This window comes from Hyla sarda, chromosome 8 (genome assembly GCF_029499605.1).
Source record: "Hyla sarda isolate aHylSar1 chromosome 8, aHylSar1.hap1, whole genome shotgun sequence".
NCBI lineage: Eukaryota > Metazoa > Chordata > Amphibia > Anura > Hylidae > Hyla > Hyla sarda.
In genome coordinates this window covers 3,200,600-3,344,778 of record NC_079196.1, presented here as the reverse complement: position 1 = coordinate 3,344,778, position 144,179 = coordinate 3,200,600, and the positions used below count along the sequence as shown (strand labels likewise).

Here is a 144,179-nt window from a genome sequence, read left to right as displayed (position 1 = left end):
GATTCTCCTCGCTTCCTCCTCCAGCACATTTTCCTCCAGGGCCTCAGCAGTTTCAGGACTAACCTCTGGAGCAGGGTCAGAAGCTACCCCTGCCACATGGGAACTCTCCAGTTCCCTGCTCCTTCTGCGATTAGCCTCCCGCCTCAGCTTGGCGGGACTTTTCCTCTTCACTGACCCTGTTGCACCTTCACCCGCACTCGTGCCCTCCCCAGCTGAGGCAACATTACTGCTCTCCCCAGCCAAGGTGACAGTTGCCCGGGCAAAAGCGCTAGGACAACGGCTGAAAGGGTGTCCTAAGACACCACACAGATGACACCGGATCTGCCTACAGGATGCGGCAAGATGACCTACCCCACCGCACAGTGCACAGACCTGCACGGTACAAGCTGCGCTAAAGTGGGTGGGGCTGCCACATCTGTGACAGACCTTGGGCTGCCCCTGGTAGAAAACTTGGATTCTGTCTCTCCCAAGAAAAGCAGCTGATGGTATGTGGGCAACAGTGCTCCCCGAACGCTTCAGTTTGACGGAAAACGTCCAGGCCCCAGACCAGATCCCATGTTCGTCATAGTTCTTTTTTGGCATGTCCGTCACATCCCCATATCGGCTGAGCCAGGTCATGATGTCATAGCAAGATAGTGACTCGTTACGTGTCAATACGGTCACTTTCTTGGCCAGATTCTGACGGGATATCGCCTTTACGGCGAAATCCCGCCAGCCGGGCTCACTCTTCACCACCTCATAGTTCGACCAGAAGAGTTCCAAACCCTCCGGCCGAACGAAGCTGATGTCAAATTCGGAAGTACCGTAGGGGTGGATCAGGGCAAAGATGTCACTTGCCCTGAATTCCATCCGGAGGAGGAGCTCAACCACCTTACCCCGAGGCGGACATGCATCTTCGCCCCTCCACACTAAACGGACCACATTCCTACGGCCACTTTCCTGCCCGGATGTCGGGAGGGACCAGACCACCTCCCCGTTTTGTTCTCGGAAGGCGCCTAAGCCGTGTCTTTCTATCCAAAAAGACAGGTCAACCTCACCCCTCCCCTCTACATGGATTGACCTGTCTCCCCTACGTAGAGCCTCCAGGAGGCGCTGTTGCAAGTGACCCCCAGAGCCAGATGGAGATGGGGATCCCCCTGATCCCCCGGCAGTGACTCTGGCATAGCTTCTGGGAGAAGCAGCCACTACCGGGGGGGCAGTCGAACCAGGACCTGACCCAGATCCCAAACCAGGACCCTTGTTCTTAGCTGAGGTGTCAGTCAAACCTCTCTCTGGCATTCCACTACCACTCCTCACCTGCATTCCACTTGCACCCCTCTCTTGCACTCCACTTACACCCCTCTCTTGCACTCCACTTGTACCCCTCTCTTGCACTCCACTTGTACCCCTCTCTTGCACTCCACTTGTACCCCTCTCTTGCACTCCACTTGCACCCCTCTCTTGCACTCCACTTGCACCCCTCTCTTGCACTCCACTTGCACCCCTCTCTTGCACTCCACTTGCACCCCTCTCTTGCACTCCACTTGCACCCCTCTCTTGCACTCCACTTGCACCCCTCTCTTGCACTCCCCTTGCACCCCTCTCTTGCACCCCACTTGCACACCCCTCATCCACACTGCTACTACAACTCCTACCATGCGCACTACCATAACTCACACTCTGGACACTACCATTTTTCCACACATTTTTGCTCTCACTTTCACTCTTGCCTACACTCTGTATATTACAGGCTGGGCTGGCTGGGTCTATTGCATTATGTATAAGGGTCGCCGGTTTCAGGACTAAGGTTGCATTTCCAGTCTTCTGGGGTGCAGACACAGGCTCCGCCTCTGATATGGATGGCACCGCCCCCTCACACGAAGTCATGGATTTTGGCAGGAGCTGTTCCTCCGGACGCACTCCTGCCCCGCCTACTGCAGCTGACGTGCAGGGAACCTCCCCCTTTACAGGTGAGTGCCCCGCAGCGCCAGAAACGGTACCAACCGCACATAGGGGACCGCCCCCTGAACCACCAAGGTCTGGTGCCCGGACACTCCCCCCCCTCACAGGGGAGTGCCCTGCAGCGCCAGGACTTGTACCGCTCACTTCAACCCGGGGACCGCCCCCTGAACGGGAGAAACTGCCGCCATTTTCTGGTGCCTGGACACCCTCCCCCCTCACAGGAGGGTGCCCTTTATTTTCTATAGCACCCGCGGACATTTTGGGTGCACTACTGTATCCCCCATGCTGGCCCCGCTCCACTACAGAAACGGGGTCTGGCAGATTGGGGGACCCAGCACCCTGAACTGACTTCTCAGCCAGCCCAGACTGCTGGAGGGGAGAAAACACAAACTTTATCTGCCCTTCAGTTTTTTTCCTCTTCTTGCCCTTTTTTTTATTCCTCCTCTTCTCCTCTGGGCCCAGATCTTCTCCAAAAGAAAAATTTTCCAGACGGGTGGGGGACTCCTGCATTACAATCGCCCGCAGGAGACCCCCATCCGCCAAGCCGCTGCCTTCACCACAGTCACTGCCATCACCGTCCTCGCTGGAGGGAGGTAAGGCCACCTGAGCTGCCATTATGTAGTCCTCACTCAGGGTAAGTGGGGGGTCAGGGGCAACATTGGTGGCACCAACAGAACCCATGTCCATATCCCCCCCACTCACATTGCCCTCCTCACCTCCATCACCTTCCTCCATCTCCTCCTCCTCGCTCTGGCAGTCATCATGCAGTTTTTCTGAACCTCTGGAGGCACGCATGTTGGAGAACCTTTCCTTATTGATCAGCTTCTCACCGAGGAATCCAGCTCCAGCCACAATGTCCGACCTCAGCTGCACCAGATCCTCCACCTCTTTCTTTAACGATCTCACCTTTGCAGTGAATGCTGCTCTCTTGGTCTTGGCTGCTGTATCTGCCTGGTAAGACACAAGCTTCAGCTCTTCCCTCAGGCCTCTGAGCTGTTTGCCGAGTTGCTCATATTCTGCCATCTTAGCCTGGATTCTGGATCCGAAGGTAGCCAGGGATTCTCTGGGCCCCTTTACTCCCCATTGCTGGGGTTCAGAGGAACCAGACACTGTAGCCTTTCCTGCACTCCTTTGCCTGGAGACACTTTTGCTGGAAGCTTTGCAGCTTCCAGCAGGGGATGGGGGAGGGGGGGGATGTTGTGGGTCCTCGCTGAACGCCTCACCCCATCCTGGCTACTGGCCGTCGCATGCTCCCTCACACTCCCAGCCGGCCATAAACGGGGAGTGGACGATGGAATTCTGGGGTCCATAGCAGGAAAAACCTACCCAGGCGCCTGCCACACACCTGGGTAGGGGCGGATGAAAACGCTGCTTCACTGGAAGTCTCTGGAAGTCACAGGAGCTCAGACACATCCAACCTCTCTCCAGAGCTGTACTCACTATTCTGCTAGTGAGGTCACTGTGTACATACATTACATTACTTATCCTGTACTGATCCTGAGTTATATCCTGTATTATACTCCAGAGCTGTACTCACTATTCTGCTGGTGAGGTCACTGTGTACATACATTACATTACTTATCCTGTACTGATCCTGAGTTATATCCTGTATTATACTCCAGAGCTGTACTCACTATTCTGCTGGTGAGGTCACTGTGTACATACATTACATTACTTATCCTGTACTGATCCTGAGTTATATCCTGTATTATACTCCAGAGCTGTACTCACTATTCTGCTGGTGAGGTCACTGTGTACATACATTACATTACTTATCCTGTACTGATCCTGAGTTATATCCTGTATTATACTCCAGAGCTGTACTCACTATTCTGCTGGGGAGGTCACTGTGAACATACATTACATTACTTATCCTGTACTGATCCTGAGTTATATTGTCACGATGCCGGCTGGCAGGTAGTGGATCCTCTGTGCCAGAGAGGGATGGCGAGGACCGCGCTAGTGGACCGGTTCTAAGCCACTACAGGTTTTCACCAGAGCCCGCCGCAAAGCGGGATGGTCTTGCTGCGGCGGTAGTGACCAGGTCGTATCCACTAGCAACGGCTCACCTCTCTGACTGCTGAAGATAGGCGAGGTACAAGGGAGTAGGCAGAAGCAAAGTCGGACGTAGCAGAAGGTCGGGGGCAGGCGGCAAGGTTCGTAGTCAGGGGAGATAGCAGAAGTTCTGGTACACAGGCTTTAAACACACAAAACGCTTTCACTAGGCACAAGGGCAACAAGATCCGGCAAGGGAGTGCAAGGGAGGAGACCAGATATAGCCAGGGAGCAGGTGGGAGCCAATTAAGCTAATTGGGCCAGGCACCAATCATTGGTGCACTGGCCCTTTAAGTCTCAGGGAGCTGGCGCGCGCGCGCCCTAGAGAGCGGAGCCGCGCGCGCCAGCACATGACAGCAGGGGACGGGAACGGGTAAGTGACCTGGGATGCGATTCGCGAGCGGGCGCGTCCCGCTGTGCGAATCGCATCCCCAACGGCCATGACAGAGCAGCGCTCCCGGTCAGCGGGACCGACCGGGGAGCTGCAGGGAGAAAGACGCCGTGAGCGCTCCGGGGAGGAGCGGGGGCCCGGAGCGCTAGGCGTAACATATATCCTGTATTATACCCCAGAGCTGTACTCACTATTCTGCTGGTGAGATCACTGTGTACATACATTACATTACTTATCCTGTACTGATCCTGAGTTATATCCTGTAACTCTTTTTATTATAAAAATGCAAAACAAATCAGATACAAAACATTAAACAAAAACAAGCTTAACCAGCTATAACAAACATAACATAAATAAAATTGCAAAAACAAATTCTGCCTAACCGGCCAGCCCAAATTTACTAAAATACACTTTAACTTTTTTCACATACCAAAAAACTAAATATCACACTCAAACACGCATTCCAAAAAGAACATAAAAATAGCCCAACTTGGCTTATAAAAATATATAAAACATAAAATAAGCACGACTTGGCTATAAAACAAAAGAAAAGGAACATAAAGGTAGCACAACTTGGCTGTAACTCAAAAATGACCCTTACCCAGGGGAAAAAAAAAATAAATAAATAAAAAAAAAATAAAAAAAAAAATTTCAGCACAACTTGCTAATAAATAACACTCTGCCTCACAGCCAGAGATCCACCGGTGAAAGAAGGGCAGGGAAAAGCAGCGCGGAGACGCGGCCGGAGAGAGGGCCCAAAGAGCCCAGCCCCACGCACCGCCCCCGCACGGCCGCAAGGCCCGCGAAGCACGCCCAGCACGGCAAGGAGCCGAGGACGGCCAGAGAGGACCCGCGCGCGGCCCAGAAACCGGCGAGAGCCGGACCCAAAAAGAGCAAGCCACAACCAAAGAAAAGGACAACACCGCCGAAAAGCGAGACCGCGAAGCCGGAAGCGAGGAGAACAGAGACACCGGAGGGGAGCAGCCCCCCCAAGGAGGAAAAAATAAAATATAAAATTTTATACACAAACATGTATACATGCATATACGCAAGCATACACATACATACATATATATATATATACATACACATGTATATACACATAAACGCACACATATACATACACATAAACACATATGACACTACTTAACTACTGGCCCGACTGCACTATACACTATATAATATAAAACAATATAAATACAAAGCCCAATATATACAAAACACAATACAAAACTTACTGAAAATACACAAAAATATACTACAGAAAACAACGGAAAACACCTACACTAAAACTGTCCCCTCACCCACACCACCCCTCCTGTACATGGGTCAGAGTCCATACCGTCCATACAGTTCACAAAGTCCAGTCCTTAACTGACCCATGTCAGGACCCCAAAACACCACAAAACCACCACCCACAAATACACCCTCCCCACCTAACACTCCTCCCAACCAACTTATATACAAACTTATACATTCTGAACCACCACCCCCTTTAGGCCCAAGTTTGGTTGCCTGTAAGCCCTTCATACCATGTCAACTGAAAACAAAACAAAAAGCTAATGTGCACATGCATCAGCCCACCACCAGGGAGAAGGATGGCAGACCTGATACATAAATCATTTTATACTCTTTCCCTAACTCCCCCTACAATTCTCCCTAATTCTATCCCTACAATAAATCTGACCCTACCCTCACCCTATCTCTACCCCTATAACACTGCCCCTAACCAAAAATAAAAGGTACTCTACCGATTCACTGACATCTTACAGTTTCTGTAAGGGTCGGGCGAGCGTTACTTCCCGAAATCCCTCTCAAAAACCAAAGATGCGTGCCTATCGTACTGACACCTCATCAGCAAGGACTTCACTCTGGAGATATCCTCTCGGCTACCTCCAGTCGAGACGAGAAGCTCGAGTTTCCTCCTCAGACCCTGATACAGGCGATACCTGTTCAGGGACCTGAGGCTCGAGAGCTGGCGGAAGAACCCCGCAACCCTCTTCTTGAATATCTCCCACCACTCTGACTTACTACTACAAAGGCCCAGTAAAGGTACCTGGCTCTGAAGAAAATCCTCAAAGGACTGTCTTATCTCCGCTTCCTCCAGGAGGGACGAATTCAGCTTCCAATAACCTTTACCCATCCGGGGGGTCTCTGAAACATTCAAGGAAAACAAAATCATACAGTGATCGGAGAATTCCACCTCAATCACGGACACTGCGGAAGAGACGGCCTCCTCCTTTAAATAAAACCTGTCTATCCTAGACCTGCAGCTACCTCGATGATAGGTGAAACCCGCATGGCCTGAGGGGCTCCGGATGTGGGCGTCCTCTAGGCGAGCTTCCCTAACTATGCTATTGAGGGCTGTACTATCATAAGCCAACCGACCATTGGAGCCTTTCCTATCTTGGGACCTCGTGACAGTATTGAAGTCCCCTCCAAAGATCACTTGCTGACTTGTAAAAAGGAAGGATTTAATCCGCATAAAGAGATCTTTGCGGCCCCACTTGGTTTGTGGGGCGTAGATGTTAATGAGCCGGAGCTCTTGCCCCTTCATGAGGACATCTAAGATCAGGCACCTCCCCATTTCCAACTCGATAACCCGTCTGCATTCAACAGGAGCAGTAAAAAGGACCGCCACCCCACTATACGGCTCAGCCGCAAGAGACCAGTGGGAGGGGCCGCGCCTCCACTCTCTCCTGGCTTTTACCAGGGAGGCTAGATCTGACAACCTGGTCTCTTGCAGATACAAAATGTCGGCTTCAACTCGGCCGAGAAAATCAAAGGCTGCAAATCTAGCCGTATCTGACTTTATGCTGGCACAGTTAATGGATGCCAGCGTCAATGGGGTGAGTGCCGCCATCCTGAGTGATCGAGTTGGATGGCCTATACCCTTTACCTCTTACCCTTCTTCTTCCCCCCTTCGCCATCAGAAGAAGACCCCCTTTCCTTCTTTTTAGACCTCTTTAGTGATGCTGACATATCCATCCCATGATCCTCATCTCCTGACCCAGGGGCCACCTGTCCTCCCAAGGAAGTTACCTCAGAAGGAACAGGCTCAGCACCTCCCGGAGGTTCCTCCGCCTCTGAACAAAGACTCTCAGCCTCCCCCTCCAAAGAAAGGGAAGAGTCCTTGCCAAGGGCCCGATACCTATTGGATAGTACGATCAGAGGGGGGTTGGTCAGGCTTTTCCCAGGCACTTGGCCTGCAACACAGGAGGAGGAAGATGATGCCCTGAGTACCCTCTGGCCCTGCCTCCTTCTGCCGCACTTTTGTTTTTCCTTTTGCCCTTTCCCATCTTCCTCATCCAAACTTTCATATTGAGAGGAACTTGAGGAAATGGCCCTATTTGCCTCCTCTTTACGAAGTTTCCTTATCTCTTCATCTAACTCGGCGTCCCCAAGAGCCTCAGCTGTCTTCTCTGAGCCAGCGTCGGGAGCAGGATCCCGGACTACACCTTCTACCAGGGAACTTTCAAGATCCCTGCTCCTTCTGCGCCTCTCCTCCCTCCTAAGCTTAGAGGGGCTCTTGTTCTTAACTTTCTTCACTGGCTCTAGTGCCCCTTCTCCTCCGCTGGTCCCCACCCCAGATGAGGCAACCTCACTGCTCTCCCCATCCCGGGTGGTCACAGCATTGGAGAATGAGCGGGGACACCGGCTAAATGGGTGACCAAGGTCACCACACAGGTTACAGCGAATCCGGCCACAGGTGGCAGCCAGATGACCCTCCGCACCGCACAATGCGCACATCTGCTTAGTGCAGTTTGCGCTAAAGTGTGTGGGATCACCACACTTGTGGCACAGCTTCGGCTGTCCCTGGTAAAAGACTTGGATCCTATCGCGGCCGAGAAAGGCAGCTGATGGAATGTGTGCGACAGTGTTACCTGAACGGCGGAGGCGGACGTAAAATGTCCAGGCTTCAGACCAAATGCCATGTTCATCCAGATTTTTCTTGGGGACGTCCGTCACCTCCCCATACCTGCTCAGCCAGGTCATGATGTCATAGCAAGAAAGAGACTCGTTACGTGTCAGAACGGTCACTTTCTTGACAAAACTCTGGCGGGATACCGCCTTCACAGCGAAATCCTGCCAGACAGGTTCGTCCTTCACCAGTGCGTGATTAGACCAAAAGAGCTCAAGCCCTTCTGGCTTCACAAAATTGATGTCGAACTCAGAGGTACCGAAGGGGTGGATCAGAGCAAAGATGTCATTAGCCCTTAATCCCATCTGGAAAAGAAGCTCCACAACTTTTGCCCTAGAAGGGCATGCATCACCGCCTCTCCATACCAGACGGGCCACATTCCTCCGACCACGCTCCTGCCCGCTTGTTGGAAGGGACCAGACCACCTCCCCATTATGCTCTCGGAATGCCCCAAGTCCATGTCTTTCTATCCAAAAAGACAAGTCGACCTCCCGGTCCTCTACCTGGAGCGTTCTATCCCCTCTCCTTAAAGCCTCCAGGAGGCGCTGTTGCAAGTTACCTTCCCATGGATTAAGAGATGAGGATGCCCTTGGACCCCCAGCAGCGACATTAGCATATCTCCTTATTGGAGCAGTCGCTACCGGGGGGGCAGCCAGACCGACACCACTCCCCCCAGAAACAACAGTATTATACATAACACTTGTGCCTCTCCTCTCCTGCCTAGCTGCACTGGACTGGCCGTGATGTAATCTTGCTGGCTTTATGATGCTGGGCTTTACACTTGCATCATTGGCTTCATTGGGCACACTCAACCTTGCAGCAGTCTTCCCTTTAGGAATATCGGAAGAAGCTGCTTTGTCGCATACTTTGCCATCGGCCTCCGCCAATACCTCGGCTTCAATTTCTTTAACTGCTACTAACATTGCATGGGTTGTATCATGTCCATGTTCCTGTGGTACCAGTCCTCCACCGCCAGCTCCACCCACAGCAGCCCCACCACAGCGCCACAACTCAAAAGAGCCAGACACCACTGACTCGGCCGCCGAGAATGGCGCTCCGGTTCCAGACACCTGGACACTCCCCCCTTTGCCTGCAGAGGAGTGCCCCGCAGTGGCAGACCTGTTCTGGGAGCTGCCTCTCCCTTGTCTTTATAATTGCCCGGCCGCCCGAGCTCCATACCAACCTCTGCCACCTGGACACTCCCCCCCTCACCTGCAGAGGAGTGCCCCGCAACGCCAATATCCCCTAACTGGGGACATGCTACCTTGTCCGCAACACTGTCCGGCCCCTTGGCCGTATCTTTGCAGGTGCTGGCCCCGCTACTATGACAAGCGAGGTCAGCGCTTTCCCCCATCTTTACTGTATTATCCCCGGTGTTCTGGCCCCGCTCCACATTTGCAGAAGGGGGGACAGGCAGATTACCAGGGTCTGCACCCTGAACTGACAAAAGGAACATAAATCAAGCTTACTTGCTCAGATGTTTTTTTCTGTCTTTTCTTCTTCTTTTTTATTATTTGTTCCTCTCCAAGGTCGTCGCCAAAACTAAAATTATCCAAATGCATGGGGCACTCCATCTTTACAATTTGTGCCAGCAGGGCGCCACCACAACCTTCCTCCTCCTCGCCAGCACTCTCGCCGATGAAGGTGGTAATGCCACTTGTCCTGCAGGTAGACTTGCTTGGGACATGTTTACACCCTGCATTGGCTGCGGCTTGGCTTCCACAGCTATCCCACTTGCCAGCACCTTAGCCTCTTCAGCCTCCATTTCTTGGACCTCATCCTCACTACTGCTCTCATCTGCTGAACAATCACCCCCAATCTCCTCTTCTTTTACTGGGGATTTCATCCTGGAGGAGCGATCCTCATTAAGAAGTTTCTCCCTAAATAAATCGCTCCCCTCCAGGACAGCCATTCTCCTCAGCTCAGTCTTCTCCAGCTCCAGCCTCAAGGACTTAACCCTTGCAGAGTACTCTGGTTTCCTCCGCTTGGTAGTTGTGCTCACCTGATACTTGGCAAACTTTAGCTCCTCTCTCAGCTCCCTCAGCTTCTTCCCAAGGAGTTCGTACTCACCAATCTTGGCAGCAAGTCTGGAGCTGTATGTCGCCATAGACTCCTTGGGTCTTCTCTAGCCCCACTGCTCCACAACCTGGCTCTTGGAGGAGCTCTTCTGTGCTGCAGAGACCTTCTTTAAACCTGTTTTGCTTGCAGGCTTTTCTTCCTGGCTGAGAGCCTTGCAGCTCCCAACCATTGCTGGAGGGACAGAATCCACATCGCTGCGGACCCTGCCAGATCTTCTAACCCCTCCAGCCGGGGCACTGGCTGGTAGCTTTCCCTCTACACCCCTCGCCAGCCTGGACCGAGGAGTGGAGGTCAGGGGATTCATGCTGATGGCTCCCCCAGGAATCTGCCACCTTCCTGGGAAAGCAGGTGGAAAAATCAGCCTCTCTCCTCTGGAAGTCTGGAGTCTCAGGAGCTCAGCAACAGACACACCTAGCGACCACACCCTCCAGAGCTGTACTCACTATTCTGCTGGTGAGATCACTGTGTACATACATTACATTACTTATCCTGTACTGATCCTGAGTTATATCCTGTATTATACCCCAGAGCTGTACTCACTATTCTACTGGTGAGGTCACTGTGTACATACATTACATTACTTATACTGTACTGATCCTGAGTTATATCCTGTATTATACTCCAGAGCTGTACTCACTATTCTGCTGGTGAGGTCACTGTGTACATACATTACATATCCTGTACTGATCCTGAGTTATATCCTGTATTATACTCCAGAGCTGCACTCACTATTCTGCTGGTGAGGTCACTGTGTATATACATTACATTACTTATCCTGTACTGATCCTGAGTTATATCCTGTAACTCTTTTTATTATAAAAATGCAAAACAAATCTGATACAAAACATTAAACAAAAACAAGCTTAACCAGCTATAACAAACATAACATAAATAAAATTGCAAAAACAAATTCTGCCTAACCGGCCAGCCCAAATTTACTAAAATACACTTTTACTTTTTCCCCATACCAAAATAACACACACAAACACGCATTCATTTTCTTTTAAAAAAAACATTTAAAAAAAAAAGAGCCCAACTTGGCTTATAAAAAAAAAATAAAAAATAAATAAATAAATAAATATATAAACATAAAATTCAGCACAACTTGGCTATAAAAACAAACCATATGAAAAGGAACATAAAAGTAGCACAACTTGGCTATAACATAAAAATTACCCTTACCACGGGGGGGAAGAAAAAAAAAATTTAATATATAAATAAATTGCTCAGCACAACTTGCGAAAAAACTATGCTCTGCCTCCCAGCCAGAGATCCACCGGTGAAAGAAGGGCAAGGAAAAGCAGCACGGAGACGCGGCCGGAGAGAGGGCCCAAAGAGCCCAGTCCCACGCACTGCCCCCGCACAGCCGCAAGGCCCGCGAAGCACGCCCAGCACGGCAAGGAGCCGAGGACGGCCAGAGAGGATCCGCACGCAACCCAGAAACCGGCGAGAGCCGGACCCAAAAAGAGCAAGCCAGAACTGAAGAAAAGGACAACACCGCCGAAAAGCGAAACCGCGATGCCGGAGGCGAGGAGAGCAAAGACACCGGAGGGGAGCAGCTCCCCGAAGGAGGGAAAAAATAAAAAATAAAAAATACAAAAAACACAAACATGTGTACATGCATATACACAATCAAACACACACACATATATATATATATATACATATATATACACATATGACACCGCTTTTCTTTTTCATTTTTACTGGCCCGACTGCCACTATACACTATATAATATAAAACAATATAAATACAAAACATAATATATACAAAACACAATATATACAAAATCACAGAAAATGTACAAAAATATAGTAAATACACTACAAAAAACAACAGAAAAACACCTACACTAAAACTGTCCCCTCACCCACACCACCCCTCCTGTACATGGGTCAGAGTCCATACCGTCCATACAGTTCTCAAAGTCCAGTCCTTAACTGACCCATGTCAGGTCCCCAAAACACCACAGAACCACCACCCACAAATACACCCTCCCCACCTAACACTCCTCCCAACCAACTTATATACAAACTTATACATTCTGAACCACCACCCCCTTTAGGCCCAAGTTTGGTTGCCTGTAAGCCCTTCATACCATGTCAACTGAAAACAAAACAAAAAGCTAATGTGCACATGCATCAGCCCACCACCAGGGAGAAGGATGGCAGACCTGATACATAAATCATTTTATACTCTTTCCCTAACTCCCCCTACAATTCTCCCTAATTCTATCCCTACAATAAATCTGACCCTACCCTCACCCTATCTCTACCCCTAAAACACTGCCCCTAACCAAAAATAAAAGGTACTCTACCCAAAAGGTTTAGTACTTAGGGCACATGAAATGAGAAACCTCTCCACAGGAGAGAAGCCCTACTGGTACCAAGACTGCCATACTCCAAAGACCTGATCTTCCCGAGGTCACCGGTGATGTTCTTACAGACCTCCACCTCGGAGAGGATTTTCTGTTGGGTCGACACTAAGCACCGTGCATTCCACGTGTAGTACCTAACCACTAAACTGACTAAAAATAAAGTGCCCCGATCTCGGCCACTCAGGTTCCTGAATGCCCCATAAGCCCACTCCGGATAGGCAAGGCCGGCAAGTTGACTCCAGCCGATGGAAGCGCCCACCCTGTTGTAGACCCCTATGTTAAAGGGACAATGAAGCAGGAAGTGGTCCATGCTTTCCAGCGTGTCCCCGCACTCTTCTCGGGGACATCCCCGGTCATCAGAGTTCCTGTACTTCAGGTTGTCCTTTACACATAGCTTCCCCTGAAAGCAGTGCCAGGCCAAGTCCCAAAACTTCTGGGGGATCCTTTTCATGTTTAAAAGATACAACCCCACCCTCAGATCCCGACCTGGGCAGTCCCTGAGCGCCAGAGGCTTCTGGAAGTGGGTCAACAGAACCCGTTTGTCAAGGAACTGCCTTGACTGGGTCCTGATCTCCCACACTCCCAGACCCCACCAACGTATCGCCTTCAGAGTCGGGGTAGCGTAAGCCGGAAGATATCCATGGGGCGTACGGAGGTCCTTCACTTGCCCTCCTGTCTCCCATTCCTGGAAGAAAGGCCGAAACCACTCCCTGCAGGAGAATACCCACGGAGGAGCCCTCTCTGACCAAAGGTTTGAGATGTTGGCTTTCAAGAAGGTGTTCGTAAAGAACACCACGGGGTTTACCATAGATAAACCCCCTAGTCTCCTCGTGCGGTACGTAACCTCCCTCTTGACTAGGTTCAACCTGTTCCCCCATAACAGTTGGAAAAACAGGCTGTAGACCCTAGTGTAGTAAGCCTCTGGCAAGATACATACGCTGCCCAGATAGATAAACAAGGGGAGCAGGTACGATTTGATCAGGTGTACCCTTTCCCTGAGGGTCATAGACCAACCCTCAACCCTTCCACTGGTTCACCCTCTGAGTGGCATCCTGGAGCCTACCGTCCCAGTTTTTGGTGGGATAATCATCCTGGCCAAATGTGATGCCCAGAATTTTTGCTGACTCTTGAAGCCCTGGAAGGGTGTCCGGGAGATCAAACGTGGGAACCCCCCCTCCCAGCCAGAGACTTTCACACTTATCCCGGTTGATCTTGGACCCGGATGCCTCCGAGTAGCGGTCCACCTCTGACATCACCACATCGACCTCCTCCTGTGAGGAGACAAAAATAGTGACATCATCAGCGTACGCCACCACTCTCTGGGCGACATCCGGCTCCGCCAGAGTCAACCCGACTCCCGCCAACGGCCCACAATCTACCCTCCGAACGAAGGGATCGATTGCGAACACGTATAACAGCGGGCTCAAAGGACAACCCTGACGGACTCCGGACCCCACCTCAAAAGAGCGGCCAGACCAATCGTTCACCAGCGGGAAACTCTCTGCCCCTGCATATCAGGTGACAAGCCAATTCACAAAAGTACTCGGTAAGCCATATCTCAGGAGGACGGACCAGAGGTACTCGTGGTTCACCCGATCAAATGCTTTGGCCTGATCCAAGGACAGCATGTACCCCTTCCAGAGACCCGCACTACTCCGCTCCACTGCCTCCCTGACACTGAGGACAGCACTTAAGGTGCTTCGGCCTGGAACAGAGCAGTGCTGGGCCCCCGAAAGGAGCCGGGGAGCAAACTTCACCAACCGATTAAACAGTATCTTGGCCAGAAGCTTCCTGTCCGTATTGAGAAGAGCTATGGGCCTCCAATTCTCAATCCGGCTAGGATCTTTACCCTTTGACAGAAGAATCAGGGCTGACCTCCTCATTGACTTCGGCAGAGTGCCCGAGGAGAGACACTCATTGAATACCTCAGTCAAGAGGGGAGCTAAAGACTCCTTAAAGGTCCTGTACCACTCGGATGTTAAGCCATCCGGACCTGGCGACTTCTTGGGGGCGAGCCCCTCGATCGCCAGTCTCACTTCCTCTTCCCTGATTTCTTCTGCCAAAACATCAAGAGAGGGGTCTACCCCTGGCTCAGGAATAGTTTCAGCCAGGAAAGCCGACATCCCGTCTCGATCTAGATCCTTCCTTCCCAAGAGGTGCGAGTAGAAGGATCTGACGACCTCCAGGATCCCCGATCTGGACCGATTCAGAGATCCTGTACTATCGATCAGTCCTGAAATGACTTTACTACTCACTGACATCTTACAGTTTCTGTAAGGGTCGGGCGAGCGGTACCTCCCGTAATCCCTCTCAAAAACCAAAGATGCGTGCCTATCGTACTGACACCTCATCAGCAAGGATTTCACTCTGGAGATATCCTCCCGGCTACCTCCAGTTGAGACAAGGAGCTCGAGTTTCCTCCTCAGACCCTGATACAGGCGATACCTGTTCAGGGACCTGAGGCTCGAGAGCTGGCGGAAGAACCCCGCAACCCGCTTCTTGAATATCTCCCACCACTCTGACTTACTACTACAAAGGCCCAGTAAAGGTACCTGACTCTGAAGAAAATTCTCAAAGGACTGTCTTATCTCCGCTTCCTCCAGGAGGGACAAATTCAGCTTCCAATAACCTTTACCCATCCGGGGGGTCTCTGAAACATTCAAGGAAAACAAAATCATACAGTGATCGGAGAACTCCACCTCAACCACGGACACTGCGGAAGAGACGGCTTCCTCCTTTAAATAAAACCTGTCTATCCTAGACCTGCAGCTACCTCGATGATAGGTGAAACCCACGTGGCCTGAGGGGCTCCGGATGTGGGCGTCCTCTAGGCGAGCTTCCCTAACTATATTATTGAGGGCCACACTATCGTAAGCCAGCGGACCATTGGAACCTCTCCTATCTTGGGACCTCGTGACATTATTGAAGTCCCCTCCAAAAATCACTTGCCGGCTAGTAAAAAGGAAGGGCTTGATCCTCATAAAGAGATCTTTGCGGCCCCACTTGGTTTGTGGGGCGTAGATGTTAATGAGCCGGAGCTCTTGCCCCTTCATGAGGACATCTAAGATCAGGCACCTCCCCATTTCTAACTCAATAACCCGCCGGCTGTCACGATGCCGGCTGGCAGGAGGTGGATCCTCTGTGCCAGAGAGGGATTGGCGTGGACCGTGCTAGTGGACCGGTTCTAAGTCACTACTGGTATTCACCAGAGCCCGCTGCAAAGCGGGATGGTCTTGCTGCGGCGGTAGTGACCAGGTCGTATCCACTAGCAACGGCTCAACCTCTCTGACTGCTGAAGTTAGGCGCGGTACAAGGGAGTAGACAGAAGCAAGGTCGGACGTAGCAGAAGGTCGGGGCAGGCAGCAAGGATCGTAGTCAGGGGCAACGGCAGGAGGTCTGGAACACAGGCTAGGAACACACAAGGGAACGCTTTCACTGGCACAATGGCAACGAGATCCGGCGAGGGCGTGCAGGGGAAGTGAGGTATACATAGGGAGTGCACAGGTGAACACACTGATTAGAACCACTGCGCCAATCAGCGGCGCAGTGGCCCTTTAAATCGCAGAGACCCGGCGCGCGCGCGCCCTAGGGAGCGGGGCCGCGCGCGCCGGGACAGGACCGACGGAGAGCGAGTCAGGTACGGGAGCCGGGGTGCGCATCACGAGCGGGCGCCACCCGCATCGCGAATCGCATCCCGGCTGGAGGCGGTATCGCAGCGCACCCGGTCAGTGGATCTGACCGGGGCGCTGCGGGAGCGAGAGTGTAGCGAGCGCTCCGGGGAGGAGCGGGAACCCGGAGCGCTCGGCGTAACAGTACCCCCCCCCTTGGGTCTCCCCCTCTTCTTGGAGCCTGAGAACCTGAGGACCAGATTTTTATCTAGGATATTGTCCTCAGGTTCCCAGGATCTCTCTTCAGGACCACAGCCCTCCCAGTCAACCAAAAAGAAGGTTTTTCCTCTGACCTTTTTGGAGGCCAGTATCTCCTTTACGGGAAAGATGTCTGAAGAACCGGAGACAGGAGTGGGAGAGATAAGTTTAGGAGAGAAACGGTTGATGATGAGTGGTTTAAGAAGAGAAACGTGAAAGGCATTAGGAATACGAAGAGAAGGAGGGAGAAGAAGTTTATAAGAGACAGGATTAATCTGGCACAAAATTTTGAAAGGACCAAGATAGCGTGGTCCCAATTTGTAGCTGGGAACACGGAAGCGGACATATTTAGCGGAGAGCCATACCTTGTCTCCGGGAGAAAAAATGGGGGGAGCTCTTCTTTTCTTATCAGCAAACTTCTTCATGCGTGATGAAGCCTGTAAGAGAGAATTTTGGGTCTCTTTCCATATGGTGGAAAGATCACGAGATATTTCATCCACAGCGGGTACACCAGAGGGCAAGGGAGTAGGGAGGGGGGGAAGAGGGTGACGGCCGTACACCACGAAAAATGGGGATTTGGAAGAAGATTCAGAAACTCTGAAGTTATACGAGAATTCGGCCCATGGTAGAAGATCTGCCCAGTCATCCTGGCGGGAGGAAACAAAATGCCGTAAATAATCACCCAGGACCTGGTTAATTCTTTCTACTTGCCCATTGGATTGAGGATGATAAGCAGAAGAAAAGTTTAATTTAATCTTGAGTTGTTTACAGAGAGCCCTCCAGAATTTAGACACGAATTGGACGCCTCTATCCGAGACGATCTGCGTGGGCAACCCGTGAAGACGAAAAATGTGTACAAAAAATTGTTTTGCCAACTGAGGCGCAGAAGGAAGACCAGGAAGAGGGATGAAATGTGCCATCTTGGAGAATCGATCAACGACCACCCAAACAACAGTGTTGCCACGGGATGAGGGTAAGTCTGTAATAAAGTCCATACCAATCAGAGACCAAGGCTGTTCGGGAACAGGCAGAGGATGAAGAAGACCAGCGGGCTTCTGGCGAGGAGTCTTATCCCGGGCACAGACAGTGCAGGCTCGCACAAAATCCACAACATCCGTCTCCAGAGTCGGCCACCAATAGAAACGAGAGATGAGTTGCACGGATTTCTTGATGCCCGCATGACCTGCGAGATGGGAGGAGTGACCCCATTTGAGGATTCCGAGGCGTTGGCGTGGGGAGACGAAGGTCTTCCCTGGAGGAGTTTGCCTGATGGAGGCTGGAGAAGTGGAGATCAGGCAGTCAGGAGGAATGATGTGTTGCGGAGAGAGCTCTACTTCCGAGGCATCCGAGGAACGAGAGAGAGCATCGGCCCTAATGTTCTTATCGGCAGGCCGAAAGTGAATTTCAAAATTAAATCGGGCAAAGAACAGAGACCACCTGGCCTGGCGAGGATTCAGCCGTTGGGCAGACTGGAGATAGGAGAGGTTCTTGTGATCGGTGTAAATAATAACTGGAAATCTTGATCCCTCCAGCAGATGCCTCCATTCCTCAAGTGCTAATTTAATGGCTAGTAGCTCTCGATCCCCGATGGAGTAGTTCCTCTCCGCCGGAGAGAAGGTCTTAGAAAAAAAAACACAAGTAACAGCATGCCCGGAAGAATTTTTTTGTACAAGGACCGCTCCAGCTCCTACTGAGGAGACATCAACCTCCAATAGGAAGGGTTTAGATGGGTCAGGTCTGGAGAGCACGGGAGCTGAAGAAAAGGCAGACTTGAGCTGTTTAAAGGCGTCTTCCGCTTGAGGAGGCCATGACTTAGGATTGGCATTGTTTTTGGTTAAAGCCACGATAGGAGCCACAATGGTGGAAAAATGTGGAATAAATTGTCTGTAATAATTGGCGAACCCCAAAAAACGTTGGATAGCACGGAGTCCGGAGGGGCGTGGCCAATCTAAGACGGCAGAGAGTTTGTCTGGATCCATTTGTAGTCCCTGGCCAGAGACCAAGTATCCTAGGAAAGGAAGAGATTGACATTCAAACAGACATTTCTCCATTTTGGCATAAAGTTGATTGTCACGAAGTCTCTGAAGAACCATGCGGACATGCTGGCGGTGTTCTTCTAGGTTGGCAGAAAAAATCAGGATATCGTCCAGATACACAACAACACAGGAATATAAGAGATCACGAAAAATTTCATTAACAAAGTCTTGGAAGACGGCAGGGGCGTTGCACAGGCCAAAGGGCATGACCAGATACTCAAAGTGTCCATCTCTAGTGTTAAATGCCGTTTTCCATTCATCCCCCTCTCTGATGCGGATGAGATTATAAGCACCTCTTAAGTCCAGTTTGGTAAAGATGTGGGCACCTTGGAGGCGATCAAAGAGTTCAGAGATGAGAGGTAGAGGGTAGCGGTTCTTTACCGTGATTTTATTAAGACCGCGGTAGTCAATGCAAGGACGTAGGGAGCCATTTTTTTTGGACACAAAGAAAAATCCGGCTCCGGCAGGAGAGGAGGATTTGCGGATAAAGCCCTTTTTTTAAATTTTCCTGGATGTACTCAGACATAGCATGAGTCTCTGGGGCAGAGAGAGGATAAATTCTGCCCCGGGGTGGAGTAGTGCCCGGGAGGAGGTCAATAGGACAGTCATAAGGCCTGTGAGGAGGTAGAGTCTCAGCTTGTTTTTTGCAAAAAACATCCGCAAAGTCCATATAGGCCTTAGGGAGACCGGTTACAGGGGGAACCACAGGGTCACGGCAAGGAGTACTGGTAACCGGTTTAAGGCAGTCCTTGAAACAAGAGGGACCCCAACTCTTGATCTCCCCTGTGGACCAATCCAGGGTTGGGGAATGGTGTTGAAGCCAGGGTAGTCCAAGGAGAATTTCGGAAGTGCAATTGGAGAGGACCAAAAACTCAATTTTTTCGTGGTGAGGTCCGATGCACATCAGGAGGGGTTCCGTGCGGTAACGCACGGCACAGTCCAATCTTTCATTGTTAACGCAATTGATGTAGAGAGGTCTGGCGAGACTGGTCACTGGGATGTTGAACCTGTTGATGAGAGAGGCCAAAATAAAGTTTCCTGCAGATCCGGAGTCCAAGAAGGCCTTAGTGGAGAAGGAGAAGGTAGAGGCAGATATCCGCATAGGCACAGTAAGACGTGGAGAAGCAGAGTTGACATCAAGGACTGTTTCACCTTTGTGCGGAGTCAGCGTACGTCTTTCCAGGCGGGGAGGACGGATAGGACAATCCTTCAGGAAGTGTTCGGTACCGGCACAGTACAGGCAGAGATTCTCCATGCGGCGTCGTGTCCTCTCTTGAGGTGTCAGGCGAGACCGGTCAACTTGCATAGCCTCCACGGCGGAAGGCACAGGAACGGATTGCAGAGGACCAGAGGAGAGAGGAGCCGGGGAGAAAAAACGCCTCGTGCGAACAAAGTCCATATCCTGGCGGAGCTCCTGACGCCTTTCGGAAAAACGCATGTCAATGCGAGTGGCTAGATGAATGAGTTCATGTAGGTTAGCAGGAATTTCTCGTGCGGCCAGAACATCTTTAATGTTGCTGGATAGGCCTTTTTTAAAGGTCGCGCAGAGGGCCTCATTATTCCAGGAAAGTTCTGAAGCAAGAGTACGGAATTGCACGGCGCACTCGCCAACGGAAGAATTACCCTGGACCAGGTTCAGCAGGGCAGTCTCAGCAGAAGAGGCTCGGGCAGGTTCCTCAAAGACACTTCGAATTTCCGAGAAGAAGGAGTGTACAGAGGCAGTGACGGGGTCATTGCGGTCCCAGAGCGGTGTGGCCCATGACAGAGCTTTTCCAGACAGAAGGCTGACTACGAAAGCCACCTTAGACCTTTCAGTAGGAAACTGGTCCGACATCATCTCCAAGTGCAGGGAACATTGTGAAAGAAAGCCACGGCAAAACTTAGAGTCCCCATCAAATTTATCCGGCAAGGATAGTCGTAGGCCTGAGGCGGCCACTCGCTGCGGAGGAGGTGCAGGAGCTGGCGGAGGAGATGATTGCTGAAGCTGTGGTAGTAGCTGCTGTAGCATCACGGTCAGTTGAGACAGCTGGTGGCCTTGTTGCGCTATCTGTTGTGACTGCTGGGCGACCACCGTGGTGAGGTCGGCGACAACTGGCAGAGGAACTTCAGCGGGATCCATGGCCGGATCTACTGTCACGATGCCGGCTGGCAGGAGGTGGATCCTCTGTACCAGAGAGGAATTGGCGTGGACCGTGCTAGTGGACCGGTTCTAAGTCACTACTGGTATTCACCAGAGCCCGCCGCAAAGCGGGATGGTCTTGCTGCGGCGGTAGTGACCAGGTCGTATCCACTAGCAACGGCTCAACCTCTCTGACTGCTGAAGATAGGCGCGGTACAAGGGAGTAGACAGAAGCAAGGTCGGACGTAGCAGAAGGTCGGGGCAGGCAGCAAGGATCGTAGTCAGGGGCAACGGCAGGAGGTCTGGAACACAGGCTAGGAACACACAAGGAAACGCTTTCACTGGCACAATGGCAACAAGATCCGGCGAGGGAGTGCAGGGGAAGTGAGGTATACATAGGGAGTGCACAGGTGAACACACTGATTAGAACCACTGCGCCAATCAGCGGCGCAGTGGCCCTTTAAATCGCAGAGACCCGGCGCGCGAATCGCATCCCGGCTGGAGGCGGTATCGCAGCGCACCCGGTCAGTGGATCTGACCGGGGCGCTGCGGGAGCGAGAGTGTAGCGAGCGCTCCGGGGAGGAGCGGGAACCCGGAGCGCTCGGCGTAACACCGGCATTCAACCGGAGCGGTAAAAAGGACCGCCACCCCACTATACGGCTCAGCCGCAAGAGACCAGTGGGAGGGCTCGCGCCTCCACTCTCTTCTGGCTTTAACCAGAGAGGTTAGATCTAACAACCTGGTCTCCTGTAAAAGGAAAATGTTGGCTTCAACGCGGCCGAGAAAATCAAAGGCTGCGAATCTAGCCGTATCAGACTTTATGCTGGCACAGTTAATGGATGCCAGCGTCAATGGGGTGAGTGCCGCCATCATGGGTGATTGAGTTAGATGGCCTCACCTTTATTTTTTCTTACCCTTCTTCTTCATCCCCTCATCCCCAGAAGAAGAAGAAAGGGCAGGACCGCTTTTGCCTCTTTTTTTGGACTCACTCTGGTCCATATGGTCCCCGTCTCCGTCTGACCCCGGTCTAGCCCTGCCCTCCGAGGAAGGTGCCTCAACAGGACAGGGCCCAGTTCCCCCCAGAGGCTCTTTCTCTCTGGGCCCCTCGCCCTCACCTTCCCCCTCCAAGGAGGGGGAGGAGATGTTATCAAGGACGAGGTACCGGTTTGACAGGTCAACCAGAGGGGGGGCAGTCAGACTTCCGCTTGGGACCCGGCCCGCAGTAAGAGGGCTTGGACCTCTTCTTTCTCCCTTTCCTTTTGCCCTTGTCTTTCTTTTTGGCCTTCTCTACACTGTCACGATGCCGGCTGGCAGGTAGTGGATCCTCTGTGCCGGAGAGGGATTGGCGTGGACCGTGCTAGTGGATCGGTTCTAAGTCACTACTGGTTTTCACCAGAGCCCGCCGCAAAGCGGGATGGTCTTGCTGCGGCGGTAGTGACCAGGTCGTATCCACTAGCAACGGATCACCTCTCTGGCTGCTGAAGATAGGCGCGGTACAAGGGAGTAGACAGAAGCAAGGTCGGACGTAGCAGAAGGTCGGGGCAGGCAGCAAGGATCGTAGTCAGGGGCAACGGCAGGAGGTCTGGAACACAGGCTAGGAACACACAAGGAAACGCTTTCACTGGCACAATGGCAACAAGATCCGGCAAGGAAGTGCAAGGGAAGTGAGGTGATATAGGGAAGTGCACAGGTGATCAGACTAATTGGAACCACTGCGCCAATCAGCGGCGCAGTGGCCCTTTAAATCGCAAAGACCCGGCGCGCGCGCGCCCTAAGGAGCGGGGCCGCGCGCGCCGGGACAGGACCGACGGAGAGCGAGTCAGGTACGGGAGCCGGGGTGCGCATCGCGAGCGGGCGCTACCCGCATCGCGAATCGCATCCCGGCTGGAGGTAGTATCGCAGCGCCCCGGGTCAGTGGATCTGACCGGAGCGCTGCAGTGAGGAGAGTGTAGCGAGCGCTCCGGGGAGGAGCGGGGACCCGGAGCGCTCGGCGTAACATACACTCTCCTCATCCACACTTTCATAGTGAGAGGAATCGGAAGAGTCGGCCATATTGCCTTCCTCTTCGCCCAGTCTCCTGATCTCCTCATCCAGCACGTCCTCCTCCAGGGCTTCAGTAATTTCAGGGCCAGCTTCAGGAGCAGGGGCCGGAGCTACCCCCGTCACTTGGGCACTCTCCAGCTCCCTACTCCTCCTCCGATTTTCCTCCCGCCTTAGTTTGGCGGGGCCCTTCCTCCTCACTAGCCCTGGTGCACCCCCATCCCTGCTCGTACCCTCTCCAGCCGAGGCAACTTCACAGCTCTCCCCAGCCGGAGCGGCCGCCGCACGGGCGAAGGCGCTAGGACAACGGCTAAAAGGGTGCCCGAGGACACCACACAGATGGCAGCGGATCTGCCTACAGGATGCGGCCAGATGACCCACCCCACCACACAAAGCACAGACCTGTACAGTACAGGCTGCGCTAAAATGGGTGGGGCTACCGCACCTGTGACAGACCTTAGGCTGCCCCTGGTAGAAGACCTGGATCCTGTCACGTCCAAGGAAGGCGGCTGACGGAATGTGGGCAACCGTACTCCCTGAACGCCTGAGTTTGACGGAAAACGTCCAGGCTCCGGACCAGATCCCGTGCTCATCAAAGTTTTTCTTGGGCATGTCCGTCACATCCCCATACCGACCGAGCCAGGTCATGATGTCATAACAAGAAAGTGACTCGTTACGGGTCAAAACGGTCACCTTCTTGACTGAGTTCTGACGGGAAATTGCCTTTACAGCAAAATCCCACCAGCCGGGCTCGTTCTTCGCCACCTCGTAGTTTGACCAGAAGAGTTCGAGACCCTCTGGCCGAACGAAACTGACATCAAACTCGGATGTACCGTAGGGGTGGATCAGGGCAAAGATGTCACTCGCCCTGAATTACATCTGGAGGAGGAGCTCAACCACTTTAGAGCGAGGTGGGCACGCATCCTCACCCCTCCAAATCAGACATACCACATTCCTGCGGTTATTGTACTGCCCGGTTGTCGGGAGGGACCAGACCACCTCCCCATTCTGCTCTCGGAAAGCCCCCAAACCGTGCCTCTCTATCCAGAAAGACAGGTCGACCTCACCCCTTCCCTCTACCTGGATCGACCCGTCTCCCCTACGCAGAGCTTCCAGGAGGCGCTGTTGCAAGTAACCCTCGGGGACGGACGGAGACGGGGACCCCCCTGGTCCCCCGGCAGCGACATTAGCATAGCTCCTAGGAGCAGTCACTGCCGGGGGGCAGCCGGGCCAGACCCAGAACCACCATTCACACCACCACACACATCATCCTTTTTTCCATCCATACCAGACTTCCCATTCGTACCACTACTCCCACCAACATTCACTCCACTGACACTCCTCTCATCCACAACACTACTACACTCAGCATTCCCACATCCTGCACTCATACCCTGCGTAACTGACTTTGGGCTGGCTGGGAGTTGTAGTATGGCTGGTTTAACCAAAGTCTTTTTCTCTGGCTTGGCTGCTGCTGGGGTCAATGCTGATGGCGATGGCTCCTCCTCCTTACTAGGCAATGACGCCTCCTGAATCTGGGGCTGCCCCCTCGAGCGCACCCCAGCACACGGCGCCATTGCCGGACACTGATCCCGGCACCGGGACACTCCCCCCCCCTCACAGGGGAGTGCCCCGCAGTGCCCGCAGAACACACTGTACTCGGGGGACCGCCCCTCGAGCACACAGACACAACGCTCTCTGGCGCCCGGACACTCCCCCCCTCACAGGGGAGTGCCCCGTGGCGCCAGTAGTGCCCACAGTACTCAGGGAACCGCCACCCGAGCACACGGCAGCGTAGCTTGCCTCTGGCACTTGGACACGCCCCCTGCCACCCTGGGGCGGTCCTGCAGTGCCAGAGCTGCCCTGCATGAGCCCATCCTGCCCTTCCCTACCGACAGGATGGGTGGGCTTCACAACTATAGCGCCCTTAGCCTTTCCTGACGCCTTACTGTACTCCCCATGCTGGCCCCGCTCCACCACAGGAACGGGGTCTGGCAGTTTGGGGGAGCCCGCAGCCTGAACCAGCTTTGCAGCTGGCCCAGACTGCTGGAAAGGGACAAACACATATTGTACTGTCTCCTTCGTCTTACGCTTCTTGGACCTGTCACGATGCCGGCTGGCAGGAGGTGGATCCTCTGTGCCAGAGAGGGATTGGCGTGGACCGTGCTAGTGGACCGGTTCTAAGTCACTACTGGTGTTCACCAGAGCCCGCCGCAAAGCGGGATGGTCTTGCTGCGGCGGTAGTGACCAGGTCGTATCCACTAGCAACGGCTCAACCTCTCTGACTGCTGAAGATAGGCGCGGTACAAGGGAGTAGACAAAGCAAGGTCGGACGTAGCAGAAGGTCGGGGCAGGCAGCAAGAATCGTAGTCAATAAGGAATAGCAGGAGGTCAAATACACAGTATGGAGAAACACAGTAACGCTTTCACTAGGCTCTAAGGCAACAAGATCCGGCAGGGGAGTGCAGGGACAGAGAACAGATATAGTCTGGGAGCAGGTGGAAGCCAATTAAGCTAATTGGGCCAGGCACCAATCATTGGTGCACTGGCCCTTTAAGTCTCAGGGAGCTGGCGCGCGCGCGCCCTAGTGAGCGGAGCCGCGCGCGCCAGCACACGACAGCAGGGGACCGGGACGGGTAAGTGACCTGGGATGCGATTCGCGAGCGGGCGCGTCCCGCTGTGCGAATCGCATCCCCGACGGCCATGACAGTGCAGCGCTCCCAGTCAGCGGGACCGACCGGGGCGCTGCGGAGAGAGAGACGCCGTAAGCGCTCCGGGGAGGAGCGGGGACCCGGAGCGCTAGGCGTAACAGTACCCCCCCCTTAGGTCTCCCCTTCTCTTTGTCCGGTAACTGCCTCCCCTGGGATGAGGACACCGGGAAAGAATGGAGGGTTTCCTCAACGGCAGGCAGTACAGCAGGAGTGGGAATGGGGAGGGAGGGCAGAGGGCGAGGCCTGGCACGGGGCAGTGTGACACCAGGACGGGGGCCATGGGGAGGCACCGAGGCTTGCCTGACTGGACTGGGAGGGGGGGAGAGGCACTTCTTATGGCAGGCAGAGTCCATAAAGACCTCAGGGAGACCGGTTACAGGGGGAACCACAGGGTCACGGCAGGGAGTACTGGGAACCGGTTTAAGGCAGTCCTTGAAACAAGAGGAACCCCAGCTCTTGATCTCCCCCGTGGACCAATCCAGGGTTGGGGAATGGTGTTGAAGCCAGGGTAGTCCAAGGAGAATTTCGGAAGTGCAATTGGAGAGGACCAAAAACTCAATTTTTTCGTGATGAGGTCCGATGCACATTAGGAGGGGCTCCGTGCGGTAACGCACGGTGCAATCCAACCTGACTCCGTTGACCGCGGAAATGTAGAGTGGCTTGACGAGACGGGTCACCGGGATGCGGAATTTTTTCACCAAGGAATCCAGAATGAAATTCCCAGAGGCACCGGAGTCCAAGCAGGCCACGGCTGAGAGGGAGGAGTTGACTGCAGGAGAAATCCGTACGGGCACCGTGAGACGTGGAGAAGCCGACTTAGCATCAAGAGACGCCACACCCACGAGAGCTGGGTGCGAGCGTGCGTTTCCCAGACGTGGAGGACGGATAGGGCAGTCCACCAAGAAATGTTCAGTACTGGCACAGTACAGACAAAGATTTTCTTCCCTACGGCGATTCCTCTCTTCCTGGGTCAGGCGAGACCGATCCACTTGCATGGCCTCCTCGGCGGGAGGCCTAAGCGTAGATTGCAACGGAGACTGTGGGAGAGGTACCCAGAGATCTAAGTCTTTTTCCTGGCGGAGCTCTTGATGTCTCTCAGAAAAACGCATGTCAATGCGAGTGGCAAGATGAATGAGTTCATGTAGATTAGCAGGTATTTCTCGTGCGGCCAGAACATCTTTAATGTTGCTGGATAGGCCTTTTTTAAAGGTCGCGCAGAGGGCCTCATTATTCCAGGATAGTTCAGAAGCAAGAGTACGGAATTGTATGGCGTACTCGCCAACGGAAGAATTACCCTGGACCAGGTTCAGCAGGGCAGTCTCAGCAGAAGAGGCTCGAGCAGGTTCCTCAAAGACACTACGAATTTCCGAGAAGAAGGAGTGTACAGAGGCAGTGACGGGGTCATTGCGGTCCCAGAGCGGTGTGGCCCAAGACAGAGCTTTCCCAGACAGAAGGCTGACTACGAAAGCCACCTTAGACCTTTCAGTAGGAAACTGGTCCGACATCATCTCCAAGTGCAGGGAACATTGTGAAAGAAAGCCACGGCAAAACTTAGAGTCCCCATTAAATTTGTCCGGCAGGGACAAGCGGAGGCTAGGAGTGGCCACTCGCTGCGGAAGAGGTGCAGGAGCTGGCGGAGGAGATGGTTGTTGCTGCTGTAGCTGAGACTGAAATTGCTGTAGCTGTGACTGAAGCTGCTGTAGCTGCGACTGGAGTTGCTGTATCATGGTGGTCAAGTACGACAGCTGGTGATCTTGTTGGGCGATCTGTCGGGCTTGCTGGGCGACCAGTGTAGTGAGGTCGGCGACAACTGGCAGAGGAACTTCAGCGGGATCCATGGCCGGATCTACTGTCACGATGCCGGCTGGCAGGAGGTGGATCCTCTGTGCCAGAGAGGGATTGGCGTGGACCGTGCTAGTGGACCGGTTCTAAGTCACTACTGGTGTTCACCAGAGCCCGCCGCAAAGCGGGATGGTCTTGCTGCGGCGGTAGTGACCAGGTCGTATCCACTAGCAACGGCTCAACCTCTCTGACTGCTGAAGATAGGCGCGGTACAAGGGAGTAGACAAAGCAAGGTCGGACGTAGCAGAAGGTCGGGGCAGGCAGCAAGAATCGTAGTCAATAAGGAATAGCAGGAGGTCAAATACACAGTATGGAGAAACACAGTAACGCTTTCACTAGGCTCTAAGGCAACAAGATCCGGCAGGGGAGTGCAGGGACAGAGAACAGATATAGTCTGGGAGCAGGTGGAAGCCAATTAAGCTAATTGGGCCAGGCACCAATCATTGGTGCACTGGCCCTTTAAGTCTCAGGGAGCTGGCGCGCGCGCGCCCTAGAGAGCGGAGCCGCGCGCGCCAGCACACGACAGCAGGGGACCGGGACGGATAAGTGACCTGGGATGCGATTCGCGAGCGGGCGCGTCCCGCTGTGCGAATCGCATCCCCGACGGCCATGACAGTGCAGCGCTCCCGGTCAGCGGGACCGACCGGGGCGCTGCGGAGAGAGAGACGCCGTAAGCGCTCCGGGGAGGAGCGGGGACTCGGAGCGCTAGGCGTAACAGGACCTCTGCTGGACCACCACATCCTCACATTCCTCGTCCCCAAAAGTGAAATTCTGGAGGTGGGCTGGGGATTCCTGCATCACAATTGCCCTCAGCAGACCCCCAGCCTCACCCTCCATGTCATCCTCCTCACTCTCTTGGTGGTAGTGCCACTTGTCCAGCCTCAATGTAGCTGTCCTGGGTCTGGGTTTCACATGGAGCAGCTAAAACATTAACACTTTCCTCCAACTTCTTTTCTTCCTCCTTTACCTCCTCACCACCAGCCTCACTATCTTTGCCGCCACTACTCTCCCCATCATCCACCTCCAATTACCTGGGGATTTCATGGCGGCAAACCGATCGCTGTTGATCAGCTTCTCCTTGAAGAGACCGCTCCCCTCCAGTATCTCCGCTCTCCTCGCCTCCAGCTTCACAATCTCGCCTTTCAGCGATGTTATCCTTCTCTTCAGTTCTGGCTTGCTCTTTCTGGATCCGGTGCTCATCAGATTCTGGGCCGCACGCAGATCCTCTCTGGCCATCCTCAGCTCCTTGCCGCGTTGCTCATACTCCGCAAACCTTGCGGCCATGCGGGAGCAATACGTGGAACTGGACTCTCCGGGCCCACTCTCCGACCACATCTCCACACTGCTTTTCCGTGCCCCTCTTCCACCTGTGGATCTCTGGCTGGCATCCGTTGCCTGGGAAGCAGAGCCTGCATTTCTGCAGACTCTGCCAGATCTTCTCCCGGCCGGAACAATGGCTGTTGAAGTTTTCACTCCACTCCCCGCCAGCATAGAACGGGAAGTGGAGCCATGAGGCTCCATTGCAGGAGGCTCTTCCCCAGGAATCTGCCACCTCCCTGGGAAAGCAGGTGGAAAAAATCAGCCTCTCTCCTCTGGAAGTCTGGAGTCTCAGTAGCTCAGCAACACACAGACACACCTAGTGACCACACCCTCCAGAGCTGTACTCAATATTCTGCTGGTGGGGTCATTGTGTATATACATTACATTACTTATCCTGTACTGATCCTGAGTTATATCCTGTATTATACTCCAGAGATGTACTCACTATTCTGCTGGTGAGGTCACTATGTACATACATTACATTACTTATCCTGTACTGATCCTGAGTTATATCCTGTATTATACTCCAGAGCTGCACTCACTATTCTGCTGGTGAGGTCACTGTGTACATACATTACATTACTTATCCTGTACTGATCCTGAGTTATATCCTGTATTATACTCCAGAGCTGCACTCACTATTCTGCTGGTGAGGTCACTATATACATACATTACATTACTTATCCTGTACTGATCCTGAGTTATATCCTGTATTATACCCCAGAGCTGTACTCACTATTCTGCTGGTGAGGTCACTGTGTATATACATTACATTACTTATCCTGTACTGATCCTGAGTTATATATCAGACAGGAGGCTCGTATCTTGCATTAAATCTTTCTTTTTTAATGCTCATAGCAGAATATTTTAAAACCATACAAAACTCAAATTCCAAAGAAAAAACTTTAGAACTACATCTCCCAGCAGCCCTTGTGTCTCTCTTCACCCCTCCTAGCCCGACTGGCTCATATATAAAGGGCTGTCTGGGACATCTCCTCCTCTTTCTTTCTGCTCATGGCAGTCAGTTAAGTGATAAGTATTACTGGATTTGTATATCTTTATGTTTCTTTCCTCATTGATTCTGTGTATTGCTTCTTCTGTACTGATTTACTCAGTACTACTCCTCGTTTCTCATTCCTCTTATATGTTTTTTATATATGTCTTTTACTCTTACTAACCTTTATTTCTTGCTGCGTCCCGACCGCGATTGCAGTTTAGATCGCGGTCCCCGACGCGACTCTTGGGCCGTTTTTTTAGCTTAACATGCAGATAGTCAGCGCTTCCACCCTATCTCTCTTTTCACTTACCAGCGCCATTTTCCTCCCTTTTCGCGCCTTCATCTTCCTCCGCTATCTCCGCGTGCTGTCGGCAGGGTGGGGAGGAGGCGTGCCCTCCTCCAACCACTGACCTATCGCTGCGCTGTACGCTCAGTTCCCGTCCTATCACGAGACTCTCGGCCGAGTTCTCATGATATTTCGGCTCTGAGCGTTAATACTTCTCCGCTCCTCCTCCCACCACGTCAGTCGGGTGCGAACGGCGAGTGTGAGCAGGTCAGGAGCATACACGGCCCTTCATTACTATATAGATATCAGCGCACACTGTAAGGGTTCTTTCCCTGGCATTGATAACTATTATACCTACCTTTTATACTCAGTGCTCTAAGCTTAGACTTATTAGCTTCACTAAATCTCAAAACATTGGTATGGCTGGAGAAAGCTCTCAGTCTTTGATTGTGGGGGATTTATTAACCCCTGACACCCCACAATTCCTCTTTGCCTCGCAGATACAGGATCTCATAAATAAGTCAGTGCAAGCCGCCCTGACCTCTGCATCTACTCAAATGTTGCCTACCACATCGGCAGACATTCCTAAGCCAAGCAAGGCTCTGCGTAAACGCAAGCACGTCACCGTGCCTTTCGACTCCCCGGCAGGGGAAGTACAATTTATGCTTCCGACAGGTCCCTCCACAGACTGTCAACCCGCACCATTAACAGTTCAGAATGACTCCCGAGCCTCGGGGAGTATTCTAACAAGAGGCATAAATCCGCCAAGCGGACTAAACCTGACTCTTATAATACATCAGATGAGTCAGCTGAGGACTCTGAAGAATCGGAGGACGCAGACTCCGAGTCAGACGTTGATGCGGGCATTATGGCGGACGTTAATGTCGCCGAGCCGGAGGTATCAGGAGAAGCCATCCTAGATACGTTGGGGCAACCCTTCTTTAATCCGGACGACATATCCCACCCCCGATCAGGGGACTGGGCCCCCTTGCCCCAGGTGGCTACTTATATAGAGTTCTGGACCCGGCGGGCATTGGACCGGGTAAACAGAAATAAGCTAAGGTCAGAATGCCCTCGCCCCTTTATAGCCAAGAAGGTGGCCGAGACGCCTGAAGTAGACCCCATACTTATGAAATATCTATCCAGAGCTGGGAAATACTCAAAGAAAGGGATAGAGAGATCCTTTAAGACTATACAAGATAGGATCTTAGATCTGCTTGGCCCCCTAACAAAGATCCTCAATTTGTCTGAACAAGCCGCTTCCTCTAGTGACCCCGTAGATTTAACCCAGCTCCAGGGATGGGCACAACGTGCCATTTGCCTACTAGGTACGGCCAATACTACGTGTTCAATAGAGCGTAGAAGGTCTATTTTAATGAAACTGGAACCCCAGCTCTCTCACCTAGCCGATAACGAACCTGGCCCCTCGGCTGAGGGTTTACTTTTCGGTGACGACCTTTTAAAGGACGTTAATAAGTTTGTTGACTTATTCAAAGGCCTGGATAAAGCCCAGTCCTCATTAAAGAAAACCAATGGGGGCAAGGTTTTTAACAAGGCCGGCAGAGGACGCGGCCGATCTGCCGGCCGAGGCAATTTCTACAGGCCCTATGCCAGACCTGCCGCTCCACCTTACGTTCCACCACAACCACAGTACTCCATTCCGGTGGTACAACCCGCCCCCTTCTTTCCGCCCCGGGGAAGACCATGGAGAAGCCGAGGAGGTAGAGGATACCCCCGTGCTAGACCGTCTACTGGTGAGTACAACTCCCCCACACATTCCCCACACACTGGTGGGGGGCAGATTGAGGTATTTTTCCCACGTCTGGTCCATGATTACTGCAGACGTCTGGGTACTGAATACAGTAGCGGGTTATCAAATAGAATTTCAATCTCTACCGGACATGGAGTTCGTCCCTCCACCTATCCAGTTCTCGGATCTCAACAGATCCCTGATAGACGGAGAACTCCAAGAACTTGTACACAAACAAGCGGTTCTAGAGGTCGATCCCTTGACCACGGGGTTCCTAAGCAACCTTTTCTTGGTAAGGAAGAAAGGTGGAGGTTATCGCCCCGTAATAAACCTGAGAAATCTAAATCAACATGTGACGTACCGTCACTTCAAGATGGAAGGCATCCATCTTTTACGCGACCTCCTTTGCCCCGGAGATTGGCTAGTCAAGGTAGATCTCAAGGATGCTTACCTTACCGTGCCAATGCCTCACGCTTCCCAACCTTTCTTAAGGTTTCACTGGGGGAACCGTCTGTGGCAATTCACGTGCCTTCCATTCGGTCTGTCGTCAGCCCCCTGGTGTTTCACAAAGTTGATGAAACCCGTGGTAGCCACTCTCAGGAGCAGAGGAGTACGTCTGATAATTTATCTAGACGATTTACTCATCATGTCCCATTCCAGAGAATTAGCCAGTCTCCACTGTCATTGGACAATCTCCCTGTTGGAAGAACTTGGTTTTCTTATAAACCACGAAAAATCCGTTCTATCTCCAGCTCAGGAGATGGAGTTTTTAGGGTTTCTGGTGGACACCAGAAGAGCAGTTCTATGTTTGCCCAAAGCCAAACTAGCCCTGATCCGCTAAGAAATCAGGGCTGTATTACGCAAGGGTCGGGTTTCCTTGAGGGTGATCGCTCGCATAGTCGGCTTATTGTCGGCATCCATTCAAGCGATCTTTCCGGCCCCGCTCCATTATCGGGCACTCCAACGACTCAAGACCTTGCACCTCCGGCGAGGTTTGCGTTATTGTTGCGTGCTGTTACGCATGGACAATGTAGCGGCGGTTCAATATATCAACCGCCTTGGAGGTTCGAGGTCCAGAGTACTAGCGGACATAGCTTCCGACTTCTGGCATTTCTGTCTGTCCCACGACCTTGTCCCTATAGCGGAATATATCCCGGGGACATCCAACTCCGTGGCAGACTGGAACTCCCGGTATCTGGCAGACTCCAGCGATTGGAAACTAGATCGGTCGATATTCCTGGCTCTGCGAGATCTTTGGGGTCCGCTACATACGGACCTTTTTGCTTCTCGCCTCAACCACCAGTTACCACGGTTCTACAGTTGGAGGCCCGACCCGGAAGCGTCTGCAGTAGACGCTTTCTGCCAACGTTGGCCGGAGGGGACACACTATGCGTTCCCTCCCTTCCAACTGCTCACGAGGGTCCTCTGTCAGATATTGATTCAGAGGGCGACGGTAGTGTTGGTCACCCCGTGGTGGCCGACTCAGCCATGGTTCCCTCGACTTCTGGGGATGACGATAGACTTTCCCAGGCTGTTACCAGCCCTGGACCACATATTGACGAATCCGAGCAAGGGTCTTCATCCCCTAGAACTGGAGGGCAACCTGCCTCTCCTTGCTTGGTTGGTTTCGGGGTGCCGGAATCAGGTAATGACCTTTCAAGGTCAGCTAGAGATCTCCTCGCCCTGGCCTGGGCCCCGGGGACTAGATCGGCATATCGATCTGCCTGGGGACTCTGGGTTCGTTGGTGTGTTCAACGGGAAATTAATCCCGTTCAAGCACCTGTACAGATAGTGGTTAATTATTTAGCTGAATCTTTCGATTCGGGTAAATCGTATAGCTCAATAAATGTTTATAGATCTGCTATTTCTGCTTATCACTCTCCGGTTGACTCTTTGCCGGTGGGCAAGCATCCTTTAGTCTGCAGGCTTCTGCGTGGAATAAAATTTAAACGTCCTCCTCGACCTAAATATAGTTCTACGTGGGATGTTTCCCGTGTTTTGGATATGTTCTCCTCTTGGGAAGACAACAATGATCTTTCCCTGAAGGTTCTCTCTGTGAAGTTGACTGTCCTCTTATGTCTGGTCTCTATAAAGAGGGTATCTGATGTTAGAGCTTTGGATATCACTCGACGACAGTTCTCGCCGGGTGGTGTTCAGTTTTCCGTGGTGCGCAGGACTTAGACAGGTCTTCAGTCCGTATTCTATCCATACTTTCCAGCGCATCCCAAACTTTGTGTGGTTCGTTGCCTCCAGGCATATGAGTCTAGGACAGCACCTCTTCGTTCTTCTAACCCAAATCAATTGCTTATTTCTTATGTTCAACCACACCTCCCGGTCACTTTAGCCACTTTAGCCCGGTGGGTGCGGTTAGCTATGGAAATGGCAGGGATTGACGTATCCCTGTTTGGCGCCCATTCTTCCAGAGGGGCTATGGCTACTAAAGTAGTAGTGTCCGGTGGTTCTCTGTCGGATCTTCTCATGGCTGCTGATTGGTCGTCTCGGACGACGTTCCGGCAATTTTATTTCCGTCCAGAGGAACATGTCTCTATGTCAGTCTTGTAGTATATTTATATCTATCATTGTTTTCAGCTTTGAACTTGCAAGATACGAGCCTCCTGTCTGATATATAAATCTAGATTTTCCTAGCTTGTGACGGAAAATATTAGTTATATGAAGACAGGAGGCGAGTATCTTCCCTCCCGACCCACCCTATCACGGTATTTGTTGTTTTCTTTTTTCCAGGTTATTGAAGTGGACTACGTTCATCTGCTCTATGGAGGCTGACATAATCCGGTTCTCTTGTTCATGAGATTTGTTCCTGTTTGCTCAGGTTCCTGCGGTCCTGTTGACCATGTGTGCAGACGACCACAAGTCGGATTTGTTCCTGTACTTCACGATGACACCCGCCGTGCTGACAACTGCATAAAGAAAGAGGAGGAGTGGTTCCAGACAGCCCTTTATATATGAGCCAGTCGGGCTAGGAGGGGTGAAGAGAGACACAAGGGCTGCTGGGAGATGTAGTTCTAAAGTTTTTTCTTTGGAATTTGAGTTTTGTATGGTTTTAAAAAATTTTCTGCTATGAGCATTAAAAAGAAAGATTTAATGCAAGATACGAGCCTCCTGTCTTCATATAACTAATATTTTCCGTCACAAGCTAGGAAAATCTAGATTTATATCCTGTATTATACTCCAGAGCTGCACTCACTATTCTGCTGGTGAGGTCACTATATACATACATTACATTACTTATCCTGTACTGATCCTGAGTTATATCCTGTATTATACTCCAGAGCTGTACTCACTATTCTGCTGGTGAGGTCACTGTGTACATACATTACATTACTTATCCTGTACTGATCCTGAGTTATATCCTGTATTATACTCCAGAGCTGCACTCACTATTCTGCTGGTGAGGTCACTGTGTACATACATTACATTACTTATCCTGTACTGATCCTGAGTTATATATCAGACAGGAGGCTCATATCTTGCATTAATCTTTCTTTTATTAATGCCCATAGCAGAATTTTATTAAAATAATGTATTTAATATAACTTTTTGAAAAAACTACAACTCCCAGCAGCCCTTATGCCTTCCTCCTCCCATCTCCTGTTGACTGGTGCTATAAATGAGGCTGCCGGAAGATCCACCTCCTCTTTCTTTCTGCTCATGGCAGACAGATAAGTACCCTGAATGTATATGTTTTCTATAAGTTTCTGACTATTCAAAATCATCTCTTTTTCTGTTTCTTATATATTCTTTCCTATCTATCATTATTATTCTCTCAGTTATTCCTCTTTTATATATTTTTCCTTTTATATATCTGTCATATTCTATCCGTCTGTCCCTTAGGGATTTTGCCGGTGGCCGGTGAGTTCCGGCTTACCTCTGTGAGGGCGAGACACGGAATTCTTTTCCGTCTATCTCCCCTTCCTCCCACCCTCTCTTTTGGCTTACCGGCGCCATTTTGAGCTTCTTCGCGCGCTTCTCCTCCCTCCTTCCCGCCACTGATCTTCTTGTTCGCCGGAAAGGAGGGGAGGAGGGCGTTCCTCTTCTAACGCGCATCTTCTGACGCGCTCTGCTAGCACCACTCCACCAATCACAGCGCTCCCTGCTGAGTTCTCGTGAGATTTCGCCTGGGACCGCTGTGACTAGTTGCCGCCTCCTCTCCCCGTCGCCAGTGTGGTGCGAGCGGCGAGAGGAACGGCAGCAATTTGTGGTGGTCAGCGTTTCTGTCAATTACCATCTCCCCAGGTAGTTTCACAGTCCGGTCACAGAATACTGACAGGATCCTGTTAGGTGCTAACCTTTAGCCTGCAATTAATTGTACTATTGACAACTAGGCTGTTTCCAATCATAACCAGCTTATAATATATACCTATTCAATAGCTTGTGGAGCTCATAGTGAGGTCCACTACAGATTCACTTGAATATCTTAGTGCTACTTGATAGCCTACATTAGATATGGCTGGTGATAACAACAAACATACTGCCCCTATCATGGCTGGTACTGAGGAGCATATTGAGTTAGACGCCTCCCAGTTAATGACGGCTACTCAGATACAAGACCTCATAAATAGGTCTGTCCAAGCTGCACTAGCCTCAACTATACATCCCTCTATTAAACCCTCAGTCTCTGGAGAGAAACCTAATAGGGGTTGTCACGATGCCGGCTGGCAGGTAGTGGATCCTCTGTGCCAGAGAGGGATTGGCGTGGACCGTGCTAGTGGATCGGTTCTAAGTCACTACTGGTTTTCACCAGAGCCCGCCGCAAAGCGGGATGGCCTTGCTGCGGCGGTAGTGACCAGGTCGTATCCACTAGCAACGGCTCAACCTCTCTGACTGCTGAAGATAGGCGCGGTACAAGGGAGTAGACAGAAGCAAGGTCGGACGTAGCAGAAGGTCGGGGCAGGCAGCAAGAATCGTAGTCAGGGGCAACGGCAGGAGGTCTGGAACACAGGCTAGGAACACACAAGGAAACGCTTTCACTGGCACAATGGCAACAAGATCCGGCGAGGGAGTGAAGGGGAAGTGAGGTATAAATAGGGAGTGCACAGGTGAACACACTAATTGGAACCACTGCGCCAATCAGCGGCGCAGTGGCCCTTTAAATCGCAGAGACCCGGCGCGCGCGCGCCCTAGGGAGCGGGGCCGCGCGCGCCGGGACAGGACAGACGGAGAGCGAGTCAGGTACGGGAGCCGGGATGCGCATCGCGAGCGGGCGCTACCCGCATCGCGAATCGCATCCCGGCTGGAGACGGTATCGCAGCGCACCGGGTCAGTGGAGCTGCCCGGAGCGCTGCGGTAGCGAGAGAGAAGCGAGCGCTCCGGGGAGGAGCGGGGACCCGGAGCGCTCGGCGTAACAGGGGTAAAGCGCTTTCCAAGCGCAAACATATTAATGAACAACTCGACTCCCCGGCAGGGGAAGAAAATAATATGTCCAGGACAGGACCCACTCCGGCCTGTCAAACCCCACATCCTGAATACGACCGACCCTTGGGCCTCAAGGAGACCATTACAAAGAGGCATAAGTCCAATAAAAGGACAAAACCAGACTCGTACGACACATCGGAGGATGAGTCGTCGGAGGTCTCTGAGGTGGCCGAGGCCACGGACTCCGACTCTGACAAGGAGGATGCGGGGTTCTTAGCGGAAAACTCTGACGCCAATCTCGACATGCCTTCCGAGACGGTACTGGATACACTCGGACAACCGTTCTTTAGTCCGGAGGCTATCACTCATCCCCGGTCAGGGGATTGGGCCCCATTACCGCAAGTTGCGGACTATGTAGAGTTTTGGAACAGAAAAGCACTGGATCGGTCCAATCGCAACAAACTGCAATCAGAGTGCCCCAGACCATACGTGGCCAAGAAAGTGGCACAAACACCGGAAATAGATCCGGTCCTGATGAAATATTTAACCCGCTCCGGCAAGTACTCCAAAAAAGGAATTGAACGTTCGTTCAAGGTGATACAGGATCAGATCTTAGACCTCCTGGGCCCGCTTACTAACATTTTAAACCTGTCGGAACAGGCAGCCTCTACCTCCCAGCCGGTGGATTTAGTGCAGCTAAGAGGGTGGGCCCAGCGTGCTATATGCATGCTCGGCAGCGCCAACACAACTTGTTCTATTGAACGCAGAAGGTCCATATTAATGAAATTGGAACCTCAATTGTCGCACCTTGCTGAGAATGAGCCGGGTCCTTCTGCTGAAGGCCTTCTCTTCGGCGAGGATTTGATCAAGAATATAAATAAATTTGTGTTCTTATTTACTAGCCTTGATAAGGCTCAGAATTCACTGAAAAAATCGGGTTCTAACCCTAAGGTTTTTGGCAAGGCCGGCAGAGGGAGAGGGCGCTCTGCCGGCCGCACTGCCTACTTCAGGCCCTACGCTAGACCAAATCCACAGCCGTACGCTCCTGCTCAGCAGTCATACACCTTGCCGGTGGCACAACCTGCCCCCTTTTTTCCACCACGTGGACGCCCCTGGAGGGGACGTGGAGGCCGAGGTTTCCCCAGATCCCGTCCGTCAGCCGGTGAGTATACATCCTCTTACAGTATCACAAACACTTGTGGGGGGCAGACTGAAGTATTTTATCCACGTCTGATCCATGATTACGGCAGACGCTTGGATCATCAATACTGTAAAGGGTTACCAGATAGATTTTCAGTCCCTTCCAGTACTGAACGTCAGGCCACATCCCATTCATTTCTCGTCCCAAAACATGACACTCATAGACACCGAGCTTCAGAGACTGGTAACAAAAAATGCAGTACAGGAGGTGGACCCCCTCTCCCCCGGGTTTATCAGCAATTTATTCCTTGTCAAGAAAAAGGATGGCGGCTATCGCCCTGTGATCAACCTAAGAGACCTGAATCAACACGTGACTTACCGTCACTTCAAGATGGAGGGTATCCACCTGTTGCGCGACCTCTTATGGCCGGGCGACTGGTTAGTGAAGGTCGACTTGAAGGACGCGTATCTCACCGTCCCCATGCACCCATCCTCCCAACCTTTCCTAAGGTTTCTGTGGAGAGACCGAATGTGGCAGTTCACCTGCCTGCCATTCGGGTTATCATCGGCCCCTTGGTGTTTCACAAAGTTACTCAAGCCGGTAGTAGCGACTCTCAGGAGCAGAGGGGTGCGACTAATTATTTATCTGGACGACTTACTGATCATGGCAAGTTCCAGAGCACAAGTCTTGTTGCACAGTCAGTGGACTGTGGGGTTGTTGGAGGAACTAGGGTTCCTGATCAACGACAAAAAGTCCGTTCTGATTCCTTCACGATCGATGGAATTTCTAGGTTTCCTGGTGGATACCGAACAAACAGTACTACGTCTACCCAATGCCAAACTAGCCCTGATTCTCAAAGAAATCAGGGCTGTGTTGCGCAAAGGTCAGGTGTCGTTACGGATGATTGCTCTAATAGTCGGCCTGTTGGCGGCTTCCATTCAAGCGATCTTTCCGGCCCCGCTCCATTATCGGGCACTTCAGAGGCTCAAGATCCTCCATCTTCGCCAGGGTTTACGCTACGCAGACGAGATTGCTCTCTGCCCGGAGGCGGTGATGGAGTTACACTGGTGGCTACGCCATGCCGTCGAATGGAATGTCAAAACTATATTCAACTCCTGCCCAGACATCATCATAGAGTCCGATGCGAGTCGACATGGTTGGGGAGCACGCTGTGGTCGAGCCACAACAGGAGGGAGTTGGTCAGAAGACGAATCTCTTCTCCACATCAACGCACTGGAATTACTGGCGGCATTTTTTGCAATCAGGAGTTTTCTTCCACACAGATCCAATTGTTGCGTGTTATTACGCATGGACAATGTGGCGGCAGTGCAATATCTCAATCGCCTTGGGGGCACGAGATCCAGGATTCTGGCGAACATTGCATCAGACTTCTGGCATTTTTGCCTATCCAGGGACATCATCCCAGTGGCGGAATACCTACCAGGTATATCCAACTCGGTGGCGGATTGGAATTCCCGTTACCTAGTCGATTTCAGCGATTGGACGCTCGATCGATCTGTGTTTCTCATGATTCGAGAACTTTGGGGTCCCTTACATATGGATCTTTTTGCCTCTTGTCTCAACCGGCAATTACCCCGCTTTTACAGCTGGAGGCCGCAGTCAGCAGTGGACGCTTTTCGTCAAGTGTGGCCGCAGGGGATTCACTATGCGTTTCCCCCATTCCAGATGATTACCAGAGTTCTGCTGCAGGTAACAACTCAGAGAGCGACAGTGGTTCTGATCACTCCTTGGTGGCCCACGCAACCGTGGTTTCCCCTTCTCCTGGGGATGTCCATCGACTATCCCCGATTGATTCCCTGCGCACCTCTGCTTCTCACGAATCCGATCGGGGAACCCCACCCGTTGATCCAGGAAGGCAAGCTTCCACTCCTCGTGTGGTTGGTTTCGGGGTCCCAGACGCTGGTAGCGACCTTTCACAATCAGCTAGAGACCTCCTCGCCCTGGCCTGGGCCCCAGGGACTAGATCGGCGTATCGATCAGCCTGGTACTTATGGGTTCGTTGGTGTGATCAACGACAGGTTGATCCCATTCAAGCACCTGTTCCCATCATAGTCAACTATATGGCAGATGCTTTTGAGGCCGGAAAATCTTACAGTTCCTTGAATGTTTACAGATCTGCCATATCGGCATATCACTGTCCGGTGGATTCTCTACCGGTTGGCAAACATCCGTTAGTGTGTAGATTATTGCGGGGAGTGAAATTTAAACGTCCTCCCCGTCCTCGATATCAATCGACTTGGGATGTCTCCCGAGTATTAGACTTCTTTACCTCCTGGGATACCAATGAAGCGCTATCCTTAAAATTTTTGTCGTTCAAATTGACTACACTACTTTGTCTGGTTTCCATTAAACGGGTGTCGGATGTTAGAGCATTGGATGTCTCTAGGCGACAATTTTCGCCTGAAGGTGTCCGGTTCTCGGTTGTTCGGAGGACCAAGACAGGACTTCAGTCAGTCTTTTACCCTTCTTTTCCGACTCATCCTCAGCTTTGTGTAGTACGTTGTCTCCAAGCGTACGAGGCGCGGACAGCGACCTTACGTTCACTATCTCATACTCAACTTTTATTATCCTATGTGAAGCCCCATCTTCCAGTCAGTTCGGCCACTCTGGCCAGGTGGGTGCGGTCGGCCATGTCTATGGCGGGCATCGACGTTTCCTTGTTCGGTGCCCACTCTTCTAGAGGGGCTATGGCCACTAAAGTGGTTACCTCAGGAGGTTCACTTGCGGACCTCTTATTGGCCGCCGATTGGTCGTCAGAGACGACTTTTCGTCAATTTTATTTTAGACCGGAGGAACATGTATCCGTGGCGGTACTCTGATTTGTCTTGCATTACTATTTTCTGTTGACTGTATTTGTTAGCTTTAAACTTGCAAGATATGAGCCTCCTGTCTGATATATAAATCGAGATTTTCCTAGCTAATGTGACGGAAAATATAAGTTATATGAAGACAGGAGGCGAGTATCTTCCCTCCCGACCCACCCTATTATGATGTTTGTTTTCTTTTTAGGATACTGAACAGAGTGGTCGACGACGTCTTCGTGGCAGTGGACGCTGAAACGTTCGGTTACTGTTGTTCTTACAGAGTTCCTGATCCAGATGGTCAGAAGGTTCGCGGCCCGGTTGCCCGTTTGTTCAAGGGTTCCTGAGACGGAGCTATGCTACATGGCGGTGTTCCGGGACTAAGTTGTCAGTCTAGACATCGCAGCAAGAAAGAGGAGGTGGATCTTCCAGCAGCCTCATTTATAGCACCAGTCAACAGGAGATGGGAGGAGGAAGGCGCAAGGGCTGCTGGGAGTTGTAGTTTTTTCAAAAAGTTATATTAAATACATTATTTTAATAAAATTCTGCTATGGGCATTAATAAAAGAAAGATTAATGCAAGATACTCGCCTCCTGTCTTCATATAACTTATATTTTCCGTCACATTAGCTAGGAAAATCTCGATTTATATATCAGACAGGAGGCTCATATCTTATGCATTAATCTTTCTTTATTAATGTCCATAGCAGAATATTCACTATTCAATTAAATGTAAATGAACAGAAAAAACTTCAAAACTACATATCCCAGCAGTCCTTGGGGCACAATAGCCACTCCTAATCCAGCAGCCCCTATATAAGGACTGCCCCCTCGTATAACTTCCTCTTTCTTTCTGCTCATAGCAGCATACAGATAAGTGCTTGTTTTATTACTGGTATGTTTTCTCTTTTCAGCGTAGATAGTGACTAGTACGGTGATATACTTATAGTATTCTACATATTGCTCTTACTTTAGTAGTAGATCTTCTTCTATAGCTTGCTAGCTATTTCTACCCTATTCTTCATACCGGTTGTTCCGGTTTCTATTTGTTTACACTCTGCTGGTTCTTTCCCCCTTTTCCCTTTTCTCCCCCCCCCCCCTTTCTTGGACGGTCGCCATTTTACCTGGCTCCGCCATTACTGCGCCTTCCTTCATCACTTTTCTTCGTTCGCACGTGCGGGCAAAGGGGGGGGGCGGGTCCTGCGGTGCGGGCCGTTCCACTCTCCTCACGGCCGTTGCTTGGAGAGGGGGCGTGACTGATTCTCGTCACCAGAGGGCGCTCCTGCGCCCTCCAATCGGAGCCCTGAGAGACCTAGTCTCGTGAGACTTCGTCCCTGAGGGCTAGGGCTCCTGATCTCTCCTCACAGCGCAGCGCCAGTACAGCGCTAGCGGTGTGGAGGACGAAGCCTGTAGCCTATGGTCTGTGTAAAATCTCAGTTTTTTCCCCTGAAACAGAATTTATTCTGTTTCCTGGCCATACAATTGTTTAATTACCCTTAGTTCTATTACCCTGATATCTGTATCATGGCTGAGGAGCCCACATCTGCTCCCCCTACAGGGGATAGTTTTTCTATGGAATCTGCACAGTTTATGACTGCAAACCAGATCCAAGACCTTATTAACAAATCAGTACAAGCAGCCCTAGCTTCTGCCATTGTACCTTCTGGGTCTCAGGCCTCTCACCCCATGATGTCAGCCCCGCCACCTCAGGGTGGCGAACCGCCGATCAAAAAAGGCAAAGCTTCCCAGAAAAGGAAGCATGTTCTGGCGGTATCCCACTCCCCGACAGGGGAAGATAATAATATGTTTAAGGCAGCTCCTACCCCGACCTGCCAACCCCAACATCCCTCAGACTCAAATCGACCCCTGGGCCTCGGGGAGTTAAAAGAGAAGAAGCAAAGGTCCGCTCGACGATCCAAACCTAACTCATTTGTAGATTCCTCGGATGAGGATTCGTCCGCTCATTCATCCGATGAAGCTGACGGTGATGAGTCTGTAACAATGGATGAGGATGTTGGGGACACTGCGTTTGTCACAGACGCCATCCCTGCTACGCAGGACGAAATCATCCTAGACGCCCTAGGTGAACCGTTCTTTCACCCTGACGCGATCTCCCACCCGCGGTCTGGTGACTGGACCCCACTCCCTCACATATCACAATACGTGGAATTTTGGGCACGTAAGTCTTTGGACAGAACGAGCCGCAATAAATTAAGGGCAGAGTGCACCAGGCCCTTTATACCACATAAAGTGGTCAATACACCGGAAGTGGACCCGATCCTTTCTAAATATCTCCTGAAGTCGGGCAAATCCCCCAAAAAGGGAATTGAACGCTTCTTTCGGACAATACAAGAACGTGTTCTGGACTTGATTGGTCCCCTCACAAAGATTTTAAACCTCTCTGAGCAGGCGGCCGCGACGGATCAACCTGTTGATCTATGTCAACTCCGCGGATGGGCCCAGAGGGCTATTTGCCTGGCGGGCAGTGCCAACACTACCTGCTCGGTTGAGAGGAGGCGCTCAATCCTTATGCGCTTCGACCCACAATTATCTCATTTAGCAGAGACTGCAGAGACTCAAGATCATGCACCTGCGACAAGGTCTCAGATATGCGGACGGAGTACCTCTCTGTCAGGCGGCCACCGAAGAGTTACACTGGTGGCTTTGTCATGCCATCGAGTGGAACGGCAGAGCCATTTTCAACTCCAGTCCAGACGTCATCATAGAGTCGGACGCGAGTCGTCGGGGCTGGGGAGCTCGTTGTGGCACAGATTCCACAGGAGGGACGTGGTCCGTCACAGAAGCCTCAGTACATATCAATGCCTTGGAGCTTCTAGCGGCATTCTTTGACGTCAGGAGCTTTCTACCTCATACGTCCAATTGCTGTGTATTATTACACATGGACAATGTGGCGGCGGTTCAGTACATCAACCGCCTAGGGGGCACCAAATCCAGAATCCTTGCGGATCTCGCGAAGGAATTTTGGCATTTCTGCCTAGCCCGCAACATTATTCCGATAGCGGAGTATATCCCGGGGGTTTCCAATTCAGTAGCCGATTGGAATTCCCGTTATCTCCTAGATTCCAGCGATTGGCGGTTGGATCATTCCATTTTCCTTCAACTGAGGCAGCTTTGGGGTCCATTACACGTGGACCTCTTCGCTTCTCGCCTCAATCACCAGCTACCACAATTTTTCAGCTGGAGACCGGATCCGGAAGCGTCTGCGGTAGACGCTCTTCGCCAAATTTGGCCGGAGGGAATACATTATGCATTTCCCCCATTCCAGATGATCTCCCGGGTTCTCCTACATACTGCGAACCTGAGGGCGACGGTTGTGCTGATCACGCCCTGGTGGCCGACGCAACCATGGTTCCCTCTCCTCCTGGGGATGGCCGTGGATTACCCCAGGCTGCTGCCACACTTCCCGCAGCTCCTCACCAATCCGTCCAAGGGGCTCCACCCGATGGTAGTGGAGGGTCACCTACCTCTCCTGGCGTGGTTGGTTTCGGGGTCCCAGACGAGGATAGCGACCTTTCAAGATCGGCTAGGGATCTCTTCGCCTTGGTCTGGGCCCCTGGGACTAGATCGGCATATCGATCAGCCTGGAGACTCTGGGTTTGTTGGTGTGATCGACGGCAGGTTGATCCCGTATGTGCGCCTGTATCTATAGTGGTGAACTACTTGGCAGATTCTTTTGGGTCTGGCAAATCCTTTAGTTCCATCAATGTGTACCGGTCGGCTATTTCTGCTTATCATTGCCCAGTGGACTCTTTGCCGGTTGGCAAACACCCGCTAGTCTGTAGGCTTTAAATTTAAGTGTCCCCCGCGGCCTAGATACCAAGCGACCTGGGATGTCTCCAGGTTGCTTGCCATGTTTACTTCGCGGGAAGACAATAACGTCCTTCCCTTGAAACTGCTCTCGTATAAATTGACTGTCCTTTTATGCTTGGTTTCCATCAAGCGTGTCTCGGACGTGAGAGCATTGGACATCTCTCGGCGGCAATTCTCGCCTCAGGGGGTCAAGTTCTCGGTGGTCCGTAGGACGAAGACGGGTATCCAATCGTTTTTATACCCGTTTTTCCCTGCGCATCCACAGATATGCGTTGTCCGTTGCCTGCAGGCATACGAGTCGCGAACTGCTGATTTGCGCTCTAGGGATTTCTCCCAGCTTCTGGTTTCATATGTTAAACCACATTTCCCGGTTACTTCCGCTACTCTAGCGCGCTGGGTGCGTTCTGCCATGGAGATGGCGGGCATAGACATATCCCTGTTTGGTGCTCATTCATCCAGGGGTGCTATGGCTACTAAGGTGGTCACCTCAGGGGGTTCCCTGTCTGATCTATTAATGGCAGCCGACTGGTCTTCCGAGACCACTTTTCACCATTTCTACTTCAGACCGGAGGAACATGTCTCCATGTCTGTATTAGGATAATTGTAGATTAGATTGTTGCATGTCACATTGCTAGATTATCAGCTTTGAACTTGCATAAGATATGAGCCTCCTGTCTGATATATAAATCGAGATTTTCCTAGCTTGTGACGGAAAATATAAGTTATATGAAGACACTTCCCTCCCTGCCCACCCTATTACGTGTCTTTTGTTCTATTCTCAGGTTACTGAACGAAGGTGTTGGAGCCAGGTTGGCGGTTGACATGTTCGAACTAAGGTTCGGGTTTCTTGATCCCCGTTGGGTCGACATCTGTTTCCAGAGATTGAAGTTCTTCAGCTCCCGTTGGAGCCAAGTGGCGTCCTGTGAGCCGGAGGGCCGGTCGGAAGAGGAGTCCGATTCCTGTGCAGCAGTCGGATCTGGTGGCCGATCGCTGTTGGTGTCCGGTTGACCTGTTGGTCGAAGATATTTTTTCTTTCCTAGGGTCCCCGTTGAGACGTGGTTGGAGTTGGCACGGTGGATCTCCGATTCCCAAGATATCGGGCCGGCTGGCTGCGGTGTCGGAAGTTTGAGGTGCTAACCGGGGGACATCCCTAGTTCCGGTGCGGCGGTGTTGTCGCATGAAGAAAGAGGAAGTTATATGTGGGGGCAGTCCTTATATAGGGGCTGCTGGATTAGGAGTGGCTATTGTGCCCCAAGGACTGCTGGGATATGTAGTTTTTAAAGTTTTTCTGTTCATTTACATTTAATTGAATAGTGAATATTCTGCTATGGGCATTAATAAAGAAAGATTAATGCATAAGATACTCGCCTCCTGTCTTCATATAACTTATATTTTCCGTCACAAGCTAGGAAAATCTTTATTTATATGCTGTATTATACTCCAGAGCTGTACTCACTATTCTGCTGGTGAGGTCACTGTGTACATACATTACATTACTTATCCTGTACTGATCCTGAGTTATATCCTGTATTATACTCAAGAGCTGCACTCACTATTCTGCTGGTGAGGTCACTATGTACATACATTACATTACTTATCCTGTACTGATCCTGAGTTATATCCTGTATTATACTCAAGAGCTGCACTCACTATTCTGCTGGTGAGGTCACTGGGGGACATGTATCAAAGATTTTACCCCTGTTTTGTGTGTATTTTTTTGCGTAAAATTTTGCACAAGCCCTTTTTTTGCGCAATTTTTTTGCGCACGTTTTGGTAGAGCATGTCCTCCAGATGTGGCTGAATCAGGGTACCTTGGAGTGACATCTATAGTACACATGGATTTATTAACTGCGTACTTTTTTTTTACACCAAAAATTTTGCCGCAAGAGCTGTTTTTTTGGCGCAAACATAAGCCATCTTGGACTTAACGTAGCAAGATGCTCTAAATCATTGATTCTATTTTCCAAAGAGTGGATTTAGGAGATTACTATATTTACCCGCAATTTATGAAGCTCATTGCACTTGATTGATAAATTTAGCGCTTCTGCACATAATTTAGAATTCGGGAAAAGGGGTAAAATGCTTCTACCATACACAAATAATGATACATGTCCCCCACTGTGTATATACAATACATTACTCATCCTTAGTTATATCCTGTATTATACCCCAGAGCTGTACTCACTATTCTGCTGGTGAGATCACTGTGTACATACATTACATTACTTATCCTGTACTGATCCTGAGTTATATCCTGTATTATACTCCAGAGCTGTACTCACTATTCTGCTGGTGAGATCACTGTGTACATACATTACATTACTTATCCTGTACTGATCCTGAGTTATATCCTGTATTATACTCCAGAGCTGTACTCACTATTCTGCTGGTGAGGTCACTGTGTACATACATTACATTACTTATCCTGTACTGATCCTGAGTTATATCCTGTGTTATACTCCAGAGCTGTACTCACTATTCTGCTGGTGAGGTCACTGTGTACATACATTACATTACTTATCCTGTACTGATCCTGAGTTATATCCTGTATTATACTCCAGAGCTGTACTCACTATTCTGCTGGTGAGGTCACTGTGTATATACATTACATTACTTATCCTGTACTGATCCTGAGTTATATCCTGTATTATACCCCAGAGCTGTACTCACTATTCTGCTGGTGAGATCACTGTGTACATACATTACATTACTTATCCTGTACTGATCCTGAGTTATATCCTGTATTATACTCCAGAGCTGTACTCACTATTCTGCTGGTGAGATCACTGTGTACATACATTACATTACTTATCCTGTACTGATCCTGAGTTATATCCTGTATTATACTCCAGAGCTGTACTCACTATTCTGCTGGTGAGGTCACTGTGTACATACATTACATTACTTATCCTGTACTGATCCTGAGTTATATCCTGTGTTATACTCCAGAGCTGTACTCACTATTCTGCTGGTGAGGTCACTGTGTACATACATTACATTACTTATCCTGTACTGATCCTGAGTTATATCCTGTATTATACTCCAGAGCTGTACTCACTATTCTGCTGGTGAGGCCACTGTGTACATACATTACATTACTTATCCTGTACTGATCCTGAGTTATATCCTGTATTATACTCCAGAGCTGTACTCACTATTCTGCTGGTGAGATCACTGTGTACATACATTACATTACTTATCCTGTACTGATCCTGAGTTATATCCTGTATTATACCCCAGAGCTGTACTCACTATTCTGCTGGTGAGGTCACTGTGTACATACATTACATTACTTATCCTGTACTGATCCTGAGTTATATCATGTATTATACTCCAGAGCTGTACTCACTATTCTGCTGGTGAGATCACTGTGTACATACTTTACATTACTTATCCTGTACTCATCCTTAGTTATATCCTGTATTATACCCCAGAGCTGTACTCACTATTCTGCTGGTGAGGTCACTGTGTACATACATTACATTACATATCCTGTACTGATCCTGAGTTATATCCTGTATTATACTCCAGAGCTGTACTCACTATTCTGCTGGTGAGGCCACTGTGTACATACATTACATTACTTATCCTGTACTGATCCTGAGTTATATCCTGTATTATACCCCAGAGCTGTACTCACTATTCTGCTGGTGAGGTCACTGTGTACATACATTACATTACTTATCCTGTACTGATCCTGAGTTATATCATGTATTATACTCCAGAGCTGTACTCACTATTCTGCTGGTGAGATCACTGTGTACATACTTTACATTACTTATCCTGTACTGATCCTGAGTTATATCCTGTATTATACTCCAGAGCTGTACTCACTATTCTGCTGGTGAGATCACTGTGTACATACATTACATTACTTATCCTGTACTGATCCTGAGTTATATCCTGTATTATACCCCAGAGCTGTACTCACTATTCTGCTGGTGAGGTCACTGTGTACATACATTACATTACTTATCCTGTACTGATCTTGAGTTATATCCTGTATTATACTCCAGAGCTGCACTCACTATTCTGCTGGTGAGGTCACTGTGTATATACATTACATTACTGATCCTGTACTGATCCTGAGTTATATCCTGTATTATACTCCAGAGCTATACTCGCTATTCTGCTGGTGAGGTCACTGTGTACATATATTACATTACTTATCCTGTACTGATCCTGAGTTATATCCTGTATTATACTCCAGAGCTATACTCACTATTCTGCTGGTGGGGTCACTGTGTACATACATTACATTACTTATCCTGTACTGATCCTGAGTTATATCCTGTATTATACTCCAGAGCTGTACTCACTATTCTGCTGGTGAGGTCACTATGTACATACATTACATTACTTATCCTGTACTGATCCTGAGTTATATCCTGTATTATACTCCAGAGCTGTACTCACTATTCTGCTGGTGGGATCACTGTGTTTATACATTATATTACTTATCCTGTACTGATCATGAGTTATATCCTGTATACTCCAGAGCTGTACTCACTATTCTGCTGGTGAGATCACTGTGTACATACATTACATTACTTATCCTATACTGATCCTGAGTTATATCCTGTATTATACTCCAGAGCTGCACTCACTATTCTGCTGGTGAGGTCACTGTGTATATACAATACATTACTTATCCTGTACTGATCCTGAGTTATATCCTGTATTATACTCCAGAGCTGTACTCACTATTCTGCTGGTGAGGTCACTGTGTACATACATTACATTACTGATCCTGTACTGATCCTGAGTTATATCCTGTATTATACTCCAGAGCTGTACTCAATATTCTGCTGGTGAGGTCACTATGTATATACAATACATTACTTATCCTGTACTGATCCTGAGTTATATCCTGTATTATACTCCAGAGCTGTACTCACTATTCTGCTGGTGAGGTCACTGTGTACATACATCACATTACTTATCCTGTACTGATCCTGAGTTATATATCAGACAGGAGGCTCATATCTTATGCATTATTCTTTCTTTAATAATGCCCATAGCAGAACAAAATTCAATAAACAATCAGTGTAAAGAAAAAACTACAACTCCCAGCAGTCCCGGGACCACAGCAGCCACTCCTCCTCTGTAGCCCCTATATAAGGACTGCCCACATATGGATCCTCCTCTTTCTTTCTGCTCATGGCAGAGCATGCAAGCTAAGTGCTATCTGTGATTAATACTTTGAATTTTCCTTACTTGTTAGTCATACCTATTATAGATATTGTGGTGTTGGGAGAAGATATTCGCGATTATCTTCACCCATTCGCATTCTATGCGATTTTTACTCCGTTTCGGACAACTATTTCCCCGGCGCTAGTTTTCTCCTTGCTCCGGTTCATCACCCCACTACTCTCTCCAACTCTCCGCTCCTCATACCTCCCACCGCTTTCCATCCCCCCCCTCTCCCGGCGCCATTTTACCTTCTTCTCCTACGTTTCTGCGCTTCGCGCGCGCGGGATAGGGGCGGATCTTTCGCGTGCCGGCCGCATTTCTTCACGGCCTACACGCTGAGAGGGGCGGAGTTTCCTTTCGTCACTGGACCGCGCTCCTGCGCCTTCCAATCAATGCCCAGCCGGACGTAGTCTCGCGAGACTTCGTCCCCGGGTACAAGGACTCTCGGGCTCACCTCCCACCGCTGCGTCAGTGCAACGCTAGCGGTGTGGAGGACGGAGCCCGTACCAATACTTCCCTTTACATATATTGTAGGTAGATTTCAGGAATTTATTCTTTTCCCTCATCAACCATTCGCTCTTCCCTCTAGTTTCTCCTACAGATAACCTAGTAGATTACAGGAATTTATTCCTCCCCCTCATCAATTCTCTCTTTTCCCACTAGTTCTCCCACAGATTACCTGTTAGTCACTATGGCTGAGGAACCCTCATCTGCTCCCAGTAGAGGGGAGAGCTCTTTAGACTCGGCCCAATTTATGACCGCCAACCAGATACAAGACTTAATTAATAAGTCTGTTCAGGCGGCTTTGGCCTCCGCCATGGTAACCTCTGGATCACTACCAGCGGTATCCTGTGCATCTGTCCCGCCATTCCAAGGCGGTGAACCGCCAATTAAGAAGGGAAAGGTTTCCCATAAAAGGAAACACACATTGGCGACATCTGACTCCCCGGCAGGGGAAGATAATAATGTGCTCCAGGCAGCCCCTACCCCCGCCTGCCAACCCCAGCATCCATCAGACTCCACTCGACCCCTGGGCCTCAGGGAGTTACATGAGAAGAGGCACAGATCCGCTAGACGGACCAAACCCGACTCTTACGTTGATTCCTCTGACGAGGATTCGTCGGGATCATCCAGCGAGTCTGACGACTTTGAATCCAACCCTAATGTCGAGGATGCTGGGGATACGGCGTTCGACACCGACGCCAACCCTGTTACACAGGGCACTGTGATCCTAGACTCCCTAGGTGAACCCCTTTTTCACCCTGATTCCATCTCTCATCCTCGATCGGGTGAATGGTCCCCACTTCCTCACGTGACCCAGTATGTGGAGCTCTGGGCTCGTAAGTCCCTAGACAGGACCAGCCGTAACAAGCTGAGAGCTGAGTGTCCTAGGCCCTTTATTCCCAATAAAGTAGTGGCAACCCCCGAAGTGGACCCCATTTTGATGAAATACCTAATGAAATCGGGTAAATTCCCTAAGAAGGGAATAGAACGCTCATTTAAAACTATCCAGGAGCGTATCTTAGACTTAATGGGCCCTCTCACTAAGATACTCAACCTGTCTGAGCAGGCCGCAACGACAGATCAGCCCGTCGATACCCGTCAACTTCGGGGGTGGGCCCAGAGGGCCATATGCCTGGCAGGTACGGCCAACACCACCTGCTCGACTGAACGTCGTAGGTCGATCCTTATGCGCCTCGACCCGCAGCTGTCCCACCTAGCTGAAACTGAGTCTGGGCCTGCAGCAGCAGGAATGCTCTTTGGGGACAACTTGATGAAGGACATCAACAGGTTTGTCGGCCTGTTTACAGGGCTGGATAAAGCCCAAACTTCATTAAAGAGATCAGGGGCAAATAAGCTTTTTTCTCGGGCCGGCAGAGGTAGAGGCCGATCTGCCGGCCGCACCCCCTCCTATAGGCCACAGGGCAGACCCTCTGCCCAATACCAGTACCCTCAGGCTCCTCCGTCCTACACTGTCCCAATGGCACAACCGTCGCCTTTCTTCCCTCCCAGAGGTCGACCTTGGCGCGGACGTGGCGGACGCGGATATCCCCGTTCCCGTCCAACTACCGGTAAGTGTGCCAGATATTCCACATGCTCACATCCCTGTGGGGGGGCGCCTGATGTATTTTTCCCACGCCTGGTCTGCAATCACGGCAGACGCGTGGATCCTACAGACAGTAGCGGGATTTCACATAGAACTCCAATCTCTACCGGTCCTGGGTATACAGCCAGCCCCTATCCGTTTTTCACAACACAACATGTTGCTCATAGACAACGAGATTCAAGATCTCCTGTCCAAACAGGCGATCCGAGAGATCGACCCTTCTTCCCTGGGGTTCGTAAGCAACCTTTTCCTAGTGAAGAAAAAAGGGGGCGGTTACCGTCCGGTCATAAACCTTCGGGAACTAAACCAACATGTCACATATCGCCATTTCAAGATGGAGGGAATTCACTCCCTTCGCGATTTGTTACAACCAGGCGATTGGCTGGTGAAGGTGGATTTGAAAGACGCTTACCTCACCGTCCCTATCCACCAAGATTCACAGCACCTTCTTCGTTTCCTCTGGAGACACCACATGTGGCAATTTACTTGCCTTCCGTTCGGCCTGTCATCAGCTCCGTGGTGCTTCACCAAACTGATGAAACCAGTGGTGGCATCCTTGAGGAGCAGAGGGGTCCGTCTGATCATTTATCTGGACGACCTCCTCATCATGGCCCACTCCAAAGCGCAAGCTTCTCTCCACATGTCATGGACGGTGCTACTTCTGCAGAATCTGGGATTCATAATCAACCGAGAGAAATCGGTTTTGATCCCTCTGCAAGAGATGGAGTTCCTTGGCTTCTTGGTGGACACCAATCATGCCGTTCTCCGCCTTCCCAAATCCAAACTGGCCCTGATCCGCAAGGAAATCAGAGCGGTCTTACGCAGAGGGTGCTTATCCTTAAGGGTACTAGCGCGCTTGGTGGGCCTATTAGCAGCCTCTATCCAAGCCATCTTCCCGGCCCCCTTGCATTACAGGGCCCTTCAGAGACTCAAGATTATGCACCTGCGCCAGGGCCTCAGGTATGCGGACGAGGTTCCTCTTTGTCCGGCAGCCATCGAGGAGTTGCAGTGGTGGCTTCGTCATGCCGTCGAGTGGAACGGCAAAACCATATTCAATTCCTGCCCGGACGTCATCATAGAGTCGGACGCGAGTCGTCTCGGCTGGGGCGCGCGGTGCGGGGAGGCTTCCACAGGAGGGACTTGGTCCGCCACGGAGGTCACCCTGCACATCAATGCCTTGGAGCTCTTAGCGGCATTTTTTGCCCTCAAGAGCTTCTTGCCACAAGCGTCCAATTGTTGCGTTTTGTTACGCATGGACAACGTGGCGGCGGTCCAATACGTCAACCGCCTTGGGGGCACCAGGTCCAAGATGCTTGCAGATCTTGCCAAGGACTTCTGGCATTTCTGTCTAGATCGCAACATTATCCCGGTGGCGGAGTATATTCCGGGGGTCTCCAACACGGTGGCCGACTGGAATTCTCGCTACTTACTAGATTCCAGCGATTGGCGGCTGGATCGATCAGTTTTTCTACGGTTGAGACAGCTTTGGGGTCCATTGTGTACGGATCTTTTCGCTTCTCGCCTCAATCATCAATTACCTCGTTTTTTTCAGCTGGAGACCGGACCCAGAGGCGTCGGCAGTCGACGCTTTCCGTCTCATCTGGCCCAGGGGAACGCACTACGCGTTTCCCCCATTCCAGATGATCTCCAGGGTTCTTCTACATACGATGAACCAGAAGGCGACGATTGTACTGATCACCCCCTGGTGGCCCACACAACCGTGGTTCCCTCTCCTTCTGGGGATGGCAGTGGACTACCCCAGACTTCTGCCCCAATTTCCACAGCTCCTCTCCAACCCGACCGGGGATCTCCACCCTCTGGTGTTGGAGGGCAACCTTCCTCTCCTAGCGTGGTTGGTTTCGGGGTCCCGGATGCGGACCAGGATCTTTCAAGATCAGCTAGGGATCTCCTCGCCCTGGCCTGGGCCCCCGGGACTAGATCGGCTTATCGATCAGCCTGGAGGCTTTGGGTTCGTTGGTGTGACCAACGACAGATTGATCCCGTACATGCACCTGTGTCTGTAGTGGTGAACTACTTGGCGGATTCCTTTGAATCCGGCAAATCTTATAGTTCCATCAACGTTTACCGATCGGCTATCGCGGCTTACCATTGCCCAGTGGACTCTTTGCCGGTGGGCAAATACCCACTGGTATGTAGACTGTTGCGTGGCATTCAGTTTACCCGGCCCCCGCGGCCGAGATATCAGTCGACCTGGGATGTCTCCAGGTTGCTCGAGATGCTTGTCTCTTGGGAAGACAATGACGATCTTCCCCTAAAACTGCTGTCGTATAAACTGACTGTCCTTTTATGTTTGGTGTCTATCAAACGCGTCTCGGACGTGAAGGCTTTGGACGTCTCTAGGCGACAATTTTCGCCTCAGGGAGTCAAGTTTTCCGTGGTCCGACGGACCAAGACAGGTATACACTCGGTTTTTTACCCGTTTTTTCCCGCGCATCCTCGACTTTGTGTGGTTCGTTGCCTACAGGCGTATGAATCGCAGACTGCAGATTTACGGTCTCCGGATTTCTCTCAACTTCTTATATCCTATGTCAGACCTCACCATCCGGTGGCCTCCGCTACCTTGGCTCGTTGGGTGCGTTCCGCCATGGATATGGCGGGCATAGACGTCTCCCTGTTTGGAGCTCATTCTTCTAGGGGTGCGATGGCTACTAAAATAGTCACAGCAGGGGGCTCCCTTTCTGACTTGCTCATGGCTGCTGATTGGTCTTCAGAGTCTACCTTTCGCCGGTTCTACTTCAGACCGGAGGACCATGTTTCCATGTCAGTTTTGTAATACTATTTCTGATTTTGTTTTCTCTGTCGATACTTATTAGCTTTGAACTTGCATAAGATATGAGCCTCCTGTCTGATATATAAATCGAGATTTTCCTAGCTTGTGACGGAAAATATTAGTTATATGAAGACAGGAGGCGAGTATCTTCCCTCCCGACCCACCCTGTTATGATTTTTATTGTCTTTTCAGGATACTGAAGGCATTGGCTGGTTTCCTGTCTACTAATAACCTGTTGGTTAAGCACTGCTGGAGTTCTCTAAAGTCCCCGTTGGGACGAAGTTAGGCCGTCGATTGGCCTCGTTTCCTGAGTTCTGGCCTTACTGGCCGAAGATTGAAGGAGCGGTGTGGATGTCTGGCTGGCGTTTCGGCTTCCTATGCGGCTCTGATTCGCGTGAAGAAAGAGGAGGATCCATATGTGGGCAGTCCTTATATAGGGGCTACAGAGGAGGAGTGGCTGCTGTGGTCCCGGGACTGCTGGGAGTTGTAGTTTTTTCTTTACACTGATTGTTTATTGAATTTTGTTCTGCTATGGGCATTATTAAAGAAAGAATAATGCATAAGATACTCGCCTCCTGTCTTCATATAACTAATATTTTCCGTCACAAGCTAGGAAAATCTCGATTTATATCCTGTATTATACTCCATAGCTGCACTCACTATTCTGCTGGTGAGGTCACTGTGTACATACATTACATTACTTATCCTGTACTGATCCTGAGTTATATCCTGTATTATACTCCAGAGCTGTACTCACTATTCTGCTGGTGAGGTCCCTATGTACATACATTACATTACTTATCCTGTACTGATCCTGAGTTATATCCTGTATTATACCCCAGAGCTGTACTCACTATTCTGCTGGTGAGATCACTGTGTACATACATTACATTACTTATCCTGTACTGATCCTGAGTTATATCCTGTATTATACTCCAGAGCTGTACTCACTATTCTGCTGGTGAGGTCACTGTGTACATACATTACATTACTTATCCTGTACTGATCCTGAGTTATATCCTGTATTATACTCCAGAGCTGTACTCACTATTCTGCTGGTGAGGTCACTGTGTACATACATTACATTACTTATCCTGTACTGATCCTGAGTTATATCCTGTACTATACTCCAGAGCTGTACTCACTATTCTGCTGGTGAGGTCACTGTGTATATACATTACATTACTTATCCTGTACTGATCCTGAGTTATATCCTGTATTATACTCAAGAGCTGTACTCACTATTCTGCTGGTGAGATCACTGTGTACATACATTACATTACTTATCCTGTACTGATCCTGAGTTATATCCTGTATTATACTCCAGAGCTGTACTCACTATTCTGCTGGTGAGGTCACTGTGTACATACATTACATTACTTATCCTGTACTGATCCTGAGTTATATCCTGTATTATACTCCAGAGCTGTACTCACTATTCTGCTGGTGAGGTCACTGTGTATATACATTACATTACTTATCCTGTACTGATCCTGAGTTATATCCTGTATTATACTCCAGAGCTGCACTCACTATTCTGCTGGTGAGGTCACTGTGTATATACATTACATTACTCATCCTTAGTTATATCCTGTAGAGCTGTAATTGTTTAGTGCAGGAGATAATGTGTAGTACTCGGGGCGGACACTAGGTGCCGCTGCTCTCACACCTTTTGTAGAGACGGAACCTGAATTCTCGGTCTCTGTAGACGGGGACTGAATAATACGGGACACAACCGGGAAAACACAAATTGAGGGAACATGGCGCGGGCTGCGAAGGTATGAGTGGCGGTGTTCGGTAATGTAACCCTGAGCTGTGGGGGGCGCTGACTGTATGTGGAGAGACTGTTTGGTTGTGTGGCTGTACAGTAGTAAATCGCTCTGTTCACATCATGTGTTATTTATATGTGCGGTTATATATAAACACATATATTCCTGTCATGTGTCGCCTCGCCCTGTATGTGACTGACATTTTGTTGGTTTCCTTTAATACACTATACCGGTGAAAGGACAAGTCCCGGCAGGTTCCGTTCTGTGCAGTTCTCTATTCTCTCCACCAGATGGCGCCTGCTGTCTATTAATTACTTATAGATTAGCGCTTCCTGCAGTTCCCTCTTGTCTCCACTAGATGGGGCTAATGTTATTCTCAGCTCTTTCCCTAATACAACTTGGTGAATCCATGCGCCCCCCGGGGTTATGACTCACAGGAATCACATGACCCCTCTGCAGAGTTATCACTTATAGTGATCACATGACCCCTCTGCAGAGTTATCACTTATAGTGATCACATGACCCCTCTACAGAGTTATCACTTATAGTGATCACATGACCCCTCTACAGAGTTATCACTTATAGTGATCACATGACTCCTCTGCAGAGTTATCACTTATAGTTATCACTTATAGTGATCACATGACCCCTCTACAGTTATCTCATTACTTATAGTGATCACATGACCCCTCTGCAGAGTTATCACTTATAGTGATCACATGACCCCTCTACAGTTATCACTTATAGTGATCACATGACCCCTCTGCAGAGTTATCGCATTACTTATAGTGATCACATGACCCCTCTGCAGAGTTATCGCATTACTTATAGTGATCACATGACCCCTCTGCAGAGTTATCACTTATAGTGATCACATGACCCCTCTACAGAGTTATCTCATTACTTATAGTGATGACATGACCCCTCTACAGAGTTATCACATTACTTATAGTGATCACATGACCCCTCTGCAGAGTTATCACATGACCCCTCTGCAGAGTTATCTCATTACTGTGATCACATGACCCCTCTGCAGAGTTATCTCATCACTGTGATCACATGACCCCTCTGCAGAGTTATCTCATTACTGTGATCACATGACCCCTCTGCAGAGTTATCGCATTACTTATAGTGATCACATGACCCCTCTGCAGAGTTATCGCATTACTTATAGTGATCACATGACCCCTCTGCAGAGTTATCACTTATAGTGATCACATGACCCCTCTACAGAGTTATCTCATTACTTATAGTGATGACATGACCCCTCTACAGAGTTATCACATTACTTATAGTGATCACATGACCCCTCTGCAGAGTTATCACATGACCCCTCTGCAGAGTTATCTCATTACTGTGATCACATGACCCCTCTGCAGAGTTATCTCATCACTGTGATCACATGACCCCTCTGCAGAGTTATCTCATTACTGTGATCACATGACCCCTCTGCAGAGTTATCTCATTACTGTGATCACATGACCCCTCTGCAGAGTTATCTCATTACTGTGATCACATGACCCCTCTGCAGAGTTATCTCATTACTGTGATCACATGACCCCTCTGCAGAGTTATCTCATTACTTATAGTGATCACATGACCCCCCTGCAGAGTTATCTCATTACTTATAGTGATCACATGACCCCTCTGCAGAGTTATCTCATTACTGTGATCACATGACCCCTCTGCAGAGTTATCTCATTACTTAAAGTGATCACATGACCCCTCTGCAGAGTTATATCATTACTGTGATCACATGACCCCTCTGCAGAGTTATCTCATTACTGTGATCACATGACCCCTCTGCAGAGTTATCTCATTACTTATAGTGATCACATGACCCCCCTGCAGAGTTATCTCATTACTTATAGTGATCACATGACCCCTCTGCAGAGTTATCTCATTACTGTGATCACATGACCCCTCTGCAGAGTTATCTCATTACTTAAAGTGATCACATGACCCCTCTGCAGAGTTATATCATTACTGTGATCACATGACCCCTCTGCAGAGTTATCTCATTACTGTGATCACATGACCCCCCTGCAGAGTTATCTCATTACTTATAGTGATCACATGACCCCTCTGCAGAGTTATCTCATTACTTATAGTGATCACATGACCCCTCTACAGAGTTATCTCATTACTGTGATCACATGACCCCTCTGCAGAGTTATCTCATTACTTAAAGTGATCACATGACCCCTCTGCAGAGTTATATCATTACTGTGATCACATGACCCCTCTGCAGAGTTATCTCATTACTGTGATCACATGACCCCTCTGCAGAGTTATCTCATTACTGTGATCACATGACCCCTCTGCAGAGTTATCTCATTACTTAAAGTGATCACATGACCCCTCTGCAGAGTTATATCATTACTGTGATCACATGACCCCTCTGCAGAGTTATCTCATTACTGTGAACACATGACCCCTCTGCAGAGTTATCTCATTTCTTATAGTGATCACATGACCCCTCTGCAGAGTTATCTCATTACTTATAGTGATAACATGACCCCTCTGCAGAGTTATCTCATTACTGTGATCACATGACCCCTCTGCAGAGTTATCTCATCACTCATAGTGATCACTCATCATTTATAGTGATTCTGTCACTTGGAAAATCAATTTACAAAAATAGCGCAATGAAATGTCCGTCACACGTTGTGGAATAAATCCTTTGTTTTCCCTCCCTGTGATCCGCGGTGTCTGCGCATTATATGGAGCCCCCGAGGTGATCAGGTGACTGACCCATAATCAGACCCCTATCTCCTGTCCTGATCAGGTGACCCGCCGGTGGGTCCTGGGTATAGAAGGATCTCGGGGATCCGATGATTGTGTTCTTGTCTCCGCAGACGGCGATGGTTCTGTGTATGGACGTGGGATTCGCCATGAGTCACTCCTATCGGGGGGAGGAGACGCCCATCATGGAGGCCAAGAAAGTCATGAGGCTGTTTGTGCAAAGACAGGTAACTGGGGCGGAGCAAAGGTGAGATGGGGCGGGGCTGAGGGAATGACAGGGCGGAGCTAAGATAGTGACCGGGGCGGAGCTGAGGGTGAGATGGGGTGGAGGGTGAGATGGAGCGGAGCTTAGATGAGTTGGGGCGTGGCTGAGGGAATGACAGGGCGGAGCTAAGATAGTGACAGGGCGGAGCTGAGGGGGAGATGGGGTGGGGCTGATGGGGAGATGGAGCGGAGCTTAGATGAGTTGGGGCGTGGCTGAGGGAATGACAGGGGGAGCTAAGATAGTGATGGGGCGGGGCTGAGGGGGAGATGGGGTGGGGCTGAGGGTGAGATGGAGCGGAGCTTAGATGAGTTGGGGCGTGGCTGAGGGAATGACAGGGGGAGCTAAGATAGTGATGGGGCGGGGCTGAGGGTTAGATGGGGCGTGGCTGAGGTAGGGAAGGGGCGGAGCTTATAACTGTGATAGCAGCCAATATGGTGGATGAGGATCAGTAAGAGACAGAAGACGGATTCTTTAATGTGGAGCCTGATGCGCTGATCGTACACGAGGAGGAGACTGCACACAGCTCAGTCTACCTGCACTGATACATTGTAACGAATCAGGGATTTATTTCATAGAATATTGTCCAGTCTAGAGACAACTGTAACAATCCCTCAGCTGTGAGAAGTTTTCGCTTGGTTCAGGGTTTTGGCTTCTGGATGTTTTGTATTATTGATCTATTAGGAAGTTTCACAACGATCAGTGATTAATCTGGGGAGAATCTCTATACATCACCGTGGGGGTGACGCCCCGCCCCCTGTCTGTGACGCCCCACCCCCTGTCTGTGACGCCCCGCCCCCTGTCTGTGACTCCCTGGCCCTGACTCCCCGGCCCTTGTCTGTGACGCCCCGCTCCTTGTCTGTGACGCCCCGCTCCTTGTCTGTGACGCCCCGCTCCTTGTCTGTGACGCCCCACCCCCTGTCTGTGACGCCCCGCCCCCTGTCTGTGACTCCCTGGCCCTGACTCCCCGGCCCTTGTCTGTGACGCCCAGCCCCTTGTCTGTGACGCCCCACTCCTTGTCTGTGACGCCCCGCTCCTTGTCTGTGACGCCCCGCCCCCTGCCTGTGACTCCCTGGCCCTGACTCCCCGGCCCTTGTCTGTGACGCCCAGCCCCTTGTCTGTGACGCCCCACTCCTTGTCTGTGACGCCCCGCTCCTTGTCTGTGACGCCCCGCCCCCTGCCTGTGACTCCCTGGCCCTGACTCCCCGGCCCTTGTCTGTGACGCCCAGCCCCTTGTCTGTGACGCCCCGCTCCTTGTCTGTGACGCCCCGCTCCTTGTCTGTGACGCCCCGCTCCTTGTCTGTGACGCCCCGCTCCTTGTCTGTGACGCCCCGCCCCTTGTCTGTGACGCCCCGCACCCCGCCCCTTGTCTGTGACGCCCCGCTCCCCACCCCTTGCCTGTGACGCCCCGCTCCCCGCCCCTTGTCTGTGACGCCCCGCTCCCCGCCCCTTGTCTGTGACGCCCCGCTCCCCGCCCCTTGTCTGTGACGCCCCGCTCCCCGCCCCTTGTCTGTGACGCCCCGCTCCCCGCCCCTTGTCTTTGACGCCCCGCTCCCCGCCCCTTGTCTGTGACGCCCCGCTCCCCGCCCCTTGTCTGTGACGCCCCGCTCCCCGGCCCTTGTCTGTGACGCCCCGCTCCCCGGCCCTTGTCTGTGATGCCCCGCTCCCCGCCCCTTGTCTGTGACGCCCCGCTCCCCGCCCCTTGTCTGTGACTCCCCGCCCCTTGTCTGTGATGCCCCGCTCCCTGGCCCTTGTCTGTGACGCCCCGCTCCCCGGCTCTTGTCTGTGACGCCCCGCTCCCCGCCCCTTGTCTGTGATGCCCCGCTCCCCGCCCCTTGTCTGTGACTCCCCGCCCCTTGTCTGTGACGCCCCGCTCCCCGCCCCTTGTCTGTGACGCCCCGCCCCTTGTCTGTGACGCCCCGCTCCCCGCCCCTTGTCTGTGACGCCCCGCTCCCCGCCCCTTGTCTGTGACTCCCCGCTCCCCGCCCCTTGTCTGTGACGCCCCGCTCCCCGCCCCTTGTCTGTGACGCCCCGCTCCCCGCCCCTTGTCTGTGACGCCCCGCTCCCCGCCCCTTGTCTGTGACGCCCCGCTCCCCGCCCCTTGTCTGTGACGCCCCGCTCCCCGCCCCTTGTCTGTGACGCCCCGCTCCCCGCCCCTTGTCTGTGACGCCCCGCTCCCCGCCCCTTGTCTGTGACGCCCCGCTCCCCGCCCCTTGTCTGTGACGCCCCGCTCCCCGCCCCTTGTCTGTGACGCCCCGCTCCCCGGCCCTTTTCTGTGACGCCCCGCTCCCCGCCCCTTGTCTGTGACTCCCCGCCCCTTGTCTGTGACTCCCCGCCCCTTGTCTGTGACTCCCCGCCCCTTGTCTGTGACTCCCCGCCCCTTGTCTGTGACGCCCCGCTCCCCGCCCCTTGTCTGTGACGCCCCGCTCCCCGCCCCTTGTCTGTGACGCCCCGCTCCCCGCCCCTTGTCTGTGACGCCCCGCTCCCCGCCCCTTGTCTGTGACGCCCCGCTCCCCGCCCCTTGTCTGTGACGCCCCGCTCCCCGCCCCTTGTCTGTGACTCCCCGCCCCTTGTCTGTGACTCCCCGCCCCTTGTCTGTGACGCCCCGCCCCTTGTCTGTGACGCCACGCCCCTTGTCTGTGACGCCCCGCCCCTTGTCTGTGACCCCCCCCGCTCCCCGCCCCTTGTCTGTGACGCCCTGCCCCTTGTCTGTGACCCCCGCTCCCCGCCCCTTGTCTGTGACTCCCCGCCCCTTGTCTGTGACGCCCCGCTCCCCGGCCCTGACGCCCCGCTCCCCGGCCCTGACGCCCCGCTCCCCGCCCCTTTTCTGTGATGACCCGCCCCTTGTCTGTGACGCCCCGCTCCCCGCCCCTTGTCTGTGACGCCCCGCTCCCCGGCCCTGACGCCCCGTTCCCCGCCCCTTGTCTCTGACGCCCCGCTCCCCGCCCCTGGCGCCCTGCTCCCCGCCCCTGACGCCCTGCTCCCCGCCCCTTGTCTGTGACGCCCAGCCCCTTGTCTGTGACGCCCAGCCCCTTGTCTGTGACGCCCAGCCCCTTGTCTGTGACGCCCAGCCCCTTGTCTGTGACGCCCAGCCCCTTGTCTGTGACGCCCCGCCCCTTGTCTGTGACGCCCCGCCCCTTGTCTGTGACGCCCGCCCCTTGTCTGTGACGCCCCGCCCCTTGTCTGTGACGCCCCGCCCCTTGTCTGTGACGCCCCGCCCCTTGTCTGTGACGCCCCACCCCTTGTCTGTGACGCCCCGCCCCTTGTCTGTGACGCCCCGCCCCTTGTCTGTGACGCCCCGCCCCTTGTCTGTGACGCCCCGCCCCTTGTCTGTGACGCCCCGCCCCTTGTCTGTGACGCCCCGCCCCTTGTCTGTGACGCCCCGCCCCTTGTCTGTGACGCCCCGCCCCTTGTCTGTGACGCCCCGCCCCTTGTCTGTGACGCCCCGCCCCTTGTCTGTGACGCCCCGCTCCCCGCCCCTTGTCTGTGACGCCCCGCTCCCCGCCCCTTGTCTGTGACGCCCCGCTCCCCGGCCCTTGTCTGTGACGCCCCGCTCCCCGGCCCTTGTCTGTGACGCCCCGCTCCCCGGCCCTTGTCTGTGACGCCCCGCTCCCCGCCCCTTGTCTGACGCCCCGCTCCCCGCCCCTTGTCTGTGACGCCCCGCTCCCCGCCCCTTGTCTGTGACGCCCCACTCCCCGGCCCTGACGCCCCGCTCCCCGTCCCGTGTCTGTGACGCCCTGCCCCTTGTCTGTGATGCCCCGCCCCTTGTCTGTGACGTCCCGCTCCCCGCCCCTTGTCTCTGATGCCCCGCTCCCCGTGTCTGTGACGCCCTGCCCCTTGTCTGTGATGCCCCGCCACTTGTCTCTGACGCCCCGCTCCCCGCCCCTTGTCTCTGAAGCCCCGCTCCCCGCCCCTTGTCTGTGACGCCCCGCCCCTTGTCTGTGACGCCCCGCTCCCCGCCCCTTGTCTCTGACACCCCGCTCCCTGGCCTTGACGCCCTTCTCCCCGCCCCGTGTCTGTGATGCCCCGCTCCCCGCCCCTTGTCTGTGGCGCCCCGCCGGTGGTTCCCTATCTGTGACGCCCCGCTCCCCCGGCCCTGACGCCTCGCACCCCCGGCCCTGATGCTCCCCTCCTCGTCTGTGACGCCCAATTCTGCTGTTTCAGGTGTTTGCAGAAACCAAGGATGAGATTGCGGTTGTGCTGTTCGGCACTGATGGCACAGACAACGCCCTGGCGACCGGTGACCAATACCAGAACATCACCGTGCAGCGACATCTCATGCTTCCTGACTTCCAGCTGCTGGATGAGATCGAGAATAATCTCCAGGCCGGGGCCCAGCAGGCCGACTGTATCCTTCCTACTGCCCGGGGCCACACAACATACTCCTGGGTCCCCTCTGTTCTCTTCCCCGTCCTGGGTCCCCTTTGTTCTCGCCCTCCGTCCTGGGTCCCCTCTGTTCTCGCCCTCCGTCCTGGGTCCCCTCTGTTCTCGCCCTCCGTCCTGGGTCCCCTCTGTTCTCGCCCTCCGTCCTAGGTCCCCTCTGTTCCCGCCCTCCATCTTGGGTCCCCTCTGTTCCCGCCCTCCGTACTGGGTCCCCTCTGTTCTCGCCCTCCGTCCTGGGTCCCCTCTGTTCTCGCCCTCCGTCCTGGGTCCCCTCTGTTCTCGCCCTCCATCCTGGTTCCCCTCTGTTCTCGCCCTCCGTCCTAGGTCCCCTCTGTTCTTTTCCCCGTCCTGGGTCCCCTTTGTTCTTGCCCTCCGTCCTGGGTCCCCTCTGTTCTCGCCCTCCGTCCTAGGTCCCCTCTGTTCTTTTCCCCGTCCTGGGTCCCCTTTGTTCTTGCCCTCCGTCCTGGGTCCCCTCTGTTCTCGCCCTCCGTCCTGGGTCCCCTCTGTTCTCGCCCTCCGTCCTGGGTCCCCTCTGTTCTCGCCCTCTGATCTGGGTCCCCTCTGTTCTCGCCCTCTGATCTGGGTCCCTTCTGTTCTCGCCCTCCGTCCTGGGTCCCCCCTGTTCTTGCCCCCTTCCGGGGTTCACCCTGTTTTAGTCCCAATCCTGGGTCTTGTTGTGACCTGAATGATCTGTATCCCTGCCAGAGGGTCCTATAAGCCCCCATCCACTTTCTGTCCTTTGGCCCCCCCTCTACTTCCTGTCCTTTGGGGCCCCCTCTCCACTTCCTGTCCTTTGGGCCCCCCTCTTCACTTTCTGTCCTTTGGGCCCCCCCCCTCTACTTCCTGTCCTTTGGGGCCCCCCTCTCCACTTCCTGTCCTTTGGGCCCCCCTCTCCACTTCCTGTCCTTTGGGCCCCCCTCTCCACTTCCTGTCCTTTGGGCCCCCCTCTCCACTTCCTGTCCTTTGGGCCCCCCTCTCCACTTCATGTCCTTTGGGCCCCCCCTCTCAACTTCCTGTCCTTTGGGCCCCCCCTCTCCACTTCCTGTCCTTTGGGCCCCCCCCTCTCCACTTCCTGTCCTTTGGGCCCCCCCCCCCCTCTCCACTTCCTGACCTTTGGGCCCCCCCCCTCTCCACTTCCTGACCTTTGGGCCCCCCTCTAATTCCTGTCCTTTGGGCCCCCCTCTAATTCCTGTCCTTTGGGCCACCCTTTCCACTTCCTGTCCTTTGGGCCCCCCTCTCCACTTCCTGTCCTTTGGGCCCCCCTCTCCACTTCCTGTCCTTTGGGCCCCCCTCTCCACTTCCTGTCCTTTGGGCCCCCTTTCCACTTCCTGCCCTTTGGGCCCCCCTCTCCACTTCCTGTCCTTTGGCCCCCCCTCTCCACTTCCTGTCCTTTGCCCCCCCTCTCCACTTCCTGTCCTTTGGCCCCCCCTCTCTCCACTTCCTGTCCTTTGGCCCCCCCCCCTCTCTCCACTTCCTGTCCTTTGGCCCCCCCCTCTCTCCACTTCCTGTCCTTTGGGCCCCCCCCCTCTCCACTTCCTGTCCTTTGGGCCCCCCCCCTCTCCACTTCCTGTCCCTTTGGGCCCCCCCCCTCTCCACTTCCTGTCCTTTGGGCCCCCCCCTCTCCACTTCCTGTCCTTTGGGCCCCCCCTTCTCCACTTCCTGTCCTTTGGGCCCTCCCCCCCCTCTCCACTTCCTGTCCTTTGGGCCCCCTCCTCTCCACTTCCTGTCCTTTGGGCCCCCCCTCTCCACTTCCTGTCCTTTGGGCCCCCCCCTCTCCACTTCCTGTCCTTTGGGCCCCCCCCCCCTCTCCACTTCCTGTCCTTTGGGCCCCCCTCTCCACTTCCTGTCCTTTGGGCCCCCCCTCTCCACTTCCTGTCCTTTGGGCCCCCCCTCTCCACTTCCTGTCCTTTGGGCCCCCCTCTCCACTTCCTGTCCTTTGGGCCCCCCCTCTCCACTTCCTGTCCTTTGGGCCCCCCCTCTCCACTTCCTGTCCTTTGGGCCCCCCCCCTCTCCACTTCCTGACCTTTGGGCCCCCCCCCTCTCGACTTCCTGACCTTTGGGCCCCCCTCTAATTCCTGTCCTTTGGGCCCCCCTCTAATTCCTGTCCTTTGGGCCACCCTTTCCACTTCCTGTCCTTTGGGCCCCCCTCTCCACTTCCTGTCCTTTGGGCCCCCCTCTCCACTTCCTGTCCTTTGGGCCCCCCTCTCCACTTCCTGTCCTTTGGGCCCCCCTCTCCACTTCCTGTCCTTTGGGCCCCCCTTTCCACTTCCTGCCCTTTGGGCCCCCCTCTCCACTTCCTGTCCTTTGGGCCCCCCTCTCCACTTCCTGTCCTTTGGGCCCCCCCTCTCCACTTCCTGTCCTTTGGGCCCCCCCTCTCAACTTCCTGTCCTTTGGGCCCCCCCTCTCCACTTCCTGTCCTTTGGGCCCCCCCTCTCCACTTCCTGTCCTTTGGGCCCCCCCCCCTCTCCACTTCCTGACCTTTGGGCCCCCCCCCTCTCCACTTCCTGACCTTTGGGCCCCCCTCTAATTCCTGTCCTTTGGGCCCCCCTCTAATTCCTGTCCTTTGGGCCACCCTTTCCACTTCCTGTCCTTTGGGCCCCCCTCTCCACTTCCTGTCCTTTGGGCCCCCCTCTCCACTTCCTGTCCTTTGGGCCCCCCTCTCCACTTCCTGTCCTTTGGGCCCCCTTTCCACTTCCTGCCCTTTGGGCCCCCCTCTCCACTTCCTGTCCTTTGGCCCCCCCTCTCCACTTCCTGTCCTTTGGCCCCCCCTCTCCACTTCCTGTCCTTTGGCCCCCCTCTCTCCACTTCCTGTCCTTTGGCCCCCCCCCTCTCTCCACTTCCTGTCCTTTGGCCCCCCCCCTCTCTCCACTTCCTGTCCTTTGGGCCCCCCCCCCTCTCCACTTCCTGTCCTTTGGGCCCCCCCCCCTCTCCACTTCCTGTCCTTTGGGCCCCCCCCTCTCCACTTCCTGTCCTTTGGGCCCCCCCCTCTCCACTTCCTGTCCTTTGGGCCCCCCCTTCTCCACTTCCTGTCCTTTGGGCCCTCCCCCCCCTCTCCACTTCCTGTCCTTTGGGCCCCCTCCTCTCCACTTCCTGTCCTTTGGGCCCCCCCCTCTCCACTTCCTGTCCTTTGGGCCCCCCCTCTCCACTTCCTGTCCTTTGGGCCCCCCCCCCCCCTCTCCACTTCCTGTCCTTTGGGCCCCCCTCTCCACTTCCTGTCCTTTGGGCCCCCCCTCTCCACTTCCTGTCCTTTGGGCCCCCCCTCTCCACTTCCTGTCCTTTGGGCCCCCCTCTCCACTTCCTGTCCTTTGGGCCCCCCCTCTCCACTTCCTGTCCTTTGGGCCCCCCCTCTCCACTTCCTGTCCTTTGGGCCCCCCCCCTCTCCACTTCCTGACCTTTGGGCCCCCCCCCTCTCGACTTCCTGACCTTTGGGCCCCCCTCTAATTCCTGTCCTTTGGGCCACCCTTTCCACTTCCTGTCCTTTGGGCCCCCCTCTCCACTTCCTGTCCTTTGGGCCCCCCTCTCCACTTCCTGTCCTTTGGGCCCCCCTCTCCACTTCCTGTCCTTTGGGCCCCCCTCTCCACTTCCTGTCCTTTGGGCCCCCCTTTCCACTTCCTGCCCTTTGGGCCCCCCTCTCCACTTCCTGTCCTTTGGGCCCCCCTCTCCACTTCCTGTCCTTTGGGCCCCCCCTCTCCACTTCCTGTCCTTTGGGCCCCCCCTCTCCACTTCCTGTCCTTTGGGCCCCCCCCCTCTCCACTTCCTGACCTTTGGGCCCCCCCCCTCTCGACTTCCTGACCTTTGGGCCCCCCTCTAATTCCTGTCCTTTGGGCCCCCCTCTAATTCCTGTCCTTTGGGCCACCCTTTCCACTTCCTGTCCTTTGGGCCCCCCTTTCCACTTCCTGCCCTTTGGGCCCCCCTCTCCACTTCCTGTCCTTTGGCCCCCCCTCTCCACTTCCTGTCCTTTGGCCCCCCTCTCTCCACTTCCTGTCCTTTGGCCCCCCCCCTCTCTCCACTTCCTGTCCTTTGGCCCCCCCCTCTCTCCACTTCCTGTCCTTTGGGCCCCCCCCCCTCTCCACTTCCTGTCCTTTGGGCCCCCCCCCCTCTCCACTTCCTGTCCTTTGGGCCCCCCCCCTCTCCACTTCCTGTCCTTTGGGCCCCCCCCCTCTCCACTTCCTGTCCTTTGGGCCCCCCCTTCTCCACTTCCTGTCCTTTGGGCCCTCCCCCCCCTCTCCACTTCCTGTCCTTTGGGCCCCCTCCTCTCCACTTCCTGTCCTTTGGGCCCCCTCCTCTCCACTTCCTGTCCTTTGGGCCCCCCCTCTCCACTTCCTGTCCTTTGGGCCCCCCCCCCCTCTCCACTTCCTGTCCTTTGGGCCCCCCCCCCCCCCTCTCCACTTCCTGTCCTTTGGGCCCCCCCCCCTCTCCACTTCCTGTCCTTTGGGCCCCCCTCTCCACTTCCTGTCCTTTGGGCCCCCCCTCTCCACTTCCTGTCCTTTGGGCCCCCCCCCCTCTCCACTTCCTGTCCTTTGGGCCCCCCTCTCCACTTCCTGTCCTTTGGGCCCCCCCTCTCCACTTCCTGTCCTTTGGGCCCCCCTCTCCACTTCCTGTCCTTTGGGCCCCCCCTCTCCACTTCCTGTCCTTTGGGCCCCCCCCCTCCACTTCCTGTCCTTTGGGCCCCTCCACGTTTTGTCTCCTTATCGCCCCGCAGTCGTGGACGCCCTGATCGTCTGTATGGATCTTCTCCAGAAGGAGACGCTGTAAGTCACCGGTCGGTTTGTACATAATCTGCGGTATAAATAGTGTGAACATTACTCCTCCTGCTATAGATCCCCTATCTGGAGTTTGGGAAAGCTGGGTGACCCCTTTCTGATGGTCACACAGTTATAACTGTTTAGGTTGGGGGTCGCGGGGTCATTATTCAGGTGACTTTCTCTTCTATTTTTGTGATTTTTCGTATTTTTCCGTCTTAGCGGTAAGAAGTACGAGCGCCTTCACATCGCCGTCCTGACGGATCTGAGCAGTCACTTCTCCGAGGATCAGCTGCAGATCATCATCGCCAACCTAAAGAAAGCCGGCATCACCCTGCAGTTCTTGTACGTCACCCGGAGAGGGCGCTAACCTGGAGAACTGCAGATCCCAGCATTCCCCATACACACAGAATTAAGATAGAGCTGATTCCTTCACAAACAGCGCCACCCCTGTCCTCAGGCTGTGCGCGGTATCACATCTGCGTTCCATTGAAGTTGTAATACCGCACACTACCTTATACGAGGGCGTTTCTTTTAGTGTTAGTGATTACCGTAATGACTGGACTAATCGCTCATGACCTTGTTTTTGCGCAGTTTACCCTTCCCTATAGATGACGATGAGGACGGAGCCGGGGGTCAGGATGGAGGAGATGACGGACGGAGGCTCGGCCCACCCAAAGGACTGTCTGACCAGCAGAAAGATGGCGTCCGGATGGTGAAGCAGATCATGTTCGCCCTGGAGGGGGAGGACGGCCTGGACGAGGTTTACACCTTCAGGTAATGACACATATTAGTCACCGACTAACAGAAAGTGGATCTTTAGTTTCCTCTATATGCATTAAAGCAGTGTTTCCCAAGCAGGGGGGCTCCAGCTGTTGCAAAACTACAACTCCCAGCATGCCCGGACAGCCTTTGGCTGTCCGGGCATGCTGAGAGTTGTAGTTTTGCAACAGCTGGAGTCCCCCTGCTTGGGAAACACTGCCTACTATAGTGTAAGGTATTGTGAAATATGTCTCCTTCCTCATCTGTGCTGCTCTTCCCCCCATGCTTTATACTGCAGCTCTGCTTATTTAGTCTGTGGACAGTTTCCCAACCAGGGTGTCTCCAGCCGTTGCAGAACTACAACTCCCAGAATGGGCAACAGCTGGAGTCTCTCTGCTTGGGAAACAGCTGGAGTCCCCCTGCTTGGGAAACACTGCCTACTATAGTGTAAGGTATTGTGAAATCAGTCTCCTGCCTCATCTGTGCTGCTCTTCCACCATGCTTTATACTGCAGCTCTGCTTATTTAGTCTGTGGACAGTTTCCCAAACAGGGTGTCTCCAGCTTTTGAAGACCTACAACTCCCAGAATGCCCCCACAGCCAAAGACCATCCTATCATGCTGGGATTTGTAGTTCTGTGATTTCTGTCCAGTTCCATTATTTGGTGACATTTTTCTTTTTTTTCCCCCCTATTTTTTGGAGACAGTCTGGAGAAAAGTCCCAATCAGGGGGCCTCCAGCTATTGCAGCCTTTGGTTGTCCGGGCATGCTGGGAGTTGTAGTTTTGCAACAGCTGGAGACACCCTGGTCGGGAAACTGGTTGGGAAATTAATCTAAGTAAGCAGAGCTGCAGTATGAAGCATGGGGGACGAGCAGCACAGATGAGGCAGGAGACAGATTTCATACTACCTTAGACTATCACAGGCAGTGTATGACAGTGTTTTCCAATCAGGGTGCCTCCAGCTGTTGTGAAACTACAACTTTTCCTATTTTTTTGGGGCGCAGAGACAGTCTGGAGAAACTCTCCATCTTCAAGAAGATCGAGCGGACACCTATGCCGTGGCAGTGTACAATGACCATCGGCTCCCAGATCTCCATACGGATTGTGGGATACAAGTCTGTAAGTATGGGGTGTATTATAGGGTCAGTCACATGACAGTCACCCCCTCCCCCGTGTTATTGAATTATTCAGAGGGAGAGAGGCCGCTGCCAGACATCCCTGGTGCTGCTTATCTGGATTTATATCTAACAGCATGAGAGATGTGCGGGCAGGTAACGCTCTACCTGCACTGATACATTGTAACGAATCAGGGATTTATTTCACAGAATATTGTCCAGTCTAGAGACAACTGTAACAATCCCTCAGCTGTGAGAAGTTTTCACTTTCTTCAGGGTTTTGGCTTCTGGATGTTTTGTATTATTGATCTATTAGGAAGTTTCACAACGATCAGTGATTAATCTTAATTACATCACTGTGGGGGTGAGGTGACGCCCCACCCCCTGTCTGTGACGCCCCACCCCCTGTCTGTGACGCCCCGCCCCCTGTCTGTGACGCCCCGCCCCCTGTCTGTGACGCCCCGCCCCCTGTCTGTGACGCCCCGCCCCCTGTCTGTGACGCCCCGCCCCCTGTCTGTGACGCCCCGCCCCCTGTCTGTGACGCCCCGCCCCCTGTCTGTGACGCCCCGCCCCTGTCTGTGACGCCCCGCCCCTGTCTGTGACGCCCCGCCCCCTGTCTGTGACGCCCCGCCCCCTGTCTGTGACGCCCCGCCCCCTGTCTGTGACGCCCCGCCCCCTGTCTGTGACGCCCCGCCCCCTGTCTGTGACGCCCCGCTCCCTGTCTGTGACGCCCCGCCCCCTGTCTGTGACGCCCCGCCCCCTGTATGTGACGCCCCGCCCCCTGTCTGTGACGCCCCGCCCCCTGTCTGTGACGCCCCGCCCCCTGTCTGTGACGCCCCGCCCCCCTGTCTGTGACGCCCCGCCCCCTGTCTGTGACGCCCCGCCCCCTGTCTGTGACGCCCCGCCCCCTGTCTGTGACGCCCCGCCCCCTGTCTGTGACGCCCCGCCCCCTGTCTGTGACGCCCCGCCCCCTGTCTGTGACGCCCCGCCCCCTGTCTGTGACGCCCCGCCCCCTGTCTGTGACGCCCCGCCCCCTGTCTGTGACGCCCCACTCCCCGCCTGTGACTCGCCGCCTGTGACACCCCGATCCCCGCCTGTGACTCCCCGCCTTTCCTGTGACGCCCTGCTTTCCGGTGCACTGCCATAGACAGTGATTTGCCATAGATTGTGATGGAGTGACTGCAGTTTTCCCTGCTCGAGCGCTCCGCCTCCATTACAATCTATAGGCTGACACTCGCACACCATCCCCCAACCATTGGTTACTGTGGGGGCTGGGGGGGGTGCGAGTGTCACATGACATATTTAATCATCAGGCATCGCAGCTCACGGCAGAGGATCTCTCCCTGTGATAGCCCGAAGCTGCACGGAGCTCTCATGGCATTTGTGGCCCAATTCCGAGAACGGTATCGGGCCACAGAAGCGAATACTTTTACTGTTTTATTGTCACCCGCCAGCGCGATCATTCAACAGCGCTATCGGGATACCTATGCCCGATAGCGGCGTTATCAGCTTGTCACCCGCCAGGATCCCTATGCCCGATATCGCTGACAACCGCTTGCCTCCCCGCCCGCTGCTCCGCTCCCCGTCCCCTGTTAACTCTTAGGGAACGGGGAACAGAAAGTAGAGCAGCGGGCGCAGCTAAAGTAGTACTGCGCAAATAGAGTAGGTAGGTAGTGTAGCCGTAGATTAGTGTAGGTAGTAATTTAGCATAGTTTAGTATTAAAAGTGAAAGGGGGTTAGGCACCACAACTCCCAGCATGCCCATACAGCAAAAGGACTACAACTCCCAGCATGCCCAGACAGCTAAAGGCTGCCAGGGCATGCTGGGAGTTGTAGTTTAGGACTACAACTCCCTTCATGCCCAGACAGCTAAAGGCTGCCCAGGCATGCTGGGAGTTGTAGTTTAGCTTAGATAAGACAGCGAAGGGACTACAACTCCCAGCATGCCCAGATAGCTAAAGGCTGCCAAGGCATGCTGGGAGTTGTAGTTTAGATTAGACAGCAAAGGGACCACAACTCCCAGCATGCCCAGACAGCTGAAGGCTACCCGGGCATGTTGGGAGTTGTAGTGCAGTGATGGGACCACAAATCCCAGCATGCCCAGACAGCGGAAGGCTGCGTGGTGATGCCTGGAGTTGTGGTGCCTTCACTGCACTACAACTCCCAGCATGCCCGGGCAGCCTTCAGCTGTGTGGGCATGCTGGGAGTTGTGGTCCCTTTTGCTGTATAATCTAAGCTAAACTACAACTCCCAGCATGCATGGGCAGCCTTTAGCTATCTGGGCATGCTGGGAGTTGTAGTCCTAAACTTCAACTCCCAGCATGCCTGGGCAGCCTTTAGCTGTCTGGGCATGCTGGGAGTTGTAGTCCTAAACTACAACTCCCAGCATGCCTTGGGCAGCCTTTAGCTGTCTGGGCATGCTGGGAGTTGTAGTCCCTTCGCCGTCTAATCTAAGCTAAACTACATATCCCAGCATGCCTGGGCAGCCTTTAGCTGTCTGGGCATGCTGGGAGTTGTAGTCCTTTTGCTGTATGGGCATGCTGGGAGTTGTGGTGCCTAACCCCCTTTCACTTTTAACACTAAACTATGCTAAATTACAACCTACACTAATCTACGGCTACACTACCTACCTACTCTATTTGCGCAGTACTACTTTAGCTGCGCCCGCTGCTCTACTTTCTGTTCCCCGTTCCCTAAGAGTTAACGGAACGGGGAGCGAAGCAGCGGGCGGGGAGGCAAGCGGTTGTCAACGATATCGGGCATAGGGATCCTGGCGGGTGACAAGCTGATAACGCCGCTATCGGGCATAGGTATCCCGATAGCGCTGTTGAATGATCGCGCTGGCGGGTGACAATAAAACAGTAAAAGTATTCGCTTCTGTGGCCCGATACCGCTCTCGGAATCGGGCCACAAATGCCATGAGAGCTCCGTGCAGCTTCGGGCTATCACAGGGAGAGATCCTCTGCCGTGAGCTGCGATGCCTGATGATTAAATATGTCACGTGACACCCCCAGCCCCCGCAGTAACCAATGGTTGGGGGATGGTGTGCGAGTGTCAGCCTATAGATTGTAATGGAGGCGGAGCGCTCGAGCAGGGAAAACTGCAGTCACTCCATCACAATCTATGGCAGTGCTCCGGCAATGAAGCCCCACAGTGACGCCCAATTCTACGGTTTCAGGTGTTTGCAGAAAACAAGGATGAGGTTGCGGTTTTGCTGTTCGGCACTGATGGCACAGACAACGCCCTGTTGACCAGTGACCAGTACCAGAGGCCGCTGCCAGACATCCCTGGTGCCTCTTATCTGGAGTCATTTCATTTTCACTGTTTGTGGGATTTCACCGTATGGATATGTTCACATGGGCAGGTAACCAGCAAGTTTCCCGCTGTAGGTTTGAGCCTTGGCAGGTGTCACATGACAAAGTTTCCACAGCAGAAAATCGGCAGCAGATCACTGTTACCAGGTCTGCTGCTGACTTTTTGCTGTGGAAAACTTTGAGGGAACTCGCCCCTGTCTACATTCCCTAAGGGTCAGTTCACACGTCCTGCAGATTTTCTGCCCATTGACTTCAATGATAAGCACAATCCGCTACAGCAGAAAATACTATGGGCTCTGTTCACACGGACGGATTTTATTTTGAGTTAGCAGCGCGTTTCCCACTGCAGGGTGTGGACTCCTTGCGGCAGGATCTTTGCTACCGAAAATCAGCGGCAGACCTCAAAGACTGATGAAGGGCCTTAGTTTTGTACAGATATCCATTTGTTTATTGTGAAAGGAATGTTTGATTTCACTGACAGCAAGCAGAGATCTTTCCTAATCAGCACAGAGTCAGTGAACGAGAGCAGAGCTGGCGTTGGATCACATGACCGTACGTCGGCCGCTTCCATTGGTTGTGGCGGTTTCAGTCGCCCTTTTATCATCTTCGGCAGATTCCTTAAATTTACCGTCACAGGTCACAGAGGAGAAGGTGAAGAAGAGCTGGATGAGCGTGGACGCCAAATCGCTACGAAAAGACGACGTCCAGAAGGAAACCGTGTTCTGTCTGAACAATGACGAGGAAACCGAGGTCCAGAGAGATGACACCATCCAAGGTGAGGGGGGGGGGGTCGAGGAGGAGGAGGAGGGGATCCAAGGTGGGGGGGGGCGAGGGGGGGGGCGAGGAGGGGTGAGGGAGGAGGGAAAATCATATAAGAAATAGGTTACATATCACTGTGTCCAGAGGAACCTAATGACATCAAGATGAGCGATATCTAATTATAGACAAATCAATATGGAATGCTAAATACACTCCCCACCCCTTCTAACCAACTACGTATCACATGACTCCATGAATGGGCAAATCCATCTAAGGATATAAATATGGAAGAACTATGAAATACCTCCACCCCATTCTGGACTATTATTCTATACATGATCTTAGTAAGACGTTAAGACAAGTAGCAGAGTTATATGATCTCACTAGACTATATTTTAGCAGGAAGAACTTGAAACAAGTTTCCTGTGTGGGAAATTTACTTATAACACTTAGCTTGGCGAGTAGGAATTCTATCATTGTGTATAAACAATTATTTAATGCTTTGATAGATTACGAGTCCTGATTCTTCTGCAGGTAGAATGAAGTCTCACAATATCCTAAAACTATCATCTCAATATGGAGATAATTAATTATTTTAATTTATTCGTCAATCTAAATGGTATAATTCCATCCACAGGATCCCAATTGGTCTTTATTAAATGAAATACCATTTTTGTGTCTCTTATCAAGTCTATGTAAGAACTTCGCTTCTGGTCCTAGGAAAGCTGAACGGTCCATCTCATCGTCATGGATAGCCATTGGTCTGGTACTGTGTGATCAGTCCGGCTTGCTGGGATCTCACATGGCTTTCCCACCTGGTTGGACCTGTTTCCTGTGTCTTTGTGTGTTCTCTACAGCACAGTCTACAGTTCAGTCTACAGTCCACCTCTAACATCTGGTTTACCAGACTTTTTAGTTAGTTACACACACCCTCCTAAATTGGAATTCTCCAATGAATGTAGGTTGAGCGTGTGCATATGGTAATGACTATGACATCACTATAATACCCAGAATGCATTGAGCATATCACCCATAATGCCTTTCCTGTCGGTGTAATGTCTACTACCCATACGCTAGGGGGTGCTATTGCATAAGCAATTAGTATCAATGCATAAGCAATTACAATTAAGGGTTAACTGTCAATAACTGATCTTAAACCCACATTCCACACTTGACTTATGGAGCCATAATTTAATAGGTGTGACACATATAAGTAATTAAAACCTGGATTCTCATAGACATAGAGTCACCAACTAGACATCCAAATTTATTGGAAAGATAATAATACAATGGATGATTCTCTAACGCTGATGTGTGAATGTCTAGAGAATGTATCTGGCCCCCTTATCTTATCAGCCATAAATATCTAAGAAGACAAGAAGCATTCTCTCAGGCTGGCACTTTTTGTAGAGATGAAACTTCAGAACTGTGGCCTACTTAAATTATACACAAAATGGCCGACATCATGCTATTAAACATATTAAATATAGTGATTCATTTTGGGGCGTATAATTAGCATGACTCAGGGCATGCTGGGGGTTGTAGTTCTATAACTTTCCTTTCTCCCTGTACAGGATTCCGCTATGGCAGTGACATCATTCCCTTCTCCAAAGTGGATCAGGAACAGATGAAATACAAAATCGAATCCAAGTGCTTCTCTGTCCTGGGGTTCACTAAAGCCTCACAGGTGCCTCCATATAATCTGTATGATGTGTGATGATCGGTCACTATTATATGATGTATGATGACTGGTCACTATTATATAGTGTATGATGATTGGTCACTATTATATGATGTATAATGATTGGTCACTATTATATGATGTATGATTGGTCACTATTATATAGTGTATGATGATTGGTCACTTATATAATGTGTGATGACTGGTCACTATTATATGATGTATGATGATTGGTCACTTATATAATGTGTGATGACTGGTCACTATTATATAATGTATGATGACTGGTCACTATTATATGATGTGTGATGATCGGTCACTATTATATGATGTATGATGATTGGTCACTATTATATGATGTATAATGATTGGTCACTATTATATGATGTATAATGATTGGTCACTATTATATGATGTATGATGATTGGTCACTTATATGATGTATGATGATTGGTCACTATTATATGATGTATGATGATTGGTCACTATTATATGATGTATGATGATTGGTCACTATTATATGATATATGATGATCGGTCACTATTATATGATGTATGATGACTGGTCACTATTATATAGTGTATGATGATTGGTCACTTATATAATGTATGATGACTGGTCACTATTATATAATGTATGATGACTGGTCACTATTATATGATGTATAATGATTGGTCACTTATATAATGTATGATGACTGGTCACTATTATATGATGTATAATAATTGGTCACTTATATAATGTATGATGACTGGTCACTATTATATAATGTATGATGACTGGTCACTATTATATAATGTATGATGACTGGTCACTATTATATAATGTATGATGACTGGTCACTATTATATAATGTATGATGACTGGTCACTATTATATAATGTATGATGACTGGTCACTATTATATAATGTATGATGACTGGTCACTATTATATAATGTATGATGACTGGTCACTATTATATAATGTATGATGACTGGTCACTATTATATAATGTATGATGACTGGTCACTATTATATGATGTATGATGATTGGTCACTTATATAATGTATGATGACTGGTCACTATTATATGATGTATGATGATTGGTCACTATTATATGATGTATAATGATTGGTCACTATTATATGATGTATGATGATTGGTCACTTATATAATGTATGATTGGTCACTATTATATGATGTATGATGATTGGTCACTATTATATGATGTATAATGATTGGTCACTATTATATGATTGGTCACTATTATATGATGTATGATTGGTCACTATTATATGATGTATGATGATTGGTCACTATTATATGATGTATGATTGGTCACTATTATATGATGTATGATGATTGGTCACTATTATATGATGTATGATGATTGGTCACTATTATATGATGTATGATTGGTCACTATTATATGATGTATGATGATTGGTCACTATTATATGATGTATGATGATTGGTCACTATTATATGATGTATGATTGGTCACTATTATATGATGTATGATGATTGGTCACTATTATATGATGTATGATTGGTCACTATTATATGATGTATGATGATTGGTCACTATTATATGATGTGTGATGATCGGTCACTATTATATGATGTATGATTGGTCACTATTATATGATGTATGATTGGTCACTATTATATGATGTATGATGATTGGTCACTATTATATAGTGTATGATGATTGGTCACTTATATAATGTATGATGACTGGTCACTATTATATAATGTATGATGACTGGTCACTATTATATGATGTATAATGATTGGTCACTTATATAATGTATGATGACTGGTCACTATTATATGATGTATAATAATTGGTCACTTATATAATGTATGATGACTGGTCACTATTATATAATGTATGATGACTGGTCACTATTATATAATGTATGATGACTGGTCACTATTATATAATGTATGATGACTGGTCACTATTATATAATGTATGATGACTGGTCACTATTATATAATGTATGATGACTGGTCACTATTATATAATGTATGATGACTGGTCACTATTATATAATGTATGATGACTGGTCACTATTATATAATGTATGATGACTGGTCACTATTATATAATGTATGATGACTGGTCACTATTATATAATGTATGATGACTGGTCACTATTATATGATGTATGATGATTGGTCACTATTATATGATGTATAATGATTGGTCACTATTATATGATGTATGATGATTGGTCACTATTATATGATGTATAATGATTGGTCACTATTATATGATTGGTCACTATTATATGATGTATGATTGGTCACTATTATATGATGTATGATGATTGGTCACTATTATATGATGTATGATTGGTCACTATTATATGATGTATGATGATTGGTCACTATTATATGATGTATGATGATTGGTCACTATTATATGATGTATGATTGGTCACTATTATATGATGTATGATGATTGGTCACTATTATATGATGTATGATTGGTCACTATTATATGATGTATGATTGGTCACTATTATATGATGTATGATGATTGGTCACTATTATATGATGTATGATTGGTCACTATTATATGATGTATGATGATTGGTCACTATTATATGATGTGTGATGATCGGTCACTATTATATGATGTATGATTGGTCACTATTATATGATGTATGATTGGTCACTATTATATGATGTATGATGATTGGTCACTATTATATGATGTGTGATGATCGGTCACTATTATATGATGTATGATGATTGGTCACTAATATATGATGTATGATGATTGATCACTATTATATGATGTATGATGATTTGTCACTATTATATGATGTATGATGATTGGTCACTATTATATGATGTATGATGATTGGTCACTATTATATGATGTATGATGATCGGTCACTATTATATGATGTATGATGATCGGTCACTATTATATGATGTATGATTGGTCACTATTATATGATGTATGATGATCGGTCACTATTATATGATGTATGATGATTGGTCACTATTATATGATATATGATGATTGGTCACTATTATATGATGTATGATGATTGGTCACTATTATATGATGTATGATTGGTCACTATTATATTAGGTATGATGATTGGTCACTATTATATGATGTATGATGATTGGTCACTATTATATGATGTATGATGATTGGTCACTATTATATGATGTATGATGATCGGTCACTATTATATGATGTATGATGATCGGTCACTATTATATGATGTATGATGATTGGTCACTATTATATGATGTATGATGATCGGTCACTATTATATGATGTATGATTGGTCACTATTATATGATATATGATGATTGGTCACTATTATATGATGTATGATGATTGGTCACTATTATATGATGTATGATTGGTCACTATTATATGATGTATGATGATCGGTCACTATTATATGATGTATGATGATTGGTCACTATTATATGATATATGATGATTGGTCACTATTATATGATGTATGATGATTGGTCACTATTATATGATGTATGATTGGTCACTATTATATTAGGTATGATGATTGGTCACTATTATATTAGGTATGATGATTGGTCACTATTATATGATGTATGATGATTGGTCACTATTATATGATGTATGATTGGTCACTATTATATGATGTATGATGATTGGTCACTATTATATGATGTATGATGATTGGTCACTATTATATGATGTATGATTGGTCACTATTATATGATGTATGATGATTGGTCACTATTATATGATGTATGATGATTGGTCACTATTATATGATGTATGATGATTGGTCACTATTATATGATGTATGATTGGTCACTATTATATGATGTATGATGATTGGTCACTATTATATGATGTATGATTGGTCACTATTATATTAGGTATGATGATTGGTCACCATTATATGATGATGTATGATGACTGTGATCTGAACTATACGTCTGTCTGTGACTTCAGATCGACAGGACTCATTTTATGGGCAACCAGGTCCTAAAGGTCTTCGCCCCAAAAGATGATGAAGTAAGTTCTGCTCTTCTACTTATCATGTATTATATACTATATACTTCTCATGTACTATATTATACACTATATACTCATGTACTATATACTTCTCATGTACTATATTATATACTATATACTTCTCATGTACTATATTATACACTATATACTCATGTACTATATACTTCTCATGTACTATATTATACACTATATACTCATGTACTATATACTTCTCATGTACTATATTATATACTATATACTTCTCATGTACTATATTATACACTATATACTCATGTACTATATACTTCTCATGTACTATATTATACACTATATACTCATGTACTATATACTTCTCATGTACTATATTATACACTATATACTCATGTACTATATACTTATCATGTACTATATTATACTCTATATACTCATGTACTATATACTTATCATGTATTATATACTATATACTTCTCATGTACTATATTATATACTATATACTTCTCATGTATTTTATACTATATACTCCTCATGTATTATATTACATACTATATACTTCTCATGTATTATATTATATACTTCTCATGTACTAAATTATATACTATATACTTATCATGTATTTTATACTATATACTCCTCATGTATTATATTATATACTATATACTTCTCATGTATTATATTATATACTTCTCATGTATTATATATTATATACTTCTCATGTACTACCGTATATACTCGAGTATAAGCCGACCCGAGTATAAGCCGAGACCCCTAATTTCAACCCAAAATCCCAGGAAAAGTTATTGACTCGAGTATAAGCCTAGGGTGGGAAATACATCATCCCCCCCTGTCATCATCCAGACCCCCGTCATTAACATCCTCATCATCATCCCCTTGTCATCATCCCACACATCCCCCCTTCATCATCCCCTTATCATCCCACACATCCCCCCTTCATCATCCCCTTATCATCCCACACATCCCCCCTTCATCATCCCCTTATCATCCCACACATCCCCCCTTCATTATCCCCTTATCATCCCCCCCCCCTCCCCCCTTCATCATCCTCTTGTCATCATCCCACACCCCCCCCCCCTTCATCATCCTCTTCTCATCATTCGCCCTCAGTGGTCTTCAACCTGCGGACCTCCAGAGGTTTCAAAACTACAACTCCCAGCAAGCCCGGGCAGCCATCGGCTGTCCGGGCTTGCTGGGAGTTGTAGTTTTGAAACCTCCGGAGGTCCGCAGGTTGAAGACCACTGCGGCCTTCGACATCATCCAGCCCCCTCTCACCCCCCTTTAGTTCTGAGTACTCACCTCCGCTCGGCGCTGGTCCGGTGCTGCAGGGCTGTCCGGTGAGGAGGTGGTCCGGTGAGGAGGTGGTCCGGGCTGCTATCTTCACCGGGGGCGCCTCTTCTCCGCGCTTCCGGCCCGGAATAGAGGCGTTGCCTTGACAACGACGCAGAAGTACGTTGGCAATGAACGTACCTCTGCGTCGTTGTCAAGGCAACGTGACTATTCTGGGGCCGGGCCCGAAGCGCTTAGAAGAGGCCTCCCCGGTGAAGATAGCAGCCCGGAACCAGTATCCCACCGGACCACCTCCTCTCCGGACAGTCCTGCAGGACCGGACCAGCGCCGAGCGGAGGTGAGTACTCAGAACTAAAGGGGGGTGAGAGGGGGCTGGATGATGTCGAAGGCCGCAGTGGTCTTCAACCTGCGGACCTCCGGAGGTTTCAAAACTACAACTCCCAGCAAGCCCGGACAGCCGATGGCTGGGAGTTGTAGTTTTGAAACCTCTGGAGGTCCGCAGGTTGAAGACCACTGCGGGTGGGGGAGTTCACTCGAGTATAAGCCGAGGGGGGTGTTTTCAGCACGAAAAATCGTGCTGAAAAACTCGGCTTATACTCGAGTATATACGGTATATTATATACTATATACTTCTCATGTATTATATTATATACTTCTCATGTACTATATTATATACTTCTCATGTACTATATTATATACTTCTCATGTACTATATTATATACTTCTCGTGTACTATATTATATACTATATACTTCTCATGTACTATATTATACACTATATACTTCTCATGTATTATATTATATACTTCTCATGTACTATATTATATACTTCTCATGTACTATATTATATACTTCTCATGTATTATATTATATACTTCTCATGTACTATATTATATACTTCTCATGTACTATATTATACACTATATACTTCTCATGTACTATATTATATGCTATATACTCCTCATGTATTATATTATATACTATATACTTCTCATGTATTATATTATATACTATATACTTCTCATGTATTATATTATATACTTCTCATGTATTATATTATTTACTATATACTTCTCATGTACTATATTATATACTATATACTCCTCATGTATTATATTATTTACTATATACTTCTCATGTATTATTATACACTATATACTCCTCATGTATTATATTATTTACTATATACTTCTCATGTATTATATTATATACTATATACTCCTCATGTATTATATTATATACTATATACTCCTCATGTATTATATTATATACTATATACTTCTCATGTATTATATTATACACTATATACTTATCATGTATTATATTATATACTATATACTTCTCATGTACTATATTATATACTATATACTCCTCATGTATTATATTATACACTATATACTTCTCATGTACTATATTATACACTATATACTTCTGATGTATTATATTATATACTATATACTTCTCATGTATTATATTATTTACTATATACTTCTCATGTATTATATTATACACTATATACTTATCATGTATTATATTATATACTATATACTTCTCATGTACTATATTATATACTATATACTCCTCATGTATTATATTATACACTATATACTTCTCATGTACTATATTATACACTATATACTTCTGATGTATTATATTATATACTATATACTTCTCATGTATTATATTATACACTATATACTTCTCATGTACTATATTATACCCTATATACTTCTGATGTATTATATTATATACTATATACTTCTCATGTACTATATTATACACTATATACTTCTGATGTATTATATTATATACTATATACTTCTCATGTACTATATTATATACTATATACTCCTCATGTATTATATTATTTACTATATACTTCTCATGTACTATATTATATACTTTGTACTTCTCATGTACTATATTATATACTATATACTCATCATGTATTATATTATATACTATATACTTCTCATGTATTATATTATACACTATATACTCCTCATGTATTATATTATTTACTATATACTTCTCATGTACTATATTATATACTATATACTCCTCATGTATTATATTATTTACTATATACTTTTCATGTATTATATTATTTACTATATACTTCTCATGTATTATATTATACACTATATACTCCTCATGTATTATATTATTTACTATATACTTCTCATGTACTATATTATACACTATATACTTCTGATGTATATTATATACTATATACTTCTCATGTACTATATTATATACTATATACTCCTCATGTATTATATTATTTACTATATACTTCTCATGTATTATATTATATACTTTGTACTTCTCATGTACTATAATATTTACTATATACTTCTCATGTACTATATTATACACTATATACTCCTCATGTACTATATTATACACTATATACTTCTCATGTACTATATTATACACTATATACTTCTCATGTATTATATTATATACTATATACTTCTCATGTACTATATTATATACTATATACTCCTCATGTATTATATTATTTACTATATACTTCTCATGTATTATATTATATACTATATACTCCTCTTGTATTATATTATTTACTATATACTTCTCATGTGCTATATTATATACTATATACTCCTCATGTACTATATTATACACTATATACTCCTCATGTGCTATATTATACACTATATACTCCTCATGTGCTATAATATATACTATATACTTCTCATGTATTATATTATACAATATACTCATCATGTGCTATATTATACACTATATACTCCTCATGTACTATATTATATACTATATACTTCTCATGTATTATATTATATACTATATACTTATCATGTACTATATTATACACTATATACTTCTCATGTGCTATATTATATACTATATACTTATCATGTACTATATTATACACTATATACTTCTCATGTGCTATATTATACACTATATACTTCTCATGTACTACATTTATACTATATACTTCTCATGTACTATATTATACACTATATACTTCTCATGTACTATATTATATACTATATACTTCTCATGTACTATATTATACACTATATACTTCTCATGTACTACATTTATACTATATACTCCTCATGTATTATATTATATACTATATACTCCTCGTACTATATTATATACTATATACTTCTCATGTATTATATTATATACTATATACTCCTCGTACTATATTATATACTATATACTTCTCATGTATTATATTATATACTATATACTTCTCATGTACTATATTATATACTATATACTCCTCATGTATTATATTATATACTATATACTCCTCATGTATTATATTATTTACTATATACTTCTCATGTATTATATTATATACTATATACTCCTCATGTATTATATTATATACTATATACTTATCATGTACTATATTATATACTATATACTTCTCATGTATTATATTATACACTATATACTTCTCATGTATTATATTATATACTATATACTCCTCATGTATTATATTATATTATACACTACATACTTCTCATGTATTATATTATACACTATATACTTCTCATGTATTATATTATATACTATATACTTCTCATGTACTATATTATATACTATATACTTCTCATGTATTATATTATACACTATATACTCATGTATTATATTATTTACTATATACTTCTCATGTATTATATTATACACTATATACTCCTCATGTATTATATTATTTACTATATACTTCTCATGTATTATATTATACACTATATACTCATGTACTGTATACTTATCATGTATTATATACTATATACTTCTCATGTACTATATTATATACTATATACTCCTCATGTATTATATTATATACTATATACTCATCATGTACTATATTATATACTATATACTTCTCATGTATTATATTATACACTATATACTCCTCATGTATTATATTATTTACTATATACTTCTCATGTATTATATTATACACTATATACTTCTCATGTATTATATTATATACTTCTCATGTATTATATTATACACTATATACTTCTCATGTATTATATTATATACTTCTCATGTACTATATTATATACTATATACTTCTCATGTACTATATTATACACTATATACTCCTCATGTATTATATTATTTACTATATACTTATCATGTATTATATTATATACTATATACTCATCATGTATTATATTATATACTATATACTTCTCATGTATTATTATACACTATATACTCCTCATGTATTATATTATTTACTATATACTTCTCATGTATTATATTATATATTATATACTCCTCATGTATTATATTATATACTATATACTCCTCATGTATTATATTGTATACTATATACTTCTCATGTATTATATTATACACTATATACTTCTCATGTATTATATTATATACTTCTCATGTATTATATTATACACTATATACTTCTCATGTATTATATTATATACTTCTCATGTACTATATTATATACTATATACTTCTCATGTACTATATTATACACTATATACTCCTCATGTATTATATTATTTACTATATACTTCTCATTTACTATTATTTACTATATACTCCTCATGTATTATATTATTTACTATATACTTCTCATGTATTATATTATTTACTATATACTTCTCATTTACTATTATTTACTATATACTCCTCATGTATTATATTATTTACTATATACTCCTCATGTATTATATTATTTACTATATACTTCTCATGTATTATATTATATACTATATACTTCTCATGTACTATATTATACACTATATGCTCCTCTTGTATTATATTATTTACTATATACTTCTCATGTGCTATATTATACACTATATACTCCTCATGAACTATATTATACACTATATACTCCTCATGTACTATATTATACACTATATACTCCTCATGTGCTATATTATACACTATATACTCCTCATGTGCTATAATATATACTATATACTTCTCATGTATTATATTATACACTATATACTCCTCATGTATTATATTATACACTATATACTCCTCATGTACTATATTATACACTATATACTCCTCATGTGCTATATTATACACTATATACTCCTCATGTGCTATAATATATACTATATACTTCTCATGTATTATATTATACACTATATACTCCTCATGTGCTATAATATATACTATATACTTCTCATGTATTATATTATACACTATATACTTCTCATGTATTATATTATACAATATACTCCTCATGTGCTATAATATATACTATATACTCCTCATGTATTATATTATACAATATACTTCTCATGTGCTATAATATATACTATATACTCCTCATGTATTATATTATACAATATACTCCTCATGTGCTATAATATATACTATATACTCCTCATGTATTATATTATACAATATACTTCTCATGTGCTATAATATATACTATATACTTCTCATGTATTATATTATACAATATACTCATCATGTGCTATAATATATACTATATACTTCTCATATAATATACTGGTTCTGTCCTTTAGGCCGCTGCAGTTGCTCTCTCCGCTTTAATTCATGCTCTTCATGACATGGAAATGGTGGCCATCGTACGCTACGCCTACAACAGAATCTCTAACCCTCAGGTCGGAGTGGCGTTCCCGTGTATCAAGGAGAAATATGAGGTGACTGATATTTATTTGTAATAATGAACATTTACTATAAAAAAAACAGATTACATTACTGATCCTATACTGATCCTGAGTTATATCCTGTATTATACTCCAGAGCTGTACTCACTATTCTGCTGGTGAGGTCACTGTGTATATACATTACATTACTTATCCTGTACTGATCCTGAGTTATATCCTGTATTATACTCCAGAGCTGCACTCACTATTCTGCTGGTGAGATCACTGTGTACATACATTACATTACTTATCCTATACTGATCCTGAGTTATATCCTGTATTATACCCCAGAGCTGTACTCACTATTCTGCTGGTGAGGTCACTGAGTACATACATTACATTACTTATCCTGTACTGACCCTGAGTTATATCCTGTATTATACCCCAGAGCTGTACTCACTATTCTGCTGGTGAGATCACTGTGTACATACATTACATTACTTATCCTGTACTGATCCTGAGTTATATCCTGTATTATACTCCAGAGCTGTACTCACTATTCTGCTGGTGAGGTCACTGTGTACATACATTACATTACTTATCCTGTACTGATCCTGAGTTATATCCTGTATTATACTCCAGAGCTGTACTCACTATTCTGCTGGTGAGGTCACTGTGTATATACATTACATTACTTATCCTGTACTGATCCTGAGTTATATCCTGTATTATACCCCAGAGCTGTACTCACTATTCTGCTGGTGAGGTCACTGTGTATGTACATTACATTACTTATCCTGTACTGATCCTGAGTTATATCCTGTATTATACTCCAGAGCTGTACTCACTATTCTGCTGGTGAGGTCACTGTGTACATACATTACATTACTTATCCTATACTGATCCTGAGTTATATCCTGTATTATACCCCAGAGCTGTACTCACTATTCTGCTGGTGAGGTCACTGTGTATGTACATTACATTACTTATCCTGTACTGATCCTGAGTTATATCCTGTATTATACTCCAGAGCTGTACTCACTATTCTGCTGGTGAGGTCACTGTGTACATACATTACATTACTTATCCTGTACTGATCCTGAGTTATATCCTGTATTATACTCCAGAGCTGTACTCACTATTCTGCTGGTGAGGTCACTGTGTACATACATTACATTACTTATCCTGTACTGATCCTGAGTTATATCCTGTATTATACCCCAGAGCTGTACTCACTATTCTGCTGGTGAGGTCACTGTGTATATACATTACATTACTTATCCTGTACTGATCCTGAGTTATATCCTGTATTATACCCCAGAGCTGCGCTCACTCTTCTGCTTTCCTCTCAGTGTCTGGTGTATGTACAGATGCCGTATATGGAGGATCTCCGTCAGTATCTCTTCTCATCTCTCAGTAATAAGAAGAAGGTGAAGCCCTCAGGTACAGTAGTGTTGTAGATGTCGTGTTATTCCCTTGTTCCTCTGTTGTTCCTCCTGTCACTGATCTCTTATGTGAAGGTGAAGCCCTCAGGTACAGTAGTGTTGTAGATGTCTTGTTATTCCCTTGTTCCTCTGTTGTTCCTCCTGTCACTGATCTCTTATGTGAAGGTGAAGCCCTCAGGTACAGTAGTGTTGTAGATGTCTTGTTATTCCCTTGTTCCTCTGTTGTTCCTCCTGTCACTGATCTCTTATGTGAAGGTGAAGCCCTCAGGTACAGTAGTGTTGTAGATGTCGTGTTATTCCCTTGGTCCTCTGTTGTTCCTCCTGTCACTAATCTCTTATGTTGCTGCAGATGCTCAGCTCTCGGCCGTGGACTCTCTGATTGACACGATGAGTTTGGTCCATGAGGATGAGGAGGGGGTTGAAGATTTATTGAAACCAAGTAAAATCCCAAATCCTCAGTTTCAGAGATTATTCCAGGTAAAATCTTATTTACTCCTCATTCCAGTGACCTGATCCTGTAAGGAGGGGGAGGGGCCATAGATGTGCTCTGATCCTGTAAGGAGGGGGAGGGGCCATATATGTGCTCTGATCCTGTACGGGGGAGGGGCCATAGATGTGTTCTGATCCTGTACGGGGGATGGGCCATAGATGTGTTCTGATCCTGTACGGGGGAGGGGCCATAGATGTGTTCTGATCCTGTACGGAGGAGGAGGGGCCATAGATTTGTTCTGATCCTGTACGGAGGAGGAGGGGCCATAGATGTGTTCTGATCCTGTACGGAGGAGGAGGGGCCATAGATGTGTTCTGATCCTGTACGGGGGAGGGGCCATAGATGTGCTCTGATCCTGTAAGGAGGGGGAGGGGACATAGATGTGTTCTGATCCTGTAAGGAGGGGGAGGGACCATAGATGTGTTCTGATCCTGTACGGAGGAGGAGGGGCCATAAATGTGTTCTGATCCTGTACGGAGGAGGAGGAGGGGCCATAGATGTGTTCTGATCCTGTACGGAGGAGGAGGGGCCATAGATGTGTTCTGATCCTGTAAGGAGGGGGAGGGGCCATAGATGTGCTCTGATCCTGTACGGAGGAGGAGGGGCCATAGATGTGTTCTGATCCTGTAAGGAGGGGGAGGGGCCATAGATGTGTTCTGATCCTGTAAGGAGGGGGAGGGGCCATAGATGTGTTCTGATCCTGTAAGGAGGGGGAGGGGCCATAGATGTGTTCTGATCCTGTTAGGAGGGGGAGGGGCCATAGATGTGTTCTGATCCTGTAAGGAGGGGGAGGGGCCATAGATGTGTTCTGATCCTGTAAGGAGGGGGAGGGGCCATAGATGTGCTCTGATCCTGTACGGGGGAGGGGCCATAGATGTGTTCTGATCCTGTACGGGGGATGGGCCATAGATGTGTTCTGATCCTGTATGGGGGAGGGGCCATAGATGTGTTCTGATCCTGTACGGGGGAGGGGCCATAGATGTGTTCTGATCCTGTAAGGAGGGGGAGGGGTCATAGATATGTTCTGATCCTGTAAGGAGGGGGAGGGGCCATAGATGTGTTCTGATCCTGTAAGGAGGGGTAGGGGCCATAGATGTGTTCTGATCCTGTAAGGAGGGGGAGGGGCCATAGATATGTTCTGATCCTGTACGGAGGAGGAGGAGGGGCCATAGATGTGTTCTGATCCTGTAAGGGGGAGGGGCCATAGATGTGTTCTGATCCTGTTAGGAGGGGGAGGGGCCATAGATGTGTTCTGATCCTGTACGGAGGGGGAGGGGCCATAGATGTGTTCTGATCCTGTAAGGAGGGGGAGGGGCCATAAATGTGTTCTGATCCTGTACGGAGGAGGAGGAGGGGCCATAGATGTGCTCTGATCCTGTACGGAGGAGGAGGGGCCATAGATGTGTTCTGATCCTGTAAGGAGGGGGAGGGGCCATAGATGTGTTCTGATCCTGTAAGGAGGGGGAGGGGCCATAGATGTGTTCTGATCCTGTAAGGAGGGGGAGGGGCCATAGATGTGTTCTGATCCTGTAAGGAGGGGGAGGGGCCATAGATATGTTCTGATCCTGTAAGGAGGGGGAGGGGCCATAGATGTGTTCTGATCCTGTAAGGAGGGGGAGGGACCATTGATGTGTTCTGATCATGTACGGAGGAGGAGGGGCCATAAATGTGTTCTGATCCTGTACGGAGGAGGAGGAGGGGCCATAGATGTGCTCTGATCCTGTACGGAGGAGGAGGGGCCATAGATGTGTTCTGATCCTGTAAGGAGGGGGAGGGGCCATAGATGTGTTCTGATCCTGTAAGGAGGGGGAGGGGCCATAGATGTGTTCTGATCCTGTAAGGAGGGGGAGGGGCCATAGATGTGTTCTGATCCTGTAAGGAGGGGGAGGGACCATTGATGTGTTCTGATCATGTAAGGAGGAGGAGGAGCCATAGATGTGTTCTGATCCTGTACAGGGGAGGGGCCATAGATGTGTTCTGATCCTGTAAGGAGGGGGAGGGGCCATAGATGTGCTCTGATCCTGTACGGGGGAGGGGCCATAGATGTGTTCTGGTCCTGTACGGAGGAGGAGGGGCCATAAATGTGTTCTGATCCTGTACGGAGGAGGAGCCATAGATGTGTTCTGATCCTGTAAGGAGGTGGAGGGGCATTAGATGTGTTCTGATCCTGTACGGAGGGGGAGGGGCCATAGATGTGTTCTGATCCTGTAAGGAGGAGGAGGGGCCATAGATGTGTTCTGATCCTGTACGGAGGAGGAGCCATAGATGTGTTCTGATCCTGTAAGGAGGGGGAGGGGCCATAGATGTGTTCTGATCCTGTAAGGAGGAGGAGGGGCCATAGATGTGTTCTGATCCTGTACGTGGGAGGGGCCATAGATGTGTTCTGATCCTGTACGTGGGAGGGGCCATAGATGTGTTCTGATCCTGTGAGGAGGAGGAGGGGCCATAGATGTGTTCTGATCCTGTAAGGAGGAGGAGGGGCCATAGATGTGTTCTGATCCTGTAAGGAGGAGGAGGGGCCATAGATGTGTTCTGATCCTGTAAGGAGGGGGAGGGGCCATAGATGTGTTCTGATCCTGTAAGGAGGGGGAGGGGCCATAGATGTGTTCTGATCCTGTAAGGAGGAGGAGGGGGCATAGATGTGTTCTGATCCTGTAAGGAGGAGGAGGGGCCATAGATGTGTTCTGATCCTGTAAGGAGGGGGAGGGGCCATAGATGTGTTCTGATCCTGTAAGGAGGGGGAGGAGGGGCCATAGATGTGTTCTGATCCTGTACGGGGGAGGGGCCGTAGATGTGTTCTGATCCTGTACGTGGGAGGGGCCATAGATGTGTTCTGATCCTGTACGGAGGAGGAGGAGGGGCCATAGATGTGTTCTGATCCTGTACGTGGGAGGGGCCATAGATGTGTTCTGATCCTGTACGGAGGAGGAGGAGGCACCATAGATGTGTTCTGATCCTGTACGGAGGAGGAGGGGCCATAGATGTGTTCTGATCCTGCACGTGGGAGGGGCCATAGATGTGTTCTGATCCTGTAAGGAGGAGGAGGGGCCATAGATGTGTTCTGATCCTGTAAGGAGGAGGAGGGGCCATAGATGTGTTCTGATCCTGTAAGGAGGAGGAGGGGCCATAGATGTGTTCTGATCCTGTAAGGAGGAGGAGGGGCCATAGATGTGTTCTGATCCTGTAAGGAGGGGGAGGGGCCATAGATGTGTTCTGATCCTGTAAGGAGGAGGAGGGGCCATAGATGTGTTCTGATCCTGTAAGGAGGAGGAGGGGCCATAGATGTGTTCTGATCCTGTAAGGAGGAGGAGGGGCCATAGATGTGTTCTGATCCTGTAAGGAGGGGGAGGGGCCATAGATGTGTTCTGATCCTGTAAGGAGGGGGAGGAGGGGCCATAGATGTGTTCTGATCCTGTACGGGGGAGGGGCCGTAGATGTGTTCTGATCCTGTACGTGGGAGGGGCCATAGATGTGTTCTGATCCTGTACGGAGGAGGAGGAGGGGCCATAGATGTGTTCTGATCCTGTACGTGGGAGGGGCCATAGATGTGTTCTGATCCTGTACGGAGGAGGAGGAGGGGCCATAGATGTGTTCTGATCCTGTACGTGGGAGGGGCCATAGATGTGTTCTGATCCTGTACGGAGGAGGAGGAGGGGCCATAGATGTGTTCTGATCCTGTACGGAGGAGGGGGAGGGGCCATAGATGTGTTCTGATCCAATCCTGTACGGACGAGGAGCCATAGATGTGTTCTGATCCTGTAAGGAGGAGGAGGGGCCATAGATGTGTTCTGATCCTGTAAGGAGGAGGAGGGGCCATAGATGTGTTCTGATCCTGTAAGGAGGGGGAGGGGCCATAGATGTGTTCTGATTCTGTACGGAGGAGGAGCCATAGATGTGTTCTGATCCTGTAAGGAGGGGGAGGGGCCATAGAGGTGTTCTGATCCTGTAAGGAGGAGGAGCCATAGATGTGTTCTGATCCTGTAAGGAGGGGGAGGGGCCATAGATGTGTTCTGATCCTGTAAGGAGGAGGAGGGGCCATAGATGTGTTCTGATCCTGTAAGGAGGAGGAGCCATAGATGTGTTCTGATCCTGTAAGGAGGGGGAGGGGCCATAGATGTGTTCTGATCCTGTAAGGAGGGGGAGGGGCCATAGATGTGTTCTGATCCTGTAAGGAGGGGCCACATATGTGTTCTGATCCTGTAAGGAGGGGGAGGGGCCATAGATGTGTTCTGATCCTGTAAGGAGGAGGAGGGGCCATAGATGTGTTCTGATCCTGTACGTGGGAGGGGCCATAGATGTGTTCTGATCCTGTAAGGAGGGGGAGGGGCCATAGATGTGTTCTGATCCTGTAAGGAGGGGGAGGGGCCATAGATGTGTTCTGATCCTGTAAGGAGGAGGAGGGGGCATAGATGTGTTCTGATCCTGTAAGGAGGAGGAGGGGCCATAGATGTGTTCTGATCCTGTAAGGAGGGGGAGGGGCCATAGATGTGTTCTGATCCTGTAAGGAGGGGGAGGAGGGGCCATAGATGTGTTCTGATCCTGTACGGGGGAGGGGCCGTAGATGTGTTCTGATCCTGTACGTGGGAGGGGCCATAGATGTGTTCTGATCCTGTACGGAGGAGGAGGAGGCACCATAGATGTGTTCTGATCCTGTACGGAGGAGGAGGGGCCATAGATGTGTTCTGATCCTGTACGTGGGAGGGGCCATAGATGTGTTCTGATCCTGTAAGGAGGAGGAGGGGCCATAGATGTGTTCTGATCCTGTAAGGAGGAGGAGGGGCCATAGATGTGTTCTGATCCTGTAAGGAGGGGGAGGGGCCATAGATGTGTTCTGATCCTGTAAGGAGGGGGAGGGGCCATAGATGTGTTCTGATCCTGTAAGGAGGAGGAGGGGCCATAGATGTGTTCTGATCCTGTAAGGAGGAGGAGGGGCCATAGATGTGTTCTGATCCTGAAAGGAGGAGGAGGGGCCATAGATGTGTTCTGATCCTGTAAGGAGGGGGAGGGGCCATAGATGTGTTCTGATCCTGTAAGGAGGGGGAGGAGGGGCCATAGATGTGTTCTGATCCTGTACGGGGGAGGGGCCGTAGATGTGTTCTGATCCTGTACGGAGGAGGAGGAGGGGCCATAGATGTGTTCTGATCCTGTACGTGGGAGGGGCCATAGATGTGTTCTGATCCTGTACGGAGGAGGAGGAGGGGCCATAGATGTGTTCTGATCCTGTACGGAGGAGGAGGAGGGGCCATAGATGTGTTCTGATCCTGTACGGAGGAGGGGGAGGGGCCATAGATGTGTTCTGATCCAATCCTGTACGGACGAGGAGCCATAGATGTGTTCTGATCCTGTAAGGAGGAGGAGGGGCCATAGATGTGTTCTGATCCTGTAAGGAGGAGGAGGGGCCATAGATGTGTTCTGATCCTGTAAGGAGGGGGAGGGGCCATAGATGTGTTCTGATTCTGTACGGAGGAGGAGCCATAGATGTGTTCTGATCCTGTAAGGAGGGGGAGGGGCCATAGAGGTGTTCTGATCCTGTAAGGAGGAGGAGCCATAGATGTGTTCTGATCCTGTAAGGAGGGGGAGGGGCCATAGATGTGTTCTGATCCTGTAAGGAGGGGGAGGGGCCATAGATGTGTTCTGATCCTGTAAGGAGGAGGAGCCATAGATGTGTTCTGATCCTGTAAGGAGGGGGAGGGGCCATAGATGTGTTCTGATCCTGTAAGGAGGGGGAGGGGCCATAGATGTGTTCTGATCCTGTAAGGAGGGGCCACATATGTGTTCTGATCCTGTAAGGAGGGGGAGGGGCCATAGATGTGTTCTGATCCTGTAAGGAGGAGGAGGGGCCATAGATGTGTTCTGATTCTGTACGTGGGAGGGGCCATAGATGTGTTCTGATCCTGTACGTGGGAGGGGCCATAGATGTGTGCTGATCCTGTAAGGAGGAGGAGGGGCCATAGATGTGTTCTGATCCTGTAAGGAGGAGGAGGGGCCATAGATGTGTTCTGATCCTGTAAGGAGGAGCCATAGATGTGTTCTGATCCTGTAAGGAGGGGGAGGGGCCATAGATGTGTTCTGATCCTGTAAGGAGGGGGAGGGGCCATAGATGTGTTCTGATCCTGTAAGGAGGAGGAGGGGCCATAGATGTGTTCTGATCCTGTAAGGAGGAGGAGGGGCCATAGATGTGTTCTGATCCTGTAAGGAGGGGGAGGGGCCATAGATGTGTTCTGATCCTGTAAGGAGGGGGAGGAGGGGCCATAGATGTGTTCTGATCCTGTACGGGGGAGGGGCCGTAGATGTGTTCTGATCCTGTACGTGAGAGGGGCCATAGATGTGTTCTGATCCTGTACGGAGGAGGAGGAGGGGCCATAGATGTGTTCTGATCCTGTACGTGGGAGGGGCCATAGATGTGTTCTGATCCTGTACGGAGGAGGAGGAGGGGCCATAGATGTGTTCTGATCCTGTACGGAGGAGGAGGGGCCATAGATGTGTTCTGATCCTGTACGTGGGAGGGGCCATAGATGTGTTCTGATCCTGTAAGGAGGAGGAGGGGCCATAGATGTGTTCTGATCCTGTAAGGAGGAGGAGGGGCCATAGATGTGTTCTGATCCTGTAAGGAGGGGGAGGGGCCATAGATGTGTTCTGATCCTGTAAGGAGGGGGAGGGGCCATAGATGTGTTCTGATCCTGTAAGGAGGGGGAGGGGCCATAGATGTGTTCTGATCCTGTAAGGAGGGGGAGGGGCCATAGATGTGTTCTGATCCTGTAAGGAGGGGGAGGAGGGGCCATAGATGTGTTCTGATCCTGTACGGGGGAGGGGCCGTAGATGTGTTCTGATCCTGTACGTGGGAGGGGCCATAGATGTGTTCTGATCCTGTACGGAGGAGGAGGAGGGGCCATAGATGTGTTCTGATCCTGTACATGGGAGGGGCCATAGATGTGTTCTGATCCTGTACGGAGGAGGAGGAGGGGCCATAGATGTGTTCTGATCCTGTACGTGGGAGGGGCCATAGATGTGTTCTGATCCTGTACGGAGGAGGAGGAGGGGCCATAGATGTGTTCTGATCCTGTACGGAGGAGGGGGAGGGGCCATAGATGTGTTCTGATCCAATCCTGTACGGACGAGGAGCCATAGATGTGTTCTGATCCTGTAAGGAGGAGGAGGGGCCATAGATGTGTTCTGATCCTGTAAGGAGGAGGAGGGGCCATAGATGTGTTCTGATCCTGTAAGGAGGGGGAGGGGCCATAGATGTGTTCTGATCCTGTAAGGAGGAGGAGCCATAGATGTGTTCTGATCCTGTAAGGAGGGGGAGGGGCCATAGATGTGTTCTGATCCTGTAAGGAGGAGGAGGGGCCATAGATGTGTTCTGATCCTGTAAGGAGGAGGAGCCATAGATGTGTTCTGATCCTGTAAGGAGGGGGAGGGGCCATAGATGTGTTCTGATCCTGTAAGGAGGGGGAGGGGCCATAGATGTGTTCTGATCCTGTAAGGAGGGGGAGGGGCCACATATGTGTTCTGATCCTGTAAGGAGGGGGAGGGGCCATAGATGTGTTCTGATCCTGTAAGGAGGAGGAGGGGCCATAGATGTGTTCTGATCCTGTACGTGGGAGGGGCCATATATGTATTCTGATCCTGTACGTGGGAGGGGCCATAGATGTGTTCTGATCCTGTACGGAGGAGGAGGAGGGGCCATAGATGTGTTCTGATCCTGTACGGAGGAGGAGGAGGGGCCATAGATGTGTTCTCATCCTGTAAGGAGGGGGAGGGGGCCATAGATGTGTTCTGATCCTGTAAGGAGGGGGAGGGGCCATAGATGTGTTCTGATCCTGTAAGGAGGGGGAGGGGCCATAGATGTGTTCTGATCCTGTAAAGAGGGGGAGGGGCCATAGATGTGTTCTGATCCTGTAAGGAGGGGGAGGGGCCATAGATGTGTTCTGTTCCTGTATGGAGGAGGAGGGGCCATAGATGTGTTCTGATCCTGTAAGGAGGGGGAGGGGCCATAGATGTGTTCTGTTCCTGTATGGAGGAGGAGGGGCCATAGATGTGTTCTGATCCTGTAAGGAGGGGGAGGGGCCATAGATGTGTTCTGATCCTGTACGGAGGAGGAGGGGCCATAGATGTGTTCTGATCCTGTAAGGAGGGGGAGGGGCCATAGATGTGTTCTGATCCTGTAAGGAGGGGGAGGAGGGGCCATAGATGTGTTCTGATCCTGTACGGGGGAAGGGCCGTAGATGTGTTCTGATCCTGTACGTGGGAGGGGCCATAGATGTGTTCTGATCCTGTACGGAGGAGGAGGAGGGGCCATAGATGTGTTCTGATCCTGTACGTGGGAGGGGCCATAGATGTGTTCTGATCCTGTACGGAGGAGGAGGAGGGGCCATAGATGTGTTCTGATCCTGTACGTGGGAGGGGCCATAGATGTGTTCTGATTCTGTACGGAGGAGGAGGAGGGGCCATAGATGTGTTCTGATCCTGTACGGAGGAGGGGGAGGGGCCATAGATGTGTTCTGATCCAATCCTGTACGGACGAGGAGCCATAGATGTGTTCTGATCCTGTAAGGAGGAGGAGGGGCCATAGATGTGTTCTGATCCTGTAAGGAGGAGGAGGGGCCATAGATGTGTTCTGATCCTGTAAGGAGGAGGAGGGGCCATAGATGTATTCTGATCCTGTAAGGAGGGGGAGGGGCCATAGATGTGTTCTGATCCTGTACGGAGGAGGAGCCATAGATGTGTTCTGATCCTCTAAGGAGGGGGAGGGGCCATAGATGTGTTCTGATCCTGTAAGGAGGAGGAGCCATAGATGTGTTCTGATCCTGTAAGGAGGGGGAGGGGCCATAGATGTGTTCTGATCCTGTAAGGAGGAGGAGGGGCCATAGATGTGTTCTGATCCTGTAAGGAGGAGGAGCCATAGATGTGTTCTGATCCTGTAAGGAGGGGGAGGGGCCATAGATGTGTTCTGATCCTGTAAGGAGGGGGAGGGGCCATAGATGTGTTCTGATCCTGTAAGGAGGGGGAGGGGCCACATATGTGTTCTGATCCTGTAAGGAGGGGGAGGGGCCATAGATGTGTTCTGATCCTGTAAGGAGGAGGAGGGGCCATAGATGTGTTCTGATCCTGTACGTGGGAGGGGCCATAGATGTGTTCTGATCCTGTACGTGGGAGGGGCCATAGATGTGTTCTGATCCTGTAAGGAGGAGGAGGGGCCATAGATGTGTTCTGATCCTGTACGGAGGAGGAGGAGGGGCCATAGATGTGTTCTGATCCTGTACGGAGGAGGGGGAGGGGCCATAGATGTGTTCTGATCCAATCCTGTACGGACGAGGAGCCATAGATGTGTTCTGATCCTGTAAGGAGGGGGAGGGGCCATAGATGTGTTCTGATCCTGTAAGGAGGAGGAGGGGCCATAGATGTGTTCTGATCCTGTAAGGAGGGGGAGGGGCCATAGATGTGTTCTGATCCTGTACGGAGGAGGAGGGGCCATAGATGTGTTCTGATCCTGTAAGGAGGGGGAGGGGCCATAGATGTGTTCTGATCCTGTAAGGAGGGGGAGGGGCCATAGATGTGTTCTGATCCTATCCTGTACGGGGAGGGGCCATAGATGTGTTCTGATCCTGTAAGGAGGGGGAGGGGCCATAGATGTGTTCTGATCCTGTAAGGAGGGGGAGGGGCCATAGATGTGTTCTGATCCTGTAAGGAGGGGGAGGGGCCATAGATGTGTTCTGATCCTGTACGGAGGAGGAGGGGCCATAGATGTGTTCTGATCCTGTACGGAGGAGGAGGGGCCATAGATGTGTTCTGATCCTGTAAGGAGGGGGAGGGGCCATAGATGTGTTCTGATCCTGTAAGGAGGGGGAGGGGCCATAGATGTGTTCTGATCCTTTACGGGGGAGGGGCCATAGATGTGTTCTGATCTTGTAAGGAGGAGGGGCCATAGATGTGTTGTGATCCTGTAAGTAGGAGGAGGAGGGGCCATAGATGTGTTCTGATCCTGTACGGAGGAGGAGGGGCCATAGATGTGTTCTGATCCTGTAAGGAGGGGGAGGGGCCATAGATGTGTTCTGATCCTGTAAGGAGGAGGAGGGGCCATAGATGTGTTCTGATCCTGTACGGAGGAGGAGGGGCCATAGATGTGTTCTGATCCTGTAAGGAGGGGGAGGGGCCATAGATGTGTTCTGATCCTGTAAGGAGGGGGAGGGGCCATAGATGTGTTCTGATCCTGTACGGGGGAGGGGCCATAGATGTGTTCTGATCTTGTAAGGAGGAGGGGCCATAGATGTGTTGTGATCCTGTAAGTAGGAGGAGGAGGGGCCATAGATGTGTTCTGATCCTGTACGGAGGAGGAGGGGCCATAGATGTGTTCTGATCCTGTAAGGAGGGGGAGGGGCCATAGATGTGTTCTGATCCTGTAAGGAGGGGGAGGGGCCATAGATGTGTTCTGATCCTATCCTGTACGGGGGAGGGGCCATAGATGTGTTCTGATCCTGTAAGGAGGGGGAGGGGCCATAGATGTGTTCTGATCCTGTAAGGAGGGGGAGGGGCCATAGATGTGTTCTGATCCTGTAAGGAGGGGGAGGGGCCATAGATGTGTTCTGATCCTGTAAGGAGGAGGAGGGGCCATAGATGTGTTCTGATCCTGTAAGGAGGGGGAGGGGCCATAGATGTGTTCTGATCCTGTAAGGAGGGGGAGGGGCCATAGATGTGTTCTGAACCTGTACGGAGGAGGAGGGGCCATAGATGTGTTCTGATCCTGTACGGAGGAGGAGGGGCCATAGATGTGTTCTGATCCTGTAAGGAGGGGGAGGGGCCATAGATGTGTTCTGATCCTGTAAGGAGGGGGAGGGGCCATAGATGTGTTCTGATCCTGTACGGGGGAGGGGCCATAGATGTGTTCTGATCTTGTAAGGAGGAGGGGCCATAGATGTGTTGTGATCCTGTAAGTAGGAGGAGGAGGGGCCATAGATGTGTTCTGATCCTGTACGGAGGAGGAGGGGCCATAGATGTGTTCTGATCCTGTAAGAGGGGGAGGGGCCATAGATGTGTTCTGATCCTGTAAGAAGGAGGAGGGGCCATAGATGTGTTCTGATCCTGTAAGGAGGGGGAGGGGCCATAGATGTGTTCTCATCCTGTACGGAGGAGGGGCCATAGATGTGTTTTGATCCTGTAAGGAGGAGGAGGAGGGGCCATAGATGTGTTCTGATCCGGTAAGGAGGAGGAGGGGCCATAGATGTGTTTTGATCCTGTGAATAGGAGGGGCCATAGATGTGTTCTGATCCTGTACGGGGGAGGGGCCATAGATGTGTTCTGATCCTGTACAGGGGAGGGGCCATAGATGTGTTCTGATCCTGTACGGGGGAGGGGCCATAGATGTGTTCTGATCCTGTACGGGGGAGGGGCCATAGATGTGTTCTGATCCTGTACGGGGGAGGGGCCATAGATGTGTTCTGATCCTGTACGGGGGAGGGGCCATAGATGTGTTCTGATCCTGTATGGGGGAGGGGCCATAGATGTGTTCTGATCCTGTGTGTGGGAGGGGCCATAGATGTGTTCTGATCCTGTACGGGGGAGGGGCCATAGATGTGTTCTGATCCTGTACGGGGGAGGGGCCATAGATGTGTTCTGATCCTGTACGGGGGAGGAGGGGCCATAGATGTGTTCTGATCCTGTATGTGGGAGGAGCCATAGATGTGTTCTGATCCTGTACGGAGAAGGGGCCATAGATGTGTTTTCATCCTGTAAGGAGGGGGAGGGGCCATAGATGTGTTCTGATCCTGTATGGAGGAGGGGCCATAGATGTGTTCTGATCCTGTATGTGGGAAGGGCCATAGATGTGTTCTGATCCTATATGGGGGAAGGGCCATAGATGTGTTCTGATCCTGTATGGGGGAGGGGCCATAGATGTGTTCTGATCCTGTATGTGGGAAGGGCCATAGATGTGTTCTGATCCTGTACGGGGGAGGGGCCATAGATGTGTTCTGATCCTGTATGGGGGATGGGCCATAGATGTGTTCTGATCCTGTATGGGGGAGGGGCCATAGATGTGTTCTGATCCTGTATGGGGGAGGGGCCATAGATGTGTTCTGATCCTGTATGCGGGAGGGGCCATAGATGTGTTCTGATCCTGTATGGGGGAGGGGCCATAGATGTGTTCTGATCCTGTATGGGGGAGGGGCCATAGATGTGTTCTGATCCTGTATGGGGGAGGGGCCATAGATGTGTTCTGATCCTGTATGGGGGAAGGGCCATAGATGTGTTCTGATCCTGTATGGGGGAGGGGCCATAGATGTGTTCTGATTCTGTATGGGGGAGGGGCCATAGATGTGTTCTGATCCTGTATGGGGGAAGGGCCATAGATGTGTTCTGATCCTGTATGGGGGAGGGGCCATAGATGTGTTCTGATCCTGTACGGGGGAGGGGCCATAGATGTGTTCTGATCCTGTACGGGGGAGGGGCCATAGATGTGTTCTGATCCTGTACGGGGGAGGGGCCATAGATGTGTTCTGATCCTGTACGGGGGAGGGGCCATAGATGTGTTCTGATCCTGTACGGGGGAGGGGCCATAGATGTGTTCTGATCCTGTACGGGGGAGGGGCCATAGATGTGTTCTGATCCTGTACGGGGGAGGGGCCATAGATGTGTTTATCTTGTGATTTCTACATCTTGGAATATTGTAGCATCCAGGAGAACATGGCGGTTGTGGAGCTTTATATGGGGCAGACTGGCCTTGTGGTGACGCTGCAGAATCTTCTTGTTTTGTTTTGACGATGAGGACGCAGATATAGCGGTGGAAACATTCCGCCACCGTAGCTTTTATATTTACCTTTCATTCAGTTTTTTGGGTTTTACTGCAAAATTCTGCGACCAACACGAAGGAAAAGTAAAAAACAAATGATTCTCCTCCCCCTTGTCCGGCACCAGCGCCACTTCAAGGTGACATCACCGTACACTGTGCGCGGCACGCGGCGGCCCTCGCTATTCTTATTTATCATACTGTCTCCGTGCAATCATCCGGCGTCACTGAGGAATTGCTATTTCCAGCAGTTTTTGACCATTCCCCCTGCAGGCTCTCACCTGTATCCTCCTTGTATATGACAGTGCCCCCTGCAGGCTGGGAGGTGGTATTACAATGTCTGAGGAATTTGCAAAGGTTTTAGCATTCGTCCTGTGTTAAGGTTCAGTAGTATATGACAGTGCCCCCTGCAGGCTCTCACCTGTATCCTCCTTGTATATGACAGTGCCCCCTGCAGGCTCTCGCCTGTATCCTCCTTGTATATGACAGTGCCCCCTGCAGGCTCTCACCTGTACCCTCCTTGTATATGACAGTGCCCCCTGCAGGCTCTCACCTGTACCCTCCTTGTATATGACAGTGCCCCCTGCAGGCTCTCACCTGTATCCTCCTTGTATATGACAGTGCCCCCTGCAGGCTCTCACCTGTATCCTCCTTGTATATGACAGTGCCCCCTGCAGGCTCTCACCTGTACCCTCCTTGTATATGACAGTGCCCCCTGCAGGCTCTCACCTGTATCCTCCTTGTATATGACAGTGCCCCCTGCAGGCTCTCACCTGTATCCTCCTTGTATATGACAGTGCCCCCTGCAGGCTCTCACCTGTATCCTCCTTGTATATGACAGTGCCCCCTGCAGGCTCTCACCTGTATCCTCCTTGTATATGACAGTGCCCCCTGCAGGCTCTCACCTGTATCCTCCTTGTATATGACAGTGCCCCCTGCAGGCTCTCACCTGTATCCTCCTTGTATATGACAGTGCCCCCTGCAGGCTCTCACCTGTACCCTCCTTGTATTTGACAGTGTCCCCTGCAGGCTCTCACCTGTACCCTCCTTGTATATGACAGTGCCCCCTGCAGGCTCTCACCTGTATCCTCCTTGTATATGACAGTGCCCCCTGCAGGCTCTCACCTGTATCCTCCTTGTATATGACAGTGCCCCCTGCAGGCTCTCACCTGTATCCTCCTTGTATATGACAGTGCCCCCTGCAGGCTCTCACCTGTACCCTCCTTGTATATGACAGTGCCCCCTGCAGGCTCTCACCTGTATCCTCCTTGTATATGACAGTGCCCCCTGCAGGCTCTCACCTGTATCCTCCTTGTATATGACAGTGCCCCCTGCAGGCTCTCACCTGTATCCTCCTTGTATATGACAGTGCCCCCTGCAGGCTCTCACCTGTATCCTCCTTGTATATGACAGTGCCCCCTGCAGGCTCTCACCTGTATCCTCCTTGTATATGACAGTGCCCCCTGCAGGCTCTCACCTGTATCCTCCTTGTATATGACAGTGCCCCCTGCAGGCTCTCACCTGTACCCTCCTTGTATATGACAGTGCCCCCTGCAGGCTCTCACCTGTATCCTCCTTGTATATGACAGTGCCCCCTGCAGGCTCTCACCTGTATCCTCCTTGTATATGACAGTGCCCCCTGCAGGCTCTCACCTGTACCCTCCTTGTATATGACAGTGCCCCCTGCAGGCTCTCACCTGTATCCTCCTTGTATATGACAGTGCCCCCTGCAGGCTCTCACCTGTATCCTCCTTGTATATGACAGTGCCCCCTGCAGGCTCTCACCTGTATCCTCCTTGTATATGACAGTGCCCCCTGCAGGCTATCACCTGTACCCTCCTTGTATATGACAGTGCCCCCTGCAGGCTCTCACCTGTACCCTCCTTGTATATGACAGTGCCCCCTGCAGGCTCTCACCTGTACCCTCCTTGTATATGACAGTGCCCCCTGCAGGCTCTCACCTGTATCCTCCTTGTATATGACAGTGCCCCCTGCAGGCTCTCACCTGTATCCTCCTTGTATATGACAGTGCCCCCTGCAGGCTCTCACCTGTATCCTCCTTGTATATGACAGTGCCCCCTGCAGGCTCTCACCTGTACCCTCCTTGTATATGACAGTGCCCCCTGCAGGCTCTCACCTGTATCCTCCTTGTATATGACAGTGCCTGCAGCACAAGGCCTTCCACCCCGAGGACCCCCTCCCGGACATAGATCAGTATCTCCTGGACATGCTGCAGACCCCTGCACCGGTGAAGGCTCGCTGTAAGGCTGCACTGACCAAGGTGAAGAGCTGCTTCCCCCTCCAGGAGTCGGCCAAGAAGAAGGAGCCGGTGACTGCGCAGAACATCTTCACTGACAGGTTAGTCGCCTCTCGCTCCCCCGTTGGCCTCGGTTCACACTGATATTTCGGTCACTATTTCTACCAAAACCAGGACTGGGACCAAACACAAACAGGCTGCAGATCTTTTCTTCATAGCTTTTTACTGTGTTTTTTGTTTTTATTGACGCCATTTTTGTGTAGATTGAATTTTTTGAATTATTTTAATCACATTTTTTTATCATTCGTCATGTGACCAAAAATCAGTCAGTCAGTCAGTGGTCTCAAACTGTGGCCCTCCAGATGTTGCAAAACTTCAACTCCCAGCATGCCTGGACAGCCAACGGCTGGGTGATGTAGTTTTCCAAAAGCTGCAGGGCTACAGTTTGAAGATCACTGCACTAAGGCATAAGATGAGAGGGAAGCCTTGATTTACCTTTGGGTGGACAGTGTGCATCCTCTGGAGGAGACAGACAGACCTTTTGCTGTCCAGGATTCTGGGTGTTGAAGTTTTGCGCATCTGGAGGGCCATAGTTTGAGACCACTGTGGCCCTCAAATTATTCTTCTCCATCATCAGCAGCTCAGATTTTATCCAAAGATATTTCAGGGTCATCAGCGTCATACCGCGGGCGTATAATTATCCGCCACTGGGGTAAATGTCACCGCCTGATGACGTATGTGACGCATGTATTACAGGGGGCAGTGTGCTCCATCTTTGTTTTTCCTGTCTTTGCTGTTTGTCTCCAAGATAACAACCTGCAATAATACATAAGAGAGACTCGTCCCAGGTATCAGCCGCACACATCGCGCCAGCAGACGAGAGGTTAATGGCGCTCTGCACTGAGGCCGGCTCCTCCATTAGGCGACAGATTTGATTTCTTGGTCGCTACTTTCCCTGTTTGATTGCAGCCGACTCCCTGACAAACGCCGTGATGACCTGATTGCACATTATTGATTTCTGCTCCGGAGCACAATAGAGAATCCTTCTCCTGTCTGATGTGAGCGCTGCCCCCCCCCCCCCCCTACAGACCGCAGCGCCGCAGCGCCAGAGCTTTACCGATACCAGGGGACCGCACAGAATGGGGAATTAGGTGACGAGGATGATATATACACCGTATGTACATCATACATAGCAGTATTATAGTAGTTATATTCTTGTATATAGGAGCAGTATTATAGTAGTTATATTCTTGTATATAGGGAGCAGTATTATAGTAGTTATATTCTTGTATATAGGAGCAGTATCATAGTAGTTATATTCTTGTATATAGAAGCAGTATTATAGTAGTTATATTCTTGTATATAGGAGACAGTATTATAGTAGTTATATTCTTGTATATAGGAGGCAGTATTATAGTAGTTATATTCTTGTATATAGGAGCAGTATTATAGTAGTTATATTCTTGTATATAGGAACGGTATTATAGTAGTTATATTCTTGTATATAGGGAGCAGTATTATAGTAGTTATATTCTTGTATATAGGAACGGTATTATAGTAGTTATATTCTTGTATATAGGGAGCAGTATTATAGTAGTTATATTCTTGTATATAGGGAGCAGTATTATAGTAGTTATATTCTTGTATATAGGAACGGTATTATAGTGTTATATTCTTGTATATAGGAGCAGTATTATAGTAGTTATATTCTTGTATATAGGAGCAGTATTATAGTAGTTTTATTCTTGTATATAGGAACGGTATTATAGTAGTTATATTCTTGTATATAAGGGCAGTATTATAGTAGTTATATTCTTGTATATAGGAGGTAGTATTATAGTAGTTATATTCTTGTATATAGGGGCAGTATTATAGTAGTTATATTCTTGTATATAGGAGCAGTATTATAGTAGTTATATTCTTGTATATAGGAGCAGTATTATAGTAGTTATATTCTTGTATATAGGAGCAGTATTATAGTAGTTATATTCTTGTATATAGGAACGGTATTATAGTAGTTATATTCTTGTATATAAGGGCAGTATTATAGTAGTTATATTCTTGTATATAGGAGGTAGTATTATAGTAGTTATATTCTTGTATATAGGGGCAGTATAATAGTAGTTATATTCTTGTATATAGGAGCAGTATTATAGTAGTTATATTCTTGTATATAGGAGCAGTATTATAGTAGTTATATTCTTGTATATAGGAGCAGTATTATAGTAGTTATATTCTTGTATATAGGAACGGTATTATAGTAGTTATATTCTTGTATATAAGGGCAGTATTATAGTAGTTATATTCTTGTATATAGGAGGTAGTATTATAGTAGTTATATTCTTGTATATAGGGGCAGTATTATAGTAGTTATATTCTTATATATAGGAGCAGTATTATAGTAGTTATATTCTTGTATATAGGAGCAGTATTATAGTAGTTATATTCTTGTATATAGGAGCAGTATTATAGTAGTTTTATTCTTGTATATAGGAGCAGTATTATAATAGTTATATTCTTGTATATAGGAGCAGTATTATAGTAGTTATATTCTTGTATATAGGAGCAGTATTATAGTAGTTATATTCTTGTATATAGGAGGTAGTATTATAGTAGTTATATTCTTGTATATAGGAGGTAGTATTATAGCAGTTATATTCTTGTATATAGGAGGCAGTATTGTAGTAGTTTATATTCTTGTATATAGGAGCAGTATTATATTAGTTATATTCTTGTATATAGGAGCAGTATTGTAGTAGTTATATTCTTGTATATAGGAGCAGTATTATAGTAGTTATATTCTTGTATATAGGAGCAGTATTATAGAAGTTATATTGTTGTATATAGGAGGCAGTATTATAGTAGTTATATTCTTGTATATAGGAGCAGTATTATAGTAGTTATATTCTTGTATATAGGGGCAGTATTATAGTAGTTATATTCTTGTATATAGGAGGCAGTATTGTAGTAGTTATATTCTTGTATATAGGAGCAGTATTATATTAGTTATATTCTTGTATATAGGAGCAGTATTGTAGTAGTTATATTCTTGTATATAGGAGCAGTATTATAGTAGTTATATTCTTGTATATAGGAGCAGTATTATAGAAGTTATATTGTTGTATATAGGAGGCAGTATTATAGTAGTTATATTCTTGTATATAGGAGCAGTATTATAGTAGTTATATTCTTGTATATAGGAGGCAGTATTATAGTAGTTATATTCTTGTATATAGGAGCAGTATTATAATAGTTATATTCTTGTATATAGGAGCAGTATTGTAGTAGTTATATTCTTGTATATAGGAGCAGTATTATAGTAGTTATATTCTTGTATATAGGAGCAGTATTATAGTAGTTATATTCTTGTTTATAGGAGGCAGTATTATAGTAGTTATATTCTTGTATATAGGGGGCAGTATTATAGTAGTTATATTCTTGTATATAGGAGGCAGTATTATAGTAGTTATATTCTTGTATATAGGAGCAGTATTATAGTAGTTATATTCTTGTATATATAGGAGCAGTATTATAGTAGTTATATTCTTGTATATAGGAGCAGTATTATAGTAGTTATATTCTTGTATATCGGACCAGTATTATAATAGTTATACTCTTGTATATAGGAAGGTAGTATTATAGCAGTTATATTCTTGTATATAGGAGCAGTATTATATTAGTTATATTCTTGTATATAGGAGCAGTATTGTAGTAGTTATATTCTTGTATATAGGAGCAGTATTATAGTAGTTATATTCTTGTATATAGGAGCAGTATTATAGTAGTTATATTGTTGTATATAGGAGGCAGTATTATAGTAGTTATATTCTTGTATATAGGAGCAGTATTATAGTAGTTATATTCTTGTATATAGGGGCAGTATTACAGTAGTTATATTCTTGTATATAGGGGCAGTATTATAGTAGTTATATTCTTGTATATAGGAGGCAGTATTATAGTAGTTATATTCTTGTATATAGGAGCAGTATTATAGTAGTTATATTCTTGTATATAGGAGCAGTATTATAGTAGTTATATTTTTGTTTATAGGAGGCAGTATTATAGTAGTTATATTCTTGTATATAGGGAGCAGTATTATAGTAGTTATATTCTTGTATATAGGAGGCAGTATTGTAGTAGTTGTATTCTTGTATATAGGAGCAGTATTATATTAGTTATATTCTTGTATATAGGAGCAGTATTGTAGTAGTTATATTCTTGTATATAGGAGCAGTATTATAGTAGTTATATTCTTGTATATAGGAGCAGTATTATAGTAGTTATATTCTTGTTTATAGGAGGCAGTATTATAGTAGTTATATTCTTGTATATAGGGGGCAGTATTATAGTAGTTATATTCTTGTATATAGGAGGCAGTATTGTAGTAGTTGTATTCTTGTATATAGGAGCAGTATTATATTAGTTATATTCTTGTATATAGGAGCAGTATTATAGTAGTTATATTCTTGTATATAGGAGGCAGTATTATAGTAGTTATATTCTTGTATATAGGACCAGTATTATAATAGTTATATTCTTGTATATAGGAGCAGTATTATAGTAGTTATTATCTTGTATATAGGAGCAGTATTATAGTAGTTATATTCTTGTATATATAGGAGCAGTATTATAGTAGTTATATTCTTGTATATAGGGGCAGTATTATAGTAGTTATATTCTTGTATATAGGAGCAGTATTATAGTAGTTATATTCTTGTATATATAGGAGCAGTATTATAGTAGTTATATTCTTGTATATAGGAGCAGTATTATAGTAGTTATATTCTTGTATATAGGAGCAGTATTATAGTAGTTATATTCTTGTATATAGGAGCAGTATTATAGTAGTTATATTCTTGTATATCGGACCAGTATTATAATAGTTATACTCTTGTATATAGGAGGTAGTATTATAGCAGTTATATTCTTGTATATAGGAGCAGTATTGTAGTAGTTATATTCTTGTGTATAGGAGCAGTATTATAGTAGTTATATTCTTGTATATATGGGCAGTATTATAGTAGTTATATTCTTGTATATAGGAGCAGTATTATAGTAGTTATATTCTTGTATATAGGAGCAGTATTATAGTAGTTATATTCTTGTATATATGGGCAGTATTATAGTAGTTATATTCTTGTATATAGGAGCAGTATTATAGTAGTTATATTCTTGTATATAGGAGCAGTATTATAGTAGTTATATTCTTGTTTATAGGAGCAGTATTATAGTAGTTATATTCTTGTATATAGGAGCAGTATTATATTTGTTATATTCTTGTATATAGGAGGCAGTATTATAGTAGCTATAGTCTTGTATATAGGAGCAGTATTATAGTAGTTATATTCTTGTATATAGGAGCAGTATTATAGTAGTTATATTCTTGTATATAGGAGGCAGTATTATAGTAGTTATATTCTTGTATATAGGAGCAGTATTATAGTAGTTATATTCTTGTATATAGGAGGCAGTATTATATTTTATATTCTTGTATATAGGAGGCAGTATTATAGTAGTTATATTCTTGTATATAGGAGACAGTACTATATCAGTTATATTCTTGTATATAGGGGCAGTATTATAGTAGGTATATTCTTGTATATAGGAGCAGTATTATAGTAGTTATATTCTTGTATATAGGAGCAGTATTATAGTAGTTATATTCTTGTATATAGTAGCAGTATTATAGTAGTTATATTCTTGTATATAGGAGCAGTATTATAGTAGTTATATTCTTGTATATAGGAGCAGTATTATAGTAGTTATATTCTTGTATATAGGAGCAGTATTATAGTTGTTATATTCTTGTATATAGGAGTAGTATTATAGTAGTTATATTCTTTTATATAGGGGGCAGTATTATAGTAATTATATTCTTGTATATAAGAGCAGTATTATAGTAGTTATATTCTTGTATATAGGAGGCAGTATAATAGTAGTTATATTCTTGTATATAGGAGCAGTTTTATAGTAGTTATATTCTTGTATATAGGAGCAGTATTATAGTGGATATATTCTTGTATATAGGAGCAGTATTATAGTAGTTATATTCTTGTATATAGGAGCAGTATTATAGTAGTTATATTCTTGTATATAGGAGCAGTATTATAGTAGTTATATTCTTGTATATAGGAGCAGTATTATAGTAGTTATATTCTTGTATATAGGAGCAGTATTATTGTAGTTATATTCTTGTATATAGGAGCAGTATTATAGTAGTTATATTCTTGTATATAGGAGCAGTATTATAGTAGTTATATTCTTGTATATAGGAGCAGTATTATTGTAGTTATATTCTTGTATATAGGAGCAGTATTATAGTAGTTATATTCTTGTATATAGGAGGCAGTATTATAGTAGTTATATTCTTGTACATAGGAGCAGTATTATAGTAGTTATATTCTTGTATATAGGAGCAGTATTATAGTAGATATATTCTTGTATATAGGAGGCAGTATTATAGTAGTTATATTCTTGTATATTGGAGCAGTATTATAGTAGTTATATTCTTGTATATAGGAGCAGTATTATAGTAGTTATATTCTCGTTCACATTTATAGGAGCAGTATTATAGTTATGTTTATGTATATAGTAGCCAGTATTATAGATGTATTTATGTACATAGGGGGCAGTATAGATGTAGAGTATGTGTAGTGAATAGTGTTCGTGTTGTCTGGTTTATCTGATTTATCCCATTTTTGTTGCATCTTTTTTCTTTTTCCCCCGTCCTCAGCCGATTCACCGGTGGCTGCTCTGGAGATCAGTAAATGCTGCTGTTTTTTTTTTACTTTTTTTTTTTAATTGAAGTGTAAAAAACCATCGTCATGACAAGAGGAAAAGGCTGGCAATAAAAACGTAGATAGCAAAAGGCAAAGAACATTAACATCCGCTCACATTAACTCCAATTAACAAGAATATAAAAACATGCGCTTGTACCTGGACAGCCACTTGCACTCTCCTTATATTGTCTGAGGTGAATTTACTGGGTATAAAGCCCGTTTATCCGGGTGAATAATGGAGAGGACCACATGACTTAGGAGATTGGCCAAAACTTTAGCTTTGAGTTTATAATCCAGATTCAATAATGAGATTGGGTGATAAGAGCCACGATCAGTAGGATCCTTGTCCCGATTTAATAAGACTAAAATAGTAGCATCGTACAAGGAAGGAGGAAAAAACCCTCCCTAAATGCCACCATGTACATTTGGAGAAGTGCGGGAAGGAGTATTTCAGAGTACGAAGATAAACCTCCAGGGGATGACCATTGGGTCCAGGAGATTTACCTTTGGCTATATCAGAAATAGTAGAGTAAGGGTATGTACACACTACGGAAGTGTGACCTTAACATTAGTGTGAATGGGTCTCCGCGAGACCCGTTCACACTGCGGAATTTCAGCGGCGGACAATTCCACCGCTGAAATTGTTCCACGCAAAGAAAGAACATGTTCATTCTTTGCGCGGAATCCGCGAGCACTGCATAGCCATCAATGGTGACGGCGCAGTGCCGCACGGTCCTACCGCCGCCGTCGGCTGCCAGGCTTAATCTCCACTCGCGGGATTCTGCGAGCGGAGATTCCGTTCACATTTCGTAGTGTGAACATACCCTAAGAGGGGAATCTAACAATTAACGTTGTGAGAATAGGAAAATCAATGGCGTCCAGGTGGGTGTGCAATTGGGCCAAACTGTAGTGCGCCCTAGACGTATATAGATCTGCATAAAAGGAGGCGAACCGGCCGGCAATGTCAGAGCGGTCAGTCAGGATAGAGCCATCTAAAGCCCGAATTTAAAAATGGACGGAGCAGCAGAGTTCTGCCGCACCAAATGGGCTAGTAATTTACTGGACTGATTCCCATGTTCAAAGTAAAATTGTTTCGTGAAAAATCGTTTTTTTATTCATCTTCTCCTTTAAATGCATCATGTAAAGGCGGCCCATAGACCGTCACGCTTGTTTGTTCATTTTCGGAAGGATCTAAAACTCCACCTCCCGTCCCTTTTTTAAGCAAAGAAATCATGGAACGAAGGCGTCCATGGTGGTATACCTTCACAGTATCCCACACCATATTGGGGGAACCCTAAGAATACGGACAGTGGGTCCGGGATCCTATCTAACGCCCCAATAAGGTCTAACTAGAAGGGGTGAATCTCCTACAGAGTTGGACACTAGAAGAGTCACACACGGGGGGGTAGCGATCCAATATGGCTCATAGGCGACCTGTCCTACCTGGGCATTACAAAGGGCCAAGTATATACATGAGAGGCCATTCCTACCAATAGTGAAGCATGAGTATACGCGACAGCCAGGGGTGACGGAGTCGGTAAGTGTCAAGTCACCCACCTCCTCCAAAAGTGAGGAGAGCGGAGATAACCGAGGCCTCCAGGACTGACCCCCAGAGTTATGCCTATATCTAGCAGGGGGTCCGATACCAAATTGAGATCGCCCTTACAAATAGTGCAAGCATTAGGGGAACCAGCAGCAAAAGGCAATAGCCTGAAGAACAATATCTGGATTAACTGGAGGAGGAATATACACAAAAACGAAAACATAAGGAACATTGTTAACATAAACCTGTATAAAAACTAACCGGCCATGAGGGTCCCGCTCCCATCTAACAGATCTGTGGACCAGGAGAGGAGGAGGGATGAAAGGTATGTTGTGACTAGAGATGAGCGAACTTACAGTAAATTCGATTCGTCACGAACTTCTCGGCTCGGCAGTTAATGACTTTTCCTGCATAAATTAGTTCAGCTTTCCGGTGCTCCCGAGGGCTGGAAAAGGTGGATACAGTGCTAGGAGACTCTTTCCTAGGAATGTATCCACCTTTTCCAGCCACCGGAGCACCTGAAAGCTGAACTAATTTATGCAGGATAAGTCATCAACTGCCGAGCCGAGAAGTTCGTGACAAATCGAATTTACTGTAAGTTCGCTCATCTCTAGTGGTGACCATTGCACCCAGGGCCTAGACCAGTGGTCTCGAACCTGCGGACCTCCAGGTGTTGCAAAACTACAACTCCCAGCATGCCCGGACAGCCGTTGGCTGTCCGGGCATGCTGGGAGTTGTAGTTTTGCAACATCTGGAGGTCCACAGGTTTAAGACCACTGTTCTAGACAGTAAGTGGACCCTGTCTGGAGTCATGTGGGTCTCCTGCGGAGCGATTATCTGGGAGTAAAGTCTACGCATGTGTGTAAAGACCAACAGCCTCTTTTTAAGTGACCCAAGACCCCTCACATTCCACGAAAGTAACTTTAAAGACGCCATACTTCAATATCAGCAGGTACAGATAACATGGAGGCAGCGGCAGAAGATAAACCAGTAAACACTAGTGACAAAAATGAAGAGAGCATTACATAAATAGCGAAATGAGCAGATACCAATGAGGACCTACGAACCAGTGTACAAAAAGGAAGGACGAACCAACAAAGAGTTAACAGTGAAGAACATACAGACAACTCTGTGGTTATGGCTCCATCTAGTGGGGAGAGCCTTCAAATGTATGTAAGAACGTGCTTCACGAAGGAAGGGCGAGTTCACACCATGTTTTACTATACGGTTTAAGCTTACGGTTTCATTAAAAAAAAACATATGCAACCGTACACAAAACCGCGCCCATAGACTTCCCATTCAAAACTGTATGCACCATAATGTATACGGTTGTCTCAGTTTTTCAAACCATACGTTTTTTTACTTATTTTTTTCCGGACAGAAAACGTGGCCTACCACGGTTTTTGGTCCTGGTGAAAAATTGTATTAAACCGTATGCGTTTTTTTTTTTTTAACATGGGAACCGTACAGATCTGTATGTGCACACGGTTCCATCAGATTTTCACCATACGGTTTTTGGCTTTGCTCAGTTTTTTTTCTTGGAATTTCAATCAAACAAGTGAAACTTTATTCATAATAATTCATAAAAATTATTCATAAAAAGTTAAAAACGTATACATTTTTTCTTAAAAAACGGATGCAACCGAACATCATTTTTCAAACCGTATACAGATAAATATTTGTACACACGTTTTGATACAGTTAAGTCCGGTTTTCAGGAATCAGTTTTTTTATCAAAAACCTGATAGGGAACTGTATTGCAAAAATGTGGTGTGAACCCGGCCTAAAAAGAAGAAAAGAAGCCAAGGGGGAGGAAGTAGCTGAAAAAAGGGGAGGAGAAGGGATGTAAAAGGGAAGAAGAGGAGGAGGAGGAAAGCAGAGAGTCAAAGGGAGGAGGATTATTGAGCTGAGGGAGAAAAACCGGGAAAGGGTAGAAGGGGAAAGAGAGAAGGAATAGGGAAGACGGGGAAAGAGAGAAGGAATAGGGGAGAAGGGGAAAGAGAGAAGGAATAGGGGAGAAGGGGAAAGAGAGAAGGAATAGGGAAGAAGGGGAAAGAGAGAAGGAATAGGGAAGACGGGGAAAGAGAGAAGGAATAGGGGAGAAGGGGAAAGAGAGAAGGAATAGGGAAGAAGGGGAAAGAGAGAAGGAATAGGGAAGAAGGGGAAAGAGAGAAGGAATAGGGGAGAAGGGGAAAGAGAGAAGGAATAGGGAAGAAGGGGAAAGAGAGAAGGAATAGGGAAGAAGGGGAAAGAGAGAAGGAATAGGGAAGAAGGGGAAAGAGAGAAGGAATAGGGAAGAAGGGGAAAGAGAGAAGGAATAGGGAAGAAGGGGAAAGAGAGAAGGAATAGGGAAGAAGGGGAAAGAGAGAAGGAATAGGGAAGAAGGGGAAAGAGAGAAGGAATAGGGGAGAAGGGGAAAGAGAGAAGGAATAGGGAAGAAGGGGAAAGAGAGAAGGAATAGGGAAGAAGGGGAAAGAGAGAAGGAATAGGGGAGAAGGGGAAAGAGAGAAGGAATAGGGAAGAAGGGGAAAGAGAGAAGGAATAGGGGAGAAGGGGAAAGAGAGAAGGAATAGGGAAGAAGGGGAAAGAGAGAAGGAATAGGGAAGAAGGGGAAAGAGAAGGAATGGGGAAGAAGGGGAAAGAGAGAAGGAATAGGGGAAGAAGGGGAAAGAAAGAAGGAATAGGGAAGAAGGGGAAAGAGAGAAGGAATAGGGAAGAAGGGGAAAGAGAGAAGGAATAGGGAAGAAGGGGAAAGAGAGAAGGAAGGGAAAGAAGGGGAAAGAGAGAAGGAATAGGGGGGAAGGGGAAAGAAAGAAGGAATAGGGAAGAAGGGGAAAGAGAGAAGGAATAGGGAAGAAGGGGAAAGAAAGAAGGAATAGGGAAGAAGGGGAAAGAGAGAAGGAAGGGGAAGAAGGCTAAAGAGAGAAGGAATAGGGAAGAAGGGGAAAGAGAGAAGGAAGGGGAAGAAGGCTAAAGAGAGAAGGAATAGGGAAGAAGGGGAAAGAGAGAAGGAATAGGGGAGAAGGGGAAAGAGAAGGAATGGGGAAGAAGGGGAAAGAGAAGGAATGGGGAAGAAGGGGAAAGAGAGAAGGAATAGGGAAGAAGGGGAAAGAGAGAAGGAATAGGGAAGAAGGGGAAAGAGAGAAGGAATAGGGAAGAAGGGGAAAAAGAGAAGGAATAGGGGAGAAGGGGAAAGAGAGAAGGAATAGGGGAGAAGGGGAAAGAGAGAAGGAATAGGGGAGAAGGGGAAAGAGAAGGAATAGGGGAGAAGGGGAAAAAGAGAAGGAATAGGGAAGAAGGGGAAAGAGAGAAGGAATAGGGAAGAAGGGGAAAGAGAGAAGGAATAGGCAAGAAGGGGAAAGAGAGAAGGAATAGGGGAGAAGGGGAAAGAGAAGGAATAGGGGAGAAGGGGAAAAAGAGAAGGAATAGGGAAGAAGGGAATAGGCAGGTCTTTCAGCCAGCTCTCCACAAATGTGCTGTGGTTTTGCCCTTCTGCGCGGTCAGACATGCCTATAATTCTGATATTATTTTGGAGCAGTCTATTCTCTAAATCGTTTCTCAGTTTTGCCTACTCCACTTGAGTGCGAAGGGCAGCAATAGAATCAGGGATGGGACCCACAGTGTCCTCCAGCACCGAGACGCTACTCGGCCTCTGTCACCCTGTCCCTGAGATTGTGCAGGTCCTGCCGCAGGAGTCCCATGTCCACCCTTACATCCTCCATCTTTCCCGTAAGGGACGTGCTGCTAGTCTGAATAGCGGTGTGTAACATTTCACATTCTTTTAGCTTCTCCGCAGCTGATTTCTCCTGCCCACGGCTCGGATCTTGCTTAAGGGGCATCTCCTTAGCTCTAGATCGGGTCACAGGTGTTTGAGAAGCCAGGATCAGTAGTCAGGATGGTGGATTTAGCAGGCTCTATGCGAGAGCACTCACTCCGTGCGACCGTTCATACCAAGCGCCAGGCCACGCCCCCGGGTGTTTATTTATATTTTTTTCTTAGGGTACGGTCTTTGTACTTTGAGTCTGATGTTTTGTCTTTTTTTTCCTGCAGTAACCAGGGGCCCGAGGCCAAGAAATTGAAGACTGAGGATGAGGATTTCAATATCGCAAAATTGGCTGATGGCAACATCACATCTGTAAGTGTCAGTGGTTAGTATAGACTCTCTAAACATAGGGTTTGACTATTCTGTGCCAGGGTTTTAGGGCTCCTCACCTATGAAGAGAACATGCCACCGATGCTCCACCCATGAAGAGAACATGCCACCGAGGCTCAAACCATGCAGAGAACATGCTACAGAGGCTCCACCCATGAAGAGAACATGCCACCGAGGCTCCACCCATGAAGAGAACATGCCACCGAGGCTCAAACCATGCAGAGAACATGCTACAGAGGCTCCACCCATGAAGAGAACATGCCACCGAGGCTCAAACCATGCAGAGAACATGCTACAGAGGCTCCACCCATGAAGAGAACATGCCACCGAGGTTCCATCCGTGAAGAGAACATGCCACTGAGGTTCCACCCGTGAAGAGAACATGCCACCGATGTTCCACCCGTGAAGAGAACATGCCACCGAGGTTCCACCCGTGAAGAGAACATGCCACCAAGGTTCCACCGTGAAGAAAACATGCCACCGAGGTTCCACCCGTGAAGAGAACATACCACCGAGGTTCCACCCGTGAAGAGAACATGCCACCGAGGCTCCACCCGTTAAGTGAACATGGCTCAGAGGCTCCACCCGTGAAGAGAACATGACACCGAGGTTCCACCCGTGAAGAGCACATGCCAACAAGGCTCCACCCGTGAAGAGAACATGCTACCGAGGCTCCACCCGTGAAGAGAACATGCCATCGAGGTTCCACCCGTGAAGAGAACATGCTACCGAGGCTCCACCCGTGAAGAGAACATGCCATCGAGGCTCCACCCATGAAGTGAACATGGCACAGAGGCTCCACCCATGAAGTGAACATGGCACAGAGGCTCCACCCATGAAGTGAACATGGCACAGAGGCTCCACCCATGAAGTGAACATGGCACAGAGGCTCCACCCATGAAGTGAACATGGCACAGAGGCTCCACCCATGAAGTGAACATGGCACAGAGGTTCCACCCATGAAGTGAACATGCCACAGAGGCTCCACCCATGAAGAGAACATGCCACAGAGGCTCCACCCATGAAGAGTACATGCCACAGAGGCTCCACCCACCAAGAGAGCAGGGTAGATGGGCCAAACCCATGAATATAAGAGACTTCATCTATGACCCTATATGTCTTGCATTATGTATCCACATGATCTATACGTATTTATGACTTATATTGTGCATCTGTATTATCTATATGTATCTGTGTCCTATGTTTTGTGTGTGTCTGTGTGTGTCTGTGTGTGTATGTATATATATATATGGATCTATATTTCTTATATTATAAATCTGTATTATCTGCATGTACCTATATGTCTTTATGATATAATCTTGTTTCAGGTGGGAAGTGTGAACCCGGCCGATGACTTCCGTGTCCTGGTCAGAAAGAAATCCTCAGACTTCCAGGATGGTAAGAGATGTGTCCGCCCATAGAGATGTGTCCGCCCATAGAGATGTGTATGTCCATAGAGATGTGTACGTCCATAGAGATGTGTACGTCCATAGAGATGTGTACACCCATAGAGATGTGTCCGCCCATAGAGATGTGTCCGCCCATAGAGATGTGTATGTCCATAGAGATGTGTACGCCCGTAGAGATGTGTACGCCCATAGAGATGTGGACGCCCGTAGAGATGTGGACGCCCATAGAGATGTGGACGCCCGTAGAGATGTGTCCGCCCATAGAGATGTGGACGCCCGTAGAGATGTGTATGTCCATAGAGATGTGTACGTCCATAGAGATGTGTACGTCCATAGAGATGTGTACGTCCGTAGAGATGTGTACGTCCGTAGAGATGTGTACGTCCGTAGAGATGTGTCCGCCCGTAGAGATGTGTACGCCCGTAGAGATGTGGACGCCCATAGAGATGTGTCCGCCCGTAGAGATGTGGACGCCCGTAGAGATGTGGACGCCCGTAGAGATGTGTCCGCCCGTAGAGATGTGGACGCCCGTAGAGATGTGTCCGCCCGTAGAGATGTGTACGTCCATAGAGATGTGGACGCCCGTAGAGATGTGTCCGCCCGTAGAGATGTGTCCGCCCGTAGAGATGTGTACGTCCATAGAGATGTGTACGTCCATAGAGATGTGTACGTCCATAGAGATGTGTACGTCCATAGAGATGTGTCCGCCCGTAGAGATGTGTCCGCCCGTAGAGATGTGTCCGCCCGTAGAGATGTGTCCGCCCGTAGGGATGTGTACGTCCATAGAGATGTGTACGTCCATAGAGATGTGTACGCCCATAGAGATGTGTACGTCCATAGAGATGTGTCCGCCCATAGAGATGTGTCCGCCCATAGAGATGTGTCCGCCCATAGAGATGTGTACGTCCATAGAGATGTGTACGCCCATAGAGATGTGTACGTCCATAGAGATGTGTCCGCCCATAGAGATGTGTCCGCCCATAGAGATGTGTCCGCCCATAGAGATGTGTCCGCCCGTAGAGATGTGTCCGCCCGTAGAGATGTGTCCGCCCGTAGAGATGTGTCCGCCCGTAGAGATGTGTCCGCCCGTAGAGATGTGTCCGCCCGTAGAGATGTGTCCGCCCGTAGAGATGTGTCCGCCCGTAGAGATGTGTCCGCCCGTAGAGATGTGTCCGCCCGTAGAGATGTGGGCTCCTCCCACGTATATGACGGGCTCCTCCCACGTATATGACGGGCTCCACCCACGTATATGACGGGCTCCACCCGCGTATATGACAAGCTCCTCCCGCGTATATGACGCGCTCCTCCCGCGTATATGACGGGCTCCACCCATAAATATATCGGTCTCCTTAGCCGAGCCCATCTCCCTACATGTTCTAACCATCAGTGGGGTCTCAGCCCTTGGCTGTCTAGGCATGCTGGGAGTTTTGCCCCCTGGTTGTGAAATGCTGCTGTAGGACTTGTCTGAGAGGATAGTCTTCTCTTTTTATCCTCCGCCGTCTCTGCGCCATTTCTCATCCTTCTTGTTCTTCCTCGCAGTCAGTAAGCAGCTGATGAAGCGGATCCACGAGTGTCTGGACATGAAGCAGCTGCAGTATTACATCAAGAGCCTGAGCTGCATCAAGTGTTTCCGGGCGGAAGCTGTTCGGGTAGGTCTCCTCTCTGCTGTTCTCTGTTATCAGCTCTTTCCTGGTAGATCTCCTCACTCTCTTCATGGCGGATGTTCCCGCAGTTGTCCCGCGCACAGGAGTTCAATGGCTTCCTCCAGTCTTTAAAAGATCGGACGGCGATCGGCGTGTTCAAGGAATTCTGGGAAATCTTGGTTCAGGGTAAGTGGTCATCTCTAACACGTCCTTAGCCTGTCAGGGGCGTCCCCGCTGCAGAGGATTCGTCACAGTGTGCCAGGGTTAGTGTCACTGTGGGCGGGGTAATCGTCTTTTGTTACTTTTTAGGGCTCAACCAGTTTTATGTAAAATCAGTTCATTCATTTTAATAGGAAACATTTCTGTAACTTCCTAATAGATTTTTTTTTTTTTTGGGGGGGGAAGTCATCATTTCCTTCACCTGGCGGAAAAAATGTGCAAATTTTCTGTGCAAAAAATGTTGCACAAACTCCCGCTTTGTCCCCAAAAAAATAAAAGATTTCAGCAAAATTTTTGCGCAATTTTGCTGGTGCAGGGAATAAGTTCTTTTTTGTCTTTTAGTTTTTTACCCTTAAAAGGGGTGCTCCGCGTTTGGAACAAAATGTTCTGAATGCTTAGAGCCGTGATGTCATAGCCCCGCCCCTCATCACGAGTACCCCTTTTAAATTCGGAAGTTAAAACTTATACAGATCTTAAAGGGATTAGAGGGGCTTGGAACGCTGGAGCCGGCGCCGGGAGCTCATGACGTCACAGCCCCGCCCCCTCATGACGTCACACCCCACCCCCTCAATGCAAGTCTATGGGAGGGGGCGTGACATCCGTCACGCCCCCTCCCATAGATTTGCATTGAGGGGGCGGGGTGTGATGTAATGAGGGGGCGGGCTATGATGTCACAAGCTCCCGGCTCCAGCGTTCGGAACAGTTTGTTCCAAACGGTGAGCAGCGGAGTACCCCTTTAAACTTCTCACAGCTGAGGGTTTGTAACAGTTGTATCCAGACTAGATCATCGTCGACCATCTAAATAGCCTGGACCTTTATCCTGCGCTGATACATTGCAGCAAACTCTCCTAACATTGTACCAATCCCTCAGCTGTAAGGACGGGTTCACACTGCGGAAATGTTACAAAACTGCAGAATAGAGAGAACGGGACTTATTCTGCGCAGTGAACGCCGGAAAAGAAAACTATAAAACAATTTCCATTCATTATATGAACAGTTTATTTAGTTCATTATACGGCGGATAACGATTTATATTAAATATACAGTCTCTGTTACTGGAGAAGTGAGAGAAGCAACAACCGTCACCCAGACCGGCTCTGTGAGGAAGGGGTTAAACTTTACTGGACGCCGGCCCTTTAATTCCGGTCGTATTATTACGTCTTTTATATTTTTTATTCTCCAGATGGGATTTCCCTGATAACACGTGAAGAAGTTACAGACAGCGCGGTGACTCCGGACGAGGCCAGACAGGTACAAGCACCTCCAGGGCCCACCCCCTCATGCCCTGGCCCCGCCTTCATACCCAGGCCCCCGCCTTCATACCAAGGCCCCCCCCTTCATACCCAGGCCCCCGCCTTCATACCCAGGCCCTCCCCTTCATACCCAGGCCCTCCCCTTCATACCCAGGCCCTCCCCTTCATACCCAGGCCCTCCCCTTCATACCCAGGCCCCCGCCTTCATACCCAGGCCCCCTCCTTCATACCCAGGCCCCCGCCTTCATACCCAGGCCCCCTCCTTCATACCCAGGCCCCAGCCTTCATACCCAGGCCCCAGCCTTCATACCCAGGCCCTCACCTTCATACCCAGGCCCTCACCTTCATACCCAGGCCCTCACCTTCATACCCAGGCCCCGCCTTCATACCCAGGCCCCGCCTTCATATTCAGGCCCCCTCCTTCATACCCAGGCCCCCGCCTTCATACCCAGGCCCCCTCCTTCATACCCAGGCCCCCTCCTTCATACCCAGGCCCCAGCCTTCATACCCAGGCCCCAGCCTTCATACCCAGGCCCCAGCCTTCATACCCAGGCCCCAGCCTTCATACCCAGGCCCCAGCCTTCATACCCAGGCCCCAGCCTTCATACCCAGGCCCCCGCCTTCATACCCAGGCCCCCGCCTTCATACCCAGGCCCCCGCCTTCATACCCAGGCCCCCGCCCTCATACCCAGGCCCCCGCCCTCATACCCAGGTCCCCGCCTTCATACCCAGGCCCCCTCCTTCATACCCAGGCCCCCTCCTTCATACCCAGGCCCCAGCCTTCATACCCAGGCCCCAGCCTTCATACCCAGGCCCCAGCCTTCATACCCAGGCCCCAGCCTTCATACCCAGGCCCCAGCCTTCATACCCAGGCCCCAGCCTTCATACCCAGGCCCCAGCCTTCATACCCAGGCCCCAGCCTTCATACCCAGGTCCCCGCCTTCATACCAGGCCCCCGCCTTCATACCCAGGCCCCCGCCTTCATACCCAGGCCCCCGCCTTCATACCCAGGCCCCGCCTTCATACCCAGGCCCCCGCCTTCATACCCAGGCCCCCCGCCTTCATACCCAGGCCCCCGCCTTCATACCCAGGCCCCCGCCTTCATACCCAGGCCCCCGCCTTCATACCCAGGCTCCCGCCTTCATACCCAGGCCCCCCGCCTTCATACCCAGGCCCCGCCTTCATACCCAGGCCCCGCCTTCATACCCAGGCCCCGCCTTCATACCCAGGCCCCCGCCTTCATACCCAGGCCCCGCCTTCATACCCAGGCCCCGCCTTCATACCCAGGCTCCCTCCTTCATACCCAGGCCCCCGCCTTCATAACCAGGCTCCCTCCTTCACACCCAGGCCCCACCCACATACCCAGGCCCCCGCCTTCATACCCAGGCCCCCGCCCTCATACCCAGGCCCCGCCTTCATACCAGGCCCTCCCCTTCATACCCAGACTCCCACCCTCATACCCGAGGCCCCGCCCTCATACCCGGGCCCCCGCCTTCATACCTAGGCTCCGCCTTCATACCAGGCCCTCCCCTTCATACCCAGGCTCCCGCCTTCATACCCAGGCCCCGCCCTCTTAAAGGGCCCCACCCTCATACCCGAGGCCCCGCCCTCATACCCGGGCCCCCGCCTTCATACCTAGGCTCCGCCTTTATACCTAGGCCCCTTGGATAGCGGATGGATGTGCGGGGGAGGGGAGCTATTACTAATATTTGGTTTCTGATGGGGTCAATTTAACCCATGATTTGCTGTGCTCCACCACTATGTATATGGCTGTCAGTCCCTTTATCTCTTCTGCAGTTCTTGGTCCCGGTTGAGGAGAAGGAGGAGGACACGTCCATGGCGGACGAGGGCGGAGACGTTGATGATCTGGTAACTTTATAAATGATAAAAGATTCTGTAGATCAGGGAAAACTTCTATAGAGAATTCATTATATTTATGAGGACGGAGAATAGAAACATTATTAATTTACCCAAGAACTGATGTAACTAAATAATCTCATAGAGAAGAATTATATTATAGTCCTATTATAGTCCTGACTGCGCCAACATATCGGATGGTTAGTAATGAAAACAGAAAGTGAGCAACAATAATAAAGATAATCTATAATACATATAGGAAGCAATGTTACCCCAATAATAAGACGCCCATAATATAAGCCGTAGCAGAATTTCTAAGCATTGACGTAATATAAGCCATACCCCAAAAATAAGACAGTGGTAGGCGTAAAGAAGACGGGCAGCTCTTCTGGTCCTTCTGTTCATGCTGCCGGCCGCGGTATAGAGGGAAACAGAAAGTGAAAGTAAAAGTCTCCTCAGAGAAGTGGGGAACAGAAAGTTCTGCTTTGTGGGTCCTCAGGGGAAGAATAAAGCTGCGGCTGCCGTTTTACTCAGCACTGGGGGTCTCTCCTACCCACCACCAACCAGCAGCAGTCTGTGGTCTCTATTGTTTTACCAAATATATATAAAAATAAGACGTCCCCTGAAAATAAGTCATAGTGTCTTCTCAATGAAAAATATAAGACAGTGTCTATAGTGCAGAATCAGATCAATACAATATACAGTACAGAAACGGGACAGCTCTGAAACAGCAGACTAGTGAGTGCAGCTCTGGAGTATAATACAGGATATAACTCAGGATCAGTACAGGATAAGTAATGTAATGTATATACACAGTGACCTCACCAGCAGACTAGTGAGTGCAGCTCTGGAGTATAATACAGGATATAACTCAGGATCAGTACAGGATAAGTAATGTAATGTATGTACACAGTGACCTCACCAGCAGAATAGTGAGTACAGCTCTGGAGTATAATACAGGATATAACTCAGGATCAGTACAGGATAAGTAATGTATGTACACAGTGACCTCACCAGCAGAATAGTGAGTACAGCTCTGGGGTATAATACAGGATATAACTCAGGATCAGTACAGGATAAGTAATGTATGTACACAGTGACCTCACCAGCAGAATAGTGAGTGCAGCTCTGGAGTATAATACAGGATATAACTCAGGATCAGTACAGGATAAGTAATGTAATGTATATACACAGTGACCTCACCAGCAGAATAGTGAGTACAGCTCTGGAGTACAGCTCTGGAGTATAATACAGGATCAGTACAGGATAAGTAATGTAATGTATATACACAGTGACCTCACCAGCAGAATAGTGAGTACAGCTCTGGAGTATAATACAGGATATAACTCAGGATCAGTACAGGATAAGTAATGTAATGTATGTACACAGTGACCTCACCAGCAGAATAGTGAGTACAGCTCCGGGGTATAATACAGGATATAACTCAGGATCAGTACAGGATAAGTAATGTAATGTATGTACACAGTGACCTCACCAGCAGAATAGTGAGTACAGCTCTGGAGTATGATGATAGTGATGTTTTCCTCTTTCTTACAGCTGGATATGATATAATGGAGTCGTCTGAACATCAGATACAACAAGACTGACGTTCTATTGTATTTTCTATCTGTTGTTGTGGAGATGGAGTTCGGCCGATCACTGAGGAGGTGTCGGATCTCACATGTTTATTTACTTTTTTTGTCTTCTTCTTCTTGTTTCTTAGCACTTAGACCCTTCTAACGCTGGGTTCACACTATGTTTGTAGTGTACAAGTGACTGATCCGGTTGGGAGGAGAGAAAATCGTCCGGATCCGGCCCGGACCTGATTCATTACAATGAGCCCAGTCAATCGCTGACTCCGGTCGGCTCAATTTCCCTGTATATGGTTTTCTGACTGGTCCAAAAACTGTGGTATACCACGATTTTAGGTCCGGTTAGAGAACCGTATACAGGGCAAAAATGGAGCCGACCGGAGTCAGCGATTGACTGGGCTCATTGTAATGAATGGGGTTCCGCCGGATGCGGCTGGGATACAGGAGCGGACGGTTTTTGCTCCTCCCAATCGGATCCGTCACTCGTACACTACAGCCTTATATGTTCCTTATACAGCAGCAGAGTCTAGAGTGTACATAGTATACAGATATATAGATTTTTAGTGCCTTACATGATCTCCTTCTCAGGCTGTCACATTTGAAGTGTCATCCAGCAGAATTATGAGCGCAGCTCTGCAGATGACTAGAGTGTGATTTATTATTCTGGATTAGTACAAAGCATTTATACACATCTCAGTTTTGTCTGATTATAGTGATGGAGAGCGGCCATATTGTGCACCTGGGGGGGTTGTAGTCGAGGGGTCCGGGAGCCGACACATAATCGGCCATTACACGGGCTCTCACCTTACAATTAATTGTATTTGTTTGACTAATGAATTAATTGTTTTTTTCTCTGTTTTCGGCCTCTTTTGGTTAAGGGCAGAGGCTGACTGAGAAATGACTCCCTGCTCTATACATTGTTGTAATGTTTTCATAAAGAAAGACACTTGTATGTATATGTGAGGATATCCTCTCCGGCTGTATGTATGTATATGTGAGGATATCCTCTCCGGCTGGCTGTATGTATGTATATGTGAGGATATCCTCTCTGGTTGTATGTATGTATGTATGTATATGTGAGGATATCCTCTCTGGTTGTATGTATGTATGTATATGTGAGGATATCCTCTCTGGTTGTATGTATGTATATGTGAGGATATCCTCTCCGGCTGGCTGTATGTATGTATATGTGAGGATATCCTCTCTGGTTGTATGTATGTATGTATGTATATGTGAGGATATCCTCTCTGGTTGTATGTATGTATGTATGTATATGTGAGGATATCGTCCCTGGCTGTATGTATGTGTATGTGAGGGATATCCTCTCTGGTTGTATGTATGTATATGTGAGGATATCCTCCCCGGTTGTATGTATGTATATGTGAGGATATTGTCTCTGGCTGTATGTATGTATATGTGAGGATATCCTCCCTGGCTGTATGTATGTATGTATATGTGAAGGATATCCTCTCTGGCTGTATGTATATATATGTGAGAATATCCTCCCTGGCTGTATGTATATGTGAGAATATCCTCCCTGGCTGTATGTATGTATGTATATGTGAGAATATCCTCCCTGGCTGTATATATGTATATGTGAGGGATATCCTCTCCGGCTGTATGTATGTATGTATGTATATGTGAGGGATATCCTCTCTGGCTGTATGTATGTATATGTGAGGATATCCTCTCTGGTTGTATGTATGTATATGTGAGGATATCCTCTCTGGTTGTATGTATGTATATGTGAGGATATCCTCTCTGGTTGTATGTATGTATGTATATGTGAGGATATCCTCTATGGTTGTATGTATGTATATGTGAGGCTATCCTCTCTGGTTGTATGTATGTATATGTGAGGATATCGTCCCTGGCTGTATGTATGTGTATGTGAGGGATATCCTCTCCGGCTGTATGTATGTATGTATGTATATGTGAGGGATATCCTCTCTGGCTGTATGTATGTATATGTGAGAATATCCTCTCTGGCTGTATGTATGTATATGTGAAGGATATCCTCTCTGGCTGTATGTATGTATGTATATGTGAGGGATATCCTCTCTGGTTGTATGTATGTATGTATATGTGAGGATATCCTCTCTGGTTGTATGTATGTATGTATATGTGAGGATATCCTCTATGGTTGTATGTATGTATATGTGAGGCTATCCTCTCTGGTTGTATGTATGTATATGTGAGGATATCGTCCCTGGCTGTATGTATGTGTATGTGAGGGATATCCTCTCTGGTTGTATGTATGTATATGTGAGGATATCCTCCCCGGTTGTATGTATGTATATGTGAGGATATCCTCCCTGGCTGTATGTATGTATGTATATGTGAGGGATATCCTCCCTGGCTGTATGTATGTATATGTGAGGATATCGTCTCTGGTTGTATGTATGTATGTATATGTGAGGATATCCTCTCCGGCTGTATGTATGTATGTATATGTGAGGGATATCCTCTCTGGCTGTATGTATGTATGTATATGTGAGGGATATCCTCTCTGGTTGTATATATGTATATGTGAGGATATCCACTCTGGTTGTATGTATGTATATGTGAGGATATCGTCGCTGGCTGTATGTATGTGTATGTGAGGGATATCCTCTCCGGCTGTATGTATGTATGTATATGTGAGGGATATCCTCTCTGGTTGTATATATGTATATGTGAGGATATCCACTCTGGTTGTATGTATGTATATGTGAGGATATCCTCCTCTGTTGTATGTATGTATATGTGAGGATATCGTCGCTGGCTGTATGTATGTGTGGGATATCCTCTCTGGTTGTATGTATGTATGTATATGTGAGGATATCCTCCTCTGTTGTATGTATGTATGTGTGAGGATATTGTCTCTGGCTGTATGTATGTATATGTGAGGATATCCTCCCCGGTTGTATGTATGTATATGTGAGGATATTGTCTCTGGCTGTATGTATGTATATGTGAGGATATCCTCCCCGGTTGTATGTATGTATATGTGAGGATATTGTCTCTGGCTGTATGTATGTATGTATATGTGAGAATATCCTCCCTGGCTGTATGTATGTATATGTGAGGATATCCTCTCTGGCTGTATGTATGTATGTATATGTGAAGGATATCCTCTCTGGCTGTATGTATGTATGTATATGTGAGGGATATCCTCTCTGGTTGTATGTATGTATGTATATGTGAAGGATATCCTCTCTGGCTGTATGTATGTATGTATATGTGAGGGATATCCTCTCTGGCTGTATGTATGTATGTATATGTGAGGGATCGGAGCCGCCATCATACATACAAGTATTGCATAGAATTACATACAATTTATTTAATAAAAAAAACTAAATTTCCTGTTTCTTCCTTTCACTGCTGTTGTCCTCTGTTGTCAGCCGATATACATTAAATATTATACATTATCCACTATACATTATACATTATCCACTATACATTATACATTATCCACTATACATTATCCACTATACATTATATATTATCAATTATACATTATCCACTATACATTATATATTATCACTATACATTATCCACTATACATTATCCACTATACATTATATATTATACATTATCCACTATACATTATATATTATACATTATCCACTATACATTATATATTATACATTATATATTATCCACTATACATGATCCATTATACATTATCCACTATACATTATATATTATACATTATCCACTATACATTATATATTATACATTATCCACTATACATTATATATTATATATTATATATTATCCACTATACATTATATATTATCCATTATACATTATCCACTATACATTATATATTATCAATTATACATTATCCACTATACATTATATATTATACATTATCCACTATACATTATATATTATCCACTATACATTATATATTATCCACTATACATTATATATTATACATTATATATTATCCACTATACATTATATATTATCCACTATACATTATATATTATCCATTATACATTATATATTATACATTATATATTATCCACTATACATTATATATTATCCATTATACATTATCCACTATACATTATATATTATCCACTATACATTATATATTATCCATTATACATTATATATTATACATTATATATTATCCACTATACATTATATATTATCCATTATATATTATCCATTATACATTATCCACTATACATTATATATTATCCACTATACATTATATATTATACATTATACATTATATATTATACATTATATATTATCCACTATACATTATATATTATCCATTATACATTATCCACTATACATTATATATTATACATTATATATTATCCACTATACATTATATATTATCCACTATACATTATATATTATACATTATATATTATCCACTATACATTATATATTATCCATTATACATTATCCACTATACATTATATATTATCAATTATACATTATCCACTATACATTATATATTATCACTATACATTATACACTATACATTATATATTATCCATTATATATTATCCATTATACATTATCCACTATACATTATATATTATACATTATCCACTATACATTATATATTATATATTATCCACTATACATTATATATTATCCATTATACATTATCCACTATACATTATATATTATCAATTATACATTATCCACTATACATTATATATTATCACTATACATTATACACTATACATTATATATTATCCATTATATATTATCCATTATACATTATCCACTATACATTATATATTATACATTATCCACTATACATTATATATTATATATTATCCACTATACATTATATATTATCCATTATACATTATCCACTATACATTATATATTATCAATTATACATTATCCACTATACATTATATATTATCACTATACATTATACACTATACATTATATATTATCCATTATATATTATCCATTATACATTATCCACTATACATTATATATTATACATTATCCACTATACATTATATATTATATATTATCCACTATACATTATATATTATCCATTATACATTATCCACTATACATTATATATTATCAATTATACATTATCCACTATACATTATATATTATCACTATACATTATACACTATACATTATATATTATCCATTATATATTATCCATTATACATTATCCACTATACATTATATATTATCCATTATACATTATCCACTATACATTATATATTATCCACTATACATTATCCACTATACGTTATATATTATCCATTATCCACTATACGTTATATATTATCCATTATACACTATACATTATCCACTATAAATTTTACTCAGTCGTGAACTTATGCAAATACAAACACGATGAGCGGCCCAGGGGAGCTAGGGTCCAAATCACATCACCAATGAGCGTCTAGTGCAGTGCGCCTCCAGCTATTGCAAAACTGCAACTCCCAACAAGCCTGGACAGCCTTTGGCTCATGTACAGGCCCGTCTGATGGAGAAAGATCATGTACAGGCCCGTCTGATGGAGAAAGATCATGTACAGGCCCGTCTGATGGAGAAAGATCATGTACAGGCCCGTCTGATGGAGAAAGATCATGTACAGGCCCGTCTGATGGAGAAAGATCATGTACAGGCCCGTCTGATGGAGAAAGATCATGTACAGGGCCGTCTGATGGAGAAAGATCATGTACAGGACCGTCTGATGGAGTAAGATCATGTACAGGACCGTCTGATGGAGAAAGATAACGTACGGGACCATCTGATGGAGAAAGATCACGTACGGGACCGTCTGATGGAGAAAGATCACGTACGGGACCGTCTGATGGAGAAAGATCATGTACAGGACCGTCTGATGGAGAAAGATCATGTACAGGACCGTCTGATGGAGAAAGATCATGTACAGGCCCGTCTGATGGAGAAAGATCATGTACAGGCCCGTCTGATGGAGAAAGATCATGTACAGGACCGTCTGATGGAGAAAGATCATGTACAGGACCGTCTGATGGAGAAAGATCATGTACAGGACCGTCTGATGGAGAAAGATCATGTACAGGACCGTCTGATGGAGAAAGATCATGTACAGGACCGTCTGATGGAGAAAGATCATGTACAGGCCTGTCTGATGGAGAAAGATCATGTACGGGACCGTCTGATGGAGAAAGATCATGTACGGGACCGTCTGATGGGGAAAGATCATGTACAGACCCGTCTGATGGAGAAAGATCATGTACAGGCCTGTCTGATGGAGAAAGATCACGTACAGGACCGTCTGATGGAGAAAGATCATGTACTGGCCCGTCTGATGGAGAAAGATCATGTACAGGACCGTCTGATGGAGAAAGATCATGTACAGGAGCGTCTGATGGAGAAAGATCATGTAGGGGCCCCGTCTGATGGAGAAAGATAACATACGGGACCGTCTGATGGAGAAAGATCACGTACGGGACCGTCTGATGGAGAAAGATCACGTACGGGACCGTCTGATGGAGAAAGATCATGTACAGGACCGCCTGATGGAGAAATATCACGTACAAGACCGACTGATTGAGAAAAATCACGTACAGGACCGACTGATGGAGAAAAATCACGTACAGGACAGTCTGATTGAGAAAAATCACGTACGGGACCATCTGATGGAGAAAGATCACGTACGGGACCCTTTGAAAGATCATGTACAGGACCGCCTGATGGAGAAAGATCATGTACAAGACCGGCTGATGGAGAAAGATCATGTACAGGACCATCTAATGGAGAAAGATCATGTAGGGGCCCCGTCTGATGGAGAAAGATCATGTACAGGACGTCTGATGGAGAAAGATCACATACAGGACCGTCTGATGGAGAAAGATCATGTACAGGACCGCCTGATGGAGAAAGATCATGTACAGGACGTCTGCTGGAGAAAGATCACGTACAGGACCGTCTGATGGAGAAAGATCACGTACAGGACCGTCTGATGGAGAAAAATCACGTTCGGGAATGTCTGATGGAGAAAGATCATGTACAGGACCGTCTGACTGAGAAAGATCACGTACAGGACCGTCTGATGGGGAAAGATCATGTACGGGACCGTCTGACGGAGAAAGATCATGTACAGGACCGTCTGATGGGGAAAGATCATGTACGGGACCGTCTGATGGGGAAAGATCATGTACGGGCCCATCTGTTGAAGAAAGATCATGTACAGGATCGTCTGATGGAGAAATATCATGTACAAGACCGACTGATGGAGAAAAATCACGTACAGGACCGTCTGATGGAGAAAGATCACGTACGGGACCATTTGATGGAGAAAGATCACGTACGGGACCCTCTGAAAGATCATGTACAGGACCGTCTGATGGAGAAAGATCATGTACAAGACCGGCTGATGGAGAAAGATCATGTACAGGCCCATCTGACTGAGAAAGATCATGTACAGGACCGTCTGATGGGGAAAGATCACGTACGGGACCGTCTGTTGAAGAAAGATCATGTACAGGACCGTCTGCCTGAGAAAGATCATGTACAGGCCCGTCTGTTGAAGAAAGATCATGTGCAGGACCTTCTGATGAAGAAAGATCATGTACAGGCCCGTCTGATGGAGAAAGATCATGTACAGGACCGTCTGATGGAGAAAGATCATGTACAGGACCGTCTGATGGAGAAAGATCATGTACAGGACCGTCTGATGGAGAAAGATCATGTACAGGACCGTCTGATGGAGAAAGATCACGTACAGGACCGTCTGATGGAGAAAGATCATGTACAGGACCGTCTGATGGGGAAAGATCACGTACAGGACCGTCTGATGGAGAAAGATCATGTACAGGACCGTCTGATGGAGAAAGATCATGTAGGGGCCCCGTCTGATGGAGAAAGATAATGTACAGAAAGATCATGTAGGGGCCCCGTCTGATGGAGCAAGATCATGTCCAGGACCGTCTGATGGAGAAAGATCATGTACAGGACCGTCTGATGGAGAAAGATCATGTACAGGACCGTCTGATGGAGAAAGATCATGTACAGGACCGTCTGATGGAGAAAGATCATGTAGGGGCCCCGTCTGATGGAGAAAGATAACGTACGGGACCGTCTGATGGAGAAAGATCACGTATGGGACAGTCTGATGGAGAAAGATCATGTACAGGACCGTCTGATGGAGAAATATCACGTACAAGACCGACTGATGGAGAAAAATCACGTACAGGACCGTCTGATGGAGAAAGATCAGTACAGGACCGTCTCATGGAGAAAGATCATGTACGGGACCCTCTGAAAGATCATGTACAGGACCGTCTGATGGAGAAAGTTCATGTACAAGACCGGCTGATGGAGAAAGATCATGTACAGGACCATCTGATGGAGAAAGATCATGTAGGGGCCCCGTCTGATGGAGAAAGATCATGTACAGGACCGTCTGATGGGGAAAGATCATGTACAGGACGTCTGATGGAGAAAGATCACGTACAGGACCGTCTGATGGAGAAAAATCACGTTCGGAATGTCTGATGGAGAAAGATCATGTACCGGACCGTCTGACTGAGAAAGATCACGTACAGGACCGTCTGATGGGGAAAGATCATGTACGGGACCGTCTGACGGAGAAAGATCATGTACAGGACCGTCTGAGAAAGATCACGTACAGGACCGTCTGATGGGGAAAGATCATGTACGGGACCGTCTGACGGAGAAAGATCATGTACAGGCCCGTCTGACTGAGAAAGATCACGTACAGGACCGTCTGATGGAGAAAGATCATGTACAGGACCGTCTGATGGGGAAAGATCATATACAGGACCGTCTGATGGGGAAAGATCACGTACGGGCCCGTCTGACTGAGAAAGATCATGTAAAGGCCTGTCTGTTGAAGAAAGATCATGTACAGGACCGTCTGATGGAGAAAGATCATGTACGGGACCGTCTGATGGAGAAAGATCATGTACGGGACCGTCTGATGGAGAAAGATCATGTACAGGACCGTCTGATGGAGAAAGATCATGTACAGGACCGTCTGATGGAGAAAGATCATGTACAGGACCGTCTGATGGAGAAAGATCACGTACAGCACCGTCTGATGGAGAAAGATCACGTACAGGACCGTCTGATGGGGAAAGATCACGTACGGGACCGTCTGATGGAGAAAGATCGCGTACGGGACCGTCTGATGGAGAAAGATAATGTACGGGACCGCCTGATGGAGAAAGATCATGTACGGGCCTGTATTTCTTCCATTTGTAAATAATGGCACGACTGTTGTAAACTTCTTACCAAGCTGCTTGCCGATGGTCTTGTAGCCCATTTCAGTCTTGTGTAGGTCACAATCTTGTCCCTGACATCCTTGGACATTTCTTTGGTCTTGTTTCTGGTGATGAGTTTGGAATCTGATTGGTTCTGTGGAAAGGTCTTTTATACAGGTAACTCTCCTTATTAGAGAGTGCTCCTTATCTGAGCTCCCTACCTTTTTTCAAACACCAGGGAGCCAGAAATCTTACTGATTGATAGGGGGTCAAATACTTAATTCACTGAGTAAAAAGTAAAATCAATTCATAACTTTTTTGAAATGTCTTTTCCTGGATTTTTTTTTATGTTTTTCTGTTATTGGTCAAATAAACTGACAATTAAAATGATCATTTCACAGCAGGGGATCAAATACTTTTTTCTTTCACTGTATCTGACCTGGAAGTAGATTGAGGGTCTAGGGGTCAACATAATAAACATAAACAGAAGGTCGTGATGAAAGAATCAGAGCTTGACAGACATGCAGAGCCACATGTCAAAGCTAAGCAGAAGGCGTCGTGGTCCGGGGTGAATGGGAGACCACTTCCTGTATTTTGTCCCACCGCACTTCCTGTATTTTGTCCCGACCACACTTCCTGTATTTTGTCCCGACCACACTTCCTGTATTTTGTCCCACCCACACTTCCTGTATTTTGTCCCGACCACACTTCCTGTATTTTGTCCCACCCACACTTCCTGTATTTTGTCCCGACCACACTTCCTGTATTTTGTCCCGCCCACACTTCCTGTTTTTTGTCCCGCCCACACTTCCTGTTTTTTGTCCCGCCCACACTTCCTGTTTTTTGTCCCGCCCACACTTTCAGCATTTGTTCACTCAATATTTTACACATTTTGTAACCAATGTACATTACAAATTTACATATCATTGTATTATCTACATTATATAAATGTTTTTGCAGACGACAGGTTTCCTTTAAAGGGGCTTTACCACAAATATAAATAGGTGACAGATTATAGACTTCTGCTTTAAAGTGTCTTAAGGTGTAGGCCAAGTAATGCAGGGATTGCGTCAGCGTGTGCAGTGAATTCACCAATTTCTCCCTGTTCCCCATAGTGCGGATATAAGAAGCCCCGCCCCCTGCTGTGCTGTCCATAATTTGGGTGAACACATGACCATGGTCACAAGCTTGGCAGGGGGCGGGGCTTCTTATATAGAAACTACGGGGGCACAGAGAGCGAATATCAGTGAGTACAATGCAGCCCCTCACATTACAGCATCTCTGTAAAATCTCCCACTGCGTGTTGTATACAGCGCCTGTGCAGAGCTATGTGTCTCCATGGTAACAGACTACACTCAATCCCCGTGTAGTCATACTCTGCAGTCCTGTGTCAATCCTCTTCTAGAAGACAATAAAGTGACACAGGATTGCAGAGTCCGACTACACAAAGTTGTGTGTGGTCTGTTACCATGGAGACACATAGATCTGCACATAATCTGTATACGACAAACGGTGGCGGCGTTTTTAAACTTGGCGACACATGAGGTCGATTACTTTCTTTAAAGAGGCTACTCAGGATCAGAAAAACATGGCTGCTTTCTGCTGCACTTGGGATGTGTTGGGTGATTGTTCCTGGATTGTTGCTCGGAGCTGCAGACACGGTTGGAAGCCATTAGGCCTCGTTCACACTATGGAATCCCCGCGATCCCCGCGCTGTTCACAGAGGACCAGAAATCAAAGTCCGATCGTATGAAAGATTTTCCCACGTGGATTCTGCCGCAGGAATGAACGTCTTCTGTCATGTGACCGGCTGCGGCTTCAGACAACGGGAGGATCCATGTATTCACTGGTCATGTATTCGTATTCACTGGTCACGTATTCATATTCGCTGGTCACATATTCGCTGGTCACGTATTTGTATTTGCTGGTCACGTATTCGTATTCACTGGTCACGTATTCACTGGTCACGTATTCGTATTCGCTGGTCACGTATTCATATTCACTGGTCACGTATTCATATTCGCTGGTCACATATTCGCTGGTCACGTATTCGTATTCACTGGTCACGTATTCATATTCGCTGGTCACGTATTCATATTCACTGGTCATGTATTCGTATTCGCTGGTCACGTATTCGTATTCGCTGGTCACGTATTCGTATTCACTGGTCATGTATTCGTATTCGCTGGTCACGTATTCGTATTCACTGGTCACGTATTCATATTCGCTGGTCACGTATTCACTGGTCACGTATTCGTATTCGCTGGTCACGTATTCACTGGTCACGTATTCGTATTCGCTGGTCACGTATTCGTATTCACTGGTCACGTATTCATATTCACTGGTCACGTATTCACTGGTCACGTATTCGTATTCGCTGGTCACCTATTCACTGGTTGGTCACGTATTCGTATTTGCTGGACGCGATCTCTCGCAGATACTAGAAGACGTGAGGCGCTCGCAGCTGATGATCTCTAATGTCTGATCCCATTAGGATCTGCTGGAGAGGACGCTGCCAGGAATCCCACAAGGTGCAAATATATCAACGAGGAGCGTCCTAGTGATCGTCATGGAGACGTGACAGCGTATAGAAGGGGCTTAGATAGCAGACTGTATCACAGGGGACGGGCAAAGATACTTCACACAGTATACCCAAGAAAAGGCTTAGATACTTCACACAGTGTACCCCAGAATAGGCTTAGATACTTCACAGTATACCCCAGAATAGGCTTAGATACTTCACACAGTATAACCCAGAAAAGGCTTAGATACTTCACACAGTTTACCCCAGAATAGGCTTAGATACTTCACACAGTGTACCCCAGAATGGGCAAAGATACTTCACAGTATACCGCAGAAAAGGCTTAGATACTTCACACAGTGTACCCCAGAATAGGCTTAGATACTTCACAGTATACCCCAGAAAAGGCTTAGATACTTCACACAGTATACCCCAGAAAAGGCTAAGATACTTCACACAGTATACCCCAGAAAAGGCTTAGATACTTCACACAGTATACCTCAGAAAAGGCTTAGATACTTCACACAGTACAGTATACCCCAGAAAAGGCTTAGATACTTCACACAGTATACCCCAGAATAGGCTTAGATACTTCACACAGTATACCCCAGAATAGGCTTAGATACTTCACACAGTATACCCCAGCTGTCACGCCCCCTCCCATAGACTTGCATTGAGGGGGCGGGGTGTGACAGCATGAATGGGCGGGGCTATGACATCACAAGCTCTCGACGCTGACTCCAGCGTTCGAAATGCTGAGCAGCAGAGTTCCCCTTTGAATACATTAGACGGTATCACCCATGAAAGGCTTAGATACGCCGTCCCAGCAGTAGTGTAGCCTGGTTTGTGTATTAGCAGATGGCGGATGATACGGTTTGTGTATAAGGCTCCTCCGTGTTTCTTGCGTCTTTGTGCGCCGCGGGGTAATTGCGCAGATCAGGTCACTCGTGATGATTCCCCAGAGAGACGAACGCTGCACGAAAAGAATCAAATTATCAGGATAAACACAGAAAAACCCTGAATAATCACCGCGCCGATCCCGGAAGATGTGATTACCGAACGCCAGCGCCGCAGAATTACAATCAGCCCCGGGAGACGCCACGAAACCTCGCGCCTCAATCCACCGCAGACAATACGGGACACAGCAGGGGGTTTGGAACTCTGTATCAGAAAACATTTATTCTAATCCTCATAGAGATAAAAATAGGAAGCAAAATCTGAATTATGGACCAAAAAACGTAACGATAGAAAAACAATCAGTGATTCCCGACCGGCGGCAAAACTACAACTCCCAGCATGCCCTGTGCTGCCGATGGCTTTCAGAGGATGGACAACACTGCGATAAAATATAACGTGGTGGCATCGTGTCTTCTGCTCCAACCACCTCCAGAGCTGCAGTCACAATTCTGCAGGTTTCTGGTTAAATCCCCGTCCTCGCACAAGGTCGACCAGCAGAATTGTGAGTGCAGCTCTGGAGGTGACAGGAGAAGAAGGGAAATCTCAGCAAATTATATACAATGTTTCTGATTCTCACCACCGCTAGTCACATGGGGTGAAGTCAGTGTTTCCCAACCAGGGTTCTCCAGCTGTTGGAAAACTACAACTCTCAGCATGCCCGCACAGTCAACCACCTATTGCAGAACTACAACTCCCAGCATGACCGTACAGACAACCACCTATTGCAAAACTACAACTCCCAGCATGCCCGGACAGCCAACCACCTATTGCAGAACTACAACTCCCAGCATGCCCAGACAGCCACCATTTATTGCAAAACTACAACTCCCAGCATGCCCGGACAGACAACCACCTATTGCAAAACTACAACTCCCAGCATGCCCAGACAGCCAACCACCTATTGCAGAACTACAACTCCCAGCATGCCCAGACAGCCACCATTTATTGCAAAACTACAACTCCCAGCATGCCCAGACAGCCACCACTTATTGCAGAACTACAACTCCCAGCATGCCCAGACTGTCTGATGTATTTAACGCTTACCATTTGTAAAACGATCTGGTGTATTTAAACCTTTTATGTGTGATACTTTCTGTTGTATCTCAGCCCATCTGAGGGATACTAACAGAAGTATCTGAGCCTATTCTGTGTGATACTGGCTGTTGTATCTAAACTTATGTGTGATACTGTCTGCTGAACTGCTGTGATTAATCCTATTATGTATATTACTGTCTGGTGTATCTCAGCCTATTCTGTGTGATACTGTCTGGTGTATCTAAACTGATTATTTGTGATACTGTTTGCTGAACTGCTGTTATTAATTCTATTAGGTGTGATACGTGATACTGTCTGGTGTATCTAAACTTACATGTGATACTATATAGTGCAGTGCTTCCCAAACAGTGTTCCCCAAGCAGTTGCAAAACTACAACTCCCAACATGGCTGTCCGGGCATGCTGGGAGTTGTAGTTTTGGAACAGCTGGAGTCCCCCTGGTTGGGAAACACAGAGTTAAGCACCAAATGTTCTTCCCGGCAGGCATGGCGTTGACACATCTCCCCGGATTGGTGTCGGCTGAGCGCGGCGATCATCGGGGGCCAATAGACGGCGGCGTGAATCATCCAGCTGTGGCCTCGGGTGAGAGCGGAGATGAGCGCGGATGTGACTTTGGCGCGGGGTGCTGAGTTATTCACAGAGGTTCTCAGCTGAACCCGACGACTCGTCTTTATTCAGCCTTATGTGAGGTGACAGGGGGTGCAAGGAATTACAATCACTTCGTGACGCCAGGGCACTGTTATCCTGTACACGGTCCGACAGCTTCTCCTGGGCCAGACACAGGGGGTAAGAAACACACCGACATCAGGTTACGGATAACTGTCTTTACTGAGCTGGTGCAGATGGTAATATACACAGTACGGAGCAGAGTGGAAGGGGTGCAGTGTAACCCATTGGGAGCCCTATTACCTTGCTGGGACTTATGGTGCTTTTCACCCACTTGAATACTACTGATATGAGATAAGAGTCTGTAGATTTCCCATGCAGACTAGGGTTCCCATTGGGCAGGCAGGGTCACCTGGTTTACACTGCTCCTCACTCTTAAAGGTATAACACACATAAATAACATTATACAGTGAATATGGTAAATAATAAAGTACATAATAAAGTATTTAAGATGTGAACATATATTATACATAACAGGCCCAATACATGTGCCGCACGCATGACCGGGGAGATCCGCAGCCCACAGGACAGCCCCCCCGGTGCTGGGACACCACATATGAACCATGTGACCTCATAGAGCAGTGGTCTACAATCTGAGAACTACAACTCCCAGCATGTTCAGACAGCCACAGTGATACATTTTGAATGGATTCTTACTCTGAACTTCGTCCCCTCCTGGGATGTGTCAGGAATTACCTGACGTGGGAGGTGAAACAGAAATGGCCCCTCCCCCCAGAGGCGTGGCTTGTAGCTTTTGGGCCCTGATGCAAAATAGAATACTGGTCTCTTATGGTGCAGTTGTGTTTTGGGGCCCCCATAGGCACCAGGGCCCCAATGGAACTGCTACCTCTATAGCTACAGCCCTGCCCACCCCCGGGTAGTACCAGGCTGCTGCTGCTTGTTTTGTATGTGTGGTATTGGCTGGTGTATCTAAACTTATTCTGTGTGATACTGTCTGCTGAGCTGCTGTGATTAATCCTATTCTGTGTGATACTGTCTGGTGTATCTAAACTTATTACGTGTGATACTGTCTGCTGTATCTAAACTTATTATGTGTGATACTGTCTGCTGAGCTGCTGTGATTAATCCTATTCTGTGTGATACTGTCTGGTGTATCTAAACTTATTATGTGTGATACTGTTTGCTGAACTGCTGTGATTAATCGTATTCTGTGTAATCCTGTCTGGTGTATCTCAGCCTATTCTGTGTGATACTGTTTGCTGAAGTGCTGTAATTAATTCTATTAAGTGTGATACCTGATACTGTCTGGTGTATCTAAACTTACATGTGATACTATATAGTGCAGTGCTTTCCAAACAGTGTTCCCCAAGCAGTTGCAAAACTACAACTCCCAGCATGCCCGGACAGCCTTTGGCTATTGGATACACAGGAGATTAGTTACTCAAGACATTAGATACACAAATAAGATACATGAGAGATTAGATGCACAAAATATTAGATACACAGGATATTATATACACAGGAGATTAATTACACAAGACATTAGATACACAAGACATTAGATACACATACAAGATACATGAGAGATGAGATACACAAAATATTAGATACACAGGATAGTAGATACACAGGAGATTAATTACACAAGACATTAGATACACAAGACATTAGATACACATACAAGATACATGAGAGATGAGATACACAAAATATTAGATACACAGGATAGTAGATACACAGGAGATTAATTACACAAGACATTAGATACACTAGACATTAGATACACATACAAGATACATGAGAGATGAGATACACAAAATATTAGATACACAGAATATTAGATACACAGGAGATTAATTACACAAGACATTAGATACACAAGACATTAGATACACATACAAGATACATGAGAGATGAGATACACAAAATATTAGATACAAAGGATAGTAGATACACAGGAGATTAATTACACAAGACATTAGATACACATACAAGATACATGAGAGATGAGATACACAAAATATTAGATACACAGGATAGTAGATACACAGGAGATTAATTACACAAGACATTAGATACACAAGAGATTAGATACACAAATAAGAAACATGAGAGATTAGATACACAAGATATTAGAAAGACGAGAGATTAGATACAGTGTGATACTTACGTGTGATACTATATAGTGCAGTGCTCCCAAAACAGTGTGCCTCAAGCAGTTGCCAAAGGCTGTCCGGGCATGCTGGGAGTTGTAGTTTTGCAACAGCTGGAGTCCCCCCTGTCATGCCTAATAGGGGGCCCCCATGTATTTTTTCTGTTCTCGCGGTGACATCACTGAGAATTCCGCTTGCTCTGATAAATGTCACACAGAACCGTAAAGGAATTTATAATATTTACATAATGAGTAGAAAAGAATTATATAAAATTTCATATTAATAAAGAGTTAATTCTCTGCAGGAATGTAATGGACGGATTAGGGGTCCGGAGCCCCCCTTTATATCAGTAATCTGCCTGACAATGTCCTAATGGATGAAGTCAGCGCCGGATTACAGGCTATAAATCCTCCTTATTAATCCCGCTGTGATAATATTGGCGCGCCGGCCCTTTAACAAGCGAGCGGCGGGGCAGATATCCTCTGTGCGCTGTCAATCCCAATCAGCCGCTCGCCCTCGTGTCGCCCATTGATGCCCGCGGAGCTGCTGATTATTCATCCGGGCGAGTAACAGACGCAGCTCATCATTCCGCCACACCGGGCACGTAAATCCATCATGGCCGCCGTGACACGTCCAATCGCTTCTCACAGACGGATGCGGCTCAATCCTTTCTTCTTAATGTCGCCTCCAGCTTCATTTCTATGCCCTTCAGTATCCGAGCAAAGTTGGGTGATGATATCTGTAGTGTAAGGACATACAGAAGATGAGATACATGAGAGATTAGATACACAAGAGATAAAATACATGAGTGATTAGATACAAAGATTAGATACATGGGGGGATTAGATGCACACTAGATAAAATACATGAGTGATTAGATACATGGAAGATTAGATACACAATAGATAAAATACAAAAGTGATTAGGTACACAGATTAGGTACATTGGAGATTAGATACACAGGATAATAGATACACAGGAGATTAGTTACACAAGACATTAGATACGCAAAACATTAGATACACAAATAAAAGACATGAGAGATTAGATACACAAAATATTAGATACACAGGAAATTAGATAGACAAGATATTAGATACACAGAAGATTAGATACACAAGAGATAAAATACACGAGGGATTAGATACACAGATTATATACATGGGGGATTAGATACACACTAGATAAAATACATGGGAGATTAGATACACAAGAGATAAAATACATGAGTGATTAGATACATGGAAGATTAGATACACAACTAATTAGATACACAGGAGGTTAGTTACACAAGACATTAGATACACACATTAGATAAATGAAAGATTAGATACACAGGATATTAGATACACAAGTGATTATATACACTGGAGTTTAGATACCCAGGAGATTAGATACACAATTGATTAGATACAGCAGTGATTAGATGCACAGGAGATTATATACAGTGGGGCAAAAAAGTATTTAGTCAGCCCCCAATTGTACAAGTTCTCCCCCTTATAAAGATGAGAGGCTGTAATTATCATCATAGGTTATAACCTCAACTATGAGACAGAATGAGAAAAATCCATAAATCACATTATCTGATTATTAAAGAATTTATTTCGTCAATAAGAAAAGTTCATCTCAATCAGTGGTCCCTCAACATACGATGATAATCCGCTCCAAATGGACCATCGTTTGTTGAAACCATCGTATGTTGAGGGATCCGTGCAATGTAAAGTATAGGACAGTGGTCTACAACCTGCGGACCTCCAGATGTTGCAAAACTACAACACCCAGCATGCCCGGACAACCAACGGCTGTCCGGGCATGCTGGGTGTTGTAGTTTTGCAACATCTGGAGGTCCGCAGGTTGAAGACCACTGGTATTGGAGGTTGTACTCACCTGTCCCCGACGCTCCGGACCGTCACCGCTCGTCACCGCTGCCCTGGATGTCGCCTTCCATCGCTGTCGCATCCTCGCTCTCCGTCGCCGCCATCACGTTGTTACGCCCGCTGCTCCTATTGGATGACGGGACGGCGTGCACAGCGACGTGATGACGACGATGGAGAGCGCTGACGATGCAGGGGATCCTGAAGAGGACGCTCCGGAGCCCCGAGGACAGGTAAGTGATCGTCAGCGGACCACACAGGGCACCGTAAACGGCTATCCGATGGTGGCTGAAGCAGTCTGCGCTGCAGGATAGACGTTTATGCGATGGCCCCGACATACAAAAGCATCTGAGAGTGATCGTATGCTGAAATGATCGTATGTTGGGACCATCGTAGGTCGAGGGGTCACTGTACTTTGTTATATCCCCTTTGTTGGTAATGACAGAGGTCACATGTTTTCTGTCTTCACAAGGTTCTCACACACTGTTGCTGGTATTTTGGCCCATTCCTCCATGCAGATCTCCTCTAGAGCAGTGATGTTTTGGGGCTGTCACTGGGCAACACAGACTTTCAACTTCCTCCAAAGGTTTTCTATGGGGTTGAGATCTGGAGACTGGCTAGGCCACTCCAGGACCTTGAAATGCTTCTTATGAAGCCACTCTTTCATTGCCCGGGCAGTGTGTTTGGAATCATTGTCCTGCTGAAAGACCCAGCCACGTTTCATCTTCAATGCCCTTGCTGATGGAAGGAGGTTTTCACTCAAAATCTCACGATACACGGCCCCATTCATTCTTTCCTTTACACGGATCAGTCATCCTGGTCCCTTAGCAGAATAACAGCCCCAAAGCGTGATGTTTCCACCCCCCCCCCATGCTTCACAGTAAGTATGGTGTTAACCCCTTGTATTCGTGATGCCAGGGCATGGTTTAG

At 47.9% G+C, this 144,179-nt stretch overlaps 3 protein-coding genes across 5 annotated transcripts; 2 read left to right on the top strand and 1 right to left on the bottom strand.

The window, feature by feature from the left end:
* The first annotated feature begins 39,121 nt into the window (after positions 1 to 39,121).
* On the top strand, positions 39,122 to 55,480 carry LOC130285518 (uncharacterized). Of its 3 annotated transcripts, XM_056537000.1 has the most exons (3): positions 39,122 to 41,488; positions 45,682 to 46,029; positions 55,183 to 55,480. In XM_056537000.1, exon 1 carries the CDS (start codon positions 39,336 to 39,338, stop codon positions 41,085 to 41,087), a length of 1,752 nt encoding a protein of 583 aa, XP_056392975.1. In that variant the 5' UTR covers positions 39,122 to 39,335; the 3' UTR covers positions 41,088 to 41,488; positions 45,682 to 46,029; positions 55,183 to 55,480. The 3 variants fall into 3 exon arrangements, 2 of the variants coding, with proteins under 2 accessions (XP_056392975.1, XP_056392974.1); XM_056536999.1 differs by lacking the exon at positions 55,183 to 55,480 and having other exon boundaries at positions 45,682 to 46,406; XR_008847361.1 differs by lacking the exons at positions 39,122 to 41,488; positions 55,183 to 55,480 and adding an exon at positions 41,939 to 41,963 and having other exon boundaries at positions 45,682 to 46,406.
* Positions 55,481 to 56,672: 1,192 nt separating this feature from the next.
* On the top strand, positions 56,673 to 125,104 carry XRCC5 (X-ray repair cross complementing 5). Its single transcript, XM_056536995.1, has 21 exons — positions 56,673 to 56,768; positions 59,618 to 59,731; positions 63,931 to 64,114; positions 68,852 to 68,900; positions 69,114 to 69,236; positions 69,486 to 69,668; positions 70,657 to 70,771; positions 74,718 to 74,856; positions 76,415 to 76,527; positions 80,484 to 80,546; positions 87,355 to 87,492; positions 88,791 to 88,881; positions 89,233 to 89,360; positions 104,316 to 104,512; positions 116,784 to 116,868; positions 118,215 to 118,284; positions 119,835 to 119,944; positions 120,028 to 120,124; positions 121,341 to 121,408; positions 123,208 to 123,279; positions 124,825 to 125,104. Exons 1-21 carry the CDS (start codon positions 56,751 to 56,753, stop codon positions 124,837 to 124,839), a joined length of 2,172 nt encoding a protein of 723 aa, XP_056392970.1. The 5' UTR covers positions 56,673 to 56,750; the 3' UTR covers positions 124,840 to 125,104.
* A 609-nt stretch (positions 125,105 to 125,713) lies between these two features.
* LOC130285516 (uncharacterized) lies at positions 125,714 to 128,285 on the bottom strand. Its single transcript, XM_056536996.1, has 3 exons — positions 127,233 to 128,285; positions 126,290 to 127,192; positions 125,714 to 125,867 (listed from the first exon to the last, which is right to left on the bottom strand). The coding sequence occupies exons 1-3, from the start codon at positions 128,143 to 128,145 to the stop codon at positions 125,791 to 125,793; spliced, it is 1,893 nt and encodes a 630-aa protein (XP_056392971.1). The 5' UTR covers positions 128,146 to 128,285; the 3' UTR covers positions 125,714 to 125,790.
* Between the last annotated feature and the right edge of the window lie 15,894 nt (positions 128,286 to 144,179).

Excerpts from the sequence above, each read along its gene's own strand:
- LOC130285518 (XM_056537000.1), top strand. The coding sequence starts at position 39,336 with ATGGAATGTCAAAACTATATTCAACTCCTGCCCAGACATCATCATAGA.
- XRCC5 (XM_056536995.1), top strand. Across the intron at positions 69,237-69,485 it reads GGCATCACCCTGCAGTTCTT|TTTACCCTTCCCTATAGATG; the intron begins GTACGTCACCCG and ends GTTTTTGCGCAG. Across the intron at positions 69,669-70,656 it reads GACGAGGTTTACACCTTCAG|AGACAGTCTGGAGAAACTCT; the intron begins GTAATGACACAT and ends TTTGGGGCGCAG.
- LOC130285516 (XM_056536996.1), bottom strand. The coding sequence starts at position 128,145 with ATGATGGCGGCTCCGATCCCTCACATATACATACATACATACAGCCAG. Across the intron at positions 127,193-127,232 it reads CAGAGACGATATCCTCACAT|ATACATACATACAGCCAGGG; the intron begins ATACATACATAC and ends CCTCACATATAC. Across the intron at positions 125,868-126,289 it reads CATACATACATACAGCCAGG|GAGGATATCCTCACATATAC; the intron begins GAGGATATCCTC and ends CAGCCAGCCGGA.